This window comes from Equus caballus, chromosome 1, assembly GCF_041296265.1.
Source record: "Equus caballus isolate H_3958 breed thoroughbred chromosome 1, TB-T2T, whole genome shotgun sequence".
NCBI lineage: Eukaryota > Metazoa > Chordata > Mammalia > Perissodactyla > Equidae > Equus > Equus caballus.
In genome coordinates this window covers 106,084,931-106,225,560 of record NC_091684.1, presented here as the reverse complement: position 1 = coordinate 106,225,560, position 140,630 = coordinate 106,084,931, and the positions used below count along the sequence as shown (strand labels likewise).

Sequence of the window (140,630 nt, the reverse complement as noted above, 5' to 3'; positions counted from 1 at the left end):
AAGATAATGGATAATTAAATAAGATAATGGATATAAAGCTCCTGTTACAAAGTAGAGCTTCAATGAGTGTTCACTGCCTTCTCCCCATCAGAGCAGACTCTGTAAATGCCCCACCTCGGAGCCCTGTATTGGTCTGTGAGTCCATCCCCAGCTTCTGGGCGCTTTGGTTTCAAAGGATGGCACCTGTGACCTTCAGAATGCCACTCTGGGAGTTCATGTTCCTCCTACACACACACACACACACACACACACACACGGTGTGACTGGCTTGTGTAAGAGGAAAACTCTGAGATTGAATTTGCGCTCCAGAGCTCCCCCACCCACCCCGGGATCAGCCTGAGGCTGGGACCTCCTTGAAATCACACAGACCCCCGACTAGTTCCCCTCCTTGTTCGACAGCCCCCACCCCACCCCCACCCCGCCTCCTATGGGAAGAACTTTCCCAGGAGAACTTTCGTAATAAATCACTTACACACAGATCCTCACCTCCAGGGCTGCTTCTGGGAAACCAGACTAAGATGCTCAGGGCTGGAGGCGGAATGTTTGTTTTCCCTCGAAATTCATCTGTTGAAACCCTAACCCCCAGTGCGAGGTGCTAGGAGGTAGGGCCTCTGGGAGCTGAGCAGGTCATGAGGGGGAGCCCTCAGGAATGGGAGCAGTGCTTTCATAAACGAGGCCCCAGAGAGCTCCCTGAGCCTTCCAGCACGTGAGGACAGTATGAGAAGATGGCATCTAGGAACAGGAAGCCGGCTCTCACCAGACGGAACCTGCCGGGGCCTTGATCTGGGACTCCCCCGCCTCCAGAACTGTGAGAAACAAATGTCTGCTGTTTAAGCCCCCAGCCCATGGTAGTTTGTTACAGCAGCATGAATGGACTAAGACATTCAGGGAGCTTTTATTCTAGTCAAGGAGATAGACAATAAACAAGAGAAAAAAGTAAAATATGTGGTATGTTAGTGATAAATGCAAAGGAGAAAAGAAAACAGGGAAAGAGGGAATGAAGTATAGAGGGGAACTGAAGTTTAGATAGAGTGACCTGAGTAGGTGGCATTTGAATGCAAAGCTCAAAAGAGAGAGAGAGAGAGTGAGCAATGGAGACAGAGCTCTGAGGCACAGCACATGCAAAGGCCCTGTGGCAGGTGTGTGCCTGGCATGTTCCAGGAACAGCTTAGAGGCCAGAACAGCTGGAGTGGAGGAAGGGAAAGAGTAATAGGAGATGAGAACAGAGAAGGAAGGTAGAGCCAGGGAAGGAGGGAGATGACAAATGAGTTCGAGCAGAGAAGCATCATGATCTGACATGGGTTTTAATACTGGCTTCTGTGTTGAGACTAAAGGGGGACAGAATAAAAGAGAAGAACCCTGTTAGGACGCCGTTGCAGTAACTCATAGGAGAGATGATGGTGGCATGGACCACAGCGGTAACAGTGAAAAGTGTGAGAAGTGGCTGGATTCTGGATACATTTAAAAAATAGAGTCGAAAAGATTTCCTGACATATTAAAGATGAGGTGTGAGAGAAAGAGAGGTGTCAAGGATGATTCCAAGATTTTGTGCCTCAAATACGGGAAGGATACAGCTGCCAGTAAGAGAGATGAGGAGGGTTCTAGAAGGAGCAAATTTGTGAGACAAGATCAGGAGCTCATGTTTGGACACAGTATGTTTGAGAGCCAATTAGACACCCCTGTGGAGATGTGCAGTAGGCAGTGGGGTGTATAAGTTCAGAGTCGAGGAGAGGACACTGTTCTGCCTCATCTCACCATCCCATCGCCTGCTGGGCTGACCAGCGAAGTCAGGAAGTTTAAAAGGAAGTGACAGCCATGACATCTGGGAGAGTCGCCTGGTGCCTTTAGACCTGGCCCTCGGAGTGACTTGGCAGAGGGCCTTTGGGGAGCTCGGGTCTCTGAGCTCTGCTGCCTGAACATCGTGGAAGGCTGCCAGACCCCTCCGGATGCAGCAGAGCTGGGGTCCACAGCCCAGCTGTCGAGTGGCACGGAGAAGGTGGCAGAGGGAGAAATCTACCGCTGGGCAAGATGGAACGGGGGATGAAGAGGCCAGGACCCCAGGGAAGCTTTGCTAAAAGTAATCTATTCCTCCGTCTTTGTTCCTCCCGACATCTCAGATTTTAAACTCCTTGATAGAAATGATAGGGGAGCCATCCCTGGCTTTTGCAGAGGGAAATGAAGTGGTTCAACAGTTGTTCCAGGAAGCTGGCTCTGGGAGTGACGTGAGGACTGTATTGGAAAGACCAGAGACCAGAGAAAGGGAGCCCGTTGGAAGGCTGTCGCAGCGATACTGCAGATGACGACGAAGTGTGGGAGTGGGAGGGATAAAAAGTATTGAACCGCTGTAAGGGAAAGGAAAAGGGCAGAACAAACAGAACCTGGAGCCTGATCCCATGACTGTGGCCCCTAGATAAGGGGTTGGACCACACCTGGGTTACTGGGCATATGAAGGAGGGAAGAAGCAGGAGGGGCAGGTTTGGGAGAGAAGATGATGCTCTTTGTTGAGTTGTGTTGACACGATAAGGAGATACCCGGCTGGGTCAATCAGCTATTGGCACAATAAGGCCGTGTAAGAAATCACCCAAAAGCTCAGTGACTTAAATCAATAGTCATGTTTTCTTTCACGTGTTTGTGTGTCAACTGGACATCGGCTGATCTAGGCTGAGCTGTCCCATGTTTCTCTTATCACCCTCTGACCAATGGGCTCTCCAGGCTGTGATCTTCTCACAGCAATGATAGAAGCCTAGGACGGCAGGGCCAACCGCACAAGCACATTTCAAGTCTGTTAACATCCTTTGACCAAAGAAAGGTACATAATCGAGCCCAAAGTCAAGGTGCGGGAGGAAGGGAGAAAGGAGTAAATAATTGCCGAACAACAATCAAATCCAGGGGTCGAACTGTAGTCCTTGGGCCAAATCCAGGCTGTCACCTACTTTTGTAAATAAAGTTTTATTGGAATATAGGCATGCTCGTTTGTGTATATTGCCCATGGCTGCTTTCATGCTACCGTGGCTCAGTCGAATAGTTGTAACAGAAACTTCAGGGCTCGTAAAGCTGAAAATATTTACAATCTGGCCCTTTTGAGAAAAAGCTTGCCCACCCCTGATCTAATCTACATACTGACCAACACATAATAACCACAGTCCCTGAGTCTTAACGGGGCCCCCTGAAAGCATGTTATGTCACTCAGCTTGCCTCTTCGCCCTCCCCTTCTGAGATGTTTTATTATATCTCAAGCAAAGAAAATACTGGGATCTGAACATAAACGAAGGCTCCTGCGCTTGCGATGATCTATGAAGTCTGCATTTGTTCCACAGGAAGCCCTGCTTCACCCACGACCGGCACAGGTGGCCAACTTCTGAAGACACATTTCTTACGAGCCTTGCCAATCACTACTCAGAAATTTCCATCTCACACGTGAACTCAACAGTCTAGAATAATAACTGACTGCAGAGCTGTGGCATGCCTCTGTGATCTGGGCCCGAGTTTGAGGATGCAAAGTACATCTTCTGCAGGAGACAAAGCCCCCTTGAGACAATGGGCTCGGACAAGAAGCACGGGCCAGCGGAAGCTCCCCACCCCCAGCATCAGCCAGGGAGGATGGGGTGCCTCGGAACACAGCTACATTTGCAAACAGCTCTTGCAAGTGGCCGTGAATTCGAGATGGAAATTTACTGAGTGTTGAGCATCAGCCACCAGGAAAGAGACTTTCTACTGTGTTTTCTGCTGAGGCCCTTTGCCAAGGTTGCTGAGGCCACCCACACTCCCAGATCACAATGTCACCCGGTGGTGCTGCCCAATGCAGGGCTCAGACAGGCCAGGCTGGTCCGTTTGCTCAAAGAGGTTGTATGTCTATCAACAAATATTTATTGAGGACCTACTATGGATCAAATATCCCCATCCCTGTGGAGTGGGCATTCTAGGACGTGCAGTGGGGGAAGGAAGAGAGAGACAGACAGTTAAAATAAGTAAGTGAAACATGCGGCACGTCAAGCGTCAGTAAGTGCAACGGAGAAAAACAGAGGAAAAGAGAGAAAATGCCAGCGTGGGAATGGGCTGCAATTTTGTGCAAGGGGGTCAGGGAAGCCTCACAGAGAAGGTAACAGATGAGCAAGGACTTGGAGGAGATGAGGGAGGGGGGCTGCGTGTATTAGGTGAAAGGGGGATCCAGGAAGAGGGACCAGCACATGCAAAGGCCCTGAGGTTGGAGCATGGCTGAGAAGAAACAGATTCTTGTTCCCAGAATCTGGCTGCAGCAGGCCTGCTCTTAAACCAGACTGAAGACAAGAAGTTGTTTTGAAATTAGAGCAGCTCTCCTCCTCAGACCCGTCAATTATTCGTGTTCTTGGATTGGCTCTATAGGTATCCAGTGGAGAAATGTCCTTCCTGGCTGGCTCCCACCTTAATCCCATCTTTGTCAGGAGCTCCTCTCCTGATGCCTGCCCTACAGGGTTAGTGGCGGCAAGTACTCTCCTGGGACTGCTGACTTTGGCCTTGAATTCACCCCAAGGTCACTGCATTGGGCATGGACACACCCAGAGCATAGGTCCCATCCCGGGTGCCAGCAAGTACCCACAAGGGGAGGATTCCAATCCCCACAGCCATCTGGCTGCTCTACTCTCCAGTTAACACCAGCGTTCGCAGCCTCAGCCTCAGCCAGCAAGGGAGACTTTGCGAGGTGCCACATCTGTGAAGGCGAGGCTTGATTCCCCAGGCCCACCTTCAACCTCACCTCTCCATCCTCCCTCCCCTCCCCTCCTCCTCTTACTCATCCTCAGGTTCCCAGTGGCATGCCACCCCTCCAGGAAGGGACTTCTCTCCTCTTTGGATGGACAGGGTAATTGCGCTCTCTCCTGAAAGCAGAAGCCATCGCCTGTTTAATCCAGTGGGTTGAGCTCATTTCCCCACCACAGTCAGGGTCCTTGAGGCAGGAATTGGACTTACTCTTGCCTCCCCATTGCACTCAGACCATAGAGCTGCAACTCAATAAAAGCTTTCTGGGTTGACTCGAAGATGCTCCTTGTAATGGGCTGCTTAAGTACCTTCCTCCAGACCCAATATCCAACCTCTCCCTGCTGGGGTGAGGCCTGCAGGGCATCCTGGGGTGCGGTGGCCCCACTCCCGCCTTGGGAAACCTACAGATTTGCAGCTCTGAGGCCCAGGGCACTTCAGGTCAGAGGGGGAGCCCACAGTTTTCAAAAATAGAATAAGCTACAACAAGGAACAGATTAACACGAATGGTTTTTCTCAAACACAAGACTCTGGCCACCTTCAGCATCAGAGACGATCTGAGCCCTTCTCTGGCATTGACTGGGCTCAGCTCAGGAGGGACAGCGTGTTTCACAACTGTTTATAGGAAAAGGGGGAAGCTCAAAGGAGCCAAGGAAAAGACCTACAGTTGGGAGACCAGCTGGACAGAGGTGCCCAACGGGGGGAAGGCACCAGCATCTCTGGTCAGCTGTAGGCCAGGACAACAAGGTCACAGAGCAGGTAAACAATATTGGGCACTTGCAGTTGAAAAGGTACTTTTGTAACCAATACAGTCACGCACTGCATAACAGCGTTTGATCAGTGATGGACGACGTATATGACTGCGGTCTCATAAGACTAGTACCATTTGCCTAGGTACGCAGTAGGCTATACCATCTGGGTTTGTGTAAGTGCAGTCTACGATGTTTTCACAACGACAAAGTCACCTAATGATGCATTTCTCAGAACATATCCCCGTCACTATGAGTGACACATGACTGTAGTATTCAAACACTAACCCTGTAATCAGGAGATGGCTGCAATGGGAGATCTGGGGATATGACACAGAAGGGCCATTTGTCTTTGACTTTACAATCACAATGTGCTTCAACCTGAGACTGTTGAAATCTCCCCAGTGAGGCTCGTGGTACTGTCTCAGATACCAGCTGACCGGATGGATAGACGAAGATGATCCTCGCTCAGCTTCAACACCCCAGGACAGAACCACAGCGCAGTATGAAATAATGTGGTTCTATAAATCTGGTCATTCTCTTGAGAATAGCACATTCTACTATGTTGTATCTTTAGAAAAATATAATTTATGTCGATATTTTAAACACACCACAATTCCAAGAAGCAAAGACATCCCAGTAGCAATGAGCACACCTAGTGCTCAGATCTTGGTCTCTAATACCATTCTCCACTAAAAGGAACCAGACTCCTTAAAGAAAAGTCTGGTTCCAGGCCTGCGGCAGGGCCGGTACAAGACGAGCCTGGAACATCCTGTTATGCCAGAAAATAAGCACTCAAAAAATGATGGGCGCATGTTATAAGGACAGGGGACCCAGCCTCAAGAGACAGCCACTGACTAAATCTAGAACAATTTGATCACAACAGTAATTAAGCAGTTAAGTTGAGTGTAATACATTAACTAAGGTCTTGAATTATAAGCCATTGAAAAAAAGAGGAATTCAGGAGTCCATGCTGATAACAAATAGGTAAATGCTGTAAATAAGCAGGGGACAGGAAGGACTCTTGGGTAAAACAGAACAGTGAGGGTCAACTATTAAATGTGGTGAGAGCATTAGAGCTGGAAAATCATCATTTTGCAACTGTCATGGTAAAGACTGGACCAGGCGAGAAGCATCAGTGGATGCTAAAGCTAGGGTGACGTTTTGCTGGGGAACAGGATATTTATATGGTCTTACAGTATTCCCCCATAGATTGCATATTAGTTGCACGGGAGAAAATAATGATTGTACTATACAATGAAAAAATCAGATAACACCAAGACTGGGTGATCAAAATTAACATCATCGATGAGAGACAGATGGGTGTCATGTGTCTCTAGTTGTGATACCTTGAGAAGCACACTTTATCACCTGTGCAGTACTCCAGCCAAGCATGCAAACCCTAATCTAATCATCAGGAAACAGCAGGCAAACACAAAATTAGGCGCATTCTGTTAAGAGCGGGGAGGGGCAAGCTGTATTCCTTCAAAAATGCCAATGTCACATAAGACAAAGAAAGCTGAGGAATGTGCCAGATTAAACACGGCTAAAGAGACATGACATTTAAACCTTGACCCTAGGCTGGATCCTATATGGAGAGGGGAAATGCTATTAAGGACATTGTTGAGTCAACTGACAAAATTGGATTACAAATAGTAGATGTTATAAAAGTATTGTATCAATGTTAAATTTACTAAAGTTTATAACTATACTATGTTTATGTACAAGAATATCCCTATTCTTAGGAAATACACACTGAAATATTTAGGGATAAAGGGCCATCATGTATATAACTTACCCTCAAATGGCTCAGAAAAGAAATTAGATAGATAGGTGATATATGGATGGATAGATGGATGGATGGATGGATGGATGCATGGATGCATGGATGCATGGAAATTAGATTAGACAGATAGATGATAGACAGATAGATACATAGAGAGAGAGATGATAGAGATAGATGGATAGAGAGAAAGAGAGAGATAAATAGACAGATAGATAGACAGATGATAGAGACAGATAGATAATGGATAGATAAATAGATAGATAGATAAATGGATGATAGAGGAAGAGGAAGGGGGAAGAAAACAATAAAGCAAATAAATGGGTAAAATGTTAACGGGAGGTGAATTGGGGTAAAGGGTTACAGGTGTGTTTGTACTAGTTTTATTTTTGTATATTGTCTGTAAGTTTGAAATTATTTCCAAATAAAGAGTGTTTTAAATTTGCCACAACTTCTGTAACCATGTTTCGGAATCACTCGTCTTTGACATAGCAGAAGTCTCCAGAAACATGGACAAGGCCCAGACCTCTTGATCTTTCAGTCTCAGGAGGCTCTCACCTCACGTCTCGTCCTCTCTCTCCAGAGAAGGGGTCGGGCAGAGACCCCTGGGGAGGCTGGTCCATGCTCAGGCACCAGTCGAATGACCAGAGACTCAGCTGGCTCCACCCAGATTTGTATAAGTTGAAGACACTCAGGATCTTGGTAAGGTTCTTAAGCTGAGACCGTATTCACACAAAATCCTTACACAGCACTTGGCACCTCCCCACTGTGGGGTCCCTTTCTCCTCCCCGTACCCTCTCCCTGGGCAAGCTCGCCCTCTCCACAGCTTTCGCACACCATTTGCAGGGAGCTGACTCCTATGACTATGTACTGAGCCCTAGCCCCTTCTCTGAACGCCAGACCTTTACATCCAACCACAGCTATGATTCAGAGGTTGCTCAAACTGGTCCTTCTCCAAGATTCCCTCTGCCAGAAAAACACCACGCAGTTGCCAAAGCCAGGCTCTGCCTCCTAAATATCTGTCCAGGGCATCCACTCTTTCCATTTCTACGTCAACACCAAAACAACCTCCCAGCCATCCACATCCACCGTCACGTCCACTCTCCTCCAGCAACCAGAGAGGTCTTTTCAAAAGAAAGTCATCACCGAGTCACATCCCTCTCTAAGAGCCTCCTCTGGTTACTCTTATGATAAAATCCAAAAGCTTCAACAAGATCTACAGGACCTCAGGGGTTTACTCCAGGAGCCTCGTCTCTCACCTCTCCACCGCAATTCTCCACATCCTAACCATGAACCACGTTCAAATGCCCAAGCTGGCCTTGCTCCTCGCTGCCTCAGCGTCTTCCCAGGCGCCATCCCCTGCACTTCTCTCCTTTATGCTCCATATTCTCTCCTCACTAATTAACTGGCGTAAGTTATGCTGGTCACCACAGCTGTACCTGGGTTGACTGATTCAGGAAAAGAGGATCTTGTGGGAAAGGAAGTGGATTTAGAAGCAGGGAAAATTGGACAAAGGATATGAGACAGTCAGGGAGAAATGGCCTCCCCAAAGCAGATTTGAGACAGACCTTCCAGAAGGACTTGGTCAATCTTGTCCTTCCTGAGGTTCCCAGCCAAACCTCTCTTAAAGGGAAGAATGAGCAGTCAACCCAAAGGGACTTCAAAATCGGAGCAACAAGGAAACTGTGGGGCCCCCCGGCCTGCGTGAAGTCACAGCCCTCATGGGCTTCCTGTAGCCTGCAATGATCTACAGGGTCATGTGAAGCCACACGGCAGGGGAGGAGCAAGGCCAGGGGAGGCATGCGGGCACCTGGAAGGGGCTCTTTGGGCCCGGGTGTGAGAGAGGGCGCAGGGATGCAGAACCCAGAGGCCGGAGGCCTGGTGGCATCTCAGATTTCCAAAGGTCCTTAGACGTCCTCACGGCTTTAGCCCGCCATTTCCCAAAGAGTGGCAGATGGTATTCTCCAAAGATGACCATGACAATCTCCCATCCCATGTGCTCTTCTTAATGTGACTCTGACACTCAAGTCTAAGTCATAAGAGACATCCAGCTTCAGCCTGGGTCTCTTGGAATATTCGCCTCGGAGCCCTGAGCCGCCATGTAAGCAGTTCGATTACCCTGAGGCGCGTGGACAGGCCACGTGGAGATGCTTCAGCTCTGCACCGGCTGAGGGTCCACCCACAGCCAGCGTCACCCGCCAAGCACAGGAGTGAAATTGGCCTCCAGACAGAGAGTTACCCCGAGCCCTCAAGTCTTTTCAGATGAGGCCCAAACAGCACAGAGACAAACCATCCCCTTTGTGTCCTGTTCAAATTTCTGACCCACAGAAACTGTGAGCATAATAAAATGGTTGTTTTATGCCACTAAGTTTTGGGATGGTTTATTATGTTGCAATAGTAACTGGAACACAGAAGATGTTAATAGATATTATGCAAAAAGGGGCGGGGAGGCTGTCATTAAATGTTTTGGAAAGTGCTTCGTTACACAGATTCCAAGCACAACAGGATATTCTCCTACAGGACTCCTTGCAACCTTTAATATCCACTGTGCACTGAGAATCTCCAAGATGGAGACATGGTATTATTTGGTGTTCCCAGAACATAGTTTTTCATGGGCTGTCATTCTGCAAAAGGCTGATGGACCAGCTCTAGTGTCATGGAGAAGCACACCTCTCCAGCCACATCCAGAGTCAGGACTAGCACCCAGGTCACCCGGCACCTGGCTTAGGGCTGGTTCCGCCGTGCCAGGCTGCTCCCACAGGCCAGCTCTGTGTCAGGCCTGTGGACCGTGCAGACCAGGTGGAAGGGCGCAGGGGCTCTTTTCTGCCCATCTCTCCCCATCCTCTCTCTCTCCCCATCCCTTCAGCCTCGCCTGCCTCTCACCAGCCTCTCACCCCTGCCTCCTTCTTCACCCTTCGCCTGCTCCCCTCCCCTCTTCTTTCTGTGAGGACGCCTGTCCTCCTCCACTGGCAGCTGGAGAGATGGGGGATGGAGGGGAGGCAGGAGCGGGTAGCAGTCCTCACCCCTGCCACCCACTCCCTACCCCCAACTCACCACCCGCACGCCCCACACACCCCACACACTGCCCACCTCCACCCGCCCACCCCAGACCCTCGCAGCTGGGCCTGCCTCCCTGGAAGCTGCTTCTCAGCCCTGAACGCTGCCTGTTGTCCCATCCGCGGAACGACTCGGCTCCTCCTCCTCCTTCCAGCCCCGGCTGGAAGGGGAACACAGCCCTCCCTTGTCCGTCCTCTTGATATTTCCAGTAAAAGCACCTCAAACACAATCTCGCTGCCACAGCCCTAATTATGTGTGAAATCATTTTTTTTTAGCTCGAAACCAAAGCAAACAAGCGCACACAGAGAAGGCCATTCTCTGCGGCCCAGGAGGAGCGGCCGCGCTCCCGTTGGGTTACCTCAGGCCCGCACAGAGACCCGCTGTGTTTCGCAAGCTGCCCGCCTGGCCAAGGTGCCTCCCAGGCCTGACCAGGGAAGCGGGCCACCCCCTCAGGGGAAAGAGTGGGTTTCAGTGTGTTCTGAACTCTCCACACCGGCTCCCAGGAGCCGCACACAGGCCTGGTCAGTTATGAGGCCACAGGAAAGGTCTCTGAAAAAAGTGGGGTGTTCAAGAGAAATGTGGGCCAGAGAGTTTTCCCCACAAGACAAGGGACTGTCCTCCTGATCCAGTCAAAAAATTTTCACCATGGTGAAATTTTTATCCTTTTGTTTTATTATTTTATTTTAGGGTTTCAGGGGCCCAGAAGTGGATACGCTCACATGCATCATTGCTCATATTATGGTCACTTTCTCTTGTTCCCTTTTCTTCCTCTTCTTCCACATCTTCATTCCCATCCCTTCTCCTTTGACAACTGCGTTCAGATTTGTTTCATATACATTCTCTCTCTATATATAGAAGAAAAGATATTGCTAAGGTGAGTATATGTGATTTTAAAATGTAGGTGGTACTGTTAGTGAGTCATTCAATGTCTAACTTTTCTTGTTGGTCCTGTGTTTGGAAGATGTGTCCGTATCGCTACGTAGACCTTGTCCCCAGAACCACTGCGTAACAGTCCAGCGCACACCCCCACTGCATTGGTCCATTTGCCTGGTGATGGATACCTGGGTTGTCTCCAACTCGTTGCTACCACAAATAACGTAATGATGGACGTCCATGTCTGTGTCCCTTTATGCATCTTTGCAGGAAATTCTTGGGCTTATATGTCCCAGATTTGGCCTGCTGAGTTACAAGACACACACTCACTTGGTTTCCCTAAGTCCCAGTGGATTGGTTTCCAGAATGCCTGCAATGGGTTTACACTTCAGCAACAGGGCACGAGCGTGCCTGTTTCCTCACCATCTTACTAGTACTTGACATTATCCAACTTTCTAAGATTGTCAATGTTGGAGTGTAAAATGGGACTGCTTTTTTTTTTGTTTAACTGTTTTTCTTATGGCCATGGAGGTAAAGTATGTCTTCAAAAAGTTTTTAGCCATTCAGATTTCACCTTTTGTAAATTGCCCACTTGATAGTCTTTCATTACCATTTTTCTAAGTTTTACACGCAAAAAACCTCTGCTGAAATTGTGATTGAAATTGCATTAGATATAGACTAATTAAAGGACAGTTTATATCATCATAAGATTAAGTTGTCCCATATGGAATCATGGTCTACCACCGTGCAACGGAAATATAATGTGAGCCACAAATGCCGTTTGAAAAATTCTAATAGCAACATTTTTTAAATGTAAAAAGAAACAGGTGAAATTAATTTTAATAGTACATTTTATTTAACCCACCAAACCCAAAATACTTAATTTCAATGTGATCAATATAAAAAACATTAATTTTCATTAATTTACATTCTTTTGTTATACTAAATCTTCAAAATCTAGCATTTATTTTATACTTACATGACATTTAAGTTTGAATTAGCCACATTTCAAGTGCTCACATATGGCTAGCGGCTACGAATTGGATAGTATAGGTCTATCTTGTCATTTAGTCATGTGTAAATTTAAGACCTTAACTTTAGTTTCAAAATTTTATTTATAAGCCTCTCAAGCATTTTTTTCATTGAAATTTTTGTTACTATTGCAAATGTTATTTTATTCTCTGGTTGGTTTTTTCTGGAGTACAGAAATGTTCCTGATTTTCCTGAGTTGATCATGAATCTGGTACATTTGTTAAACTCTCTTATTAGTACCAGAAGCTTGTAGATTCTGCTGGGTTTTTACATAATTAATCATCTTTTCTATAAATAATGATAGTTTTTATTCTTCCCTTCTGATTGGTCTCTTATTTGTTTTTCTTGCCTTATTGCATTGACAACGCTTCTATTGCTATGTTGAATATTGAGCATCTTTGTTTTATGCCTAATATTAAAAAGAATGCTTATAAAGTTTCTCTTTAAGTATGAAATTTTTGGTAGATAAGCTTTATCAAGGCAGTTTCTATCTATTCTTAATTTTCCAAGAATTTTGAAAACCATAAATAGATGTGTAGTTTATCAAAAACCATTTATATATCTGTGAATAGAATGGATAGAATTGTCTCTTGATCTGTGATGTGCTTTTTTTCCTGCAGTCCATTAATATGGTGAATTACATTGACTTTATTTTTCTGATGTTAAGCCTTTCTTGCTTTTCTGAAATTAACTCTACTTGGTCGTGATGTTTTATTTATTTATTTTTTTTTTTTTTAAGATTTTATTTTTTCCTTTTTCTCCCCAAAGCCCCCCGGTACATAGTTGTGTATTCTTCGTTGTGGGTTCTTCTAGTTGTGGCATGTGGGACGCTGCCTCAGCGTGGTCTGATGAGCAGTGCCATGTCCGCGCCCAGGATTCGAACCAACGAAACACTGGGCCGCCTGCAGCGGAGCGCGCGAACTTAACCACTCGGCCATGGGGCCAGCCCCGTGATGTTTTATTTTTTTAAAAAAACCCATATTTGGATTAGTTCAGTTGATGTCTCATTTAGGATTTTCACAGTTATGCTTATAAATGAAACAGGTCTACAATTTTCTTCTCTTGCGAGTTCCATCAGTGTTGGAATCAAGATTACGCTAGCCTCACGAAATCATTTTATTCATTTCACCCTCATTTTCTGGAAAACTTGTATAAGATAGGGATTATCTGTCCCATAAAAGTTTGATATAATCGTCTGGTCTTAGGGCTTTTTGATGTAGGGAAGCCTAATTTTTTTAATGTTTATTGATCTATGCAAGTTTCTATTGCTTTTTGTGACAATTTGGTCCAACTGACTTCCACTTATGTCTCCTGGGCCAGAACTGGGTCCCAAGGCCACCCACCTGTAATGGAGACTAAGAAAGTAACCATCCAATGTTTCAGCCTCTATAGAGGAAAGCAATAACAAAGAAGTGGCTGGGAATAACACCAGCATCTGCCACAGTCTCTGGAAGACAACACGTTGCTTGATCTTGTTTTGTGTATAATCCAATCTGATCAGAGAGTGTAACTCATTTACATTTATTTTAGTTACTAGTATATTTGGACTTAATCCAGCCATTTTTTGTGTGTTTACTATATTTATTACATATGTTTTCCTCTCTCTTTTCTACTTTCCATTGCATGAATCAGATTTTCTTCTGCTGGAACGAAAGTCGTATCTTCCATTTGTACTCTGCTAGTCATTTTCCCTAACTTTTTAAGAATCGTACCTATGTTTACTTTTCATTATCAATTTCGTTCTCCCTGGCACTCACTCACCTCTTTCTGGTCTCTACATCCCCTCAACATCCTCCCCACTCTGCCATACTGGCATCACCCAAAATCGGTTCTTGATTGCTATAGACGATTTTTCTCCCTTTATTTAACATTTCTTTTTTAGAGAATGACAAATCTTAGTAAGTTATTTACAAGTCCTTATTTCCCCTGCCTCATTGCTTCATTCTATTGAGAACTCTGATGTCAATGTAATTCTTGTATTTGTACATGATCTGCTTTTTCTTTCTGTAAACTTTCAGAATTTCCTCCGTGTTTGGTGTTCTGAGACTTCTCTGCAAAGCGTCAAGCTTGAGTATTTGTTTGTTTTGAGTCAATCTACCCCATTTGGTATTCTATGAACTTTTGAAGTTCAAGTTTTTTCTTTCTTAATTCTATGAAATTCTTAGTCACTGTTTCCTCTTCTCCATATACTTTTTTCTCTCTTTCTGGAATTCTTACTTAATGAACGCTACTAAATGCCAAGCACTTTTCCAGGTGATAAGGTTACAGCGCAGAACAAAGCGGAGCCCTCGTGGAACTTGATTTATGGTGGGGGAGATAGGCAATAAACAAATTACTAAATGATAGATCAAAGATGAAAATCACATGAAGAAAAATAAAGCAGGATGAAGAGGGTGGGGTTGATGAGAAGGCATCTCGGAACAAAGGCGTCAATGAACTAAGGGAGCAAGCCATGCAGCCATCCAGAAGAACACTGCAGGCAGAGAGAAAAGCAAGGGCAAGGCCTGGGGACAGGAGCATGCTTGGCTTGTTCGAGGAACAGGGGACCAGGGAAGATGGATGAGTAAGGAAGGGGCAGAGCAGCAGGAAGAGGTAGGTGGCAGCCAGAGCAGGTAGGTCCTCGTGGTCACGGTAAGGACTTGGGCCTCTATCCTGAGAGAGGGACAGCCATTGAAAGGTTTTGAACAGAAGAATGACATGATCTGGACTTCTTTTTAGAAGACTTACCCTGGCTGCCCTGTGGATAATATGAGAAGCAAGGGGAAGAGAAACATTAGGAAAATATTACAATAATCTGAGTGAGGAATGATGGTGCTTGGACTGGGTGGGGAGTATGCAGTGGTGGAAGAAGGTCAGATCCTGGACGTATTTTAGCAGTAGAGCTCACGGGATTTGCTAACACATTGGATGTGGAGTGTGAAAGGAAGACACGAATCAAGCATAACTCAAGGGCATGAGATGGCTGCAACAGTCCCAGGCATTACGTCCAATCCCAACAGCGTCCAATGGAACAAGAGATTATCTCTTGCATTTCTCTCTTAAGGACTAGGAAACCTTCCCAGAAACCACCCAGCAGAATTCTCCTTTCTCATTGGCCAGAATTGTGTCACATCACTTTGCCTAAACCAAACACTGGCAAGAGGACTAACATGATCTTAGACCAGAGGTTCTCAAAGTGGGATAGTGGGATCCCTTTAAATGGATCTGTAAGATCAAAACTATTTTCATAATATCAAGACTTCACTTGTCTTGTTCGTGTTCATTCTCTCCTGAGTGTACAGCAGAATTTTCCAGAGGCGCCGTGATATGTGATATGTCATTGCTCTCACAGCTCATGGAATGTATCCCTGTGTTTTCTAGAATTTTCTAAGGAAAGTAAGCTTAGGACATAAATACATGCATTTTCAGAGATTAACTCAGTTTGTTCTCCGTACCTCTACTGTGCTCTTACCGGCTGTTTTTAGTTATACTTGTTACATTCTATAATGCTATTACTATCCAAGAAATCATTATTTTGAAATCCCAAAGTTTGCCTTGCACCTGTACAGAAACATAAAAAGTACAATTTGTTGTCTTGTTTTGAAAAATTATTTGTTAAATGTTCCAAAAATTATTTTACTCTTTAAATTTGATCTCCAACTCCTACTTTAGGGTTTAATGATATTTGATTCTGCAATAAAAGAAATTTTATTTCTAAGATATATTTTCTTACGTTTCAGGATGGCTCACCAGCTTAAAGAGGGGAGCTCGGAAGACTCACCTTCGCAACCCACCACAACACCACGTAAATCTCAAGATCCTACAACGATGAAAGTGACTCGTCAGAGAGCTTGCTGACTGGTAGGTAGGAGGAACCTACTCCAAAGAAACTGCGAGAAACTGTAAATAAGACGCAAAAATATGATGAAAGCAATCTCTCCCTCAGCTTTATAGAAATTAATTATTTACTTTTTTTGTCAAATGCAACAGAACATTTCCGAATAGCATTACTGTGCCTGGGGCCAGGACTAGGGGCCCTGGGTGTAAAATGTACTCACTCGCAGGGTCCTGCAAGTGCAGGTGGCAGAGTGAGCACCTCCTCAAGTCCTGTGCCCTAGGCACCTGCTCGTCTTATCCTTCCCCCCCGCCCTGATGGGGCCATCTAAGTTGTGGTATCATTTTAAGACCAGAGTCTAAAGAAAACGGAATTAAATATTTTAAACGAGGACGTTACGAGCTCTTAAAAAGCCAAAAACCATTTGTTACAGCTCTTTAAACTAGAAATGAAAAAGCCACAGAAACATCTTACAGAATAAATGATTAAATTGCATTAATGGAAAGCCTAAGAAATTCTTGCACAGTTGACACCGCCAAATGCCTGCTGAATGCAAACTCCGAGAGAAATCACGGCACCACCACTTCCTGATCACACGGCAACTCGTCAAATGAAAGATGCAGCTGTGAACACGAAGACTGAGCCGATCTCTCACGGGCAGAATCGTGCCTTACAAATGGGCGAATGTACGGGCGTGGCTGGATTGGCTGTTTTGCTTGTATTTCTCCACGATCAGCACTCACTAATTATCAAGGAGCATCTTTTATGTGAGTGCTTGGCAACAAGCACCAGTGGTACTGAAATATTCAAAATGTTGAAGCATGTTTTTTAATCTTACGGTTTATCCTGGACGGCTTGTCTTAAGGTTTATCAACCATGTCGACATCTGCATGGATGATGCGAAAGCAATGGTGGCTTCAACTGTCATTGGAGGCCTCGGTGCCAAGCTCTCCCAGTTAAAAGAAAAATTAAAAAGCCAGCTTCACTTTAGAATGTTCTTGACGAAGCAGTGAGAATTCTTAATTTTACTAAGTCTCAACACCGAAACACATCTTTTTTGAGCATGACTTTTTAATATCCTATGTGATGAAATGAAAAGTAAGCATAAGGCATGTCAGATGCATCAAAGAAAATGGCTTTCTAGAGAAAAGCACTTGTCCAATTGCTTGAGTTGCAAATTAACCCGGCTGCTTTTTTTCAGAGAACGTTATTTTTATGTGAAAGAATAATTGCCAAACTACAGTCATTCAAACTTGGGTGTTTGGCAGAAAGTTTCTTGAAAATGAACAAAGTGAGCCGGTCATTTCAAGGAAATCAACTGCCAGTGTTTGTGGCCAACAATGAAATTCAAGCTTTCAAACAAAAATTAGAATTTTGCAAAACTTGTGTCTGATTTCATTAGCTTGGAAGCTTTCCAATAAAGACTTTCTGATGGTGACATTAACAGATGTGAGGGGCCGGCCTGGTGCCGCACCGGTTAAGTTTGCACGTTCCACTTTGGAGGCCCGGGATTCACGGATTGCAATCCCGGGTGGGGACACAGCACCGCTTGGCAAGCCATGCTGTGGTAGGCGTCCCACATATAAAGTAGAGGAAGACGAGCATGGATGTTAGCTCAGGGCCAGTCTTCCTCAGCAAAAAGAGGAGGACTGGCAGCAGATATTAGCTCAGAGCTAATCTTCCTCAAAAAGAAAAAAGAAAAATGTGATTTTTTGACGTTGTATAACCAAATGTGTCAATACAAGGAAGATGTGCACACTCAGCAAAGCTGTATTTCCTAATAATCACAGATAGGTAGAAGATCCACCCAAAATGCAAGATACACCAATAGATTTTAACACAACAGAGTATGAAAAGTTCATTGATCTCATTTCAGATACCACATTGCACCTAACCTTCAAAAAACCACCTCTTGCAACCCACCAGCTGGGAGAAAATATTTGCAAATCATTTATCAGACAAGGGGTTGGTCTCCAAAATATATAAAGAACTCATACAACTCAACAAAAAAACCCAAACAACACAATCAAAAAATGGGCAGAGGATATGAACAGAAATTTTCCAAGGAAGTTAAACAGATGGCCAACAAACACATGAAACGATGCTCAACATCACTAATTATTAGGGAAACGCCAATCAAAACTACAGCGAGGTTGGGGCTGGCTCCGTGGCCGAGTGGTTAAGTTCGCGTGCTCCGCTGCAGGCAGCCCAGTGTTTCATTGGTTCGAATCCTGGGCGCGCACATGGCACTGCTCATCAAACCACGCTGAGGCAGCGTCCCACATGCCACAACTAGAAGGACCCACAACAAAGAATATACAACTATGTACCGGGGGGCTTTGGGGAGAAAAAGGAAAAAATAAAATAAATAAAATCTTAAAAAAAAAAAACTACAGCGAGGTATCACCTTCCACCAGTCAGAATGGCTGTAATCACCAAGACAAAAAACAACAAATGTTGGAGAGTCTGTGGAGAAAAGGGAACCCTCATACACTGCTGGTGGGAATGCAAACTGGTGCAGCCACTATGGAAAACAGTATGGTGATTTCTCAAGAAATGACAAATAGAAATACCATATGATCCAGCTATCCCATTGCTGGGTATTTATCCAAAGAACTTGAAATCAACAATCCAAAGAGACTTATGCATCCCTATGTTCACTGCAGCACTATTCACAGTAGTTAAGACGTGGCAGCAACCCAAGTGACCATCGACTGATGAATGGATAAAGAAGATGTGGTATACATTTACAATGGAATACTACTCAGCCATAAAAAAAGACAAAATCATCCCATTTGCAACAACATGGATGGACTTTGAGGGTATGATGTTAAGCAAAATAAGTTAGACAGAGAAAGACAAAGACTGCATGATTTCACTCATATGTGGAAGATAACAAACACATGGATAAAGAGAACAGATTAGTGGTTAGCAGAGGGGAAGGGGTTGGGGGTGGGTGAAAGGGATAAAGGGGAACATATGTATGGTGATGGATAAAAATTAGACTACTAGGGGTGAGCACGATGAGGTGTATTCAGGAATTGATAAACAATAATGTTCACCCAGAATTACACAATGTTATAAACCATTATGATCCCAATAACATTACTTGGAAGAAAAAAAAAACCTACCTCTTGTTGAGTTTCTGTGTGGTAGCAAAGAAAAATATCCACAAGTATCTGAAAGGGCTATGAAAATACTCCTCTTTTATTCCCCTCAGCTTTATTGAGGTACGATTGACAAGCAAAAATTGTATATATTTAGGTTGTACAACGTGATGTGTTCTTTTTTTTTTTTTTGCTTTTTCTCCCCAAATCCCCCAGAACATAGTTGTATATATTTTACTTCTAGCTGTGGCATGTGGGACGCCACCTCAGCATGGCCTGACGAGCGGTGCCATGTCCACACCCAGGATCCGAACCAGCGAAACCTGGGCCGCCGAAGCGGAGCATGCGAACTTAACCACCCGGCCACGGGGCCAGCCCCCAACATGATGTTTCGATCCAGGTATACATTATGAAATGATTACTACGACTGAGTAATTAGCATATCCCTCATCTCACGTAGCCATCCTTTTTGTGTGTGTGTGGCGAGAACATTTGAGATTCTCTCTATTTGCAAATTTCAACTATACAACTCACAAATATTCCTCTCTTTTACAACTAGATATTCTCATGAAATATTTTTTGTGTTAGAAAATATACTAATTTCTCATAAAAATATGTTAACAGGTAATGGGTCTATTATTTTTAAATGAATTAATAAGTAAATTTTTAATCCTCAGATTTGATTTCTAGTACGGTAATATCAATTAACATGACACATGGACAAAAGGTCTTTGGGGGTCCTCAGTTCCTAGGTGTCCTGTGACCACAAGCTTTGAGAACCACTGGCTTCAATCCAACCGGAACTCACAGGCTCCAAGGGGGTCCAGCTTCGCCTGAAGCACACGGCTGCTTTGATGGGAAGGGGTCTGAAGAGAAGGAGGAATGAACGTGGGAAGGGACCAAGCCATCTGCCATCGTGGCTGCAGAGTGGATCCTGACCTGGACCAGGGGCTCCTGGGACGACTCTGGCCAGCAGCTGCTGCGTCAAGCCCAGTACACGCTGCGGCAGACGGTTGGAGTGAGAGACAGGGGACCTTTCTCCTGAAGGACAAGGAGGCCTTGTGAGCAGGAGGCCTCTGCTCTGTAGTGCCTCACGACCTCTTCTGTGAACCGGCAACCCACTGGCTGTCGAGGTCCTTCTCTATCAAGTACAACTGTTTTGACTCTCCTTACAACACCCCCATCCCATTTTTTTGCCATATTTGCAAACTGAAAAGCCACAGCCAACCATTCAGTTCTCCTGCCCAAACGTACAATCATACCACTCACCTATTCAAAACTCTGAAAAATCCCGTGTGTGCAGAATAAAGCCCAAATTTTTCACGTGCACTTAAAGATTTCCACATTGTGGCCCCAGCCTGCCATCCCAGCTTTGCAGAATAAGTGTAACCTAGTGGTTAAGAGCACACACTCGGTAGCCAGGCTGTCGGGGTTCAAGACCCAGTCCTACCAATCACTTACCACCGAGTGACCTGGGGAGTGGTAGGCTGGGGCGTGTTTAACAATTGGCTCTCACGGTGGGCTTGATGCCCTGATTTGTAGCATTTGCTAATTTCCATGGTGTTAACACTTCCACCAGGGCCAATTGCAAACTACCAATGTGACATCACTAAATTTAGAGTTGAGAAGAGATGCTCAAAATTTGCTCTCAAGAACCAGTGCGAGCTGGCTCCAGTACCCCGCCTGACCTTTGGTAAGTTTCCTCCTTGCTCTGAGACAGCTGCCCCATCTGTAAAGTGGGGATAAGGAGTGTCTAATGGCGGCATTGTTGGAAGCATCAAGTTGTAGAGTGTAGTGGTTCTCAAACATTACCATGCCGTGGAATCATCTGGAGCGCTTGCTAAAACACAGATTGCTGGCCCCACTCCCAGAGTTTTTGATTCAGTGAGTTGGGTGGGGCTCAAAGGTTTACATTTCTAACAAGTTTCCAGGGTATGACATTTTAAGAACCACTAGTATGGTGCCAATAAAATGCTGAGCTCCATGCCTAGCACAGAAATGCCCACTACATGTCAGCTCTCATTTGGATGATGCATCCACACGCATCCCACGCCGTGGCCACACTGAGCCTCTCGTCTTTCCCTGAACCTATATATGCCTTCCTATCTCTGTCCCTCTGCTTCCCCCTTCTCCCTGCACCTAAATGTCCTTCTCTCTGCACCGCCAATCCTTCCCATTGAGATCTTAATTCAGCTTAAAACCAGCCCCGCCACTAAAGCTCTTCTTGGAACTTCTAATTAGAAATAACTGTTCCTAACTTGTCCTCTCTTAACTTCTCATCAAAGCTCACCTCGTATTGGAACCATTGTCTCCACACCCATCTCTCACTCAACAGTAAGTCCCAGGTGTGCAGAATATTGTCATAGCATCCCTGGCACTCCAGCCCAGCACCCACATAGGAGGAACTTCATCAGTGATGATTACTTTCAATCACCTCTCTGTGAATGAGCCTCTCCCCAGTGAAGGCAGGCGCCCTGCTCAGGGACACGCGACCCATCCCCAAGCTGGGGGCTTCCTGACGCTTGGCGGGGTTGTACCAAGGGAGCTCCTAGGCACGCTCTGGGGTTAAATTAATGATACCTATGTAGACAACAACATATGTAGACAAACATCTGTAGCAAACAGAAATATTATTACATCCAGGGAAAACAAGAAGTTCCCTAAGAAAGGAAAATCTATGAGAGGACACTATGTGGCTCAGCCGTGAAGCACATTTCCACGGTTACAGTAGTGCCGTTATACTCACTTGTCCAAAATTTTGACCTAACTTTATCAGGAGGCTCAAGGGGACAGAAGGTGTGCACATTCTGGGAAATAGTGGTAAGAGCTAAATCCTCATTTCCAACACAAGGAGAAGTGAATAGATACAGCCTGAAACTTAAAGACCAGGAAGCACGACTATGCGCATATTATCTAAAGGATGTGGAGAGCATTCCAACTGAAAAAGATAAAAGAGTGGAAGCGGTTGCCTCAGGGAAGCAAAACCTGGAGAGGAACAGGGCATGATTTGGGCAGAAAGGTGATAAACCTGTAGAATAATTGACTCTAAGTTGGATCCCCGCACACACACACTCACACACACATACGTGAGAAAACAAAAACTGAATGTTTTTTAAAGGGGCAAGGAGGAACTTATTACAAAGCTGTAGTAATCAAAACAGTGTGGTACTGTCATAAAGATAGACACACGGACCAATGGAATAGAACAGAGAGTCCAGAAATAAACCCTTGAATATTTGGTCAAATGATTTTCAACAAAAACGATAAAACCACTCAATGGAGAAAGGACAGTCTCTTGAACAAATGGTCTTGAGAACAGTGGATATCCATATGCAAAAGATTGAAGTTGGACCTTATGCCACATACAAAAATTAACTCAAAATGCATCAAAGACCTAAAACTATACAACTCTTAGAAGAAAACATAGGGAAAAGCTTCATGACATTGGATTTGGCAAGGATTCCCTGGATATGACACCAAAAGCATAGGCAACAATAGGAAAAACAGACAAATTAGACTACATCAAAATTTAAAACTTGTGTGTATCCAAGGAGACAATCAACAGAGTGAAAGGCAACCTATGGATTGAGAAAATATTTGTAAACCATATATATAATAGGGGTTTAATAATCCAGAATACACAAAGACTCCTACAACTCAACAAGTGCAAAAAACAAATAACCCAATTTAAAAATGGGCAAAGAACTAGAAAAGACATTTCTCCAAAGAAGATATACAAATGGCTGGCAAGCGTATGAAAAGATGCTCAACATCACTAATCACTAGGGAAATGTAAATCAAAACCACAACGAATTATCACCTCACACCCATTAGGATGGTTACCAGCTAAAAAAAAAAAAAACCCAGGAAACAGCCAGTGTTGGTGACTATGTGAAGAAACTGGAACCCTGGTGCACTGTTAGCGGGAGTGTAAAATGGCGCATCTGCTTTGGAAAACAGTAAAGCAGTTCCACAAAAAATTAAAAATAGAAGGATTGTATGATCCAACAATCCCACTTCTGGGTATACATCCAAAAGGACTGAAAGCAGGGTCTCAAAGAGATATTTGTATGCCCATGTTCATAGCAGCGCTATTCACAGTGGCCAAGAGGCAGAAGCAACCCAAGGATCCATCGATGGATGGATGAATGGAGAAACAAAATGTGATACACAAATACAACGGAATATTATTCAGCTTTAAAAAGAAAGGAAATTCTGAAATATTCTACAACATGGATGAATCTTGAGGACATTACACTAAGTGATAAAAGTCAGTCACAAAAAGACAAATACCGTATGACTCTACTTATATGAGGATATCTAGAGATTCAAACTCATGAAAACAGAAAGTAGAAGGGTGGTTACCAGGGGATGAGGGGAGGGGAGAAAGGGGAGTTACTGGTTCATGAGTATAGAGTTTCAATTTTGCCAGATGAAAAAGTTCTGGAAATCGATTGCACAACAACGTGAATATAACTAACACTACTGAACTGTCCTCTTAGAAATGGTTAAGGCGGTCAGTTTGATTTTCTGCATTTTATACCACAATCAAAGAAAAAAGGACAAGGAGGCAGTTGGCTATGTATGCCTTGAGCTCAAAAGAAAGATCTAGACTGGAGACAAAATATGTGCAACACTAGGACTTGGTGATCATTGGACTCAGGGTGTAACTGCTTTGAGCAGAAAGATAAAGGCACCTAGGAGCCAGCTTGGGAAATGTCTACAGTTACTGGCTTGAGAGCAAAGAATGAGTCTACAGAGAAGACTGAGGAGGAGTGGGCAGAGAGGTAGAGGGAAAACCAGGAGAGAGCCAAGGGAGAGGAGCATCTGAAGAAGGGAGTGGTCAGCTGTGCCTCATGCTGCTAAGATGTCAAGGGGCAGCCCAACAAAGAGAGAAAAATCCATCAGATTTGGTAAGACGGAAGCTGCAGGTCACATCAGCCAAAGCTGTTCCCATAGAGTGATGGAGGTGAAAGCCAGGGGGTGAATATACAACAGAGAGAAGAGATCACCAGTGTGAGGTCCTGGGGAGGTGTGGGCACCCCAGGGGAGGTGGAGGATTGGCCTTGGAGATGAGGAGGGAAGCTCCACGATGGCAAGCAGGAGGTCAAGGAGAGGGTGAGCGAGGATGCTGACGGGTTTGGAAGTTGCAGAATTTTAATCTACAGCTTCAGTTTTCTCTATGAAATCCGGAAGGAGTGCAGGAGTTGAGTGGGCTAGCAAAAGTGTCACTGAAATGATAGGCTGAGTAAGAGGGAAGGAGAGTGCTGAAGGCTAGGAAAGGGTGGAGATCCCACTGAGGGTGTGAAGGGACGGGGGCCACAGGTGGGCGGAACGAGAGGGCGCTGTGGTCGGAAAGCAGGATGCTTGGACTGGGGGCTTGTGGGGATGAGAAGCCCAAGGTGAGAATCAGGGCATGAGTGGGTGAGGGGGCCACAGGAGAGACTAGAGTGGTGCCACCGGGCGAACCAGCTCTCCTGAGCCACAGTCCAACACAGCGCCCTGCTCTGCCAGTCATCACCAACCCGAGATACCACAGCAACGTGCCGACGACGGAAAACACAGAGCCAAACAGATCCTCTGCCCTCTGCATCCTGTTCCCTGGCTGTTCCCCAGCCAGAGGGACTATATTTTGCACCCAAAAGGTGATCTTAGAACCAGACATTGTAAGAGTATCCATCAAGCCTCGAATGGAGATTTAAAGAAAGAAGGGTGATACCCCTATGATTTTAATCAAAACCAAAACAAAACAGAGTGGCTTGTTTTGTCCGGGGAGGTTAGTTTCAGAGCCTCCCTCTCGGCCTCGCCTCATCTCACTGGTGTGGGTCCCCTTAGAGCAGCGGCTCTCACACTTAGCACCATGTTGGAACCCCCTGGGGAACTTCAGACCTCCTGAGACAGGAGGCCGACCCCCAGAGATTCTGGCTGAATTGGTCTGGCACACAGCGTGGGCTTCGGAGACGTTCGAAGCTCTCCAGCTGGTGCTCACGTGCAACCAGGGCTGAGAACCACCGCTGAGCAAGTGCAGAGCTGGATCAGCCGCCTCCCCCAGCACCTGGGCTACAGGCACTCTGAGAACAACAGCCAGTTGCAGGAGTTTCTGGACCATTCTAGAGAACAGCAGGCTCCCCTCTCCTCACAGAACTGCCAGGCTCCAGCCCAGGCCAGAAAGAAAGCCATGCACAGCTGACGTGGTTCATGCCTCCGGGGCCTGGGGGCCCTGCCCAGTTACTGGGTTTGCACATTTGAGCAATCAGGCTGGGCAGCATCCCCAGGAGCACTGCTCAGAGGGAGGAGCAGGGGAGAAAGGCCAAATGGCTTCAGGTGGGGTGTGAAATTGGGCGTGAGGGACAGTCAATCCGCCTGGGAGAAGCGGCCCAGACGGTAAACAAATGGGGCACGGTGGACTGAGACCAAGGTACGCGGACAGCCCAGCGGTCACAGAACTCCAACAGAGCTGCCTTCTCTCCGCACCTCCCGAGAGGAAACTTTCCACCAGGGACAGAGCGCGGGGAGACAGCGTGACGCTGCCGTCCCACGACAAAGCCAGAAATCCAGGCCTGCAGGGGACGTGACGTGCAGCCTTAACCTCAAGCAGGAGCCTCGTGTTCAGGCTCGAACCAGCATGGGAGGTGTAGCCAGGCCTCATGGGGGTCTTTGCAAGGCAAAGAGAGGCCTCCCCTGGGTCCCCAACTGCAGCACCCACAGTGGCACCCAGGACCACCAGATTCACCCACTCTTCCCACAGGGCTCTGTCCACCCCCGTCTGCACCCCACACTTGGGGCTGCTCTGGCCTGTTTGCTCATCTCTGCCTCTACGAAACCTTGGTCATGATGGCACCTCAGAGACTCCCAGAAGAGTCAGTCGTGATGGGTCTACTGGACACATGAATGGAAAGGAGAGGATATAGCCACTGTTCTCAACTGAAGAATCAACAGCTCATAGCTGGAGGGAGTTGTTTTCGGGGGCCTCCTCCAGGCCTGCTGAACCAGGCCCTTTGAAAGTGGGGCTCTGGCATTGGTGATTATTGTCCCTGCTCCTGACTGGGAACCACTGCCCTGCAGTCGAAGGGTGTGATGCCAGAGGTGCTTGGCCAAAATGCAGATTTGAGCCGCGAATCATTTGGAAAAAGAAATCTACAGAGTAATATCATCCAGTATCATCACAAAACATGATCCATCAGGAATGAGTGGACAGACAATTTAACATGTTAATTTTGAACAAAGGTGCCAAGGTAATTTAGTAGGGAAAAACGAATTTTTTCAACAAATGGTGCTGGAAAGCTGAACATCTGTAAGAAAAAGACATTAACCTTAACTCTTACCTCATACCACACACAAAAAACAGCTCAAGAAATATCATAGAACTAAACACAAAAATTAAAACTGTAAAACTTCCAGGAGAAAAATCTCTGTGATCTTGATAGGCAAAGATTTCTTAGGTAGGACACAAAAAAACACTAATTACAAGAGGAAAAACTGGAAATCTGGACTTGATCAAAATTAAAGACTTCTCCTCTTTGAAATTCACTGTTAAGGAAATGAAAAGGAAAGCCACAGACTGGGAGAAAATGTTTGCAATGCTTATTTGCAACAAAAGACTTGTATCCAGAATGTATAAAGAACTCTTAAAGTTCAGTAAGAAGTTAAACACCCCCTACACACACAATGGGCAAAAGATTTGAAGAGACATTTCAAAAAGAAGATATACAAATGGCCAGTAAGCACACCAAAAAATGCTCAACATTATAGTCATTAGGAAAATGCAAATCGAAACCACAGTGAGGTACCTCCATACGTTCGTTTAAATAACTAAAACTTCAAAGCCTGCAGTGCACATGTACTAAAATTGGAAGGATACAGAGATTAGCATGGCCCCATGCAAGGGTGACATGAAATCCGTGAAGCATTCCATATTTTTTAATGACAAGACTTAGGAATTGTGAAAGAACATTTGAAGAATTTATATTTGGTTTTTAACACTTCAAAGTTAAGAAAATAAAAATGGAAGATTTCAGGAAGCCTACAACTTCACACTCGACTAAATATCTGTACTTTATACTAAATATCATTTGGTTCCTATTTAGATATTTCTAGAAATAAAACTACTCATTATATTTTCTGATGTTCCACTGATACTAGAGTATCATCTTTGCGCATCACTTGTCATGAATTTTTTTTACTTTTCCCTTAGGAAAAGAAAAGGAGCATTTCTTTACAAGTAAATGTTTTTCAGTTACTGTTGAATGTATACATGTAATTTATCACATATTATATATTTCAATTAAAGTTTAATTACATATTTTATTTATTATATATACATATATAATATGTATATATAAGATGTATATTATAATAATTATATATACATATATAATAAAGAAAATACTGACAAAATCAAGTGTCGATGAGAATGTGAAGTCACTGGAACTCTCATATGTTGTTCATGGGAATTCAAAATGGTACAACCACTTTGGAGAAGCATTTGATAGTTTCTTACTAAATTGAACGTACACATTGTATAACCCAACAACCCCACTCCTTGATATTTACCCAAGAGAAATAAAATATACGTAATACACACACACACAGAGACATACACACAAACCTGTTCATCACAGTTTGATTCCTAATAGCCTGAATCTGGAAACAACTCAAATACTCATCAATAGGCGAAATGAATAAACAAATTGTGGTATGTCCATACAATGAAATGCTACTCAGTAATAAAAAAAAATGAACTATAGACACAAACAACATGGAGGAATATTGAAAGCAAGATGAGCAAAAGAAGTTAGACACAGAAAATTACATACATATGAAATTCCAGAAGGAATGACAGTAACAAAAAGAAATGGAAGTCTGGAGCCAAGAGGGTAGTTGATTGACTGCACAGGAGTATGAGGGAACTTTCTGGGGTGAAGGAAATACTCTATATCATGATTAATATGATGGTTACATGACTGTGTAAGTTTATCAAAACACATCGAACTTTGCCCTTACGTGGCTACATTTTATTATACGTAAATTATGCTTCATCACAATTAATTTTAAGAGAAAACAAAAACGTGTAAATTTGGGGGACTAGCCTTGGAAATTCAGATTTGGCAAGCTGGGGTGCATTCTTAACCAACAGCCCAGGTACCTAGAAGGCAGGTGGTCCCAGAACCTCACTGGAGACACAGCACTCTGGAAGATGGAAAAAGGACCTGCCACACCCTGCTGCCTTCTCTCTAGCTCCTCAGATACCTGAGAGCCAGGTGCCAGGCTGGGGGCGCCCTGCAGTGGAGTCCTGTCCACTCTGAGCTCAGGCTGTTGAGACAGACACCCATAACTCACTTGGGCATAAGGCAGGTGTGACAAGAACCGACAGGTATAGAACCACAGAGGAAGATGAATTTTGACCCCAGATTATGATAAAATTCTCTGGACAGAGTAGCATCAGAGCTGGGCCCTGACGATGGGACAGGATTTTGACGCGCAGAAACATCAATGCCAGTTTCCTCCCGCTTATGTCTGCTCGGCACGTCCTGGGGTTCTGTGGCTCCCTCCCCATCCAAGCCAAGCCCGCTCAGGATGGCCCCTCCAGCCGTTCCACTCTGCCTCCAGTCTCTTACCCAAGCTGGGCCGTGTGCCAGTCATGACAATCCCTTCTCTAGACTCTTCATCAACAAAGTTCCAACAGGACTTGGCCTTCGGTACAGCAGGCTGGGGAGGCCGCTCCTGGACAGAAGCAGCCTGGCTGTCCCTCCTCTTGACCACTCCATCTCCAGGTTCCAGTCCACAGCCCCAGCCAGGCCTTCATGTTCTGAGGGCTCTACCTTTTTGACCTGACTCTTCGAACGCTTCCTGCGTCTGCTTTAACTCTGGTTTCTCATAAAGCCTTTAAGTACCTACTTTCCAGATGGGCCCTGCCCTGCATGGCGGAGGAGCTCCCGGGATGGTTAAGTCTTCTCCTATGACCTGGCTCCTGATCCCCACCTCCATGCCCCATCCTCCATCCTTGGCTCTTTCTAGGCCTCCATTCCTCAACTCCTAGATCCTCAGGGATGAACTCAGGCCACGGCCACAGGGCCTCTCTGGCCCAAAAATGAAGCGATTTGAAGCTTCTCAGACCCTCATCTCAGCACGATCCCCTGAATTTGGTCCTGTGGGCCTTGCCTAGGGGAGGCAGCTTGGGATCTGTTAGTCCTCATCCTTCCCATCTCCCAGGAAGCCAGTAAGCTTCCCCTACCCCTCCCTCCTTTGCTAAGTGAGGAAAAGCAGGCTTCCTGGAGCCGGGTCCAAGCCACCACTGGGAAAGCTGGAGCCTGCATGCTCCAGGTATGCCTCACTGCGTCCTTGCTCTCAACACAGATGATGAAGATGCTCCAATCTTTGCTTGTACCACCTTCACAGAGGGAGCAGAGCTCCCCACTGACCAGCTGAGCAGGTAAGCCTGCAAGGGATCCCCAGGTGGGAAGTCCGCTGCCTGCAGGCCCACAACCAACTCTGGGGGTGCCTCCACCTTTTAGAGAGCTCTGTGGCCTCCAAGATCTGGCCCCAGGAGACAAGGAATAAAGCCATGGGGAGACAATGGACCCTTCTGAGAAGCTCACAGTCCTAGAGTGAAGAGGGACCTCACCTTGGCAAGCACCCTGAACCCACCACATTCTGTCAAGGACTCGGATCCAGAACATGTCTTAAGTGTGGCCTCCAGGTCTTAACGCCCCAGGGAGGAACAGCCACAGCGAGGAGGCTGCTGTCCTTTCTTTCCAGAAGACCAGGCCTAGACCATGGGCAAACAGGACACTAAATGGAGCTCCAACAAGTGTCCACGACCCGATCAGGGTGTAAGGGGCTGTTCCAGAGCAAGGACCCAATAACGGGGGTATCAAGGACCCCGATACCATTATCACCCTCACGTACTCAGGGGAACATTTGACCCCTAAGAAAGGGATCCTAGGGTCTGAAATAGCCAGGTGGAGCCCACACCTTACCCTAACACTGAGAGCCTGACTAGAGACGGTAATAATGGCTGTTCACAATATTTCAGCTTTTCATCCTCCTGGTACCTAGGAGTACGGTTCCCCTCCCATTTTAGTTGGTTTGGGTCACATGACTAGTTCCAGAAGTGACAGGTGCCAACTGTGGGCTGGAGCATTTAATTGTTGACACATGATGCTCCAGAGTTCTCTCTCCCCTCTACCACGGCCACCAGCACCCTTCTAGTTGGTGGCTGCTCCATCAGCCTGACCTGGACTGACGAGGATGAGGACAACCTGGGGCAACCCTCCCAACCTATCCTTGTGGACATGAGCATGGGCAAGAATTAAGTCCTTGTTATTTCAAGTCACTGAGATTTGGGGGCTGCTGTTACTGCAGCATGACCCAGCCCATCCTGACTGAAACGTGTCAAAGGCCAACCAGCGCTGCACACGTTCAATATCACCTACCCCCAGGGACCCCCACAGCCTTGTTTCCCAATCATCCACTTTTATCTTTGGGTCCAACCCAATACCTCAGTCCTAACACCATGAAAGGGTAAGGATACCAAGAGCCCTGCCCAGCTTGATGACTCCAGTTGACGCTCTCCTCTGAGACGAAGGTGCCAGCACTTCAGGCCTTGGTGGATTCCAGTGGAGGGTTAGGGTGAGAGTGTGCAGCTACAAGTGGCAAAGCTCAGGCTGCCAATCAAACACCAGGGGTTGAACCATGACGTGTGACCTGATGTCTGACGTCAGACTCTGGAGCTCCACCACTTCTTGTCTGATTTGACTAAAGACAGACCAACTTGACCTCTTCCGTGGTTTCTTTTTGGCCAAGGAGAACTCCCAAGTGCAGGTCCTGCCCTGACGACTCCACTGGGGCACCATCTTCAGCCTCACGTCCCAGTGAGTCCTATGGTCCTCCTGCTCCTCCATCAATCTTCTGATTTGCTATCTCATGGGAGATGTAGCTTCTAGTCTTCTTCCTTTGCTTCCAACCCTTGCCAGCTCAAGCCTCAGGCCATGGCCTTGGCTGTCATCACCCTTCTCTCCCATCATTTAAATATCTTCTAACCCCATAACCCCACGAAGCTCTCCTGAAGGATGAGGGCTGGATAATCAACTGAGGACTCGCCCTGCCCACTCCACTCCTAGTCTGGATGGTCACTTTACTATACCTTTACTGTCTTATAAAGATCTAATTTTACCCTTTCAAGTGGGTAGGGAATAAATGAACATTTATGAACCTCTGCAACCAGCTGGTTGCTCTCTTTCACTTACTCCTTCATTCAAGTGGGAAGATGAGAGGTTAAAGGCACAGGCTCTGAAACTTAATTGTCTGGCACTGAATCTCTGCTCTGCCTTTCACCAGCTGCATGATTTGGGGCAAGGTGCTTGACCTCTCTTGGCCTCGGTTTCCTCACAATCTGAAAATGAGATGGAGCTGAAACGTAGAGAGTAAGCGTAAGAGAGACCTGTGGGGAGAGGAGGAGGGGAGGTGAGAGAGGCAGGGCCAGGTCAGCCAGGCCCTGTTGGTCATGGTGTCCTGAGTGTAACCAGAAGCCACCGGATGGTTGTAAGCAGAGAAGCAGTGGGACCCCACCCTGCATCTTTCGATGGGGATATTGCAAGTCCTCATTCACTGAGGAGGAAACTGAGACCCAAGGCCACGTTGCTGGTAAATGCTGCAGCTGGAACCAGCACAGGTCTCATCAATCCCAGCTCAGCAAACTTGCCCACCTGCCCCATACTTTCCACTCGCCCCTGTCCCGTCCCACAGGAAGCTACACATGAGTGACATCTTGTTACCCGAAAGCCCTCCACCTGGCCGTGGGTGATGGCGCCTGTCTTGATCTAAACTCACACCAGCCCCAGGCCTCCACCATGTGCAATTGGGTGTCCAGTGACCGTGTTCATGCCAACGGCCTCTGCAAATGAACTGTTGTCCCGCACTTTGTCCCCACCACTTCTTCCATCCCCCACAACCACCAGAGTTGACACCCAAGCCAATAACCACAGGTAAACGTGTTTCTCCCTGGGACAGAGTTTAACACACAACCACAGGGATGCGTCTTGGGCCCAGAATGGAAGGGGCCAAGGAGCTGGGGATGACAAATGCCCTGAGAATCCAGCTAGAAGCTCCCCCGAGAGACGCCCCTCCCCAGAATAGGCAGAGAGGGTCAGGAACACCCATGCAAACCGCGGATCCACAAAACCCTCACTGTGCCCACGGCTTTTCCCACCTTGGCCCTTTCTATTTTTATCAGGAGAGCGAGAGGGGGTTGCCAGGCGGGGCCACGCCGCTGTTTATGTCTGAAATTTGAAAAGATGCACAGTGTACTTGGGAGAAGGCGTTTGCAGTTAAAGGAATTTCAGAGGAGGATTTCAAACCCAGCGAGGAGAATAGGTGCCTTGTGTTCTGGCTTTTGACTCTGGAAAAGCCACGTTTCCAACCAAGGCGTGCAGAGGGGCCAGGGATTGGGAGAAAACGCACGGGTGTGAGGTTTGGACAGGCAGGGGACCCAGCTCACGTGGGCACAGGGGACAGCTGATTTTCAGACTGAGGGTGCTTTGGGGGGAAGCCCTTCTGCCCCTCCAGTGTAACTCCTATTTATTTATCCCCCAGTTAATTGCTAGGCTTTCCTCACCCTTGATTCTAATCGTTCTCTACTCTGCATCTGTCACCTTTCTCCTCTTGATCAGTGAGTTGTACTGAGGATTTATTTTCTCATATATACATATTTGCTTGTTAAGGCATTAAGTCCCTCTGATTTGTCAATTTTCTGTTTCCTAGTTAAATTGCAAGTGTCCCTTTGATAGTGTATGGCTACTATTTCTTTGACGCACACATAACTCAGGACCTGGTCAAGCGTTTTACTCTGTAGCCACCATAGTGGAACTCAATGGTCCTTTCCTTCAACTCTGGGAAGTGGGAGGCAAGGAAAAGCAACAACATAATCACCCCCGACCACCACCAAGCTGAATGAATTTCATCATGTCTCTCTTCTCTTCTCCTCCATCCTTCAAAGGTAAAACTGGCTCTGACACCGCTCTGTAGAGAACATTCTAGCCCAAACTATACATGGCCTTTATTAAACCAGGGATCCTCAGGAAGGTGGGGTGACTTTCGGGAGGCTGGGCTTCTGACTTGATCTGGATCTAAGGTGAACCCAATGCCATGGTTCTGTGGTGAGGTCTGGCCAGTGTATATAAGAAGATCATAGCTATTTATCTCATTTCTTTGGGCCTAAGGGTAAGTATCAAGAAGCGTTAGCCTCATTTGTGCCTGTAGCTGCAAAAATGCAACAGTTTTAAAAATTCATTAGCCACAAGTCCTAAGAGCCACAAGACACAGTTGTCATGCGATTAAACTCTATCTCTGTCTATGTCTGATGAAAGTTCATCGCTTGACTCTTGTCTATATTTCTTTTTCTCTAGAACTCCCTTACATACATCACTCTTCCTGGAGTGTGTCAGGGTCTCTCCCTCCCTTTGTTTCTTGGTCTCTCTCTGTTTCTCTTAGGATTCTTGCATTTCCATCCAGCAGCCTCTCTCCCTCCACCTTTCCTGCCCTTCTACTTTCTCCCTTAAATAGTTACAGCGTGCAATTAAAGTATACTTTAGCATTTGTTGGATAGAATTTAACGTTCCCTGTTTTTATATGAAAACCAGATGTGCAGACCCTCAGGTTGAGCATTGCCACAAGCCCCAGTCCCACATTTCTCTCTGTCTGCTGACCATCTCCCCGTGGATATCCCCCCACCGCTGAAAACCCAATTTGTCTACAACAGAACTCACTGTCTCTTCTCCCCAAGCCAGCTGCCCTTCCTGACTTCCCTGTTGCTGTCACAGGGACTCCCCATCTCCCAGTCACTCAGGTTCAGAGGTTGAGGCTGTCCTTGGGTCTTGCCTCTCTCTCTTCTCCAAGATTCAGTGTCTCTGATTCTTCTTTTCAAAGTCCTTCCTGTCCATTCTCACAGCCACCACCATCGTATTATCCCCCCACCCAGAGATGCACTTTGTTTATCCTTCAATGTTTTGACACACACCACATTTAAAATTTTTTAATTAGTCATCTGATTTTACATAAAAATCCAGATATTTGGCTTCTCAAGAAAAACGGCAATAACTACCACCACGACCGCCACCACCACTACATGATCCAGCAACAAAGAGCCTGGATTCCTGAATGGCAGCATTTAGTTGGAGCTGGGTAGTGGCTGTCCCTTTTGAAGGGGCACACACTCTCCAGTTTGAGTAAAAGAAGCGAGACACAAAGGAGTACTCATGGGAAGATAACATTTCCATCAGGTTCAAAAACAGACAAAATTGGTCACTGAGGTTCAGAATAGTGGTCTCCCTGGGTGGGGTGTACTGACCAGAAAGGCCACAAAGGGACCTTCTAGGGGGCTGGAAATAGTCTACATCCTAATTTCATTGTGATTACAGTGGTGTTTATATATGTGAGCAATTGACTGCGTTGTAGGCTCAAGATGCCCTTTATTCCATGTAAATTATATATCCAAAGAAAGAAAGGGGAGAGGAAAAAACGTGGGTGCAGTGCCTAGCTTAGTGCCTGGCACATAGTAGGTACTCAAAAAATGTCACTGTAAAATAAAAACAATGCTGACCCTTGCTACAGCAGAGACGAACCTTAAGGACACTATGCTAAGGGAATCAGCCAGTCAATAAAGGACAAATACGGTATGATTCCACTCACAGGAGGTACCCGGAGTAGTGAAATTCACAGAGACAGGAAGTAGAATGGTGGCTGCCAGGAGCTGGGGGAGGCGCACGGGGAGTTTGTGTCTAACAGGGACAGAGTTTCAGTGTGGGAAGACGAAAAAGTTCTGGAGATGGATGGTGGTGATGGTTACACAACGATGTGAATGTACTTAATGCCACTGAACTGTCCACTTAAAAAGGTTAAAATGGTAAATGTTATGTATATTTTACCACAGAAAAAAGTAAATCAATGAATATCCCCAGGACAAGGAAGCTGTGCTGAGCCATGAAGGAACTGACATGCCATTTTTTGGAACTTGAGATTTTGAGACCAGACAGAGTCCCCTCCAGCATATTGATGATGCCTGTTCTCTAAGAACTATTTCAAGATTGGAACGCTAACATGTAAAAGTTCTAAAAATAAAAGATAACCTAGTTAAATACTGCTTTTTTCCCTTATATATTCTGTGTTTTCTCACCTTAAAGGAATACGCATTGAGAAACCAAATAGACCAACAGCAACAACTAAAATGTCAGAGTAACTACTCGCCAGGACTTTAACACCAAAGAGGTGCCACGTCTTGTGGGGAAAAGTCATGCCCACGTCTCAGATCATTTTCAAGCTATGGAGTTGCTGTCTGTACCCCCTCAGATTTCACTTCTAGCAAGTGTTGCAGGATACTGTATCCATTCATTTTATAAGCATGTATTTCCTATCTATACTATAGGGTGTAAAAATGTGGGACAAAAATTTTTCAGAATGGCCAATGTTTATCAATGAAAGAAAATAAAAACACGAAGCGCCACATGAAAAAAGAGTCTGATGACTAAAATAAAGGAAAGAGCAGAGAAGGCCACTCAGGCCCAGGGTTTGGGAGGCAGCCCCTTAGGATTCAGAGTGGGGCAGGGAGAAGGCGAGTGCACGCTCCCCAGAGCCTTGGGGGCAGGGCAGCCCAGGGAAGCATCCTCCTACCTCTCTTTCCTCTTACCCCAGACCTGCCTGGAAAATGTTGTTGTCAATGGTGATGATGATGACGGTGATGATGATGGTACGATGGCGAAGATGATATAAACCAACATGGTAACACCCTACTCAGCATCACTCCTACGTATTCTCAGTGACAAAAACACTAGTGAGTCATGAGTAAAAGGCTTGCCGTAATTTCCTCTTTTATAAATGGCAGGGTTTTACTGAAAATAGAATCTGCAATGGATTCAGAAAAAAAAAATCAAACTGAATCTTCAAGAAATTGGAGTTTCCTTAAACATGCCTTCAATTTCTACGTCTTAGGTGACACAGTGCTTCCGTGTCACCGCATGTCATCACTCCACACAGACCCGCGGAGAATTGTAAGTGTTTCATTAACTTACACCATGTCCTTTATTATTAGAACATTTCCCTCTGAGTTTGTCACTTGCACGGTGTTAGAGTAATAAAACAGCGCTTTTCAAATGTTCCACCAGCTCTCAGAAGACTCCACGCTCCAGCCCAGTTCTGCAGTCAGAAGGCACTTTTTTCCATATCGTATTTCTATGGCCCTCTGCTTCCAGGGGGATCACAGCGTTCTCTACACACATTACACACAGCATCTATCACTGCCACTCTCCTGCGAGGGGAGTATTTTTAGCCTTTTTCACAAACCCAGAGAGCAGCGCACGGAGGCGAAGGTACTTACACAGGGACATCAAATCACAGGGCAAGGAAGAAAACTAACCATCGTGCGCCTTGAGCCAGACCATTTGCAAAGTGCTGACGTCCCATTTCTTATTCTAATTCTCACAACTCCACAAGCTAGCTCCACTTCACAGATGAGACAACCAAGACCCAGAGGGGGTAAGACACTTGCCCAAGGTCTCTGTGCCAGAAGTGGGGCTCACGGCCAAGGCTACTGAACACAGGGCACCTCCCCCTCCCCCCTCTGTTTTGTGCTTGAGATAAACAGGGGGCCCTTTCGTGGTGGCCAGCAGGACAACGGGCTGATGGTTTTAATTGTCCACAAGTTTCACAGTCAACCAAAGGTGTGACGTAGCTCTGAAACGCAACAGTCTTGGGCCGCACCAGTAGGAGTGGAACGCGCAAATGGGGAGATGAAGAGTTGTCCTGGCTCCGTCCGGCTCAGCCCACAGCTGGGCTCACACATCCGGGGCTGGGAATCACATTCTGGAGGGACATCCACAAACAGAGATTTCCAGAGAGCAGGAAACCTCCTTGGGAAACAGTTAAAGGACCCACGGGCATTCCGCTGTGAGGAGAGACATGGAGGGGGTGTGAAAACCCCCCGGGGTTATATGAAGGCTGTCCTGCGGAAACTGAGACAGTCGTGTTGTCCCAGACAGCAGGCTAGGCGGCATGCTTGTGTGGGGGTATCGAAAGGATGCTTCAGAGGAATTCTGCAATCACCTTATATTGGGACTGAGCAAGGCGTTTACACGGCATTCTCATGTAAGGGACAGAAACAGGCACTCCGTGGTGGCACAGCTGGATGGACGGGGGCACTGGCCATCCTCTAAGACCCAGTTTCATGGAGCGTGGAAGCCAGCCTCCAAGATGCCACCCAGCGAACTCTAGTCCCTGATATTCACACCCTTGATGTCCCCTCCCACACTAGTTCAGGGCTGGCTCTGCGTGACCAGCAGAAGACGGTGGAGATGACAGTGTGTGACTTCCAAAGCTGGGACGTGAAAGCACAGCAGCTTCTGCCTGGCCCTATTCTATCCCCTTTGTGCTGGAAGCCGCCATGCCACAAGGCAGCTCCATTGGGCAGGCCCGCATGCAGAAGAACTAAGGGCCCCGGCCGACAGTCAACATCAATGTGCTGGCCCTGTGAGCGAGCCACGCTAGAGCAGGATCTTCAAGGCCCAGTCCAGCCTTCAGACGGCCAGCTGACTGCAGCCCCATGGGACAGCCACGGCCAGCACAGCCTGGCCAGGCTGCTCCAAGTCCTGACACGTAAAACCCACAAGAGATGTTAAATGACTCTCATTTAAGCCACGAAGTTTGGGGATGCTGTGTTACACAGCCACAATAACTGAAACGTGGCTCCATGGCACCCCAGGGGGCTGTCTCTAGTGCCCCGCTCTAGAACTCAGCCCCAGGCTGAGTGAAGACGTGGAAGGGGCACACGAGTCAGCTTGGTAGAAGGTCTTACGTTGAGAGAAATAGCAAACTCACAGAACGATAGAATCAGGATCCAAGATGGTCAGGAGGGATTTTTAAGAGAGACAAAGATAAAATCCCACACTTGGATTAGAATTACCCACTGTCCCAGGACAAACCAAGGCAGACATCGGGCCACAGCAGTACATATGGAAAGGAGATCTGAGTTGGCTGCAGGCTCAGAATGAGTCATGATGAGGCAACCAGTAAAGCCCATCAATGTCGGTTGCATTAACAGAAGCACAGTACCAAGACAAAGGAGGTGAGCTCTCCCCTGGGCTGAGCACACGAACAGGAGGACTGCGTTCAGTTCTGAATCATTCTTTACATGGGACAAGGGCAGTCCAGACCTGCTTGAAGAAGACTGATGGGAGTGGATAGAGTCTCTTGATGGAGACAAGTGAGGAAGGCTGGAAAGAAGCGAGGATGCGCAGTCCAAAAGGAGAAGCGGGGGAGGGGGAGAGCAGCCCAAGCACTGATTTCAAATTCAGAAAGCTCTGTCACATGGAAGGAGGTCTGGGGACCAGGGCCAGGAGGGAGGCACGGGCCTGCTTTGTTCACTGCTAAAGGCACAGTGACGGTAACCGGCGGGGGCTTCTGGGAAGTCCAAGAGCTGCCGAAACACTAGAACCACGTGAAAAGGAGACGAGGCCTCAGAAGGGAGTCAAACCCATGCGGATGGCCAAGGAGTCTGCTGTTCCAGTTGGGGGACGCCGTGAAGAGGAAGACATACGGCAGGAAGGGCTGTCCTCAAGGCTCTCTGAGAGCCCTTCCCAGCCCTGAGATTCTTCCATTCTGTAATTTTGTGATTGGATGCGTAGAACCTGCTGAATGAGCCAGCCTGGCTTCTCAAACCTCAGCAGGCACATCAGACACCTGGGGGATCTGATTGACGTGCACACCCTGAGCCAGTAGGTCTCGGGCAGGCCTGGGATTCCGCATTTCAAACAAGCTCCCAGCTAACACTGCTAGTGTGCAGGCCACGCTCTGAGCCTTCAGAGGCGAGATCTGGCCCAGGACAGCAGACCGGATGGGGCAGCCTGGCCAAGGCATTAGGCAACTGTCAAGGATTCAAGCAGAGGATGGATGAGCAGCATCCGAAATGCCCCACGAGGACCAGGACCCCCGCCTTGAATAGGGGAGCATCCGTATGCCACCAGGGGCTTTCTGATGCCAACATCCTTTGACTCTCTGAACACGGGCTTTAAAGTGTCCAAAAACTTTGCCACCATTCCCAGTTTTCCATAGCCTGTAGTGGGAGGCATTGTGGAGTCGTGCCAACCTGCCCTCATTCACTCCCTGGGGGGCCTCCGAGTCTCAGTTTCTCAGTGTGTAAAATGGGAATAATATCCAGCTGCAAGGTGTATCAAGCAGTGTCTGGCACATAACAGGTGCGCATTATGTGTTTCTGAGCCTCCTCAGAAAACTAGGTGATCCATAAACGTTCATCCTCTTCATTGCAAGATTCATTACCTAATTAATATTTGTCCTTGAATTGTCCTTCACTAACCCCAAATGTCAGATACGACCCCATTTTATAGATGAGGGCACAGTTTGTTCCCAACCTAGAGCCTCAGGCAAATACTAGCACAAGAATCCCTGACCCCTCCGGTTGGAATTTTAAGGACTGCTGTTTTTCTAGAAGGGTCCTTTCCCCTGGTCCAGGCACTGGAGTCAGTAACTAACAAGATTTCATACCATTTCTTTGTCTGAGAGGGAAGATGGTGTTTACCCCTGAGGGGCCCCCATCACCACCACGTGCGCAGTGCCCAATGCGCTCTACAACTTAGAGACCCGACCCGGAGGAACCGCCAGACTCGGGCAGAAAAGGGTGACGCCAAGAACCACCAACCAACGGCACACCTTAGCCACAGCTCCTGGGCACCAGCGGGGGGAGTGGGCACTGTGCTCTCGCCAGGCTTCACTGCTCTGTGCAGGGCAGAGATGGGGGGCGGCTCCAGAGAATGTGTTGGACCAGGGCCAGTCCTGCCCCCTAGCAGAGATGGCCAGTAAAATACCCACACAATTAGAGCAGTCACCCTGGCGCCTCAGTGTCTTTTAATGGAGGAAAACTTGGTCTATTCTCTCTGTAATGAGCAGCAAGCAAAGATCCCACATCTTGCTCTTCAGTCCTCGCCCAATGAGGGTGTGAAGCGGCTTCCACCAAACTGACAGAGGCCGCTAAATCTTAGCATCACCCACCACCAGCTTCCTCCATAAGGATCTGAAGCCCACCAACCAACCTCAATGACCCAAAAAGGCTGCAGCTGAACCAGCAGCTTGTGTAGCATGACCTTGGGTCTGAATTCAGACTCCACCTTGAGTAGGTCACTCCATCACTCTCTGAGCCCGTTTTCACATCTTTCGGGGAGAAGGAGTTGTAATATTTACTTCATTGGGCTCTTTGGGAAAAGCAAATGAGATGTAAATGTATGTTAAGCAACCAGCTCACAGAAGATGTTCAAAAGCTGTTAGTTCTTTTATTCCTTTGCCTGGAAACAAAACTGCTAAGGAGGGTGGTCTCCGGAGCTACAGGAGTCCTGGAGAATTCCTGCTCCGTTCCAGATGTCCTTGGTCTCTCCTGGATTTTGAAGACCCTCCGCCTTTTGCCCGGAGGCTCCCAGCCCCTGCACACTTCCCCGCTGCCCCCTAACCTCCTCCTCTCCCCGCCCTCCCCTGCCATCCCCGCGCACCCCATCCCCAAAAACTTCGAGCCGGCTCTTCAGGAGGATCCTTCCAAACCGCGGCCTGGGCGTGGGGACCGCGCCCCTCCCGATCGCGTCCCGCCGGGCGTCCCCTGCAGACCCCGCGCCGGGCGCCCGGGAGCCCCGTCCGGCCGCGGGAACGCGGGGCCGGGCCGATGGGGGCCGCTCTGCGGGGCAGCCCTCCGCGCCCCTCGGGCTGCGGAGCTGCCGACCGCATTGCAGACGCGGGCCCTTCGGCCCTTCCCGCGCCGCCTTCCCCCCGCGGGCCCCGGGGCTGCCGGGGAGCGCTCCCCTCGCCCTGCGCGCCGGTCCGGAGCCAGGGTCCAGCGCGCTCCAGACGCCTCTGCCTTCCCCTCCCCCTGTCGGCCGCCCCTCAGGTCCCCCGGGGGTGGGGTTTCCCTTGCGCTCGCCCCCTCCCGCCCCCATCTCGCCGGTGCCCTCCCCTCCCCCGCCCGCCCCTATGTATGTGTCACCGCGCGCCATGCCCGCCCGCCCACCTACCTTCCCGCCGCTCCAGAGGGGGCTCGCAGAGCTGAGGACGCGCGCGGCGCTGCTCAAGGTCTCTCTCTCCGCACCCTCGCCGGCCGGCGTCTGACCCGGGGGCCAGGGGGCTCCGGGCACCTTTCACTGTCCCTTCACTCGGCCAGCCGGGACTCTGCAACCCAGACGCGGCCGCTGCGGCCACCGACCTAGGGGACCTGCGGACAGGACGCCGGCAGGAGGAGGGGTGCGCCGCGCCCGCGCAGAGCGTCTCCCCAGCTGCGCAGCGAGACCCGGGCCTCCCGGCCCCACGAGCCCCCGGCTGCCGCTCCAGGTGTATGGGACTGAAGTTCTTGGAGAACGGAGTCCAACTCTTCAAGGTAACTGTCGCCTTACCCCCCGGGGCACCAGGCGAGCCGGGAGCGGTGCTGTGGCCACCTCCCTCTGTGCCAGGGGCTGCGCTGCCTCGGTCTCCCCGCGGGGAGGTGTGTGCTGGGCGCCCCCGACATCCACCAGCTGCAGCCACAGTGGAGTTGAGCAAACTTTCTGGCTGCGGTGGAGTCAGAGTGAATGGGGCAAAGGAGCATGTGACGAAGGGTTCATGTCTCCCGGTGCCCCAGAATTAAGGAGTAGAGAACAAACGAGCCTTTGCTCCAAACTGCCGCCCGTTTTCAAGACCTAGGGTCTGGGAGGAGCCATAGTGGACAGAATAGCAGCTTTAGAGTCGCGGACATGTGGGTCCAAATCCTGCTGGGCTACTTCTGAGCTAGAGGAGTTGCTGGCCTTCCTGAGCCTCGGCCTGCCCTCTACCAGTCGGGAAGGAGGAGGCCTCCTTGGCCGAGTCACTGGGGAATAAATGAAATGACATGGGTAGGGTGTCAGGTACGCAGCAGGTGCCTAAGCAGAGGCTGGGAGAACCCATTGGTCCCCCTTCCTTGGCCACTTGGCCAACTCCAGGAGCCACAGGGATAAGCCGGGAGGAACTGGCAGAATCTGGGACAGGGCTACTGAGCAGCAAGGGCGACAACAGCAGCTCTCCGAACATGCCACCAAGTGGGCCATTTCTCAAGGAAGAGGAGGGGAGAGGAGGACACGTGGCCACGGGCAGTCGTCTCTGGCTTCTTCTGCAGATGAAGCGAATGATGGTGGAGCAGGAGCCCTTTCTGACCCTGGGGCTGGGTGGGTGGGTGTCCATGTCAAAGGAACCCACATTCTAGGCCAGAGCAAGCTGTGGGCGTGGGGGCCGTGTCCCGTTGGGAGACACGATCCAACCCAAACTTTTCCATCGTTCTCTTCTTTGCGGTGGCAAGCAGGGTTCTAATGGGACCGTTCTAGAGCTTCACCGCTATTTTGATTGATGAGTACATTCCACTTCTGTGGGGGTGACTGCCAGAAGGAAAAGGGGGAAGATGCAGAGCTGAATTGGGTTAGTGTGGTGTGGCAGGTCCTGGTGCTGCAGTGGCTGGGCATCTGACAGCTTGGGGGAACCCTGGACCCTGGAAACACACTCATGTCATCTCACGATGAGAGAAAGCAGACCCAGAAAGATGCAATGACTTTTCTAAAGGTCGTGCTGGACTAGAATCCAGGTTGTCTGAGGCCATAGTCAATCGCTAGTCCTGATTTAAAAGTTCGCAAGTCTGGGCTCTAATCCTTTTCCCTCTTGCTTGCCTTCTGGGTTGCAAAGAGAGGGGGCATTCAGATTATCTGTGCCCCTGGGCAAGGCGGTTCAGGAGGCTATCGATGGAGGAGTGTCGGCTTGTTAATCACTGAGCCGAAAGAGACTGCCCAGGAATGGAAGGCAATGAAAGAAAGAGCAAAAGACCCCTCCAATTTAAAAAGTTTGGGATGAAGGACTTATCAAAAGGAGGGAACTATCTCTCGGAGAAATGCTGGCGTTCCTCAGGTTACATTGAGTTGGATTTAATTTAGATGTATTTCTGTGCAGTTTCTAGCGCGAAACCTGATATGTTCATTCATTCTCCAGTATCTACTGAGCGCCACCTAGGTGACAGGCTCTGCGCTCAGTGCTGGCCTGTAGTGGGCCCTCAATAACTGTTTGATAGTATTATTAGCATTATTAATTTAATATTAAGTCGAAGTTTTTCTTTTCCTAGAATTTTCGATGAAAATCATACTTGCATCGGGATTCTCTCTTTATTATTTGAAAGCCCTCTGGTCAATATAAGAGGAAAGAATCCAGAAGGGAAAACAATGGCTGTATTATTACTTATTTGGGGGGAGTCTCTGTGTGCTTGAGCGGTGAGATCCCACGCTGTCTGGTGTGAGCCAGGCCTGACCCCACGCTCCTCCTCAGATGCACGCACACATTTTGCCCCCACTCACCCCCTCACACAGCCCCCTCCCAGGCAGCCTGCTCCCTGCCTGCTGGGATGGGGCATTCTCCAACCTCACACGCCCAGAATGGCCTGTCAGGCACCTCAGTCAGAGAGGGAGCTCCGAGGGAGCGCTCACCTCCTGAAATGGTAGGGAGAGCCGTCAGGGTAGGTAGCCCCCCACCCCCGGGCTGGGCAGACCTGAGTTCAAATCCCAGCTCAGCCACTGACCAGCTACATGACTGATGAGGTTACTCACTTCCCTGGGACTCAGTTTCCCGTTCTCTAAGAGGCGGAGGAAAACCTCCAGGAGCGGGTTTTTGTGAGGATTAAAAGACGTAATGTGGGTGCTTTGCCTGGTTCTCAGCAGGCACCACAAACCTTTATTCCTCTCCTCTCACAGTTTCTAGGCCCCCTCGGAGTCACAAACCGTAAGTTCAGCCCAGGGCTAACAGAGTATTCTGTCTTAGTCAAAGACTGTCCCCACCTTTGGTGTGGATTCTCTTAACGACACCTTCCACAACCTGGTCCCTCCCACAGCCCTTCTTGTTGGGCACGAGGACGACCTCAGCGGGGCCAGGGGAAGCCCTCGGTCCCCGGTGTCACTTTCGGTCTGCTCCCGCGGGAACACCCAGCGCAGGATTTGTCCAACTGCAGGTCGTGAAACCGATTTAGTGGGGGTTTAAGGACATAGCAAAGAATAATCTCATAGAGCCTCCCATATAGTAAAGGTAAGTGTTGTTTCTGGAAACTTTTATTTCTGTTACATATTTTGCGGTCTTATAGAAGTATGTGTGTATGTGTTTATAATATAGATGTGTATACACAAATATACACGAACTTGATATTTGTATAATGTATTTCTTATTACGGGTTGTAGTGGAAAAAGTTTGGAAGACGCTGATCCCGAAGAGATTTCTGTCTCGGAGAAATCCCTGCCTCTTGGCTCCAGCTGGCAGGTGCTGGGGCGCCTTTTCTGCCCCTGTCTTAACATTTAGACTGGACCCCCAAGCGTCTTGGGAGCAGAGGCAGCGAGGAGTGGAGGCTGGGAGAGGGACTGAGAGGCAAGCTCGAGGAAGAGAACCCAAACTCAGAGGGAAGGCAAGGCAAGGAGGACAGGCCTGCTTGCAAGTGGAGCAGCGAGGGGACGGGGCCCAGGGGTGCCCTGGGAAAGGGGGTCTGTGGGTGGGAACACGTCTTGAAACAGTAGCTGTGCTCTCCTGCTGTCACCAGGCCAACCTCTTGGCCATGCTCTGAGCCATGCTGGGAGCTTCATTGCCACCCTCCTTCCTTAAGAAAGCCGTGTTTGATGGGTCGAAGTGAGAGCTGTCTCTGTGCATCTCGCCTGGGAGTGGCTGCTGTCCTTCCCCCAGACTCGACAGGACACCCCCATCCCAGGGAGACCGCAGAGAAGGACCCACTGGGGTGTAGGGCAAAGCTAGGGTTAGAGACGGGAGCGGGAGTGAGGCAAAGCGAGGACCAGAGAGAGGAGGAATTGGTAGGGAAAACAGTTAAAACGGTTCCTTTTTTCGAAAGTTGAATCCAGGGCAAGAACGGAAACGGTAGAGTTTACTTTTAAAAACTCAGAACCTCCTTGTAAGCGGCTGAGTATGTGTGTGGGGCGTATTGTGTGTGTGTGCGTGTGTGTGTGCTGGGAGGGCGGGCCCTGCGGGCTGGCCTGGGCGTGTGAGAGGATGTTTCTGGCTCTCAATGGCCTCACAGTGCGTCCTGAAGAAGCTGTTTGTTGCCCTCATGAATAGTGGATTTGGGAGTGTGATGCTCAGCACCGCGGTCTGCGCATTTGGTTACCGTTGAGGTTACGGGTTTTTCCTTTTAAGACACACCCCTCCTCCTGCAGAGGGGCCGGTGGGAGGGGGATGCTTGCCTGTCTCTCCGGAATTGATTTGATGTGAGGGGTGAGGGTAGGAGGGAGACTCAAGACGGGGCAGATCTGCCGCGTCCAGCCTGGCCCCCCCTGGCCCCCCTTGGCCCCTGGCCGGGGCCTCTGAGATGCACTTCCTTCATTGCCTGTGATGACCCTCATTTAAGGGATGGCGAAGAGGACGGGGGCCCGGAGAGGGGAAGATGCGTGCCCCAGGCCAGTCCAGAACAGGTCAGCAAGGATCTGGACCAGAACCTAGGCCTCCAGGCCCTCATCCTGAAACATTCCACATCCATGGAAACCATTCATTCATTCATTCATTCATTCATTCTTCTTTCAGCAGCCCTTGCTACATGCCAGGCACTGTACTAGGTGTGCATCACACAGCAGTGAACAGAACAGTTCACTCCTCCTGCGCTCCAGCCGCTCATGGTCGAACGGGGAGGACGGGCTCTCATCCACTTGGCCCTGACCCCTCATTTCTATAAAGTGGTGGTTCTCAGCCGGGGAGCTGTTTGGCCCCCCCAGGGAACATTTGGCCATGTCTGGGGATCTTTTTCGTTGTCACCATGGGAGAGGGGTGATACTAGTGGCATCTAGTGGGTAGAGACCACGGATGCTGCTAAACCTCTTACAGTGCACAGGGCAGCTCCTTCCCCCGACAATAGAGAATTATCCAGTCCGAAATGTCACTAGTGCCGAGATTGAGAAACCCTGCTCCAGACCTTCATTTAGTCACTGGGCCGGCCCAGGCCCAACTGTGGGCAACAGCAGGAAGGCTAGGGGTGGGCAGGCAAGAAGGGAGGGTTTGGCAGGCTGTGAAGAGCAGACAACGAATGGAAAAAAAAAAAAAAAAAGCCAGGCCCACAGTGATGAAATGGAAAGGACTTGAAACTTGGGCAGCCCAGATCGAGGGTGAAATCCCCGCTGTGCTCTTGGGCAGGTCACTTACCCTCTCTGAGCCTCAGTTTCTGCATCTGTGAAATGGGGCTTATGGGCCCGCTGAGAGAGCTCAGGATAAAGTAAATACAGGAGCTGGCACAAAATAGAGCTACAGTAACATCGCGGCTGGTATTATTATCTTTGAGGTTTTCCAAGGTCCTGCTATGGAAAATTACAGCATCAGCAGGTGTGGCCATGTGACCATGAGGCCAAAGAAGGTTGCTGTTTGGGGCACGGTTGCCACAGTGATGCCTTCTGCTTGAGGGGTGGGGTGCAGGTCAGCACCTCCCCACAGGCACAGCTCCCAGCAAGGGACAGAAGAGTCGAGAAGGGTTTGCTCCGGTGAGAGCCAGCTGTGTGCATCCTCCGGTGTATGCAGTCGGGAGGAGCACTGGACTTGGAGCCAAATGAACTGGGCACAGACTGGCTGTGTGACCTGGGGAAATTGCTTCACCTCTCTGAGCCTCAGGTTCCTTATCTGTAAAATGGAGATACTAAGGCCTGCCCTCACGGGTCCAGGAAGGTGCCTGGTGGGGGGCGCTTGTGAAGCCTAAGCAGGAATCTTTCTAGCTGGTGTGCACGGTACCTAATCCACTGCCGGGCACACACAAGACAGGCTGGTGGAATGAATGAATGAGTGAATGGACCATCGCATTATAAATTCCTTTCAATTCCTGACAAGGAGAGTACCAGCAACCCCCAGATGGGCTGTCTGCTTTGCCACTTGCCTGTCCGGAGCAAGCCCGAGGAAGCCAGGACTTAGTGTTCGGTGCGAGCCAGGCTCGGGTCACAGCACCAGACAACCGCGCCCTCTACAGGGCACTGGAGTCACAGCAGCTGAGCTGTGCCAGCCCCAGGCGGGATCCCGGGCCGAGGGGGAGGTGCCAGTGAGCCCAGAGAACAGGGAAGGCCAAGCTGCTGGAAGGAGCACCAAATCAGGATCAGGAGCCCAGAGACCAGCTCAGAGCAGGCGCATGGCTGAACCCCTCCATTGTCCTATCTGTGGAACAGGGCTGTTGCTCGGCCACACGGAGCTGAAGTTACAATAAATTAAGGCCAAACTGAAGTCAGCAGCCGAAGGGCTGGATTTGGGAAATCACCAAGCTTCCCTGAGCGTCGATTCTTTACAGTCATGAAGCATTAGATCAGAAAGGGACCTAGGAGACATCTAAATCCCCCACCGCCTTCATTATGCAGATGTGGAGACCGAGTCCCAGAGAGGCGAGGGCACCTGGACTGGGACACAGGCTGCTATTCCAGAGCCACGGCTTCGAGGGGCTGCTGACTCCCCACACACACCCCATGTCACGTCCAAACCGGTAGAAGAAGGTGCCAGATCACAGAAACACTGTGCCACCCCCTCCGAACCCGACTGTGGACAGATTTTGTCCTGGGGCCACCCGTTGTCCACCCTTGAGCCACCCTCTGGCTCGGTCCCTCCAGCGTCCTTGCTGGTTCCTTTGTAAGAGAAATGTCCAAGGCAAGGGGGAGCTCGGGCTCCCATCTCCCTCAGAACACCTGGGATTCCTTGTCCTGGCCACCACCCTGGGCCGTCCATAGGGGCATTTTCCTCAGTGAAGCCTGGACCTTGGCCTGACCTCCCCTGCTACTTCCCTCCCCCATTGGGGGCTCCCCTCCTCCCACCACCAAGCCCCTCACTTTGATCTGCTTATCCAGATGGCTCAGGGGAACACCTGGATTGGACGATGACTCAGAGATGTAGCAAGGACTCCAGCCTGTGGAGATGCTGACCTAGGCAGATCAGCCAGCTCTGATCCTGCAGCAGGAATGAGGCGGCTGCGTCAGGGCCGTGGGGGGGGGCAGCCCAGGAAAGAGGAGACCCCACCAGTTAGGGCTTCAAATCCTGTCTCAAATGCAGCCACTGCACGAGCCAGCCCTCACGGCAAGGCTGGGCCCAACCTCTCCTTTCCACCTCCTGCCTGCCCCCTTCCCTTGGAAGGTGAGCCTGCTGGGCGCTCATTTTAGTTCCGCTGTTTTCTGGATTTAAAAAAAAAAAAAAATGGGGAGAAAGGTGGAGCCCTCAGGGACTCAGGGTGGTTGACTAGGAGGCGAGGCCCCAGCTCCTCAGCTGAGTCTTGCCTCTGGACGTGGTCTCCATCCAGGCCTGGCTGCCCCCGACCCCCGACCCCCGACCCCGGTGTGGGCCGCGGGCCGGACCCTGTGCGCCCTACTTGCGGGGCCGCTCTGTGAATAGCGCCCCCACGTGGTGATCGCGCCCCTGCAGCTGAGCGGAGAAGCGCCGGCCCATCCACGTGCAGGTCTCTGTCCGCCCCAGTCCTCACCGCTCCATCCCGGGGCGCCAGCCCCACCCCAGCCCCACACAGCCCGGCCAGAGGCCTTCTTCAGCCCCTCCCCTGAGCCCTTAACTCCCCTTGGCGCACCAGCCTCATTCTGGGATTCCCACGCTTCCTAAAGCCAGCCCGTGGGGGCGTCTGCTGTCACTCGCTCTGTTAGTGTGTTCGTGGAGAGGGCGCGTGGTGCGGGGGCACCTGAGTGCTTAGATGGCTTCACCCCATTCCCCAGGACAGCGGTGCTCTGGAGGGCCGGCTTGGCGGCGGGAGTGGTTTTGTTAGTCCGCGAAGGTCCAGCGCTGGGTTAGAGCCTCCCAGTGCCCCGCCCCTGCTTGACCCTCCCATCTCGCTTCCCCGTGGGAGCTCCCTCTGCAGTCTCAGGGCCTCAGGGGCTCCAGGGCTCATGCACAGTGGGGTCCGCAAGGCGCTGGTGTACATCAGGTAAGGCTCCCGCGACGTTCAGCGGCTGGAAAATGGTGACTAGTCCCGCCCCTCCTTCGTCTCTGCGGGTGCTGTGTGGAGTGGCCCACCCTGAGACGAGCAGCAGTCGCCCGAGGTTATGCGCCTGTCCCTTCTCACCCCTTTCACACTTAGAATAAAGCCCAGTCCCCTTCCTTGGCCCGCAGGCCCTCAGGAGCTGGTCCCCGCCCCCCCCCCCGCCCCCCCAATCCTCCAGATTCCCTGTCCCCTCACTCACCACTCTCGTCCCCTGGCTCCCACCTCCTTCCTGCCTCAGGGCCTTTGCCCTTGCAGCCTCCCCTGCTGGATGCTCTTCCCACGTGGCTTTGTCCGGCTGTCTCATTCTGGACATTCAGGTTCAGATTGCACCTCCTCTGTGAGGCCTTTCTTGACCACCCAATTTAAAGAAGATGAACCCCCCCGCCCCCACCCTCTAGCGGCCCTGGGTTACATTTCTTTGTGGCTTATCACTCCCTTAAAGGGTCTGGTTGGTTGGTTCCCTTGGTGGTGGTCTGCCTCCTCCCAGCACCACGGAGGATTGAAGCCGCCTGGGACGGGAGGTCTGTCTGTGGTCACCCCGTATCTCCAGCACCTAGAAAATGCTTGGCGCACAGAAGGTGCCCGCTAAAAGTTGTTGAGCTGACTAATGACTTCATTCTATTGCTTTTCAAACCATGTTGCAGGGAGTGGGGGCGGGGGGGCGTGGTTTGTGACATCCCGCAGGGACCACAGAGGTGAGTCGAGAGAGGCAGTGATTTGGGGGTTCCGTGTGTCAGATTCTATCAGAGTAACTCCAGTCTTACGTCTTTGGACAGCCACTGATATAGTGCACTCTGCTCTAGTCATAGACAAGAAAACTGGGACCTAGAAAACAGTATGTCCTGCTTAGGGGTGTGGCACTGGGTGGTGTCAGGGCTGGAACTAGACCCAAATTTCCCAACTCGCAAGGCTCCATCTGCTGAACTGGGCAGCTGTGTAGGAACAGTCCCCACCTGTCCTGGCCACCTCAGCCGCCCCATGGCACCCTGGCCGTGGCTCGGGGACGCTGGATAGTCGGAATGGCCACCATCCAGGCCTGCTCATGTTCTGCTGCCGATGGGAGGCATGGATGACCCAGCTAAGGAAGGAATGGTTATTCTCTATGTGCCAGCGCCCCTTCCCTACCCACCTTCCCTTGGAAGTTCACAATGACTCGAACATCTTGGGGGAGCAGCTGCTTTTAAGAATAAATTTATATTTGTAGGTTTGACCACCTCTGGAGCCTCAAGTCCTAACACTAGGCCACGGGCCATGCTTGGGCCATCTTTCATCTCATTGCCTTGCCCTCTTTCAAGCTGCAGGGTCCCAGCGCCCCCATGACGTGGTAGGAAGCAGGCTAGGCACCAGGGATAGGATAGAGAACAGGACATGGTTTTCCTGGACTCACACAGCTCAGGCTTCAGGGTTCTGAGGCCCTCGATGGGGAGCCCTTCTCAGCCTGCACCGTCCACACTGAATAACTTTTCCCCTCTGGCTCCCATCTACGCCCGTCCTCTCCAGCTCCGCCCACTGTGGGCCTTCCCTGAAGCTCCAGCTCCATCTCGTCTTTCTTTGGTGATGGAGTCTAGCACATTGTCTCTACATTTTTTCCCCAGCTCCCTTCCTGATGACATCTAGCCCTTGGACTCCCAAAAGAATCCATCAGGCCATTATCCTCCAGGAGCGGTGTCAGGTAGAAGGAATCCAGGCCCAGTTTGGCCAATTCATCAGCGGTGTGACCTTGCCAGAGTGATGTGCCTCAGTTTCCCTATCTGTAAATTGGGTATAATGACTCTCACCTCATAAGTTTGTTGGGAGGATAAAAAGAGATCGCTGGGGCATGGGGGAGATCTCCCGACAGACCTGATAACTGTCGCAAGCCCTGTTGTGTCAAAGGCCCCACTGCATAATCCCAGCGGGTGCCATTCCATGGTGGCCCACATATAGGATGCCCCCCGAAGTTGTACAGGGCACAGCCTTTGCAGCTTCACACGTTAGCCCTGACTGTCCCCTACTTCTTCAGCCGTCCCTTGGGACCGCCCCACAGCCACAAGGATGGATCAGCGAGAAATTCCTGTTCAGGTGTTCTGAGCGCTAGCCAGCATGGCCGTGCTTTCAGGAGGCATGCTGGGGAGGGAGGGGCTGGGAACTGCCTCTGGCCTCGTTGAGCGCCCCCTCCAGCCCCTGTGCTCCTCTCCTGGGACTGGAGAATGAGGAAATCTAAATGTCCCAGGAGAACCTTCCGTGGTTCTGAGCAAGTTAAGGCACCTGAACAGACTCGGTTGTGCCTCCCGCAGAAACTTCAGTCTTCCTTGGTCCTGTGTGGCCCCCAGAAGAAAAGATGTTCTGAGTCTGGGTGGGCCAGAAACCTCAAAGAAACTTTTGCTTCTGGGTTTTTCTTAATAAAAGACAGACTCCAGGCCAGGATCTGGGGTATGTTTCTCCGTTTTCCTGGTTCCCTAGAAATGCAGCGAGCCCGCGCTGTCAATCAGAGGGAACAGAGGGGAGATGGGAAGGCCTAAGGACGGCATGAGGGTCAAGGAGCCCAGCAAAGAAAATCACAGAGATTGGATTCAAAGCAGAAGGCAGATGAGAAAGATCTAGAAAAGCCCATCAAGAACAACCCCAAGACGTGAAATGTCTCCACTAAGGAAAGAAAGGCAGAAGCAGAGATTTAGATTAGACAGAAGAAGTAATTGTCTAAAGAAATCTAAGTGATCTTGAGTTTGGCTACCAAGGGAGATTGGGGAATCTCCTTGTTTTAGAAGTTTTTTTATTAGTAATAGTATTATAATAAAAAGTCACCCTTTGTATGCGTTTCCTGGGGCCACCGTAACAAAGTACCACAAACCAGGTGGGTTAAAGTGACAGAAATTTATTATCCATGGTTGTAGAGGCCAGAAGTCCAAAATCAAGATCTCAGCAGGGCCATGCTCCCTCTGGAACCTTCTTAGCCTCTTCTTAGCTTCTGGTGATGGCCATCAGTCCTTGGCTGGCAGCTGCATCACTCCGACCTCTGCCTCCACCATCATTGACCTTCTCCCCGTGCGTCTGTGTTTGCATATGGCCGTCTTCCCCTCTTATAAGGACACCAGTCATGTTGAATTGAGGGCCCATCCTAATGACCTCATCTTAGCTTGATTACATTTGAAAAGACGTTATTGCCAGATAAGGTCACATTCACAGGTATTTGGGGTTAGGGTGTCAACGTATCTTTTTGGGGGGAGGGACACAGTATAGCCCATAACACCCTGTATTGACTTGCTACTATGTTTTAGAGCCGTGCTTTATCTGTAGGTTGTAAAGGAAGCTCTTTCAGGGGAGACAGGTTAAATAAATGAGGTGTTCTCCAATAGGTCAGTGCTTTTATGCTAACCAGAGATGGGGCAAGTTGGTAGAAAGGATATGAATGCCCTCGCATGACCCTGGCCACGTGCACACACTTCACGCTGAGTCAGCAGAAAGCTCTATGAAGTAGTCTACTTATCCCTATTTAATAGATGGTGAAACTGAGGCATAGCTGGTAAGTGGTAGGGCCAGGACTTGAACTCACGACTGTCTGATTCCAAAGTTCGTGGTTTCCTGACTGTTTCATGCACTATGCCCGGAGAGAAGGCCAATTTCTCAGACTGGACCCTGATGTCTAGCTGGATATCAGTCATGAGTTCGCATTCTGGAACCCATCTGGGGCCCATCTTCAGGCAGGATGTGTGAAGCCCTGTTTGTTCCTGCATGCCATGCCCATGGACTTCATGGGGATCCCTTGGCTCAGACCCACGAGCCGGAAAGACCTCGGGCCCAGAGTTTGTTGAACACGAACTGTGACAGCAGAAAAATCGGTTTCTCAGCAGATTCCCAAGACTTTTAACACATAGAGAACTTTCTGTCTCCTCCCTTCTCAGCTGAGACAGGCCTCTCCCCACCTCCTCTCCCTACTGGCTGTCACCTTGGTCTCTGGGGATCCTGTTGACTTTGACACACAAACTCCAGTTCTCCTAATGGCCTGCCAGGGCTGAAGTTTATTTTCTTCTGTGATTGTCTTGAATGTAGATTTTTTTTAAAGGATATAAGATTTTTCTTTATTTTTAGAAACATTTTTCTTTTGAAAAATAATAAAGGACATCATAGAAAGTTTAGGAAATATAAACACTCAAAGTGGAAAAACTAAAAATCTCCTATAAAATTACCACCCAAATATAACCACAGTTAAATTTCTATCTTTCTCTTTTTTTTTTCTGTGAATAGATAGACAAAAAAATGGATTGGAATTGCATTCTACATATTATTTTGCAATTTGCTTTTTGTGCTTAATGATATAGCAGGGACGTATTTCCAAGTGGCTAAGCAGTTTTCCATAATTCGAACATTCTGTGTGCCAGGCTCTCTACTGGACACGTAGGGAATAAGAGAGGAGGAATAAAGAGCTTTGCCCACCCTCAAGGAGAGCCCGCAATCTGGGAGGGAGAGTGGTGTGTGCAGGGGGAACACAGTGCCATGCAGAGGGCCTGGGGCCCTGGCCCCAGCGCTGCTGCTGATGGCGCAGCTGTGGGTGAACTTGTCCGTCAAGCAAAATCGACACAGCTGTCCCCACGTGGCTCCAATGGGTTTGAGGCTCAGCTACAGTGCACGGCGGTCGCTGGAGAGAGAGCATGCTTTCGAGAGAAGCTCTGCAGGCTCTCTGCCTGACGGGGGTGTGTCCCCAGGCAACCAGGGACAAGAGACTCGAATTTGCTGCTCCCAGAGTTGGCCTCAGTTCCCTTGTTGCCCTCATGGTGTGAGCATCTTGAGGCACCGCGCGTGCGTCTAGTGTTTAATGATGCATATTTCTCGTACAACATGGCCCTCCTGACAAGCCAATCATTCATCTGCTGCTCAGATACAGAAACAATAGTTTGACCCAGGAATGGAAGAAAGATGATTGTGTTGGACTCATTGGGAGAGAACGTGGGGGTCTCCTACATGGCGTCTTCCTAAGAGATTTTCAGCAGAAATTTTGATGCTCCCTGGTTTGTGTCTTGTGTGTGGCTTTAGAGCCCAAGCTCATGGAGATGCCGCTCCTCTGTGGGGTGTGCGAAGGCGTCCCAGGATGCTGACAGCAGTGTGGTTCCCGGGAGGGCCAAGGAAGCTGAAGGCTTCCTTGGAGATGTAAAGAACTCCAGAAAAGAATAGAGCCTGTCCAACTGGAATGGCACAGAAAGATCTCTAGACACTGTGTCAGACGGGGATATTGATTTTCCTCCTCCAAAGGAAAGATGGTAGTCAAACTCATAGAGACGGAAAGTAGAGGGGTGGTTGCCAGACGCTGGGGGAAGGGAATGGAGAGTTGTCATTTAATGGGTGCAGAGTTTCAGTTTTGCAAGATGGAAAGAGTTCTGGAGATGGATGGTGGCAATGCTTGCACAATTATAGGACTGTATTTCATGCAACTGAACTGTAAAATATATCGACTTAAAAATAGTTGATGGTAAATTGTATGTGATGTCTGTTTTACTGCAATTTTTTCAAAGCCTCAATTTTTTGAAAAAGGCAAGGTAGCTTTCTTGTGAGGACAATGTCATTCAAGAAACACTGACTGGGAGGAGTTGGGAGGCAGCAGACAGCACGAGTTCCTGGAAGGAGTTTTCGAGAAGGCGGCTGCTCTGGCCTCCTGTGGCGTGGCTATTAGGGACTGTAATCCTGACAGCCTTGCAGGGGACAGTCTCACAGCCAGGCAAGGCTGGCAGAGAACTGGGGACATGCCAGAGACAGCTGGAAAGGGAGGAACAAAGTGAGGGGAGGCGATATCATATCATATCCGTGTTTGCAGCTCTTCTTTGTCTGTTCTGGAACAAGTCGAGAGTCAGAGGTGGTCTTTGAGGGGTTCATAGAGCAGGCTCTTTAGATTTGGGGCCTTCTTGTGCAGCCCCGAGGTGTCTTGGTGCTTTGAGCCAAGCTTTGAAACTGAACCCCATGCGCGTGAAGAGCCCTTCTGGAGCAGGCGCACAAGTGTCTATTGATTGAATCCAGGCTTTAAAGCTGGGGCCACAGAGTGTCAAAGGCCTTTGGATGATGAGAGCACGCTCCTGACGGGCTCCCTTCTCAGCACCTATCCTTGTTCCTGGCGTGTGCCTGGGAAGCAGAGAGCTGGCGGGGGAGCACTGCTTCTGGAGTTACACTGACCCGGGTGTGAATTCTGGCCCTGCACTCCCTGGCCCTGGGGTGTGAGGTAAGTCAGTCTCCCGTTCCGAGCCTCTGTCTCCTCTGTTCTGAACTGGGACTACAGCGATGCCCACCTCCCATGACAATTTTGAGCACTGAACGAGATGATGCACCTTTCACACTGCCGCCGGGCGACATGCTGGCATGGGATGCCAGTTTCAATACAGGGTAATTTTTAGAGGAAGTGGTTGTGACAGGTGCTCATGGATAAGAGACACCTGAGGATGGACAAGCCTAGTGTCCATCCCAGTGGGCGCGGTCTCCTTGCAGAGGCAGACAAATGATGCAGGTGGCATGCTCCTGCTGTGATGGGGGAGGGTGAACTCAATGGGAATGGGGCACCAGGGGGAGGGGTGCACTGGCAGGGATAGCAGAGCATGCAGTGTCCTCCTGACGCACACCTCAGACCAGGTCATTCCCTGAATCCCCGAGAACCACCATCACCTACAGAATGAAGCCACACTCCTGAGCCCAGCCATGGAGCACGTCAGAATCTGGCCCAGCTTTGTTTCTCACTTTATTTGATCCTACGCCGGCTGGGTCTTCTCCTTTCTCCATGCCTTTGTTCATGTGATCCCTTCCTCCTGGAATGCCCTGCTCCTAACTCTGCATGCCCTGAATAGTGTTCCTGTTGGTCATGGCTCAGCTCAAATGCCACCTCTCCTTCAGATCTCTCCCAGGTCCCCCAAACAGGAGTGACTTCTGCATCCTCTCAGCTCCTGGAACCCTCTCACCGAGAGAGGCCCTCCCTCTTGTACTGTAGGATTTATTCACAGCTCTTGTCTCCCATCCCACACAGTGAGCCCCAGGGCGGACTCATATGGGTCCATCCTTGGATCCCCCTGGGCACCTACTACAGAGTTTTCCATGTGACAGGAGTTTGACAGAGGAGAGGAGGAAGTGAGGAAAGCCAAGAAGTGCTGGGAACTTTCCCGGATCAAAGGCAATTATTCCTCCCACGTGAGGCCCAAAAAAGAACGCTCCGCTCTTCAGAGTGCACGCCCCAAGAAGGGGAAGTAGTGTCGCTGAAGGATGGCCACAGGGTGAAGAGGTCTTGTCCACTGTCCACTCAGCCTGTACCAAGCTCTCCCGGGCGGAGGATGGAGCAGGAGAGGGGCAGTCTCAGGAGGTCCCCAAGACCACCCACGGGTTCAGCAATTTGCTAGAAGGACTCATAGAAGTTAGCAAAGCTGTTCTACTCACAGTTATGGCTTATTACAGCAAAAGGATACAGATAAAAATCAGCAAAGGGAAGAGGCACAGAGGGCAGAGTCCCGGGGAGACCAGGCACAGCTTCTGGTTGTCCTCTCCCAGGGGTCATGCGGACAGTGCTTACTCCTCCCAGTCACGATGTGTTACAACATCACGGAAGACTGCCAACCAGGGAAGCCCACCCAGAGTGTTTACTGGGGGTCGGTCCTAGAGACATGGCTGACCACCTGCACCGCTGACCTTAGTCTCCCGCACCTCCAGAGGTCAAGTTGATGCCATGTGACCTGAGACCGCCACCATCAATCACACTGTTAGACTCTACAGCACGGTCCAAGGCCCGCGGGTAAATAAGGACTTAGAGGTTACCTTCTGGGAGCCAGGCCCCGAGTTCCCGTCGGCTCTCAAAGAGAAGCAGGACCCAAGAGGAGCTAAGTGGGTGTTCTCTATGAAGTCTTTCCCAGTCCTGGAATCGGGACGTGCAAACTAGGGTCAAAGAATGAGGTTTGACTACAAATAACTCGTCTCCTTTCTTACTCTTGACTAGACCCCAGGACTAAAATCCAAGAACCTGAGCATCTGCCCCAAAAGTTTGAGGCATTGTTTCCTTTCAGCTGCATCCCAGGCACCAGGCGGTCTACTTTGCTCAGAAATTCATCTTTACCCCCAAACCCCTGATGGCCCTTTCTGACAAGCAGGCATTTCCATCAGGACCCTCGGCTTCCAAAAACCTTTACGGAAGATCATTTTTGAAACTTAGGCTCAATTCCCACCCAGGGAGGCCACCGGGAAGTCCCTCTGGGTCCCCCAGCCCCTTCCCAAACTCCTACAAGAAGGAACTCTCTGTCCTGCCAGCTTGGCGGCCAGCAGCTAGTGGAGGGAACTCAGCTCTTGGCCCAGGATCCCTGCCCCAGGAAAGGTGCTCGTGCCTGATGGAAAATTTGGGCTGAAGGACACTCCTTTCCAACATCCCAGGTTCGATATTTACACAACGTCTGAAATTAATGCAGAGAAAATCTCCAAGTGTTCAGGCTGGAACAGGAGGCTGAGAACAGGAAGGGGCGGGTCCCAAGTCCCAGGGTTTTTTCCACAAAGAGAACAGGGCAAAGCTAAATGTCGCTGCGTGAGTGAATCAGGAGCCATTAAGAGGGCCATGTATCCCTCCACTCTAAACTGGTTTTACTGGGACTTTCCAGCTGCGAGCAGGGAGAGGTGGGACTAAGGGGGAAAGCTGGTGGCGTTGAGCTGAGTTCTTCCCTTAAGCGCCCACCCTTGTCCAGGCATGTGCTTCAGGGCCAAGGATGGCTGCGGCCACCCCACCCTTAGGAAGCACCACCCAGGGCCAGCCTTCCTTCCCAGCTCCTGGACTTGGCCCCCCTCCCAGCCCCTTGGAAATGCAGTCCTCGTCAGGCTGCCAGCATGGCTCTGACTTCTATTTTGTCCCTGGCTGCTGTCTCTGGAGTCACCAGCCACTCCCTGCCTGGCCCATCCTGCTCCACTCCTGGTCTTCTCCTAGCAGGACAGGAGCGGGAATGGATGTTTCCATGGGCCTCCTGTGTGCTCCAGGCTACCTTCCCTCCTGGGGCTTCGAACGCTCCCCAGGGCTAAGGAGGCAGGAGTGCTTTGAAATCAGGTGACATTCAACAGTTATGATCAGTCTTCAGTTTGACACTCCTTCCATTTCCACACTGAATCCAAAAGGGCCACTGTCCATTCATCAAGAGCCGTTCAGTCATTCATTTGACAGGTATTGATTGAGCACCAAGTATGTGCCAGGCTCCATTCCAGGCTCCAGCAAGCAAAACAGACAGAAGCCCCTGCCCTTGGGGAGTATGTATTCTAGGAAGGGAAAACAGACAATAAATAAACAAATAGAAAAGGACAATAATCTCAAATAATGGTAATGCTGTAAATAAAAAATAACAAGGTGACATGATAAGGAGGGACACGGGAGGGGCAGTGAGGGGACAGGCTGACCAGGGAAGGGACGTTGGAACTGAGGCTGGAATGATAAAAAGTGGGCAGCTAGGGAAAGACCCAGAAGTCTGTACCAGAAAGAAAGAAGAGGAGGTATGAAAGCCCTTGGGAGGAAGGAAGCTTCTGTGTTCAAAGAATGGCGAGGATGTGGCTGGGAACAGACATGAAACGTGGTCTGAGCAGGCACGGGAGCAGATCCCTGAGGGCCCTCTAGGCCGTGGGAAGGGGCTGGATTTTGCTCCAAGAACATCCATCCTGTTCTGCCGTGAAGCTTCCTTTTGCTTTCGCCATCCCTTCTGACCTGAGCTCAGCATCCCTGGCTCATGCAAGATTCCACTGGGGTACAAGCTGCCTTTCTACCAGCTCCTCCTGCCGCCCCACCCAACAGGATCAGACCACCCAGGAGACACAGGGACTTCTGTTGATTTGGAAGGAACAAAAGGAAATTCAGAGCAACTCGTCACAGGGAGTCATCATTCTCTGCCTCTCCTCCTAACTGGAAGTCGGCGATTTCCAGAGGCCTCATCTGTGGATATTCTGGCTACAGATGTCAAGAAACTTGCCCGAGGTCACCCAGAGAGCAAGTTATGGGTCAAAAGGATGAATTCAGGTTGTATTCTTAAGGGTATCCACCTTCTACCTTATCGTGTTGTCTCCCGGGAAACTCGAGAAGAGGCCATTTCAGGAAGTCGCGTAGAGCCTGGGTTCAAAGTGGACCCCAGAAAGGAGAGGAAGAACAGCATATCTCTTGTCACAACAGATCCAAGTCACACAGTTATTACTAGGAGGGACATTTTTCAATGGGTGAAGGGGATCAAGGCAGAAAGACCAGAGAGGGGATAAATTGATGTCTTCTTAAGGATTTTTGCTCTGTGCCCTGGACCAGGGTCTGCTCCTTCCACCTCCCCCTTGTGCCCACCTCCTCAGGCAGGACCTTCACCTACAAGCCCGCGTAGGTCTTCAGCCAACCAAGGACAGCTCTGTTTTTATCGTGGGACCCACATCCTCTGGCCCTGGTCAGGACGGGGAGGGGGGCCATAGATCGGCACTGGCAGAAACAGCTGCTTGGGCTCATTTCGGAAGCCAAAGTTCAGAGAGGGCTCCTTCCCTCACTCCTGCTCCCTGCCCTTCTGATCAGCAGCAGAGGAGCAGCAAGGAGCTGGCCAGCTCTTCCGGCTGCCCGAGGCGAGGGTCCTCTCGAGGCAGGGTGGGACGTTAGAAACGGCCAGAAGACCCAGCTCGAGGAGACTCCTTTGGACCTTTCCAGTGAGTCGGCTGATGGGAATCCAGATACTCCTGGGGTGGGGAGGGTTAGATTCCTGCCTTTGCAGGTACTGGCTGAGCCCTGGCGCATCTAATCAGGAATGAATGGCCTGATTAGAGCGTCTTAAAAACCCACCCGGAAGCCCCTGGAGGGAGGTTCCCCAGGACTGCCTGCAGCCCTGCTGAGGGGCTGTCTTTTCTCTTTTTTGGAACCCTTGGGCACTTTGCCCGAAGGATTGGGGGAGGAGCAGCCACATTGGGCTGCTGGAGCCCGTCCTCCGTTGGACTTAGAGGGACGAAGGAACAGCCAGGCCTTGCAGCTCCACCAGGGCTCCTCCCTGCTCATGTAAGGTCTAAGGGTGGGTTAGGACTCTCACTTGGGAACGCACCTCCTCCAGACTGGACCCAGCATTAATCACTGTTGAGGCCAATGCCCATATTCCAGGCACTCTGCAGCTCCAGGCAGAGCTGGGGTAGGTATTGGATTCCCCTCCCTTATGAACCAGTTAGGGATGCATTTTACCCTCTATCGATCCCTAAAGCCCTCTGGATCTGAAATTCCGTGATAATATCTCCCATCTCCTCCTCAATTGAAATGTGTTTGTTGACTGAATAATGGAATGAATGAGGAAAACTAATGAATGTAGAGGGGCTGGGAATGTTAAGGAAAAACATGGGATTTGTAGCCATAAGACCTGTGTTCCAGCCACTTACTTACTATCTGTGTGACTTTAGGCAAGTTACTTACCCTCTCTAAGCTGTCATCTCACTACCAGAAAAGTGAGGAGGGCAGTATCTATCTTTGCAAGGTTGTTTTAAGGATGAGAAATGGCCTTATCCACAGCTCAGAGCACAGTTCCTGGTACATAGTAGGCCCATCATGAAGGAAGTCTCTGATTGTCCATGACACCATTGTTTAAGTTGATACTGGTTGTAAGATGCTCACTATTGCTTGAAGGTAGAGAGGGGATGGCTCCCCTCGCTCAGTGACCGCAGAGAAACTCTGAGAGTGACAAGCCTGTGTCCCTGGAGAGGGCAGTGGCCACACTGGGATCTTGCTTTACGTTCCGCAGTTTCGTATGCACACACATCCTATGCCCAGTCTGGGGGCGAATGCAGGAATGAGCCCTGAGCTAACCAAGTTGGGAGGGTTTCCATCGTTTACTGTCATCGCAGATCAAATGACCGTCCATAGGGGGCATCGTTTAATTGAGATGTAGGCGTCAACTCGATTTGGGTGTCACTTCTCATCACTTCCTAGCAAGTCGGCACACGTTGGCTGAGGGCTTCCGATGTGCAGGGACCCAGTGCAGGTGAAATGGAGGCGTGGGCTATGCAAAGCAGCTGCTCTCCCTCCTCAGCGAGGGAGGAGCCAGTCAGATGAGACTGGGAGAAGGAGACAGAATTTACCGAGAGCCCCACAGAGTCTCTCATTTAGCCCCCCCAGAAGTCTTATGTGATAGATCCTATTTTATCAGCACTTTAGAAATAAGGAAATCGAGACTCCGAGAGGTTAAATAATGGGGCCAAGGTCATGTGTTCACATGTAAGTGTCAGAGCTGCGGCTTAACAAGATCAACGCACCTCCAAAACTGTGCTTTTCCCACCACTTGGCCCTGCCCCCCCACCCTCGCCATCCCCGTCCACCCACGCATGCACCCCCATAAGTGGTTGGCCTAGTAATTAAAACAACAATGGGAAAGAAGTCAGAAGCCAGGATGTGTTCGTTAATCAATTGGTGGTAAGAAGAAATGACAAAGGCTATGGGCCAAAAGAAGATAGTTCAGGCCAGGGTACCTGAGGGGAGTTCCCAAGAGGTGGCGTTTGTCCCAGGCCTCAAAGACAGCCATGATTAGGCCAGATGTAGAGCCTTCTGGAAGGAACAAACTATGTGAGCCACAGAAGGGAGGGGAAAGGGCCAACCCGACCCCAGCCGAGGGTTCAGATAGGGCCCTGATGGTAGATAAACACGAGGCATGTTGGCAGAGGGTCTTAAGTACCAAAGTAACAAGGCTGACCTGTTGATATGACACTCTCTGAGCCTGCATCATGTCTTGATTTTTTTTCTCCCAATCTCACTTCCTGAGCCTTGCTCCTCCCCTCGGAGGCCCCCAGAACTCCTCTCAGACGCGGGCAGGACCCACACAACCTCCCAGCTGCCCTCTTTGCACCCCCACCACCCCCACCCCCTGCTTCTTGCCCAGCATATTGAGGGCACAGGGGGCATCTTTCCAGGGGTCTGGAGCCTTCCCAAGGAATGTTGACCTGGGTGTTGGGGCAGAACAGGCAAGAGATGAGCGGGTCCCTGACCATGATAGAGGCTGTGGAGAGGGAAGTATAACTCATTCTGACTGGAGATCAATAGAGTTTTTCTCTTCTGCCGCGTGGAGCTGGCATTTAGACTCTCAGAGAACTCCAGGACCAGTTCCCCCATTCTGCCCCATTTCAGAGATGGAAAAACTGAGGCATGGGGTCAAGGTTAGGACCCAGAGCCCACTCACACATGTCTGTTATCTCTGGGTACATGTTTGTCTCCAACCCATAGGCTATAATTAACTCAGAGGATAAGCCTTCCTTCCCCTTCGCGGCCCCTCTGCCTTAGCCCAGCGCTGCTGGAGGCCAATCCTAGACAAAACTGTAGGCGGGAGGGGTTGGTCTGCAGCACCCCTTCCACCACCAACAGCCTTTCTCAGTGGACTCCCTTAATTGGCCAGAAAGCAGGAAAACATTTGCAGACTCTAAGATGCTTCAGTGATGACAGAGCAAGTAATAAAACAAGAATAAGGAAACCAACGATATGGAAAAAGACCCAGATGGAGAGAGGAGAAGGAAGAAGAGGAAGAGAGAGAGAAGAGAAAGAGGAGAAAATACAAAGAGAGTGTTAGCATCCACGAAAATCACCTTCCCAGTTTTCCTGGGGGTGAAGCTTGCAGTGGGATTCCAGTTGACAGATGGGGAAACTGAGGGCTGACGTGCATTCCCCAGTGAGTCACCACAGAGCTAGGACTGGAGCCAGCTTCCCGGCTCCCCTTTTCACATCACCCCACCATGTCTGTTTAGAATATGTGCTTAGAAAATCAGCGGCTGCAGTGGGGTGTCCCTCTGGCCAGATGTGTCCTTGGGGTGGGATCCATGCCCCTTTCCTGAGGCTGGATTTGAAATCCCAGTCTCGAGTGCATGTGCCGCCGCTTTGATGCACACATGTAGGATAGATCTTGTCCATGGGTGATAAGACAAGAGGCACTACCGGGAGATTAGCTCGCAAATAAGTGAGGTGCTGGAGGCCAGCAGCTGGGAGAATGGGCGACCTTGGTCCTTGTGAATCTCTACCCCAGGACTTACGTCACAGACACAGAGCCACTTGGTTACTGGCAAATCTTACTGCTCAAACAGTGTACCAGATTCCAACATCCACCCGTTTATCCAACAAGTAGAGGTCAAATGCCATTTTTCGTTGTTCCCGGCATTGCATGAGTTAACACAGAAGGACTTTTTTTTTAACTTAAGGCTTGACTTTCCGTCTTAAGGACGTCTCAGTCTGCATGTATGTAAAAGAATAGGAGACAAACTCAGTGCTAAAACGCTTAAGGGAAAGAAAACAAGAACAGCCCTCATTTGTAAGGTCTGCTGATTTCCATGCGTCCATTGCGACCAATTTCAAGGTACCAATGTGACATGTCATGTCACTGAACGGGGTTGGGAAGAGATGTTTCACATTGGCTCTGGCGAGCCAGTGCAAGCTGGCTCCATGCGCCACTGGTTGTCCCTGGAGCCCTGGGGAGGGAAGACCCGAGTTGTCGCACCCCCTGGGTTGCACATGGACTGTGACCTTCACAAAGTCACACGCCATCCTGACGTACTAGCATTAATCAATACAGTTCTGCACATCACAAGCAATCAATGTATGTCTCTAGCTGAGATTTATGGAATGCAAAATAGGAGTGGTCCACCTCAAAGGGCTGTGTGCTCACGGATGCTCAACCGATGTGAGCGTCCAGCCAGGCTCGCCTCCCTTGGAGGCCCACGGTGAAGGAGACAGCTTCTGCGGTGCCTGGGCCTCCATCTGTGCATTCATTTCCTGAATTGCCCTCTCTCTGTGCTGGGCACTCTGCTGGGGCCCAGGGAGACTGAGGAGCAAGACAGACACAGTCGCTCCCTGGGGAGCCTACAAACACGGGATTCTGACGGCCAGGCCCTGGAACTGGTTCTGGTCCTGGCTCCATCTCCAACTTACTGTGTGGCCCTGAGCAAATCAGTTAACCCCTTTGGGCCTCAGTTTCTTCACCTGTAAAATGAAGGCGTTGGACTTGATGTTCACGAAAGTCTATCCAAACTCTATCTTCTGTGGCTCCAGGGAGGGAGGAGAAGGCTGGAAGGCAGAGGACGAAGAGGTGAAAGAGCTGGGCATCTCTCCATGGGAGAACAGCAGACGAGAGCAGCTTGGACCCCTGAAGATCTGGCATGAGTCCCATGAGAGAGGAGGGGATGTGTTTACTGTGGTCCCTGAGGGTGGAACTGGTGGGAGGAAATTATAATGGGAGTGGGCCTCATTCGGCCTCCATCTGGGAAGATGCTGAGCACAGAGCTGCCCAGCACCGCATGGGCCGCCCTCTGAGGGAGTGAGCACCTCCTATGCGATCAGAAGCTGAAGACCACCTGCCTCGGCTGCACAGTCAGGACCCCCAGCAGGGAGGTCGTGATGGTAAGACCCGGAGTCCACAATTCTGCAGGAACGACAATAGTCATTGGGTCCCTGTGTTGTGTGGAAAAGCAAAAGGATGCAAAAAGGTTACAACTCCGTAAAACACAAGCGATGCCTAAGGAAAAAGGCTAGAAGGAAGGAAAACTGTCAGGATGCGACTAACGATTGGACTGGGATTGAGAATTCTGGTGATTTTTTTTTCTCTGTTTCCCCTTTTCCAAAGGTTTGGTAGTGCAGGGATGTTGTTTTTGAAACAAAGGCCGTTTTGTCCTTTATGTAAAGTCATCTAGTCCCATCCTGAGCCCAGGACAAGAGTCCCGCCTACAAAACCACTAACCTCTCCGCCAGGCCTCACCTTCCCAGAGGCTCCCTCAGGCCTGACACCAGGGAGCGGGAGGAGAGTGGCGTTGACGGATGCTGCTGAGTGCCAGACCCTGTGCCGGGGACCGAGCCAGAGACACAGTCCTGCCCTCAAGGAGGGGGGCCTGACCGGCACATACCTCACTCCGTCTTTGAAACAGCCGTGGGGGGGGATCCCACATCATTAAAGCAGTAGGTGGCAGAGCCAGGCCCGAGACCCAGGACTGGGGGTCTCCACTGCATGTTACTGGAAGAGCATTTCAAGGGTGAGGTGCCCTTCCAGTCCCATAATTTGATGGATGCTACCCCGAGCTCCTCTCTGGCTTCACTCTGAGCGCCCCGTCCCCTGCCCCTGCCCCAGCGCCACCATCCCCTTGCCGCCACCTACCTCTGGTTCCGTGGAGAAAGGCCTCGCTGTTGACAGGCTGGCAAAGGCCATCTCCTCGCATAAAAGACTCAGTGAGTCCTGGAGACACTTGGAACCCAGACAGAATGGAATTTCTCCCTATTTTCTTTACAGCTGAGAAAACACACACCAACACAAGAGCATATTTATTGCGATATTTCTATCCCAGAGTTTGTCTTAAAAAAAAAAAAAAAAGAAGAAATAAAATTAGTTTCTCTGCCCACGCCACCCCTACCCCACCCCAGCCCTTCCCATGGCTGGTGGAGGCCAGGGAGAAAAACAGCGCCCGCCGAGCCCCACGGAGAGCCACTATGGCCCGGACAATGTCGGGCTTGTTCGGAGGCGAGGGAAGAAACACAACTCCGAAAACATACACAAAACTTCCCGGGAAGGGCGTTCTGAGGGGAGAACAGGCGGCCTTGTGTCTGGACACGGAGTCCCTGAGGCCCTGGGAAGCGGGGAGCCAAGTCTAGCCCCCTCCCCAGAGCAGAGGGGACCCCTCACCCTTTTGGCTTCTGGGGGACTGTTTCCCGGCCACGACTGGTCACACCAGGACTGGACGAGAGCACCACAACTTGGTGGCTGCTCACTGTGCCAGCACCTGGAGCCCCAGAGATTTGCTTTTGAAGGGAGCATCTAAGTAGAAAGATCCCGGAGGGGAAGCAAGGGCTACTTCTGAGGGTTTTGGGGTCTTGTGGACTTCCCACAGGGTGTAGGGGACATGCCCCACACGTTTACCTCTGTACCCCCGGCAGCCCCCGCATACACAGCCCTTTCATGGCTCTGATGATCAGTATACATGGAGTGAATGAAGGATAGTGGTGGAAAGATAACTCCAAGTGACAGCCAAGGCCATCCAAAAGGGTCCCCCAGACTCCTGGGCCCTGCTCGCCCCTCCCCCAGGCCTTCCTGGGATGGGAACCCCAGGGGTACTGCCCTCACCCCCAAATCTGTCCAGCCCAGCTGATGGTGACTGAGCCCACAGCAATGCCTGCTGGGCCATCAGACTCTGACAGAGCCAACGTCCGGCCGGGCTGCCGTCCCAGCCGAGCGTTCCCCAGCCTCTGAGAGCTCTATTCTCCATCTTCAGTTCCAGGTCCTCTGTCTCCTCCGAGGCCTCCCCCCTCCTCCCTGCAGAGTGTCTGTGATGCACACACTTCTCAAGCCTGGACCAAAGGCTCCTGCTCACAGATGGGAGAGGGGGCAGGGGCGGCCCCAGCACAGGCCCATCCAACAGAGCAACTCGGCAAACATCATCGGCACATGTCATGGAGTGCAAGCCGCAGGTGTCTACAGCATGGCTGCACAGCCTCTAGCCAGGGGTGCTCCGTTGTGGCTGCACATTAGGCCCTTCTGGGGAGCTTTTCAAACGCCTGAAGACAAGGCTGCAGCCCAGCTGACCTCAATGTGCAGCCAAAGCCGAGAACCACCCCTCTGCTTGAGCTCTCGTAAATTCAGCTGGGTGTTCTTGGGGTCCACCTGCACCGGCCCAGCTGGAGTCAGGTCCCAGTGGTGCAGGCGATGCCCTTCACATTGTGGTTGTCGCAGATTTGACAGTTCTTCCGCAGAGGACAATGAGGAAGGCTTGTTTTTCTTGTTCACGTGAAGTCATTGTTGGGGCCAGCAGGAAGCCTGCAGGAATCCCAGGACCCCATTTCTCTCTTTAATTATTCATCTGTCTGTCCCCCAGCCTCCTTGAGAGCTCTCTGGGCGGACATCCTTCCCCTGACTTGAGCCAGGGCCCTGAATATTTCCCAAAACCTTGGCGTGTTCTCCGTTCTAGGACACACCAGATTCCCGCATTGGAAGTTGGCAGCAGGTCCGGATTTCGTCGGGGAGGTTGGAGAACCGTGTCACCTCTCTGGGCCTGGGGGATTGTGTTAGTCAGACTTCTGCAGAAAGACAGAACCGACAGCACGTGATAGAGATTTATCACAGGAGTTGATTAGATTCATTATAAGAAATTAGCTCGCGTGATTGTGGAGGCCTTTGGCAAGCTGGAGACCCAGAGAGTCGGCGTGTACTTCCAGCCTAAGTCTGAAGACTCAAGACCCAGGAAGACCTGATGTTTCAGTTGAAGTCCGAAGGAGGTTTGAAGGTCATCAGGCAGGAGGAATTACCTCTTTTTGTTCCATTCAGGCCTTCAACTGATTGGATGAGGCCCACCCACATTAGCAGAGCACGATGCTTTACCCGTTCTACTGATTTAAGTGTTAATCTCATCCAAAAACACCCTCACGGACACACTCAGAATAATGTTTGACCAATATCTGAGCACCCCGTGGCCCAGTCAACTTGACACATGAAATCAACCATCAAAGGATCCTATAGGATGAGCCTTTGCTGGTTGGAAGGGGGGGGGGGTTCCCTAGAAAAAGTCGGAGTAAGTTTGCAGCCTAACACCTGTAGTTAAACCGAGAAATCCGTAAGGGCTTTGTGAAGAGATGATTCTCAGAGAAGATTGCTCTCGAACCACGTACAGCCTCCTTATCTTGATGTGATTTCAGGTCCCCAGCCACGGTGTTTATCACCTTGTGTCATGTGTCCCGTGACCTTTGCCCTCACTGTATCTGACTCTCCACGTGACACGTCTGCCTCTCCTCTTCCAGGTGAACTATGACCACTTTACTCTTGGCGTTTGTGACTCTGAGGGTCATCACAGCGGCCATCTCAGTAGACGTTTCAGGTGAGGACCTTTGCACGCACGTCTCATTTATCCACAGGCGCTGAAGACTGGATTCTGGGTGCTGGGGACTGACCCTGGTGCTGCCAGCCTCAGGTGTACAATTTCCCCTCTCCCAGGCTTTTCCTGGCCCTGCCCCTTTTCTGTGGAAAGGCAAGCATAATGGCCTCGAGAGAGCACCCATGCGCGTGAACACACACACATTCATCCAGGAGCCCTCCCTGAGATAGTACCGCTCCTGGCTGCCCTCGAGGATGGAGAGCCGAGGGCGTGAGCTCCGGGCAGGTGCCCACCATCCCAGCATCCTCTCCGTGGATCTCACCCAGAACCACCTCACGCAGAGCTTGGGCTGGGGGTGGGACGTAGAGAAGCCCAAAGAGAAAAAGCTGGCAAGGGAGGATGAACGGGAGCATCAAGGAAGGGGAAATCGCTTGAGGAACAGTCAGAAAGAAGCCCCCCACAGGTCACCACAGGCCTTTGCTTTTGCAAACGGTCCTCGGGAAGCCCGCTGCCTGGTCTCTTGCATGTGACAGGCACCGGGTAGATTTCTGGTCTTGAAGCCCTGAACCCAGTGAACAAACTGTCCGCTGACCCCAGGATGTGCTTGCTCCAAAGTGGGATGTCTCCGTTAGCCCCAGGCAGGAGAGGCCCCCTCTGACCCTCCTCCAGCCACAACACCCCCTAAAGGATGAGCAGTCTGTAGGGCCGACGAGACACATTCACCAGATCCATGCTCCCCTAGACCATACTCTGGGGATGCAGACACCCGAAATTTCCTGTCCAAGTGGACCCAAGCCACTTCCAGGGCCGCATGGGTCTCTCCTCTGGTCCATCCTCCTATGGGGGGACCACACCCCTGGGATGAGCCAGCCCTGGGCCCGAGGGAGGGGTCAAAGGGTGGCTGTTTGTACAGGGTGTGGACAGCTAGGGCGTGAGACCTGGGATAAACCCAGACCCTCACAGAGCAGAGCAGTGGTGGGAAAAGGAGCAGGGCTGGCCCCCCTCCTCCCCTGCGGCTGCCACATCCCAATGCAAAACTCTAAGGAATCCAAGAATTCTAAATTTGAATCCAGCTTCTCCTTTTGAAAGGTTTCGTTGTCAAGTAGGAAGATAGAATATATTTTATTTAACAATCTGTTGCCTTGATTTGTAACTTTTAAATATTTAGACATATGGCGTATGGGTCTCCGTTTGTACTCTGCTCTGGGACCCACAAAAATCCAGCCCCCGGCCATAACCTGGGTGGTTTGCCCACACAGACAAACCAGCTCTCCAGGGTTGGCTGGGAGCTTTAGAAACTGCAGAAGCTCAGTTCTCCACAGAGAGCCACCCCCACTAACCCCGCGCCGTGCTGTGCGGCTGGGGCTGAGCGTTCAGAGGGAGGTGTTTGTGGAAGGGCCTGGTACTGACTGCCCAGGACATCAGAAGGTTAGGGCTGGACCCCAGACATTCCGAGCTCCCCCTTACTTGCCCTGTTATGAATCCACCACCCACAGATATCTGAAACTTTTATTTTCAACCTGCAGGAAAAAAGGGTTCCTTAAGTGTATGACTCGACACGAAAGCTGCTCTTGTTTCAAAAGCTCTTTCTTTCCCATTCCAGAAAGATCTTTGACTTCTAACAGGATTTGGTAAACACGCTGCCTCTTCCCCATCAATATCTCTGTGATCTTTCATGGGGTCTAGTCATTTCCCAAACCCACCCCCCGTCTGACTCTTTGCGGACTTAAACGTCTGATTCCTCTGAAGCTCCTGCAGCTGGGTGCCCCGACTCCCCAGCAGCAGGAGAGAACGGCTTGTCCTTCTGCAAAGTCGGGATGAACCCCAAAGCAGACTTCCTCAAGTGGGACACATCTTTGAAGTCTGGTATTTTAGCTTTAGAAGTTGTGTGGATATTTTTTTCCTCCCCCATAATAATTTTTTCTCCCTGAAAGTAATTTGTCCCAAAATCTTTCAATCAAGCTGTCACTCCAGGAAGATGGGTCCTGTTTATCCTGTGGCTTGGCGTCCTCTGTGGTACCCCGATTTGAGAAACAGAGAGGTGGTCTCAATCCTGAAGTTTCCCCCACCCTCCCCTGCAACCCTTTTCTGGCTCCGTAGTTTCTTGAGGTGCACAGACTGGGGATCTTGGGGAAGGCTGCTCTGGGAAAGGTTGCAAGGCTTCCTGGGAACTCCACATGGCACAGGAGCATCCCCGCCGTAGACACGAGCACGCTCATTGGATTTTGTCATTTCCGGAAGAACTGTCAGGGAGCCTGGGTGGTCCTCTCTAGCACTAACGAGTCTGTCTCCCTCCCCTCCTCTTCCCCACAGACCCTGACAACTCGCTGAGTGTCAGCATCCCCGAACCATCCCCGCTGCGGGTCCTCCTGGGGACCTCCCTCACCATCCCCTGCTATTTCATCCACCCCACTCACCCTGTGACCACCGCCCCCTCCACCGCCCCCCTCGCCCCGAGAATCAAGTGGAGCCGCATTTCCAAGGAGAAGGAGGTGGTGCTGCTGGTGGCCACGGAAGGGCAGGTGCGGGTCAACAGCGCCTACCAAGACAGGGTCTCGCTGCCCAACTACCCAGCCATCCCGACCGACGCCACCTTGGAACTCCAGAACCTGCGCTCCAATGACTCTGGCATCTATCGCTGCGAGGTGATGCACGGCATCGAGGACAGCGAGGCCACCCTAGAGGTCGTGGTGAAAGGTGAGAGCGCCCCCCTCAGGGATGTTGCTTCACCTGTGGAAAGAACCAGAATGGTATCCTCACCGGTGTGGACCCAGGCAGGCTGGCTTTCAGATCCCAGATCCTCCCACCCCCACCCGTCTGCACCTCGGTCAAGTTACTTAACTGCAGTGGCTCCCTCTGTAACGAGGAGCTGGTGGTATCGTTCTTTCTGGACCCTGAGGGAATTAAATTCTTCCTGGCCACAGTCACATGTAAGTGACAGTTCCTGCTTTCCAACAATCCTGTGACTCGGTGGGCCTTGTGACACTCCCCATTTTAAAGGCAAGCAAACTGAGGTCAAGTGACTTGCCTGACGATTCCCTGGAAGTGGGCCAGAGCAGTCTCCTGACCCTTAATCCAGGCGTCTTTTCCCTCCTCCACTTCTAGCACCCCATTCTCAGTTCCAGAAGCCAAACAAAAGGATGAAGACTGCCTGGTCCCCTTTCTCTTGATGGCCCAAGGAGAATGGTCGTGTCCTCTATTGGCTTCAGGACTAGGGGCAGCCCTGGATTTCTCCTGTTTTGAGGCTCTGTCAAAGATGGTCCGCTCCTCGGTGTGCCTTACACTGGGCTCCCACTAGGATGCCCCTGGCTGAAGATGCATGGGGCTCTAAATGTCTCTTCCCCCAAAGCAAATATGGGGTCCTGGAGTGACAAGGAAAAATTTTAAGGAGGCAGATTTTCGTTAAATTCAAAAAACTTTCTGATTATCAGAATTATCATAGGTGTTCAGAAGCACGCTAATGAGTTCCCCATTACTGGGGTGTCCCAGCAGAGGCAGAGGACCACATGCAAATGTGGAGAGGGGATGCCTGCATATCAGCTAGAGGCCTGGACCGGATGTCTCTAAGGTCCCTCTGACTATCGCCGTAATTCTCCGAGGGCCTCAGCGACGAGAGGCTGTGCCTGACCTGCTCTATCGCCCGCGTGTGTCTTGCAGGCATCGTGTTCCATTACAGAGCCATCTCCACGCGCTACACCCTGGACTTCGACAGGGCGCAGCGGGCCTGCCTGCAGAACAGCGCCATCATCGCCACGCCCGAGCAGCTGCAGGCCGCCTATGAGGACGGCTTCCACCAGTGCGACGCCGGCTGGCTGGCCGACCAGACTGTCAGGTGAGCTCCAGGCCACCAGCGGAGTGGGGTGGGCGATGGGCTGGAACGTTGACCAGCACTGAGCTGGTGCTGGCGTGACACGTGGCCGGCCTAGGCTGGGCCTGGAGGGCTGCCTTGGCCAACTCTAGGTCAGGCACCCGATGACCTGTCCCAAATCCTTGTTACAGGAGTTCCCTCTTATCCTTGGGGCATACGTTCCAAGACCCCCTGTGGAAGACTGAAACCGTGGATAGTACCGAATCCTATACGTACTACATTTTTTCCTATACATACGCACCTATGATAAAGCTTAGTTTATAAATGAGGCACAGAGATTAACAACAACAACCAATAATAAAATAGAATAATTATAACGATATACTGTAACGCAAGTTACTGTAGACGGTAGCAATCTCAGCACGTGATTTTTTCCTTTCCTTATTAAGTCAAGAACTTTCACTTTTTCACTTAAAGGAGCACTTCCTGGCCTCTCTGGCGTATCCACATTGCCAACATCACGACCCTTGCACTTTGGGGCCGTTATTAAGTCCAGTGAGGGTGACTTGGATGCAAGCACTGCCGCACTGGGACAGTCGATCTGATAACCCAGACGGCTACAAAGTGCCTAGCGGGCGGGTAGCATATAGGGCTGGACAAAGGGGTGATTCCCATCCCGGGAGGGAGGAAGTTGGACAGCAGGAGATGTCATCACACCCCTCAGAACAGCACACAATTTAAAACTTATTGTTTATTTCTGGAATTTTCCATTTAATATTTTCAGATTGTACTTGGCCGCGGGTAACTAAACCCACAGAAAGTGAATGTGGGTAAGGGGGACTCGTGCTCTGTCCTGCAGGCGAGTGAGTCCCTCCCAGCAACTTGACCTACATGCTCATTTCATCCATGCAAATGACACGTCATTATTCTTCCTACCCATTTTTCCCTTTGCCATGATTTCTTCATTTACTTTTTAAAAAACTTTGGTGCTTTATGTGTTTTTGTAAACCACTGTACATTCTTTTTGTTTTCAATAAAACAAGACTTACATAAATTAAGCTTCTAGGTGCGTTTCCCACCCCCCGCCCCCAGTGCCACTGCTGAGGGATGGGGTGCCCAGCAGGACAGACAGAGCCCTGCCTCGTGGGACCTCAGTCAGGGTGATCGAGCCTGTTAAGACAGGATGTGACAGTTCACTCGGGGCAGATCACCGCGCTAAACGTAAAAGCCAGACCCACCAAGCCCCTAGAAGAAAACAAAGGGAAATATCTTTGCGATCTTAGGGTAGGCAAAGAGATTTTAAGACACTAAGCCTACTAACCATAAAAAAAAAAAAAGACAACAGTCTAGCATAGTCAGGAGCCCACACCTCTGCCTCAGACAGAGCTGGGCTCAAACCCCAGCTCTGACACTTGGAAGCTGTGTCACCTTGGACAAATTGTTTAACATCTCTGAGCCCCAGTTTCTTCCAGGTTAAAACAGAGTCGTTATAGCACCTGCCTCATTAGGTTGATGTGAGACTCAAATGATACAGAGTAAGGATCAGCAAACTGTGACCCCTGGGCCAGATCCAGCCCACTCCTCGTTTCTATAAATAGGGGTTTATGGAAACACGGCGGCGCCCACTTGTGGCTACTTCTTACTACAATGGCAAAGACGAGTGGTCGTGATGGAGACCCTACAGCCTGCAAGACCTAAAGTATTTACTCTGTGGCCTTTTACAGAAGAGGTGTTCCGGCCCCTGGTAGAACATGTTTGGTACCAATAAATATTCAGTAAAGGAGGCTGCCTTGCGTCGCAATACCTGTGAAAACATACATCTCAATAAAGCCGGGAAAAAAATTGTAAAACCAATAGTCCACATCTCCAGGGCAGACACGGGCAAACGCATCAATGAGTTGCCATTTCCTCCCACAAGGGAGTCAGATACAAGAGCACAGGCCCCTCTGTGCCCTGAGTGTCACATCCCACTTTGGATTCCCGGCAGGTATCCCATCCACTTGCCCCGGGAAGGCTGCTATGGGGACAAGGATGAGTTTCCCGGCGTGAGGACCTACGGCATCCGTGACACCAATGAGACCTACGACGTGTACTGCTTTGCCGAGGAGATGGAGGGTGAGGCCGCTGCCCCTCCCAAGAGCACGCTGCTCCCTTCACCCCACTACCACTCGGGATCACATGGGCCTCCTCTGAGGCAGGGCAATAACCCAGGGCACCACCCACTCATCCCGCTGTGCCACACCCAGAGGGGGTAGGGGCGGGCAGTGTGGGGGGTGGAAGGCGCCCACAGGTCTGGCCCCTCTCTTTCCATTTTGGAGAAGGCTTCAGTGGCCCCAGGCACCTGCAGACTGTCTGGTGTCACCACCGAGCCCAAGAGGGCTTGTTGCTGGTCTCTCACCTGGGACTGCCCCTCCAGCCAGGACCCCCGCTGCTCTGACCATCCCATCACTGTCCCAAGGTCCACTGCACCATCGGTGCCCAGCCCGGTCTTGTCACCCCCACAAAGGACACCCCAGGCCACTCCAGGGTGGACCCGTCACAAAAGTAGTTCCCAGGAGAGCTGGCTGGCCGCCCCCCAACCCTCTCTTTGCTTCCCTGTTGCCAGCCCCTAGCCCTTCCTTGGCGGTCCCCAATGGGCTGGTCCTGGAGAGCCCCAGGGGCAGCAGGAAGGAACCTGGAGTCCTGGTTTGTAAGGGCGCTCATTTTGGTCGCAGTCAGAGCTGCCCAAGCTACCCAGGCATGTGGATGACACCCCTTCTCCCATCTGTACCCATTCGCCCCTTTTGGCTGTCCAGATTCTGCCACCTCTGCCCACCACCCCCAAACCCTCAAGCTCACAGCTTCCCCCAGGCTGGGGGAGAAGAGCTGACAGCCCGGCTCATACTGAGGCAGGGCAGCCCCCAGCTTTCTCACCACCAGAGCCCACCTTCGTCACTCTCACCCCAGCGCCCAAACCAGTGTATTAAGTAACAGGCATGTGGGTTCCTGTTTTTGGCTAACCAAAGACCCATACAGCAGCCAACCAGAGCTGCCCCTGAGCGGGGACTGCCAGGACTATCCCCAGGAGCGGATGCCCACGACCCCACCTCCACCCCACACAACCTTGTAGGTTTTTGGAAATGGTAGCAAGAACTCAAAAGCCCCACTAATGCCCTCGTGAACACTTCGGGGCCTAGAGCCCCCAGTTTGTGAACCACTGCTCTGAGGGGTCAAAGTCTGATGCCCGCCTTTCCCATCAGAGTTTGAATTTTTTAAAAGGATCGATTGAGTGGGCAATGCTTGACCCGTAGGAAAGATGCCCCAGTGGCTGAAGATCCACAGCAAACGGCGGGGCCGAGATGCCGCTGAGGAGGTGGAGTTTCGGCCTGGGACTCACATTTGCCCTACGCTTTCCTGCCTCCTTGCCATTTTGGGTCCTCCTGTTTTAGGAAACTGATGCCGCCCAAAAGCCCACGGGAAGTGGAGGGCAGGATGGGAGATATGGATGTGTGGGACCTGGGCTTTGAGAATTTAGAGGCCAAACCGAGTTGAGGGTGCTCAACACCTGGAGGAACCGTGTGGATCTCCCTGGGGATGCAGGGCAGGGAGGTGGGGGGAGAGCCTCACCCCGCCGCCTGCTTTGTCCTTCACAGGTGAGGTCTTTTACGCAACGTCTCCGGAGAAGTTCACCTTCCACGAGGCAGCCAACGAGTGCCGGCGCCTGGGTGCCCGGCTGGCCACCACCGGCCAGCTCTACCTGGCCTGGCAGAGCGGCATGGACATGTGCAGCGCCGGCTGGCTGGCCGACCGCAGCGTGCGCTACCCCATCTCCAAGGCCCGGCCCAACTGCGGGGGCAACCTCCTGGGCGTGAGGACCGTCTACCTGCACGCCAACCAGACCGGCTACCCCGACCCCTCATCGCGCTACGACGCCATCTGCTACACAGGTGGGGCTGGGGCTGGAGGAGGGAGGGCGTCACAACACCAAAATTGGGGCCCAGAGGACGAGATCGTGGAATAGGGGGCTGTTTTCATCAGGGTCCACCGGATACCTGAACCTCATGTCAGCACCCGGCCATTTTCACTGCTTCCTAGAAGAGCTAACATAGTGTTGCTGAGGCTGCAGCGTATCCGGGCCTATCTCATTCGCCTAGAACAGGGTTAAAACCATGAGCTTTAGAGTGTGTGTTTTCTCGGGTTTGGATCCCAGCCCTGCCACCTGCTACTGTGCAACCATGGGAAGGTCCAGGCCCTGAGCCTCAGTTTCCTCATCTGTCTAATGGGAAGATGGTGATACCACATGGAAGATGGCAGGCGCCTGACCTAAGACCATGCTCCCACAGGAGGGTGCTGTGATCTGCCCTTTTCAATGGGATGACCTTAGAAGAAGGGCTAGTTATTGAAGAGTGAGGGGAAAGTTTTGACGGACACTTTATTTTGAAAAATTAGACTAAAATTTTTTTAAAATAAGATTTTTATCTTATATTTTACACAATCTAGGTTTTAATTACAATAAAGTGCCAGTTCTTGGAGGAAAAAAACAATGACTAATACAGAATTGCATAAATTTTATAACAAAATTGGCGATAGCACAATGATCTAGGTCATTTCGTGTTTAACTCTCACAGCCTGGTCTTACGTGAAGAGGTTATTTTTGCGAAAATGATTAGGATTTCCCCCAGGGCCTCTCTTAATCTTTCAATATTGTAACCATCATTTCTGAAGTAGTGACACCCTCATGGATTTTCTTTCCTGGTTAGTCACTGGCTTGGTTCTACCCGACCCTCATTCATTCATGACTGGGGCAGACAGCTCTCCCTTGTCACCTCCATCAATTTCATGAGCTCCTGCGTCTTTGACAAGAATGTTTCAGTTTCACTTTGTAACTGATTTTCTTTGTCCTGTTGGCTACTTACAACATCAGATGGTCAACAAGGTGCTCAGAAGACAGGAGAGGAGGCAGCTGGAGTTGACCAGCAGGAACTGGTTTTGTAAGCAGTGAGCCGATTGGCCGACGTCTTGTGCTATGATGACTTTGCGCTCTTTTGCCATCTGGAAACTGTGGGGACTCCTGTGATGAATATTCAAATAGCTGAGGACCCCAGCGTGGGCCCAGCACAGTGCTGTCCTTCCCCAGCAGGAGAGAAAGTAGATCCGATGCTCGTCCCCCTCAAGCCAGCCCCGGGCTGAGCCGCTAAAGTTTACCTTTGCCCCCTGCCCCAGGTGAAGACTTTGTGGACATCCCAGAAAACTTCTTCGCTGTGAGTGGCGAGGAGGACATCACCATCCAGACGGTGACCTGGCCGGATGTGGAGATGCCACTGCCACAAAACATCACCGAGGGTGAAGCTCGAGGCAATGTGATCCTCACAGTGAAACCCATCTTTGGCGTCTCCCCCACCATCCTGGAGCCTGGGGAGCCCTTCACGTCTGTCCCTGGCGTGGGGACCACCGCCTTCCCCGAGGCGGAGAACGAGACTGGAGCGGCCACCAGGCCCTGGGGCGTTCCGGAGGAGTCCACACCTGGCCTGGGCCCCATCACAGCCTTCACCAGCGAGGACCTTGTGGTACAGGTGACCACAGCTCCTGAGGTCCCTGGGCAGCCACGATTGCCAGGGGGTAAGTGCCCGGCCCGAAGGGGGCTGCATGCGGGGCAGGGGAAGTGGAAGGAACTTGGCCTGGGGGTCTATACCTGGGACCTGGGACTTGGGACCTGGAACAAACCTTTGTCCTCATTTGTAAAACAAGGGAGACACGCCAGACCAGTGACATTCCTGCTCCTTTGCCACAAAGCATTTCCTTCTAATGGAGTCATGCTGGAAACCCATGTACATATCAAGCAGGTCAAGATGCCACACTGGGTGTGGATCTAGGTGACACGGCGTGCAGAACCAGGGCTCTCCCTGTCCTTGCCCCATCAGGACCTCTGCAAGATAGAGCCACTTGAAACTACCGCACTGGGTGGCCCCTGAGGCCTCTCACGGTCTGACCTTCAGGACAGGGCTCGGCAAAGGATGGCCCACAAGCCCAAGCTAGCTGGCCCCCTGTTTTTTATATGGCCCATGAACTAAGAATGGTTTTACATTTTCAAATAGTTGGAGGGGGGAGTCAAAAGAAGAATAATATTCTGTGACACGTGAAAATTATATGAAATTCACATTTCAATGTCCACAAAGTTTGATTGGAACAAAGCCACGCCCGTTTGTTAACCTGTTGTCTCTGGCAAATTTAGAGCTAACATGGTAGTTGTGACAGAAACCATTTAGGCCACAAACATGTCCTAATAAACATGTCCATACTATGGCCATAAAATGTGTCCTATTCTGGAAAGGCCAGCCCTTTCCAGCCACCAAGTGGGATTTCAGCCTGAATTGCCCAGATGAATATAAATATGTCAGGAAGGAGGAGTTTTGGGGTACCCCCAAGGATGGCGGCGTCCCAGGGCTGGAGAGAGCCCCACTGGCCACCACATGGAAAGGTGCCAATGGGCAGGTGAGCTTCTGACACAGGACAGGACAAAGAACGTGAGACAGACTCAGACTGCAGATTCACAGCTGTGACATAAACCGGCCAGTCACCCAGGGACGTGTCAAAAACTACCGTGCATCCAGCTGAACGCAGAGAGGGAGGCAGAGCAGGAGGGGCTCGAGGACAGGGCTCTGCCGCAAGGCTCCAGCCCCTGGAGAGTCTGGCAGGAACTACGAGCCCACTCCCCAGAAATATGCCCTGTGCACACCAAGACAAATGTGGGGTGCACACCCACACAGTATGCCCGGTGCACACCCACACACTATGCCCAGTGCACACCCACACAAATGACCAGTGCACACCCACACAGTATGCCCAGTGTACACCCACACACTATGCCCTGTGCACACCCACACACTATGCCCCGCACACACCCACACAGTATGCCCACTGCGCACCCACACACTATGCCCTGTGCACACCCACACACTATGCCCCGCACACACCCACACAGTATGCCCACTGCGCACCCACACTGTGCCCCACGCACACCCACACAGTATGCCCCATGCACACCCACACAAATGACCAGTGCACACCCCCCGTATGCCCAGTACACATCCACACACTGTGCCCCACACACACACACACTATGCCCTGTGCACACTCATACAGTATGCCCCATGCACACCCACACACTATGCCCTGTGCACACTCACACAGTATGCCCAGTGCACACCCACACAAATGCCCAGCACATGCACACACAATGTGCCAAGTGCACACCCACACAAATGCTTGCAGCCACTTTCAGGAGGACCACTCACCCCCTGAACCCTGGACCCTGGGCCAGGTGGAAGAAATGCCGGTAATTGTTTGATTTCTTCCTTATCCTTTTCTGTATTTTCCAAATATTCTGCAATGAATGGTTATTCTTTTTACAATAAGAAAAAATGCATTTGTTTTAAAGAGTAATGGGACAAATGAGCATCCTAGGAGTGAGGAGCCCAGAAAGGAGGGCTGGGGACACCCAGGGCAGAAGAGTCCTAGAAGGCTTTCTCAGGAAGATGGAGTTCAGGAGCAGTTTGAACAAGCAGAGGGAAACCGCTTGGCTGGAAATGGGATCGGAAGTAGGAAAGGAAAGAGGGAATGAACAGAGGTCATTCCTCAAGGTCCCATGGCTCACACTATTGCTGAAAAGCCTTGAGAAGCAGGCGCCGTGGGCACCGGCATAGTGGCACCGGTCCGTGCCCTGAGCCTGCCCCGTCTCTCCTTCTCGCCCTCTCCCCCCAACCCAGGTGTTGTGTTCCACTACCGCCCGGGCTCCGACCGATACTCTCTGACCTTTGAGGAGGCACAGCAGGCCTGCCTGCAGACAGGGGCGGTCATCGCCTCGCCCGAGCAGCTCCAGGCCGCCTACGAAGCGGGCTACGAGCAGTGTGACGCCGGCTGGCTGAGTGACCAGACCGTCAGGTGAAGGGCGAGCCGTCTCCTCTCCCCGCCCAAGCCCAGTCTCAAGGGTCAGGCTTGGGGAGCCACCACCTGGCCCGGCACCGGCACAGCGTGGGCACCCGCTGCCCTGTGGGTTAATTCAGTCACTGGTGGTGCTGCGGCCACTCCCTGCATTTCTCCCCAGAACCAAGGTGCATTCTGCAAGGGTGGAGAAGAGCCCTGGGGACATTAAGTCCTTGGTCATTTCCCGCCAAGAGACAGAGGGGGAGATCCCCTCATCAAGCCCGTGGTACCCTCCAGCTTCAGCCAGTGCCCTTCCACATAGCAGACTCTCATCTGAAGCCAGAAATCCTCGGGGCCCCAGACCCTTCCCCCAGCTGCTCAGGGGCCTTGCTGCACAAGGGTTGGACTCCTGGTTTGAGTTCCACTGGACACGGAAGGCAGGCCCTGCCCGAGTTCCAGCGTGTCCTGCCAGCCTAACCCTGGGCTGCATCCTCCATCCCCCAGAACAGGCCCTCATTCTGCCCCTCTCACCCTCCTTTGCAGATACCCCATTGTGAGCCCCCGGACCCCATGTGTGGGCGACATGGACAGCAGCCCGGGGGTCAGGACCTACGGCGTGCGGCCCTCATCGGAAACCTATGATGTCTACTGCTACGTGGACAGGCTCGAGGGTACAGGCCCTGTTCTCACATTTGGGGCCCCAGACAGGCAGGGGGCTGATGGGGGGACACAACGAGGAGAGGGCATTACCTTCACCCCAGCCCCGGTCCCACCCAGCCTTCCCCAGGGGAAAGGACCCTGCTTCAGAAAGAGGATGCACCCACCCCCTCAGGTCAAGCCCTTTCTTTCCCTCCCAGATGGTCCGTGTGGATTCTCCCAGCATTGCAGGGGAGTGCTTGCTCCTTCAAAAAAACAATGAGTTCTGGGGCTGGCCCGGTGGTCTAATGGTTAAGTTCACACTCCGCTTGGGGGCCCCAGGTTCACGGGTTGGGATCCCGGGCACAGACCTACTCCACACATCAGCCATGCTGTGGTGGCATCCCACATACAAAATATAGGAAGGCTGGCACAGACGTTAGCTCAGGGCTAATCTTCCTCACCAAAAAAAAAAAAAAAAAAAAAGTTCTGTAGATAAATAAATCAATTTATTTATTTATTATAAATAAGTGTTATATACATCATCTGCCTCGTGGAGAGTCCCAGTGCCCATGAACAAGTCAGACTCTGAGAAGTCCTGCAGGAAGAAGACCTCTAACTCTGCTTAACCAAGGCTCGCCCAGCTTCTTTAACCACAGACCCTTTATTTTGTTTTATTTCATTTCTTTTAACGTCAATTAAAATCACCAGATTACAATTCCACTGAACCCAATTTTGGAAATGCTGCTGTTCTGGAAAGATTTCAGCATTTCTGCCCACTTGTTTCAGGACATGGGCAAGTCACTTCAACTCTCCAGGCCTCAGCTTCCTCATCTTAGATTGGGGCTGATCTATGCTCCTATCAGAGGCCTTGTTGAGTATTCCATGAGATAGGTGTGAAAAGTGCCTGGCACAAGTAGGTGTTCAGGAAGCGTGAACTTCCTTTCCCCAAATCAGATAGGCCCCGCCCCTACCGGTTCACAAGATGGGGTGGGGTGGGGGGCGGCAGGGGATGGGAGGGTGGCTGGGGAGGGAGGGCCTCTCTTGGCCAGGGGAGGGGTGCCCAACGCTGCCTGGGGACTGGGGAAAGGAGCGGCTGTCGTTTCCGTGCAGAGTCCCCAGCTCATCTCAGCCCGGCTGCCCTGCCCTTGCGTGAGCAGAGGCTGCTCTGGCCCTGGGCCCAAGGGGTCACACGTGCCACCTGCCTCTGTCCCCAGGGGAGGTGTTCTTCGCCACACGCCTGGAGCAGTTCACCTTCCGGGAAGCCCTGGAGTTCTGTGGGTCCCACAACGCCACCCTGGCCACCACGGGCCAGCTCTATGCCGCCTGGAGCCGCGGCCTGGACAAGTGCTACGCCGGCTGGCTGGCAGACGGCAGCCTGCGCTACCCCATCGTCACCCCACGACCCGCCTGTGGTGGGGACAAGCCAGGCGTGAGGACCGTCTACCTCTACCCCAACCAGACAGGCCTCCCGGACCCACTGTCCCGGCACCACGCCTTCTGCTTCCGAGGTACACGTCCTTACCTGTCCTCCAGAACCCACTTCTGCCTGGGGGTGACTCCCATGGGCTCACCCCTCCTGGCCTCTGTCCACTCTCCCCATCCATCAGAGAAAGGAGAAAAGAGTCAGCCCCTGTGGGGCAGGGGCAGCTCTGGAGCTAGCATGACCTTAAGCTTTGACCCCAAGGCAACTCCGTCCTTCTAAAGTTCCCCAGAGACAAGTAGAGAGAGGTGAGTAGGAACTTGGGGCTCTAAAATCAGGCAGTCCTGAGTTTTAATTATGGTTCTGCTGCTTCAGGACTATGTGACCCTCGGCAAGTCACTTAACCTCTCTGTTCCTCCAATTCATCTATAAAACAATGATAATAGCTCCTACCTCAAAGAGTTGCTGTAAGGATTAACTGACAGGGTGCATATAAAACACTGGGCATAGTGCCTGGGACATAGTAAATGGACTCAATAAATGTTAGCTTTATTATTATAAATAAATGACACGTACTGTTTCAGTGTGTATGCCCTTGTCAGATGTCCTCCTGCTTCTAAATATTTTTTTTCGATGAGTTCTGTCAGATTAGTCTATTCTTCACTAAGCCCCAGAAATTCATGCTTTTGATTGGCCCATGCTGGGGGACCCACTGCGGCCGTATCACCATCATTACGGGTGAGAGTTCTGAGAGTGACATCATCGGACAACTCAGTGGGCGTGGCCAGGGAGTGGCCAAGACATTGCTGGGCTCTGATTGGATGAGTTCTCACAGGGTCCGCGGGTCGGGTGCGCTGACCAGGACATAGATTGTAGTAACAGCTTGTGTCCCGATGTACATATTATACATCAAAACTGACTGGTCTTTGTAACTTCCGGTGAAGCTGTAGTTATTCCAAAATAAAGTTAATATTGAATAAACCCTGAGCATCCCCAGGTTTCCCAGATTGCCAGGGTCGCGGTTTAAAATCCAGTTCAAAGAAAGTGCAGCCCCCCTCCGCCAGCCTCAGGAAGGCCAATCCCCAGCCCCGCCTGGGGATTTGATGAGGCCCCTGCAGCATCTGCCCAGAGCGGCAGAAGCCACGCCAGTCAGCCTCCTAGTGAATTCTCGGTCATGCACCCCCCACCCGACCCCACGTGATCCCAGCCTTTTCTATAAATGCAGACAAGTTCAGCTTCCTTCCCGACCAAGCCGCCTGCCGGTTCCCCTGAACCACAACAGGTACCCCCAGTCGGTGAATCCTGCCTTACCCCTTCCAGTGCTGGGGCGGCTTCACGGGATCTAAACAGAACCTTCCTGCTTTTGGTCCCGACACACTTGGAACATAACTTCTGTCCCCAGGAAAGGCAGCCTCACGCAGCAGCTGAGAGCGTGGCATCTGGCATCAGATACTTGGATTCAAAGACTAGATCTGCCACTTATAAGCCACTGACCCTGGGCAAGTCACTTAACTCTGTGCCTTAGCTTCCCCATCTGTAAATGCCATAATGGTGTCTAGCTCCTAAGGCTGTTGTGAGATAAAATGATCTTACATACGTAATGCCTTTAAACAAGCCCTGGCAGGTGTGACGGATTCTGCAGAAGCAGTGCCCCAGACCACCTGAAATAAAGTGCTGATGGAGTGCGCAAATCGATATTGTGTAGCTGATGCAAACGGCTCTTATAAATTGAGGAGGCCAAGAGCTGTCTTGCTGGATGGGGACGGGGGTGTAGGGAGGGGCTCGAGGCCCAGCAAGGCTTTTGCACAGGCCTGGCCCACCTCAGAGTCCCCTAGCTCTCCTCGAGAAGGGCCAGCCTTGGGTGGGTCACTGGTAAGGAGGAACCTTCACCACCTACATCCCCTTCAGGTGTCTCAGTGGCGCCGTCTCCAGGAGAAGAGGAGGCTGGCACGCCCACACTGCCCTCAGGCGTGGAGGACTGGCTCGTGACCCAAGTGGCGCCTGGCGTGGCTGCTGTCCCCTTAGGGGAGGAGACGACAGCAATTCCAGCCTTCACCGTTGAGCCAGAAAACCAGACAGAATGGGAACCAGCCTACACGCCACTGGCTGCATCCCCACTGCCAGGTTCGTATGGCTTGGGCGCTGGGGCGTGTCCTGAGGCCACACACCCCTGTCCGCCCGGGGTGTGTCCTGGGCATGGCTTCTCCCCCTAGCTGTGCTTCCCCAGCCCTGACACTACCTGGGCATGCTGCTGCGGGCGACTTCAGCCCCCTGGGCGGGCCTCTAGGACCTCCCGTGCGTGAGAGAAAGGGCACGGGTGGTCTTGTTCGGAAACATTCTCCTTCTCTCCCTCCTCATTCACTGTCCCCTTTCCTTTATTTCTCCTGCCTGCACACCCCATTGCCCATCCTGTGCCAATGAGAGGGCCATGACTCTGTCCCCCTGCATTCTCACCCCGGCCCCATCATCCTTTAAAATCTCCCTATAGGAGGATCCTCAATCGAAGGAAGGGCCAGGAGCGGTCATTGTTGAAGTCTGACTGTGACCCGTCCCCTGGCCTTTCTCCTCCTTTCCTGTCCCTCTTCTGGGGCCAGCCTGCCCAACCGGAGCTTCCTGAGCTCCAGCTGTCATGGTCAGATCAGACGGGACTTGATAGATAGGATGAAAGCAGCAGCCTTCCAACCCTGTTGGAAAAAGGGTTTTGTGGCCATAACGTTTGGGAAACGCTGAAGTACAGAAAGATCAATAGGTTTCCTGGCTGCAGACCTTCTCAGAGCTTTGGATATGTTAACGTGCACTGTAATGCAGAGCAGGGGAGGTATTCTGTCCCCAAAGAATCTGACCACAGGGCCTTTCTTTCTTGGAACAATTTTAACATCGCCCAGTTTGGATCAGTCTGAATTAAAGCAGTGTGCGGTCACGTGTGCGTGCCTAGTAGGGTCAGCTCACCCAGGGGCGTGTGTATTTGAAGAAAAGGGTGCGTCAGAGCTTCTCAGTAATTCCCCCAGTCACCCGTCCAGTGCATGGACAATTCGCTGAACTGGGCGCTCCTCTGGGTGCTGGCAGTGCAACGCCTGGCCCCTTCCATGCCAGGAGGTGGGTGTGCGTGGGTGGAGCCGGTGGGCTTCTGGCCCAGAGACCTCACCAAGAAGCCACTCCTGCCCGTGGCCCTTTCCTCGCCCTTCTCCAGGACAGGAATAGCTGAGTCCTCTTTGGCATGAGTAGGTGGCTTGGCAGAAGACTCTGGCAGCCACGGGTGGGAGTTATCCATGGGAAGGGGCTCAGGGGCCCAGAGAAATGTTCTCCGAGCTTCAGCTTCCAACCATCTTGCTGATTTCGACCATATCTGGGAACCATCTGTACTGTTGTTAACTCTACGTCTTTTTCTTTAAATTGACTTGCTTTAAAAAAGAAACCTAAATTTGTTTAAAGGAGAAATGTTATATCCTGACTGTAAGTGGCCATCCCTGGGTGTTTCCCACCTAAAAATCCTCTTGCATGCCCCCACCGCCATACTGAGCTGCCCACCCTGCCAGGATTCTCCTCCAAGCAAGGGTAAACTGTGGGCCTGCCCAGAGGGGTCCGGCAGCCTCTGCGCCTGGCTTCTCCACCTGGGGAAATCAGCCCAAAAGTCCACACAAGGTACAGTGCCAGCTAGGTTATTTTTTAAATGCCAAAGGAGACAAGATGGAAAGAAAATAATGTAACCGTAATTATTTTAAATGATGGAGTTTTCTTTTTCTCTCTGTTTTCCAAATCCTCTGTAATAGGTTTTCAGAATAGAAAATGTTGGTATATTTTTGCAAACAGCAGCGCCTGGCCCTTCCTGGCCCACAGGAAACGGGTTAGATGAATAATTGTCACACTCCCTGGGGCTATGTCCCATGGGACTCATCATAAAAAAAATAAGAGAGGGTTGGAAGGCCGGCCCCATGACCAAGTGGTTAAAGTTACGCATGGTCTGCTTCAGTGGCCGAGGTTCGCAGGTTTGGATCCTGGGCACAGACCTCCTCCACACATCAGCCAGGCTGTGATGGCATGCCACATATAAAATAGAGGAAGATTGGCACAGATGTTAGCTCAGGGCGAATCTTCCTCACCAAAAAAAAAAAAGAAAGAAAGAAAGAAAAGCAAATTCTCAAATCCTACCCAAGCCCCACTGAATCAGGGACTGTGGGGTGAGCCCAGCATGCTGTGTTTTCACAAGCCCTCCCAGCGATGCTGATGCTCACCTGAGTGTGAGAATTCGCTTTTCTATCAAGCTCCCAGGAGATGCTGGTGCAGCTGGTCCAGGGACCACACTTTGGAAACCGTGGGTTTAGATAAATGAGAGTTGATGTGGAGTACTTGAAAGGTGACCAAGACTGCCCTCAAGGGTAGCCAGGCCCCCACATCCCATGGGTTGTGTGAATGGCGCCCCCTCTAGACTCTAGTCTCAGAAAGTGCAGCCTGAGGGTGGCGGGAAGTTTGCAGGCCTCCCCACTCCCTCTATCCCTTCCCAGGGTGCTCTCTTCCAGAAGGAGGGTTCCGTTAGAAAATGCTTGAACGTGTCTCTGAGGTCTTGAGAGAAAAGTTTCGCTTTGGAAGGAGTAGAGTTCAGCTTCTCTGCTTAAGCTTCAAATGGAGCAGTTTCTAATCCCACACCTCTCTTCCGTCTTCCTTTCTTCCAGGGATTCCTCCTACGTGGCCTCCCACAAGTGCAGCAACAGAGGAGAGCACAGAAGGCCCCTGGGCCACGGAAGTGCCCTCGGCCTCGGAGAAGCCATCCCCCTCGGAGGAGCCGTCCACGCTTTCAGCCCCAGTGCCCATCGAGACGGAGCTGCCAAGCCCTGGGGAGCCATCGGGGGTGCCTGAAGTCAGCGGTGACTTCACAGGCAGTGGAGAAGTTTCAGGACACCTGGACTTCAGGGGGCAGCCCTCAGAGGGAAGTGTAAGTGGACTGCCCTCTGGAGACCTTGACTCCAGTGGTCTTATCTCTGCAGTGGGCTCAGGCTTGCATGTGGGCAGTGGACTGGCCTCAGGGGATGAAGATAGAATTAGGTGGTCCACGACTCCTGCAGTTGGCTGGCTGCCCTCTGGAAGCGAGGGCCCAGAGCCCACTGCTTCTGGAGTAGAGGACCTCAGTGGACTTCCTTCTGGAGGAGAGGTTCATCTAGAGCCCACTGCCTCTGGAGTAGAAGATCTCAGTGGACTTCCTTCTGGAGGAGAGATCCATCTAGAGCCCACTGCCTCTGGAGTAGAGGACCTTGGTGAACTTCCTTCTGGAGGAGAGATCCATCTCGAGCCCACTGCCTCTGGAGTGGAGGACCTTGGTGAACTTCCTTCTGGAGGAGAGGTTCATGTTGAGCCCACTGCCTCTGGAGTAGAGGATATCAGTGGATTTCCTTCTGGAGGAGAGGTTCATGTTGAGCCCACTGCCTCTGGAGTAGAGGATCTCAGTGGACTTCCTTCTGGAGGAGAGATTCATCTAGAGCCCACTGCCTCTGGAGTAGAGGATATCAGTGGATTTCCTTCTGGAGAAGAGGTTCATCTTGAGCCCACTGCCCCTGGAATAGAGGATCTCAGTGGACTTCCTTCTGGAGGAGAGATTCATGTTGAGCCCACAGCCTCTGGAGTAGAGGATATCAGTGGATTTCCTTCTGGAGGAGAGGTTCATCTTGAGCCCACTGCCTCTGGAGTAGAGGACCTTGGTGGACTTCCTTCTGGAGAAGAGATCCATCTAGAGCCCACTGCCTCTGGAGTAGAGGACCTCGGTGGACTTCCTTCTGGAGGAGAGATCCATTTAGAGCCCACTGCCTCTGGAGTGGAGGACCTCGGTGGACTTCCTTCTGGAGGAGAGATTCATCTTGAGCCCACTGCCTCTGGAGTAGAGGACCTCGGTGGACTTCCTTCCGGCGGAGAGATTCATCTGGAGACTACTCCCTCTGGAGCAGAGGACCTTGGTGGACTTCCTTCTGGAGGAGAGATCCATCTCGAGCCCACTGCCTCTGGAGTAGAGGACCTCGGTGGACTTCCTTCTGGAGGAGAGATCCATCTCGAGACCACTCCCTCTGGAGTAGAGGACCTCAGTGGACTTCCTTCTGGAGGAGAGATCCATCTAGAGCCCACTGCCTCTGGAGTAGAGGACCTCGGTGGACTTCCTTCTGGAGGAGAGATCCATCTCGAGCCCACTGCCTCTGGAGTGGAGGACCTCGGTGGACTTCCTTCTGGAGGAGAGATTCATCTAGAGCCCACTCCCTCTGGAGTAGAGGACCTCGGTGGACTTCCTTCTGGAGGAGAGATCCACCTAGAGCCCACTGCCTCTGGAGTAGAGGACCTCGGTGGACTTCCTTCTGGAGGAGAGATTCATCTCGAGCCCACTGCCTCTGGAGTAGAGGACCTCGCTGGACTTCCTTCTGGAGGAGAGGTTCATCTCGAGCCCACTGCCTCTGGAGTAGAGGACCTCGGTGGACTTCCTTCTGGAGGAGAGATTCATCTCGAGCCCACTGCCCCTGGAGTAGAGGACCTTGGTGGACTTCCTTCTGGAGGAGAGATTCATCTAGAGCCCACTGCCTCTGGAGTAGAGGACCTCGGTGGACTTCCTTCTGGAGGAGAAATCCATCTCGAGCCCACTGCCTCTGGAGTAGAGGACCTCGGTGGACTTCCTTCTGGAGGAGAGGTTCATCTTGAGCCCACTGCCTCTGGAGTAGAAGACCTCGGTGGACTTCCTTCTGGAGGAGAGATCCATTTAGAGCCCACTGCCTCTGGAGTAGAGGACCTCGGTGGACTTCCTTCTGGAGGAGAGATTCATCTTGAGCCCACTGCCTCTGGAGTAGAGGACCTCGGTGGACTTCCTTCCGGCGGAGAGATTCATCTGGAGACCACTCCCTCTGGAGCAGAGGACCTTGGTGGACTTCCTTCTGGAGGAGAGATCCATCTCGAGCCCACTGCCTCTGGAGTAGAGGACCTCAGTGGACTTCCTTCTGGAGAAGAGGTCCATCTTGAGCCCACTGCCTCTGGAGTAGAGGACCTCGGTGGACTTCCTTCTGGAGGAGAGATCCATCTAGAGCCCACTGCCTCTGGAGTAGAGGACCTCGGTGGACTTCCTTCTGGAGGAGAGATCCACCTAGAGCCCACTGCCTCTGGAGTAGAGGACCTCGGTGGACTTCCTTCTGGAGGAGAGATCCATCTAGAGCCCACTGCCTCTGGAGTAGAGGACCTCGGTGGACTTCCTTCTGGAGGAGAGATCCACCTAGAGCCCACTGCCTCTGGAGTAGAGGATATCAGTGGACTTCCTTCTGGAGGAGAGATTCATCTAGAGACCACTCCCTCCGGAGCAGAGGACCTTGGTGAACTTCCTTCTGGAGGAGAGGTCCATCTCGAGCCCACTGCCTCTGGAGTAGAAGACCTCGGTGGACTTCCTTCTGGAGGAGAAATCCATCTCGAGCCCACTGCCTCCGGAGTAGAGGACCTCGGTGGACTTCCTTCTGGAGAAGAGATTCATCTAGAGCCCACTCCCTCCGGAGCAGAGGACCTTGGTGGACTTCCTTCTGGAGGAGAGATCCATCTCGAGCCCACTCCCTCTGGAGTAGAGGACCTTGGTGGACTTCCTTCTGGAGGAGAGGTCCATCTCGAGCCCACTGCCTCTGGCATAGAGGACCTTGGTGGACTTCCTTCTGGAGGAGAGATCCATCTCGAGCCCACTGCCTCTGGAGTAGAGGACCTTGGTGGACTTCCTTCTGGAGGAGAGGTCCATCTCGAGCCCACTGCCTCTGGAGTAGAGGACCTCAGTGGACTTCCTTCTGGAATGGAAGGTCTAGAGACCTCTGCTTCTGGAGCTGAGGACCTTAGTGGGTTGCCTTCTGGAAGAGAGGACTTGTTTGGGTCAGCTTCTGGAGCCTTGGACTTTGGCAGAATGCCTTCTGGAAGTGGGCAAGCTCCTGAAGCAAGTGGCCTTCCCTCTGGATTTAGTGGTGAGTATTCTGGGGTGGACCTTGGAAGTGGCCCATCCTCTGGCCTGCCGGACTTTAGTGGACTTCCGTCTGGGTTCCCAACCGTCTCCCTAGTGGATACGACATTGGTGGAAGTCGTCACAGCCACCACTGCAGGTCAACTGGAAGGGAGGGGAACGATTGGCATCAGTGGTGCTGGAGAAACATCTGGACTGCCCTTAAGCGAGCTGGACATTAGTGGGGGAGCTAGTGGACTCCCTTCAGGAGCTGAACTCAGTGGCCAGGCATCTGGGTCTCCTGACATCAGTGGGGAAACATCTGGACTCTTTGGTGTCAGTGGACAGCCATCAGGGTTTCCTGACATCAGTGGGGGAACATCTGGGCTTTTTGAGGTCAGCGGGCAGCCATCAGGATTTTCTGGGGAAACATCTGGAGTGACTGAGTTTAGTGGACTGTCCTCTGGACAACCAGATGTCAGTGGAGAAGCTTCTGGAGTTCTTTTTGGCAGTGGTCAACCATTTGGCATAACCGACCTGAGTGGAGGAGCATCCGGGGTCCATGATCTCAGTGGGCAGCCATCGGGGTTGCCGGGGTTCAGTGGGACAACATCTGGAATCCATGACCTGGTTTCCAGTGCCATGAGTGGCAGTGGTGAACCTTCTGGCATTACGTTTGTGGACACCAGTTTGGTCGAAGTGACCCCGACTCCGTTTAAAGAAGAAGAAGGTTTGGGATCCGTGGAACTCAGCGGGCTCCCTTCAGGGGACGCAGACCTCTCGGGCACATCTGGGAGAGCAGATGTCAGTGGACAATCTTCTGGAGCACCTGATTCCAGTGGGCTTACATCCCAGCCTCCAGAACTCAGTGGCCTGCCAAGTGGCGTCGCTGAGGTCAGTGGAGAATCCTCTGGAGCTGAGACTGGGAGCAGCCTGCCCTCGGGAGCCTACGACGGCAGTGGACTTCCCTCTGGTCTCCCCACTGTCTCCCTTGTAGACAGAACTTTGGTGGAATCTGTAACCCAGGCTCCAACAGCCCAAGAAGCAGGAGAAGGGCCTTCGGGCATTTTGGAACTCAGTGGTGCCCATTCTGGAGCACCGGCCGTGTCTGGAGACCATTCGGGATTTTCGGACTTAAGCGGGCTGCCGTCAGGGCTGGTGGAGCCCAGTGGAGAGCCATCGAGTACTCCACATTTCAGTGGGGACTTCTCGGGCACCATTGATGTAAGTGGGGCATCCTCGGCGGCCACGAGCACCAGTGGGGAAGCCTCAGGACTTCCAGAAATTACTTTAATCACTTCTGAGTTCGTGGAGGGTGTTACTGAACCAACTGTTTCCCAGGAACTCGGCCAGAGACCCCCTGTGACATTCACCCCCCAGCTTGTTGAGTCCAGTGGAGAAGCCTCTGCGTCTGGAGAAGCCGGTGGAGCTACGCCCGGGTTCCCCGGGGCTGGAGTGGAAGCATCCTCAGTCCCAGAATCCGGCCATGAGACGTCTGCCTATCCTGAGGCCGGGGTGGTGGCGTCTGCTGCCCCCGAGGCCAGCGGAGGAGCTTCTGGGTCCCCTGATCTGAGTGCAGCCACCTCCGCCTCCCGTGAAGCTGACCTGGACGGAGGCTCAGGCCTGGGCGTGAGCGGCAGCACGTCCCCCTTTCACGAAGGCCCCAGGGAGGGCTCAGCCAGCCCGGAGGCCAGTGGAGTGTCAACCACCACCTACCACGTTGGCACAGAGGCATCAGGCTGGCCTTCAGCCGCCCCCGCGGCTTCCGGAGACAGGACTGACAGCAGCGGAGACCCGTCTGGCCACACCTCGGGCCCAGATGTGGTCCTGAGCACCAGCCTCCCAGAGTCTGAGTGGACCCCGCAGATGCAGCGCCCTGCAGAGGCGCTCCTAGAAATCGAGTCCTCAAGCCCCCTGTACTCAGGAGAAGAGACCCCAACAGCCGAAACAGCCGTCTCCCCGACAGAGGCTTCCATCCCAGCTTCTCCAGGAGGACCAGGTGTATCGGAGACAGCCGTCACAGGTATTCTTAGGATTCTGTTTCTTTAAAGGGGTTTGGGTAGTTCAGACTGTAGCATAGTGGGAGGCTGTGGAGATTGAAGGTTCTGAGCACAGCTCCACCACAGATTAGCTGTGCAGCCTCAGGCAAGTTTCTCAACCTCTCTGAGCCTCATCTGTAAAACGAGAATAGTACCAGGGAAGATTAAACAGGATATAAATATCCAGGAAACAAGCACTTAGCATCACACTTTGCACGCAGTACATACGTACAGATCATTGATGGTTATTGCCACAGTGGCGTTACATCATAAGGACGTTTATATGTGAATGCAGCTCTCCGTACTTGGCACAGAGAGAAGGATGACTGTGTAGATAGTGCTGGAAATTCTGCTCATGCCCCTTTCCCGTGGGGTGAGTGTGAGATGAGAGAATGGATCTACCGATGATGTTTATGCCCAAATAGTCACTTTGTGCAGGGTTAGAACCTGCGCAATTTCAGGAACTACGAAGTGTTATTTTAGCTGTGGCCCCTCTGTACCGTAGTGATGGCCTCACCTCGACACCCAGCTCCCAGCCCAGAGGCTGGTGATTTCTCCTTTGCTCTCGCTTTGGGGTCCCTCACACCTCCCCATGGCTGAGACCGCCCCCCGTCAGAGAGCCCCCCAGGTGCCGGGCCAGGTGCCCGGGAGGGACTGAGTCCCCTCTCACATGCTCACCTGGAGCCAGCCTCATGGGCGTTGGGGGCCCCACCTCGAGGTCTCAGAGGCTGCGCTGTACCCCAGGCGGTGACATCCAGCCTCTCGCTGGGGAGTGGGGCCCCCCAGGGCCTGTGCCAGGAGCCCTGCGGTGCTGGGACCTGCCAGGAGACAGAGGGACATGTCATGTACCTGTGTCCCCCTGGCCGCACTGGCCAGCACTGCGATGTAGGAAAGACCTCACAGCCTGTGGGGGTGCAGGCAGGGGAGCAAGGGGGTTCCTTTATCCCCAGAAGGGGTTCTGGGGGGGCTGGGGAGGCGACCAGGCTCCCTGAGGCTCAGGCACCTAGGCCTGGGAGGGGGCAGTCAGTGACATGTTGGGGTGGGGGCCACAGAACAGACGTGGCCCATCTTTCTAGAGCGTCTGTTCTCCGCGGCAGTTTAGGAGAGAAAAGTCAAGTGATTAAACTGGTAAGCAGTGAGTTTTTGTCAGGCCAATGACTGATGAGCAGAATGCAAAATGGGCTTAAATTTGGAAGATAAAATCTGAGACTTCAAAGAAATGGGAGAACTGGGGGTAGCTGGTCACACGCCCCACACGCCCCGCAGAGTGACGGGAGGGAAGCTCTGTGAGGGGCTGGCTGCGTCATGCAGAGTGATCCTCCCCAGGAAAGCCCCCACAGTCCCCACCAGGCTTGGGCTGGCTGGGGTTTGGGTCACCTTCTTGCCTGAAGGAAGTGACACAGACAGTGCTGTCACCCCCAGCTCCCGGCTTCACGACTGCAGGTCAGCTGTGACCCTGCCCCTGGGCACCTGCCACCCTGGGGCCCCTGTTTGGCCCTTGCCGTGGGTCAGGCAGCCTGTGGGACGGGGAGGAGCCTGGGGATCCTCTGATTGGAGGTGACTCCCCCCGCCGAAACGAAATGATTAGAATCTGCCTGTCATTCCCTGAACACCTTGAGACCTGTGGCTTCGTCTGGTCAACATCTCCACCATCGAGGGGGAAATGCCCCGTTACCTCTGAGCTCCTGTTCATGGGTTAGCTGTCTACACCGCTGCCCCAAGCCCTGACCCACGCTCTGTGCAAAGTCAGGAATCATAAAAGGCCTTCATAAAAGGGCTGCGTTCCTAGGACGCAGGCAGAGTTAGAGCCGCAATCCTGGGGGAACCAACCATCGTGTCCTCCAGTAGCCTTGACACGGTCCACAGAGAAGGATTGTGTGTTTCCACGTGTGAATATACGTGCAAATGAGCCCCTGCTGGTGTGTTATATGCTGCTGTGATATACATAGGCCGCACACTTAGCACTTGTGCAGGACACGTGGATGTCCGTATGCACGGGCGCTAGGGTGCGGCTCTATCGCTCTCCCCGCAGTGGGGTCAGCCTCTGCCCCCGAGTGGGGGCCATGACTGAAATCACTCTGTGGGTCCGTGGCCAGAGAGTGTGGGCTCTCCTAGGAAGGTCCTGGCCTTACTGCCAAGGGGACAGTATTTCCACTGGGCCACAGTGGCCCGCACCCCTCCCTCATCCCCCACCCTGACAGGAGGGCGGAGAGCTGCCTCTGTCCTGGGAAAGGCTGCCCCTGAAGAAAACCTGGGGAGACTCTGTGTGTGCTTTCCAGCAAGTGGGGCTCAGGGTCCTCGGTCAGCAGTGGGCCTCGCTGTCCGTCCAGTGAGCAGCGCCCCTGGAGGACGCCGTGCCGGGTCTGCAGACACCTCCTCCCCGTCTGCGTGCGTGGGTGGAGAGCAGGTCGGCTCAGTCGGCCAGCTCAGCCCGGCTCAGTGAGGAGCAGACACAGTGTCCACCAGGGCTTGTGGGACCTGGGCAGCCGCCGGGACCAGACCCCCTTGCCCTCTCTCAGTCTCTCTGATGCCCCCCTCCATTCTTACAACGCCTTCCCCAGCCTGAGGCTTGAAGCGAAAATGTGACACTATCAGAAGCCACAGCAAGCCTTGTGTCCCAGCTCTCCTGAAATTAGAAGTAGGTGACAGTGGACCTTAACTAATCTGCTGTAAGGACAGCCTTTCTCTAACCGTGTATGTTTCCGAAGGACGTTCTTTCCCACGATTTCTTCCCACACAGCTCTGGGAGTAGCTTGACAATCATCCCCATCTGAACCTGCAGCACAGAGAGGCTAAGTAATTTTTCTAACTCCGCTGAGTGAGTCGAACCAAGAATTGAGGTCTTAATGCACTTGTTTCACACACCCGGCTAAATAAGAAAGTCCCTCTTGAACATAATAACCGGTTGCTGGTCGCGAAGAGCTAGAGGCTGGACTTCAGGGGACCAGCGTGGAGACAGGCTGTAGAATTGGGGTGGGGCCCCTTGGGCACTCCCGACCAGGCCCTCACTACCTTGTTTGTAAACAGGCTCAAAGCCGATCGTTCTCGGCTTTGAAAACTCTGGTGCCTGGGTCCCCTGCCCCGATTCTGATGGAAATGGTCCTGAGACCCTTGCACTGGGGCTTTTCAAACTCCTGGTGACTCCAGTGTGCAGCCAGAGCTGAGCGACCTTGCTGTGAGGATCAAGGTCATCAGTGGGCAGCATCTGGCAGGGGGAGGCCTTAAGGAATGTTGGTTCCGCTCTCCCACCTCTTGCTCCTCTGGTTAGCCAAAACTTTATCATCTCTAAGGAGCAAGTGGTGAGGGTCACCCGCCTGGGGTCTCATTGCCCGTGACTCCGCCCCTGGGATCCCAGGTCACTCCTGCTCCACTGAGCTCAGCGCAGCTCCCAAAGGACCACAGACGGTGTCTGGTCCCCACAGGTGCCCCGCCCGTCGTCTCTGACTAGAACCAGGAACCCCAGGTTGTTGAAAGACCATGGACGAGCGTGCTCCGGGGCCATAGGTAGCAAGCGCTGGCATTATTGCTGTGGCAAGACTGAATACTCAGGGAAGACCCGCACCTGGTAAAGGAGGTCGGAGGCTGTATTTTGTCCTAAAAGAAAACACTTGACACTTCCTGTCATCTTGTTTAGGCAGCCCTCCATAAACGAGTTCTTGATAAACTGTGCATCTGTCCTCTTGGCATCCAAACAAACATCTGTTTAATGAATTCTCAGATCTTCAGCAGCTAAAAGCAGGGATGTTCTATTCGGATTGGCTTCAAAAGCCACAGCTTCTTTCCCACTTCCACTGCTTATATTTCCTCTGGGGGTGAGATTTCTGACTCCGAGGTTTCCATCCTGGCTGCTCCTTAGAATCACCTTGGATGCTTCTAAAAAGCCCCACGCCTGGGCCCCACCCCAGAGGCCCCAATTCAGTGGGTCTGGAGGTGGACTCCGGCATGCGTGTTTTTTTTTCAAATCTTTAAATAAAAAAAGTTTCTTGAATTACCACCGTGGTTCTGATCGGCAGCCAAGGTTGAGAAATGCTGTTCTAATCAGATCTCACGTGCAGTTTTCCAGCCCTCGCGGTGCTGCGTGGCTTTCTCTAGACCCCTTGGGTAGAAGAGCGTGAACTTAAACTTTAAGCAGCCTCATTTCTGTTTTACTGCTATTTGTCACTTCATAGGTCCGGGGCTCTGATCTATGATCTGACATTGTCCCTTCCCCTACTGGGGACATGTTTGAATTTCAGTTAAACCTTATCCCTGGGGGGGAGGGGCAGGTGGGTAGGGGAATCTTTCAAAGCAAGTGAAAATAGAGGCTTATAAGTCAAAATACAAGTCACACCTTCTTGTCTTCTTGACTTGACTTAACCAACAAGTCCATGGGCAGATTTTAACTAATCGAATTTAAGAAGCAGGGCATTCAAGTTACATTCAAGATCAAACTTTAAAAATACAAAAGACTTGATAGTATAAATAACTATAGTACACTTTTTAACTGAATGATTTTTACTTTAAAGGCAAATTGGAACTGATAAATGTGCTCTTATAATCCGTCTATCAATTGTGATAGAGTAAATCTGTATTTACTCAAGTCTGTCCCATCCTGATTGATCCCAGTTCTTTACAGAGTACAGAACATCCATTGAGGTAAGAAACTTGTCTCTGTGCTTCTTGAGGGGATTTTCCCCCATCCTTATCCAGGAAAGTTTGTCCAGGGTCGCCACATACAGCTGCACGGGTTGTGCACTGAACAACTGGAGGGGTACCATTCATGTCATAATCTTTATGAGTGGCAGTCCCTTTAGTTGGGTATTGCTTGAGTAAAAGCACCTGCTGCCACTCTTCAGTCAACTTTTTCTATAAGTCAAATAAACTCTCTCATTTGGAGGTCCTGGCAAAAGCTGGACAAGACCTTTTCAGGGTGGAGGGCTGAGGTGTCCAATTCAGATGCCAAAGTGCTTATTTGCAAGTGGTTTCATTCCCCTTGCCTTTACCAGGGGCTCTCAGTTCTTTTCCCCACTAAGTTCGTGCTATTGCTAGGGTGCCTGGCTCAGGAACGAACCACCCCTTCTGATTACAGCAGTGGGAAGAGGACTCTGAGGTCCTGACATGCCCCAAAGTCCCTGCTCGGCGATGACAGCTGAGCCCTGTGCTGGTGCAGCAGAAATGCTTACGAGATGCTGAGGTCCAGGACCCGGCTCTCTCTCCCTCCACGTGGGACGAGGCGCAGCCTCCAGCCTCACTGTCCAGTTCTCTCCTCCATCTCTTGCCGTCTGTCCCCCCACTTACCAGCATGGACAGGTCACATCACTTGTTTCCTTCCCTGTGAAATGACACAAAGACGTCTGTGCCGTCGGGCTGCTGGGAGGACCGTGTGGGTGTGAGATGCAGTGTCTGGCTCAGAGAAGGTCCTTCAGAGGTGCCGGTTCCCTCTCTCTCCTCTCTTCCTTCACGCCGTCTGCCCACGGCCTGAAGCCCTTCCCATCCTCCATGGCTGGGCTCCCCGCTCTGTGCTCACAGCAGGGCCCTGCCCAGCTCCTCTCACGAAGACAAGTGACATCCTAACCGCCCTTCACAGAAAGAGGTGACAAGCGCAGAGCCCAAGCGGCTCCTCCAGCCGGGGAGGAGGTGGCACCGCCGGCCTCGTGCTGTGAGAAAGCCCCACACAGGCTGCCAGCCTCTTCCCACGGCTGGAGGCCTCTCTGTCACCCCGGGCCCCTGGGCACTGGTTTTTGGGGTCTCGGCCCTTCCTTCCCTCCGCGCCCACCCGTGAATCCAGGGCCCTGCACAAAACAGCTTCCGGGCCCAGGAACGGTTCCTCGAGCTTCTCAGACTTTGTGCCTTGGCCAGACGCCGGAGGAAAAGTACACTGTCCCCTGGACCTCAGGCCACCAGGGGTGGGTGATGTGACATAGGCCTCTGGGCAACTGGAAGGCCCCTGGCCGGCCTCCCGCAGGCCCCCCTCCCCGGCCCTCTCCCCCGTGGGCTGGCCTGAGGCTGCAGGGGGGATGTCGGGTGGTCCCCCCAGGCCACTCCTGTCCCCTGCTCTCTACAACCGCTTTAGCGCCTCCATTTGCTTAATTCCTCCCTGCCCAGTGCTTCCCACCTCCCATAATGATGCTAATTGGACAAACGAGGACAGCAGCTGTCCTGAAGCAGGAGAGCCATCCCCTGCTTCTGCCTGGCCCACCGGCCTGACCTTTTGCTGCTCCTGCTGCTGCTGGGAATCCTGGTGCATGCTGGGATTTCGGTCAGTTCCTCCATGCATTTTGGTTTTGCTTGGAACAGTTCCAACCCCGGAACTGTCGGTTTCTCGTCCATGGTGTGCACGCCCCGAGATGAAGTTAAGAACTTGGTGGGAAGAGAGAGTACCTGGGGACTTGAGAGTTTCAGGCCACCTGTGGCACCAACCCAACTCTGGTCTAGAAGATGTCTGCTAAGCACTAGGGAAAGAATCCTGAAGAAAGATCTCTTGCCTTCTTGTCAGAAGATTGACTTTAAGGTCTAGTCTACTCTTACGAGAGGCAAGAACGAAGTCCAGGGACTTCTAGGAAGCCGCCCACATGGAGACCAGCTTAGACGCATCAGGTCCTGAAGGTTGTATGAACACAGCTGCCCAGACCAAGGCTTAGCCACCTATCATGACGCCCCATGAGCCGGTGGGACCTACTGATGGCAGAATTGTATTGACCTCCCGGGAAGAGGAGCTGCACAGTGCCTGTGTCATGATCCCAGGGGAAGCCACCCAGAAAAAGAGAGCAGGAGCCTTTGGAGAACAAAGACGAAGAGAGTAGAAGAGAGCCTCTAGGTCTCTGGCTTCTCAGAAAGATGCGAAAGGGCCAGATTAGGAGATTCAGTTCTCATCTTGGCTGTTGGATGAAAATATGAGGCAAAGGCCAATGACCAATCAATTCAAGTCCCGTGAAGAAGTTGGATCAGAAAGAACATGTTGGCCCCCAAGAACAGAAGAGGAGAAGAACCTGCCTGGGTAGAAGAGGCTGGTAGGGAGCTGCCTGTGTCCCAGGCTGGTGCTGGTGGGTGGCCATGTCCTGAGTGCCTCGCCGGCTTCAAACACTGGTCTCCCACTGGCCAGGATGGAGCCCTCTAGAAATCACGACTGGCTGGAGATGTCCACGTTCTGGGGCCGTAAGCTGAAAGGAGATTATATGGGGAAATGTTGGGCTGAGTATTTGTCCCTCCTCCCTAAGAGAATGAAGTTGGCTTTATCTTTATGAGATACTCTGGAATCTTGTTTGCTGAAGACAGAGAAGGTGTCTGCAACCCAAAAAATGTCATGAGTCTCAAGCCAATATCCCCTGCTGCCATTTTCTCCTGGTCCTGTACTCTGCAGACCACTTCTAGCTTCTTGGTTCTAGTACTGCATGGCCTTGCCCTCTTCCCTTGCTTCATAGCTACAGAGGAAGCTAGGAAAAGAAAGAGCTCTCACCAAGCTTCAAGAACTTGCCCTCCTTGTCCTTGCTCACCACCAGGTTCAGAGCCAGTTCAGACCCCAAGGCCTCTTGAAATAGTCACAAGAGAAGGCATCTTACAGGGACTCCATGCTCACTCTCACCACAGGCTTTTGCCTTCAAAATCACCAGATCTCTTCCCCCACTGGGAAGCCTGCCTCCACGGCTCCAAGTTTGCCAATCAAGGATCACACACATCCAAGAAAACCCTTGTTGGATCTTTGGCTCAGCGCTCCAAGATGGCGGCAGCAGCAGCAGCAGCAGCAACAGTCCTTAGGAAATCCAGCCTCTCCTCCCAGGGCCCTGGAGAGCAGCAGGGCTGGCCACCCATAAAGAAGCCACCGGGCTTGCGAAGCTGGAGTGGCCGACAGGAGTCCTAACGGTGGCCCTTGGTTTCTTGCAGACATTGATGAGTGCCTCTCAAGCCCTTGTCTGAATGGAGCCACCTGCGTGGACGCCATCGACTCTTTCACATGCTTATGCCTTCCCAGCTACCGAGGGGACCTGTGTGAGATCGGTACGGCCGTCTCGGCTTCAGCTAATGTTACTAACAGCTGCTTTCTTCCTCCTCCCTCACCCTTCCTTCCTAACCACTGGTGCTAGGCCCTGGGGGCCCCCAGGCCCATCCAGACAGTCACTTCAGGGGCCACCACTGAGAAGTCTGCCCCACTCCCTTCCACTCCTTCTCTCACTGTTCCCGGCGAAAACCCTCCTCTAGGGCACTGGCTGATCTGACCGCAGGGGAGCCATGCAGGCAGGGCCAGCCAGCACTTAGGAAGGTGGGGCTCTGGGAGACCTTTAAAACGCTAACCTCCTCCAGGGCTTCGAGACCTGCAGATGCCACCACTGAGGTGGGGACAGGCATCAGACTAAGAGGACAGAGCTGACGCCATGCATTTGTCTTAAAGGCAGCGATGGGTGGGAGTCACTGGTTCTCGCTCCGGATGACAGCCACGGACCTTCCCAGCATGGTCGTGGTCTGCCTGCTGTGTTGTCCATGGGACCTTTGTGGCCCTTCCATGGCCTTGAGAGCCACCGTGCCACACTGGCCAAGCTGCCTTCCTCTTCCTCTCTGGCAAGAGCTGTGGCTGGTCTGCCTGAGAACTCCCATGTCACCAGCATGCTCAGGTCATGCATGAGCAGGGACTGCTGCATGTCACCACCATGACAACTGCCATGTCAATGCCATTCCGGCCCACACTTCCTTTCTTCCTCCCCTGTGCAAGGTCAAAGCCTGGCCAGAGAGAATAGAGCCTCATTGCAAGGGAGAGGGTCTGAGTGTCCCCTCTTGGGCCTTGCCAACCCCTCTGCTTCTGCCCCTCGGCCAGGCTCTGTGAAGGGGAGCTGTGTGCCGGGAACCTCCCAGGGCCAGACGGAGCCCCCAGCTCTCACTTTTGAGGCTTCCCCATCGCCCCCCATCCTCCTGGATCTCAGGGCCATCCCACCTCAGAAAGGGGAGGATGGGGCTTGCAGTTGCTAATAGTAACGGCCCACACAGAACTGGAAGGGTGCAGGGGCTCAAAACTGTTTTCAATGAACTCTCAAGTTGGACATCCCAGAAACCCAGAAAGCCGCTGAAACCCCTGGGAAGGCTCCCTTTGGTCCTAAGCAGTGTAGTGAGGTAGTTCCGGATTGCATGTTCCTTGAAGGCACTGCCAAGGTTGCAGACTGGTGGAGGAACTTAAGGCTTCTGGAAAAAAGGCCTGGGCCCGCCTCCTACGTTGCAGCCTCTCACCCTCCACCTTCATCCCAAGAACCCAAGAAATCAGTGCCTGGGGTCTTGGCTGGAGTGGGAGTGGAGAGCTACAAGGATTTTCTCCCCAGGATGCCAAAATATTTGCCACAAGGGAGAAGGGTCTGGAACGTCCGCACAGACGACAGATCTTGGGCGTCAGACTGGGAAGGAGGTGCTCTGGTGGAGGGGAGGCAGGGCTACACTCTGATGGAGCACAGAGATGGTACTGGAGCCGCCCAGCTGGCCCCCCGCCGGGGTGCCCGGCTATGCGCCAGGCTGCATCTCTTCTCCCGTTCCAGTCCTGAGCCCTCACCGCCCTCGGCTCCTTCATGCTGTGTGTGGCTCTGGCCCCGCTGCTTCCTCCAGCCTTCCTGCTGTTGGGTCGCTGTTCCCCCAGCGCCTCCATCCTGCATGGCCCTGGTGCCTCCCGGAGCACCTGCGCCCTCCAGCCTTACCTGCCCAGCTCAGCCCGCAGGCACTGAGGCGGCCCAAGAACTGGCCCCACCCATCAGCCCTGAGATGATGTCTCCGGCCTCGCCAGGTGCTGAGTTGCCTCTGAGGCCTCTCCGCCTTCCTTCCAGACCTTTGTCTCGCCCCCTGGGGGAGGCATTGGCAGCAGGTGGCCAGCGGCATCTTCTTAGCCCTCCTGCCTCTGTGCCTCTTTCTTCTCGGGCTGCTGGCCCCCAGCCCTCCTCTCTCCCTGCTCTTCCAAGCCTCTCTCTTCCAAGCCTGCCAAGCATGCACCCCTCCAGCCTAAGCCTCCTTCCCCTCGGGTACTGGTCCTTCCTTCCTGGGACAGCCAGCCTGTCAGTGGCACCCAATCAGGAGGCTGCCATACAGCCTGAGGGGTTCACGGCCCCACTCTCAGCCCCAGGGCTCTAGGGGCAGCCCTTCACCTGGGAGGCCCCAGTGGAAGAAGGAAGAGAGGGTCTTGGAATTTGCTCCGTCCACTGCTGGGCTGGCAGATTTTAACCACCGGCTCTCAGAGAGGAGGGAGGAGCCCAGAGCTATAGCATCTGCCAATTTCTGAGATATAATAATCCCACCAGGGCCACCTTAAGGCTACCAATGTGGTGTCACTGAAGGCGGAGCTGGGAAGACACACCCTGAATGGCTTCCCAAGCCTGAAGGAGCCAGCCCCAGCAGGCCCCTGCCTCTGTGGGTCCCTCTGGGCTGTTCCAGGAGCTCCAAAAGAGGCCCTCCTCTTGAACCCTCCTGAACTCGGGACCCATTACCTATATAGGTTTGCGAGGAGAGAAGCTCCTCCCCTCTTCTCATCAGCCACCAGGAAATCCAATAAAACGTCAGGGCCCCTGGGTCGTGGACCCCGGGTTGGCTGCCTCGCCCTTCAAGAGGCAAGAATCGCGTGCCCTGCTGGAGCCAGCTCTGATCCACAGACTTAGCACTCTGAGTCCTCTTTGGACCCAAAGCTGACTTACTTCTGTTCCCCTGTCGCCACCCAAGGTTCCGTTCCCAGCCCCCCGCACCACCCACTGCTGCTGCCTTCACGTGCTTCCCCGCAGCTCCCTCTCTCTGGAGCCCCTCGGAGCCTCTGAACCTGCCTTACACCTCAACACCTCCCACCTTCCCATCTCTTTTCCTGGCCTGATGAACTCGGCCAGCCCTGCAGAGCAGGCAGCAACACGAGAAAAGCTTTGGGGGAGCCAACATCATAGAGAGAAAGGGTCCTGGCATTTTCCAGAGGGCGGGAACATGCCCAGAGGCTCCAGGGGACCAGGGCCAGGCCCTCCTGGCCTCCAACTTGGGCCTCTTGAGGGCATGACATTGAAGACAGGGTGAATACAGGACTTCGTGCCATAAGACTGGCGCCAACCGCCATCCCCAGTCGGCCTCGGGCCCCTCCCTTCAAGCCCCTGACCTGTGTTGCAGACCAGGAGCTGTGTGAGAATGGCTGGACCAAGTTCCAGGGCCACTGTTACCGCTACTTTCCCGACCGCGAGACCTGGGTGGACGCCGAGAGCAGGTGTCGGGAGCAGCAGTCACACCTGAGCAGCATCGTCACTCCCGAGGAGCAGGAGTTTGTCAACAGTGAGTGTGGCGGGGCCTCTGGCACCTGGGAGGAGAGTGGTCATGCGGGCGAAGGGCCTCACTTGCCAGAAGTCAGCAGACTTGGGCCCGGGCGGGCTGCACGGGTTGGGGACAGCGAAGGGTGTTTCTGCAGCCTAAGGGCCCCGAGAGACGAGGACAGAGGTCTTTGGGGCCAACGGCTCTGGCTGCACCCAGGACAGCCAACTGTCTGTCAGAGTCAGCCCCAGACTAGCCTTGTGGCTGTCACCAGTCCGTGCCAGCTCGGGGAGGTGGTCCAAAGTGGTCGAACACGCCTGTGCTGAGACTCTTGTCAGGACCTCAGAGGCAGGTGCCATGCTCCCAGGAGCCCAACCTCCTCCTGCCGCCCCTCCATCCCCTCTGCCTCTATGAGCTCAACTTTCTCAGACACCCTCAGGGTGTCCAGCACCATGCCCAAACCCACATCTTCTCTCCAGACAATGCCCAAGACTACCAGTGGATCGGCCTGAATGACAGGACCATCGAAGGGGACTTCCGCTGGTCAGATGGACACTCCTTGGTGAGTTCTGCAGGGGCACTGGGGAGAGTTGGCAGCCCAGAGGAGGGAGATGAGGACCCCCAGAGGGAGACACATTCGGACGGCATGCAAATGCTCCCTGAGCAGCTGCTGGACCGGGAGCTCTGAGGGCAGGGACCATGTCTCATGCATCTCTGCCTTTGGAGACCAGCCCAGCCTGGATGAGCTGAGTGAATAATTGCATGCAGGAAGCGGGGTGAGGAAGGCAATGAATGAATGCAGGCCAACCACCATGGGGGATCCATGGAAGCTCTCAAGGGGTTCCTTGCCCACAGACAACTCCAGTCACCTCAAGGAGACAGACAGACAGAAAGCAACACAGATGTCCGATGAACAGGATACTTAGTAGATGCTGCAGGTCAGCAAAGGCAGGCTCCCTGGAAGAGCTGACTGCCAACAGGGCCGTGGGGGAGGGGAGCAGTTACATTAGAGGAAAAGGGACTCTGCTTGTCCCGGGGCCAGGCTGGAGGGAGAAGCGGGGAAGGCACAGTCTGGACTTGGAGCATGCCACCCAGTCCCACCCCAGCAAGGCAGCCTGTGCGAGCAGCCCCTGTGGCCCATATGGAAGAGGAGCGTGGTGGCCGCTCCTTAACAGGGGCGGTGAAGCCTGGGGTCCTGAGTTTCTGAGAAAGGACACAGCCGGGCGGTGAGGCCAGTTCTTTGGGGAGCCCATGGGACAGCCCTGCCCAGGCTCCCAGCAGTCTTTGCGCCACTGCCAGAAGGGAAAGGAGCCCGCGGAAGGGCTTGATGGATGGGGGAGAAGGCGGGGGTCAGGCCAGGCTGTGCCACCCCTGCCCTCTGCTCACCTCTCCCCCACGCCCACTCACAGCAATTTGAGAACTGGCGCCCCAACCAGCCCGACAACTTCTTCACGGCCGGCGAGGACTGCGTGGTGATGATCTGGCACGAGAAGGGCGAGTGGAACGACGTGCCCTGCAATTACCAGCTGCCCTTCACGTGTAAAAAGGGCACGGGTGAGTGGCGGCCTGGGAGGGCCCACGTGAACAGAATCAAGACTTCGGCTCCCACTTTGTGACCTGGGCCAGTCCCTTGTCTCTTGGCCGCTGATGTCACTTCACCTGCACGACAAGCAGATTGGAGCTGACGTGGGGCCCTCTCCTCACGCCAGCATCCCAGGGCCGATGGCAGGTGCAAGTCCACTCCTGGGGACCGTGGACAGGGACAGGCAGAGGGTGAAGGCCACAGGCTGGAGCACAGACCCCTGCTCCACACATGCTCACAGTCCCGTGGAGATCGGCACAGGAGGTCACCCGCGATGGCACATGCGTTGGGAGCCTCCCTCTCTTTGGGTCCCCAAGCCCGTCACTCACAGCCAGAGTTGTCAGGCCTTGATCCTGGTGTTAAGTCTGTGACGTGGAGGTGCTGGTGGCACACGCCCACCTGGTCCTGCCCCTGGCCTCGCCCCACGCTGTTAGGTCTCGCTCTCCCTGCACTGATGTTTTCATAAAGAAGGCAGGTCTGCCGGGCTCTCTCCCTCTTTCCCCACCTTTCTCCCTCTGGTTGTCTTCTCCTCGTCCCCTTAAGCCCTTCCTTTGATTCCCTTCCTTCTGCTCTGAGTCATCGAGGAACCCAGGGCCACAAACAGTGGTTTCCAGATTCTTAGCCTGGCATGAAAATGCTGCTTTGCCAGCAGCCAGGGCTCACGGCTGGGTGTCCGGGCTCGATGTCCCTTCCCTGGGCTCTGGGCTGTCTCATGGCAGCCAGAGGAGCCACACCGGCTCCTCACCGGCCTGGCGCATCACAGGAGCCCTTTCTGAAGACTGTCTGTCCCTCAGTGGCCTGCGGAGACCCCCCTGTGGTGGAGCACGCCAGGACCTTTGGGCGGAAGAAGGCGCGGTACGAGATCAACTCCCTGGTGCGGTACCAGTGCACCGAGGGCTTTGTCCAGCGCCACGTGCCCACCATCCGCTGCCAGCCCAGCGGACAGTGGGAGGAGCCCCGGATCACCTGCACAGACCGTGAGCACCACCCCACCCACCCCTCGCTGAGCACAGCGTCCCATCCCGCCAGCACCTCCTCCTCCCTGCGTCCGGGGCCCGGCGGTGGCTGGCCCTCTCCTGGGGATCCTGGACGCCAGCCGTCTGCACCAGCCATGAGGGCAGCGAGGCCAGGGGGCTGCTTGTCACGGGGCACTGCCCTCAGCCCCCAGGGGAGGCTTACTGAGAAAGCAGGGGGCCCGCTGTCCTTTGCAACACCAGCCCCTTAGCCCAAGTTGTTGCCAAGAAAAATTAAAACTGGGAAGCGGGTAAACCCCCCAGGCTGCCCTCTGGAGCCCCTGGTTTCTGCAGAGAGGGGAGCAGGCAGAGGAGGGGCACGATGAGGAGGGCTCAGCCCTGCTTTCTTCCCGAGGGCTCACTAGGATTTTTCCATCTCCCCTTCACCTCAGCCGCCAGCTACAAGCGCAGACTACAGAAGCGGAGCTCCCGGGCCCCACGGAGGAGCCGCCCCAGCACGGCCCACTGAAAGGGGCTTCCCAGACGCGCCCAGGATGCTGAGCCCAGGAGCCTTGCCAGGCTGACATCCCACACGGATGGTGTCCTCTTCTTGTCGCTTTCTGTCCTCTAAGGAATTCCATTAAAGAAGGAAAAACATAAATCCCACCTTGTGTATGCACCCACCCCCCCACCCCCAGATCACCGACACTTCGTCTGATTTTCTCCCTCAAATGCCGAAGCACAGCAAATGTATCGTAACCCGTGGACTGAGTTTAGAGACTTTTCTTCAATCTCCCGATGTGCCTTTCCAAGGACCAGTGCAGGGACAGGGGGAGAAGGGGAGGGGTTAAGTTAAATAAAGAAGATTATTTTTTGTTTCCTGACTTTATCCAAGAGCAGTGGAATCGTTGGTTCTTTCTTCTCCAGGGAGAGCTAGGGAGGAGGGAGGAAGGGGCAGAAGGAGCTGGAAGGGCAGAAGCCCCAGGGCATGAAGAACTCGGGAGCCGCAGCTGAATGTATCCGATGAGAAGGGGCCGGGCCGGAGCAGGAGAAGCCACACCATCCCTGTCGGGGAGAAGCCGGGGGTGGGGGGAGAGCGGGTGGGTTCCGGCCGAGGGTGAGTGGGCAGGAGCGAGCCATCCAGGGGTCTTCTGATGCGTGGGGATCTGCTTCCCTCCAAGGGTCCCTCTTCCAGCGTCCTCTCCCCCGGGGCTGTCTGCCACCCTAGCAGGTGTGGCTCTCGGCAGGGCTGGGTGGGGGCACTTCCTTCCCAGCGGGAGCGCCCCCTCACCCTCTCCCCTCCCCCCCACCCCACCCCCCGGGACCGTGCGGGCACCAGGGTTCCGAGCACCTATTTATATTTTTTGAAAACTGAAGATTATGATAATTATAATAATAAAGACATTGGAAGAGATCTGTTTCTTTTCTTTTCCCTTCTTTTTTTGATTGAAAGAGAAGGCAGCCACCGTCCAGAGGCTACTGAAGTGGCTTTTAGAAATGGGGGCAGTGGGGACATGTTTTGATCAAATGGCCGTAAATTGGTGTGAATCTGGGCCTGTTCAGAAAGCCTGGGGGCAGTCACACGCGTTGTGCTTTATTTTTACGGGGGTGCTGATGCGTTTGATGGATTCTCTGCTCCGTGCGTGTGTGTGCATGTGTGTGTCAGTCAATGGGTGCTGCGTGTGGATTTGTGGGCAGCACACTGTCGAAGGACAGCTCCAGGGAGACACGTGGCCACCTTGCAGAGTTTGTTCTTTGATATCACGCTGTCGCTCACACAGAAGGAGTCGGTTGGTAGTGTGAGCCCAAGAACAGAGGCAATATCAGGATTTAGGAGAACAAAAAAAAATCGCAGCCCGCCTGGAAACAGTGACTCTTGCTTACACATTTTGGGGTAAGTTGGTTGGCTGGCCACTGGCAAAAATGTCTGGGCATCCTGCTTTTAAGTAGGCTCTAGGACATCACTGAAGATGGTTTCGATTGTTTATGGATTCCCCCACAACCTGGAGTCAGGCCGGAAGTGCGTGCCTGGTGGCCTCCTCCACCGGCCTCTCTGGAGGAGGCAGGTTGGCACCACCCCCTCATCAGAGTTGCTCAGTGGGCGTTGAGTCTGTGTGTGTGAACACGTCTGTGTGTTGGTTAGCATGTGCCAGTGTGAGTTCAGTGTGTATGTGTGTGGTTGAGTATCTCTCCGTGAATCCGTACGTGTGCCCAGGTTGTTGGCAGCTCTGGAAAGAATGAGTGGACCAGAGTGGAGGGTGCGGCGATGGTCACATAGCAGGGCTCAATGGTCACACAATTTGTCAATTAATGGACAGAGTAGTTGGGAACACAACTATGTCAGTAGTTTTCCAACTTGAGCCTACACCAGAAATCAAAAGGGCTTGTGATAACACAGACCACTGGCCCCAATCCGGGGTTTCTGACTCAGCAGGTCTGGGGTGGGGCCCAGGAATTTGCATTTCTAACAAGTTCCCAGTGATGCTGATGCTGCTGGCCACACTTTGAGAAGCACTGGGCTACATGAAGAACTGACTGACTGACAGTGAGTGGCAGAGGTGTGCCAGTGCAGAGGCAACTGGTCCATTTCCTGAGGCTGGGGTGGGGGTTGGGGGGCAGAGGGTGAGGCACAGAGAGGGCTGGTCCCTGAGATGCCTGGCCTCCGAGATTTTCTGAGGGGCACAGCCTCCTCCGGCTCCTGAGAGGCACCTCCCACTCCTGTGCTGGGCCCTGCAGACACAGAGCCCAGGAGCGGGGATGGTGGGGAAGCAAGCTGGAGCCGCAGCCGCTAGGCTAGCACTCGAGGCAGGGTGTGCCACGGAGCAGGCAAGGCCAGAACCAAGTCAGCCTGAAGGTGTAGGCCATGGACTTCCCTGCCCACCCCACTGGACGGACCCCAGTGACCTCTGAAACCTAGGATAGAATAGACCCCACCATGCCCGCTGGGCAGGGAGCTGGGCCCCAAGACTGAACAAGATGCGGAGCGAGACTGAGAGGAGGGCCGGGATGGAAGAAGGAAGCTTAGCACCTTTATTGTCCAAGGAAAGCACACACACCTGAGGGCCACTCCCCAAATCGGGAAAAGCGGGAACAAAATACGGACTCTTTGGGACCAAGAGAGAAGGGGAGCATGCGGGGAATTTCTCCCTTCCCCAGGATTTCACACCGAAGCCCAGGGACCCGCTCCCAGCCCCGGTCCTCAGCGTCGCTGATCTGGTCCAGCAGCTTCACAGAGAAGCAGGAGCGGGCAGGAGACTGCGAGGCCCACAGCCCAGCTCTAGAGCCCCCTGGCTGCCCTGTCCACCCAGTCTGGAGCCAAGGGACAGCTGTGGCAGCCACACCTGCCTCCTCATGTCACTGTCCCCTCGGGCATCAGCCCCCGGGGCGGGGAGAGCGGCTGGACTCAGTGACGGCAGGGAGCCCTCTCGAGCCCACGAGGCTCAAAGGGCCAGAGGAGAGGGGCAGGAGGATCCTGGAGCGGGGAGCCTTGGGGTGTCCGCCCGAGCAGAGGGAGGATCTGGGAGCTGTAGGATTTACGAAAAATTGTAATAAATTTTTTTTAAATTTTAAGTTGACAAGTATAAAAACAAGATGAAAACCACCCCAACTGGAAGGGGAACATGAAGCAGTCAATAAATACAGCCCGCGAGGGGAGGGGCGGCGAGTCAGGAGCCGTGAGGTCTAGCGCGGCCGGTAGCAGTAGACGCCGTACTCTCGGCTCTGTGGGTCTGGGAAACCGAAGCTGCGGACACCAGGCTCCAGGGACCCGCAGTTGGGACGTGGGTGAGCCACAGGGTAGCGGGCGCTGCCATCGGCCAGCCAGCCGGCATCGCAGCGGTCCAGGCCACGGAACTTCCAGGCGGCAAAGAGCTGGCCCACCTTGGCGATCTGGGCGCCGTCCTCCTGGCAGGCCTCCCTTGCCTCCGCCAGCGTCAGCTTCTCGGGGTGCTCCAGGTAGTACACCCGCCCTGCAGGCAAGTGGGGCATGAGGGCAGGGCAGCAGGGGGGCAGCCGGAGAAGACAGCAGGGCCTGCTTCTATGCCAGCTCATCCAGACATTACAACCGGGCCCCAAACCCTGACAACGGAGCCCATGCTGTCGGCATCTGCAGTGGACACTTCAAGGGGCACCGTCCCCCTCCTCATCCCATCTCTGAGAGCTCCATCTCGCCTGCCCTGGGGCTGGGGTCCCCTAGTCATGTCTGTACTCCTCCCACCCTTCCCTAACTGCACCCTCGGTGGGCGCCCCACTTAGTCTTGACTGATCAGCATCTCTCATCTGCTCCATCACTTACTGAGCACCCACTATGTGGCAGGCACTTTTCAAAGTGCTGGGGATATGGCACGGAACCAATTTCTGTTTTTAGTTTATCTTCCCATGAAGTGAGCCGCTTTATAAAGAGAGGCTGTGTTTTATGCGTCTTTGATGCCCAGAGCCTAGTCTCGGCCCCAGCACGTAGTAGGCACTCAGGAAATGTTTGATGAATGAATAAACCAATGATTGGTGGGAAGCAGCAGGAGAGCACTGAAAACTCAGCCTGGCTTCCAGATCTGCGGGGGCTCCAGACCTCCAGGAGGAGGTGCCGGCAGGGCAGGCGGAGGGGTCCAGAAGCCCCCCAGGGGCTGCCCTCCCACCTGCAGGGCTGGGCCCGGCCGTCCCACTCACCCCTGAGGGCCGCAGCGAAGCAGAACACGTCATAGCGGTGCAGGCGGCGGTGGCGGGAGCCGTAGCTGCGCACGCCAGGGGCCAGGCCCAGGCCTCCACAGGGCCGCCGGGCCTGCGCGATGGGGTACTGCACGGAGGCGTCCTGCAGCCAGCCCGCGTTGCACCAGTCCAGGCCCTCCTCCCAGGCCCGGAACAGCTGCTCGAAGGACGCCACTGCCGCGCCCTGCTCCTCGCAGGCCTGCTGGGCCTCGTGGAAGTTGAGCTGGTAGCGCCCCTGGGGGGGCTGGTAAGGGAAGACCACACCTGGGGAGGGAAGACAGAGGGGCTTGGAGGGGTGGGCAGGGGCCCAGTGGCTGGAGACCCCAGTGCCCTGCCCCCATGTCCACTGGGACATACATATGCTCCCCCAACACACACACACACACAGTCCCTCTCAGCAGCTCAGCGAGCCTGTCACCTCCTGTCCATCATCCAAATGCAAGGCAAGCCGACCTCTGCTTTACACCTCCCTCCTAGAACTGGGCTGGCACACAGCAGGACTCAGCAAATGTTGATTAAGGTAATTAATTAATCAGCCAACTAATGTGCCCAACTATCGAAGGGAAATAATCCCTAATTCCCAGGGCTGTTGCGAGAACCCCAGTGCTATGGTCTCGGGGTGTCCCCCCAGACTCCTGTGTTGAAATCCTAACCCCTAAGATGATGGTGTTCAGAGGCGGGGCCTTCAGGAGGTGCTCAGATTAGTGCCTTTATAAAGGAGACCCCAGAGACAGCCCCGCACCAGCCCCTTCCACCACGTGAGGACACAGTGAGAAATCTGGGAGGCGGAGGAGGGCCCTCCCCCAGCCAGGCTGGCACCCTGATCTCAGGCTTCCAGCCTCCAGAACTGTGAGCAGTAAGTGTCATTTCTACGCCCCCTGGGCTGTGGTGGTCTGTTCCCACAGCCGAGCCCACTACGACACCAGTGAGGGTGCGCGGTCTCTCCAGCACCTGCCTCTGGGGGCAGGTGTGGCTCCCAGCCCCGCTCTCAGTAGCTGGGGCCTGATCATCTATGTCATCATTAATTTGGAAGCTTCTTGGGAGAATACAAGAAACTTTCCAAGTGTGACAGACGATTTTCAGGGGAAGGGGAGGCCCTAGAAGCCGTGGGACGAGGAGGGGGTCATAAAAGGCCTTAATAAAGGGGGCTTGAGGCCAGGGAGGTCCCCGGGTTGGGGGCTTCCCCTCCTTGTGCCAGGGTCTGGTAGGGGCCACAGGGTCCTCTCAAAAGTCACCACTTGTGTTTGAAATTTTACTATAATGAAAAGTTTTTTTAAACACCTGAGACCTGGTCTCTAGCACATCAGATAAACCTTAAGGAGACTGGTGTACCTGGCGGCCTGGACTGGCATGGCTGAGAAGCAGGGCCTGGAGTCCTCGGAGGCTCCTCCCTGTGGCCAGGGGCCGGGAACCATCCTGGGCCCCACACCCCCAATCTCCTCTGGAGCAGGAAGCCAGCCGCCTGGGTGGAGCGAGGTCGAGGGCACAGAGAGGTCTGTGGGCCTCGACAATCAGCTCACACCCCCGTGTGTGTCTGCAGGGGAGTTATTTCACACCTGGTTCCATCCCAAATTCCTTCCTTTGAAACCCCCGGAACGGAATGAGGGCTCCCTGTTTCTCTCCGGTCCCCTGTAGACAAATGACTCTCACAGGCTCCCTCCCGGCGCCCACCATCCCCAACATCAGGGATGGGAAATGTGGCCCCTCTGGGCCACCATCTAAGCCACATGGACTGGGGAAGCGGATGCTGGTGGCAAAGGTCTGCCATTGATTGAGCTAGGCCTTGACACACATTCGACCCTCATCTCCTCTGAGGGAGGTCAAGGAGGAACTACCCTCGTTCCTCAGTTTACCCATGAGGGCACTGGAGCTCTGGGGGGAGGAGGCATTTACCAGGAGCCACAGCTGGGATTGGGTGGACATGGAGACAAGTCATCTTTTTCCACCCCCCAAGCTGCTCCCTAACAGGCAGGAGAGATATGAGGACACACCTCCCGTCCTAGACACAGAGAACAGAAGTCACTTAGAGACCTCACCTGGGGCCCACATACGGATCTGGCTTGCAGGGTCTAACTGGTTTAGACAGCACTGAGGTTTTTTTTAAATAGGAGATTTTTACAGAAAAATCCAGAGAGTTCACATAAAAATATCAGCTTCTCCTGTCAAATCAGAAAATCTGGCTGGTTGGGCCTCCTTCTGGGATGGCATCATCAGCTGGGCCCTTTGGATGGAACGAGGGCTCGGCAGTGTGCCCCAGTCCCCACCGCTCCCTATCACCTGGCACTCGTCTGTGTTGCCTGCCAACCCGGCCTGAATCTCAGCTCTGTCTCTAATTAGCTGTGTGACCAGCTCCTGCTTTCCTCTCTCTGAATGGGGTGTGAGTGAGAGGCAGTGGATTCTGGAGACTGACTGCCTGGCATCAAATCCCTACTCCACCACTTATGAGCTATGTGATCTTAGGTAAGTTACTTGACCTCTCTGTGCCTCAGTTTCCTCATCTGCACAATGGGGGTGATAGTAACAGTAGCTTCCTCATGGGTTTGTCTTGAAGATTAAATGTTTTCCTGTTTAAAGCACAAAGGTCTGGATGCTTCCCGGGGCCCTCTCCCCTCGGCCCCCGGGGTCCCAGCATCATGCACCCCCGTCAGGGTCTCACCCCGCAGCTCCAGCTCCACCAGGCCACTCTCATCTTCCAGCCCGTCAATGACCTCGCAGCGGTAGCGCCCGGAGTCCTCCAGCCGCAGGTCCTGCATCTCCAGCGACGCCTCGCGCTCCCCGTCCCGCCGCAGACGCACCCGGCCTTGGTAGTCTCCGAAGGAGCGGTGTCTCAGCCCAATGGCCACCAGCACGTCCTGCTCGGGGGCCCCGTTCTCCGACAGCTTCCACCATTTGACGCGCACGGGCCTGGGGGAGGCCAGGGCCGGCGCGTAGTGGTAGCGGCAGGGCAGGGTCACATTGGCCCCTTGATGGGAGAACAGAGTCCCCTGGGGCGTGTCCACCACCAGCTTCACTCCGTTGAAGAGGCCTGGGGGGGAGGGGGGTGCAGAGGGGGATCTCATCCCAGCTCCCGCCAGGCTCCCCGCCTCCCTGTATCCACGCTCTGCATCCAGCTCCTTCCATCAAGAGGCGACTGCTCCCCCCTCCCTTGAACCTGTGCTGGCCTTGCCACTTGCTGTGACCAAATGGACGTGGCGGAAGTGACGGCTGCCTTGTGCCTGTTCTGAGCCCAGGCCCCAGGGGACCCTGCGGCTTCCACTTTCGGGACCTTGTCAGCCGCCATCAGAGCACACCTGGGCTCACCTGCTGGAGGACGAAAGCGCAGGGAGCCGTCCCAACTGGGGCCATCCGAGACCAACCAGCCCCCCCCCCCGACCTGCCCGCCAACTGCAGGCACAGTGAGCGCGCCCAAATGCTGCCCCACAGAATCACGAGCAAAACAAATGGCTGCTGTCTCAAGCCGCGAAGTTTGTTGTGCAGCAAAAGCTATGTGATGTGGCAGGCGACAGAGCACCGCCGTACGGGGGGTGGGGTGGCTAGGACCCGGATGCCCCCAGTCTCCCTCTCTGTGACACGGGCCACAGGAGAGCACAGCCTGCCCTTCGCTCTCTTCCAACTGCCCGCCGTGACTCTGCCCGAATTCCTAGTAATGCAGGTAAGATGAGGCAGGGACTTCTAGAGGAGACTGTGCTCAGGGCTCAAGGGCACAAAGAAACCAGAGCCTAACAGGCAACACAGAAAGCAAGCGCATGGGCCAGGCTGGCTCGTCTTTAGTTGAGACCCACTACAGCGGTCTCACTGTGTCACGACCCTGGTGAGGACTTCGGGCCCCTGGAGGTACACAGGGCGGGGGCAGAGGGGCAGCCTGGGGGGTCAGCAGGAGATAGACAAGGAGGCTCCCCACAGAGCATGTCACGCTGAACGAGAGCTGCACCTGACGACCAGATGCTCCTCTGCAGCGGTTCTCAAAGTGGGTCCTGGGCCGGCAGCACCAGCACCGCTGGGAACTTTTTAGAAATGCATTGTTGGGCCCCACCCAGCGATGCTGACTCAGAAGCTCTGGGGGTGACGCCCAGAAATCAGTGTCCTAACAAGTGCTGCAGGTGACTCTGTGGTCACTCAAGCTGGAGGATCCTGCTCTGGATGACAGGACACAGCGGTCTGAGAGCACAGGCCCAGAGGCAGGCAAGATGGGCTTGAGTCTCAGCTTTTCACAACACGTAGTCTAGAGAAATCGAGCCTCGGTTTCCTCCTTTGTAGCATGGGATAGTAACGGGACCTACAGAGGGCTGAGAGAGGCTCAGATCAGGTGAGGCGGGACACCTGGCACAGAGAAAGAGCTCAACAGACATGAGCCCGGCTGTCATTTGGTGTCAATGCCCTTTGTGTTCCCAGAGCTCTTTAGTAAAGTTGTGTCTGAAGCTTTAACCTGAATAAAGTGAAAATGTTTAGCTAAATCATATGACAAAATACTAAACAGCCATGTCAAATAACCTGGCGGACGTGTATTCTATGAAACAACAAAATTACACGTACAGTATGAGGCTAAAGGAAATTCTCTTAATCATGTATGAAAGGCTGGAAGGATACACCTAAAACGTTAGCAGTGGTTCCCCTGGGTGGGGGCACTATTTGTGATTTTGCTCACATATATTCAGGAACTAAAGGGAAGGAGAAAAATGAAGAGTTGGCCTGGTCAAGTGGTGGACTGATGGGTAGAAAGCTGATGTTTTTAAGTTTCCTTGAATCTCATTAAAGTGTGCTTGTACAACAAAACCAATTCTGGAGAAAAGGGGTGTGGTAGGCTAAGCAATGGCTCCCCCAAATATCCAGGGCCTCTTCCCTGGAACCTGGGAGTGTCACCTTTTACAGTCAAATGGATTTTGTAGATGGCATTAAATCAATGAACTAGAGATGGGGGGCGGTATTCTGGGTTTTCCAGATGGGCCCGAAATGCAATCATAAGTATCTTTTTAGAAGGAGGCAGAGGGAGACTTGCCCACAGAGGAGGAGAGGGCAATGTGACCATGGAGGCAGAGACTGGAGTGACACAGCAGCAAGGTATGCAGGCAGCCACCTGGAACCAGAGGAGGCAGAGAGCGGCTTCTGCCCCAGAGCCTTGAGGGAGCCCACATCAAGACGGGGAGGGGCCAGGCATTGCTCATTTTCCCAGTCCTTCCACAGACAGATTTCAGCGTGGCCTCTTAAGATCCGTGTGCCCTGAGCACCTGGCTCAACCCTCTGAGCCTCCGTTTCCTCATCTACAAAATGGAATAATAAACAGTATCTGCTTTTGGGGCTGCGAGGGCAGCCAGCATCCATCGAGCCTGGTCAGGGCCCGTGCTGCCCTGGATGTTAAATGTTTTATTCTCACCCTTGCCCATGTCAGGGTGTTTGTGAGGTTTACGTGAGACAATGTAGGTAAGGCACCTAGAAGCCTGCCTGGCACATAGTAGGTGTGCAGCCACCACCAACTAAAATGTCACCTGCCCAAAGCAACGTAGCTAGGAAGTGGCAACATTAAGACTGAAACTCACATCTGTCTGACCCCAACCCCTTTCCACTGGGGAGATCAGGGGAGGTCACATTTATGCTCGGTCTTGACAAACTGGCAGGATGTTGGGAAAGTATAAAAAGCACAAGTGGTCGTCCTTAAGTACATTGGGCTCCGTGTCCGTGGAGCTGGCAAACACAGAGTGACTCAAGCATCTCGTGTTAGAAGCGAGCCTGGCCTAATGCAAAGTCCCCAATGGGAAGAGGGCTGCTGGGTCACAGCAGGGGCCAGGGGAGGTCTCGGTCACCCGGCAGGCGGAGCCCAAGCTGGGCCCAAAAGGCGGCCCACCTTCGCCATGGCCGTTGCCCACGGGGCTGCTGGAGTAATAGAAGCCGTTGTAGAAGGGCAGCCCGGAGACGCCGGCCAGCGGGAGCAGCAGCAGGACCAGCAGCCCCATGGTGTCATGCATGGCGGCAGCTCCGGGGGTCCTGGGCAGGGCTGGGGCCCGGGGCCAACTGGGAAGAGGAGAAAAACAAGCCAGTTAGAGAAGCCCCACTGTGGGGGCTGGGGACCCCTGGGCTCCGGCACCTACTCGCTCAACAAGTATTATGGAGCATCTTCTGTGACCCAAGAGCCAAGAAGACAGCAGTGACGAGTTAGACAAGGTCCCTGCTCTCCGGGGGCCACAGCCCACAGGCAAGATGGCCATGAGCAAGCCAACAAATCCTGACTTACGAGGCAGCAGAGAGACGTGGAGAAATTAAGCAGGACAACACGATAGCATCGACGTTTTTCAAACTGCAGGTTTGAATTTGAAAGGCTGTGAGCAGCATTTTTTAACGGCATGGAAGAGACTGGACTAGACTAGAAAATACCAGGGCACATCCGTATTTGGGGAGGATGAGGCCTACATTGTGAAGCTTTTGTTTTGGCAGAAAGGTGTGTGGGGATGAAGTGGGGAGGTCACAATGTGAAATTTATTTCGTATCTTGGGTCAAGGTCCAAAAAAATTTAAACATCACAGTAGAACACTTCTGAGGGGCTGTTCGGGTTTCGGTGGACACTCAAATAAAATAGCTGTTCCACAGGCTGTCGTTTGTTGATTTGATTTTTTTGAATATTGCACTAAAATATTATGTCTTGATTACTGAATTTTTTTGGCGCACACACACTCCCCCCCTTAAGTTTGTGCCCAAGGCCAGTGCCTCACGCACCTTCCCGGGTCCCCGCCCTGGTCATCGCCATCTACTGAGCGCTGGATCAGGCCTCCGAGGAGCTCCGTGCAGGGAGGGGGCAGTCACAGGCTGGGGGTCACCATGCTGTGTGGTGAACACAAAGATGGGGTGCAGAGAAGGAGCAGGGAAGCTAGACTGAGGTCCAGGAGGGAGCCAGATGGCGCAGGACAGCGGGGTTTGCTCAGCAGGGACCCAGCAAACGCAGAGATGCAGAGGCCAAAGAGAGCACGTGCGGGCTAGGCCGTGCTGGAAGTTCTCCATCGGTGCCCCACATCTGCCCTGCACTGGCCCCTGTGTGCCACTTCTCCCGGGCGCCCTGGCCCTCTGACTTCCAGCCAGACTCAGCGAGTGGGAGGCACCCACAGGAGATGGGCAGGCGGGGGAGGAAAGAGCAGAGAGGGCATTATTTCCTCCCTGCCGGTCCTCACTCTCGTGCCTCGGCCACATCTGTGACCCTCAGGAGCACGGCTCCAGCGGGGGCTCCTCTCCCAGGACCCGCTCTCATGGGCTCTGTAACACCATTTCCTCGCCTGTCCCCTCCAGGCCTAGGGGGCAGTGAGGGCCCATGCTTGGCCCTGCATCCCCCACTCCCCTGTCTGCTGCATCCACCCTCCTCTCTAGGAGTCATCCCTTCATCGGATTCTCTTTATTGCAAACTTCTAGGGCGAATTCTGCTTCCTGCCAAGCCCTGGCTGATACCAGGGAGAGGAGGGAAGGGGTCAGCGAGACCAGTGTTTGACGGCTTGGTGCCAGGCTCAGCAGCCTGTCCTTTGTCCCAAAGGCCCTGGGCTGCCAGGAATGGCTTTAAGCGGAGGACCACAGGGTCAGCCCTACATCTTAGAAACAGCCCTCCTGGGTGGACCAGAAGGCGCTGTGGGGCAACAAGGCCAGAGCAGGCATCTAGAAGCCTAACTATGATCATCACGCAGCATCGCGGGAAACCGCTTAGAGTGTAATTTAAAACAGCCAAAGCGGAAGCCAGAACCGCCACTCTACTGTGACTGTCAGTATGTGGCCCTACGAAGGACTGTGCACAGGAGCCAGAAGGGGGAGGGAACAAGAGAAAGAGAGAGAGAAAGGGAGAAAGGGGAGGAGGGAGGGAGGGGGAAAGACAAGACAAACATCGGACTACAAGGGTGTAGGACTGTGGAGGAAACATTCTTGTTTCCAGAACAGTCAGGAGCTCCCGCGGGAGAGGAAGTTAGGGATGTGGAGGAGGTGGCGAGGTAGACCCCACTGTTCTCTCTGACATCTTTGCAGAGACCCTGAGGCGCAGACTTGCCCTGCGAGCTGTGCCCTGCGGAGGACACTGCCCTCTGAGGCCTCGCTTCTTGTCCCAGAGGAATCCCCAGGCAACACCCACAAAGCCCCTTGGTGACGTGGATCTGGGCAGCCCAGGCACAGGCAGGCAACCTAAGGCAGAGATTGGGGACGGGAGGATCCGGGTTCAAATCACAGCTCCGCCACTCACGAGCTGTGTGACCCTGGAGAGGTTTCCTCACATGTGAAAGAGAGATCGTAAAACTCACCACGACTTATTGCTCCCCAATATGCCCTACTTTTCTCCTGTAGTAGCAGAATTCTAGATCCGTGTGACCAGTCAGCTGAAGGCTGTGTGTCCAGCCTCCCTGGCGGCTGGGCGGGGCTGACCCATGGCATTGCCCAGAAATAACACGTGCCCCATGCAGGACATGCCATTCAAACAATTAGGGACACCTTTCCCTGGTATTCTTCGCCCCAACCTCCTGGCGACTGAGCAGCCACGTTAGACTCAGAGATGGAAACCACAGATCGAATGGCAGGGCCACCCCTCCAGCCCTGGCCCTCCCCCACCTGCACCAGGTCATGAGAGAGAAACAAAGTCCCATGGTATTTAAGGTCGCATCTCAAGTCCCCTTTGTGAACGCAGCTTAGCCTGACTTGGCCTGACAAACAACTCACTTCCACTTTATGATAGGCATAAAAATATTAAAGCTGCGTTTCATGAGCACATACGATCTCATTTAATCCTCACCACCACCCCTGAGATGGGACCTATTAGTACCCGCATTTTACAGACGGGAAAACCAAGGCCCAGAGAGATTAAATAATGCCCAAGGTCATCCAGCGAGGAAGTGGCAGAGTGAGGATTTGAACCCACTCCAGTGCCCAAGCCCGGAACCACCGGGTCTAATTCAGGGAAGTGATGTGTGTGGAGCAGGTAGCCCAGGGCCTGGCTTGGAGCTGGTTTCCTTTCCTCCCTTGAGGTCCCACATTCAGAAGGAGGAGGGAAGTGGAATGAGGGCCCAGAGGGTTGTTGATGCTGCGCTGGATGCCCCAGGGGTCCACCCTGGCCCGGGGCGCCCAGAGCCTCCGTGTGCAGCGTTTGCAGCCCCTTCCAGCAGCTCTTCCGGTGCAGACGCTCCCCGGTAAGAAAGCGCTTCCCCAGAACGAGCAAAGGCGGGCGCTGCTGCCAGTGATTTTGTATTAAAAAAAAAAAAAGTGGATTTTTGCAGGATCATGCATGAAAAACAAACAAGCTTAGGGGAAAAATAAGTTTGGGACAGATGACTGCAAATTATACGCAACTTGGTGAGCAGAGGACTAACAAAAACAAGGACAACCCTAACAAAAAAAGACCAACCCCTTTAACTCTCCCCTGACAGTGGCACCCACTGGGCACTAAACCCACTGGCCCCCTGACAGTGGCACCAAAGGGTCAATCAGCCCTTTGCAGCCTTCATGGCTGTGGCAAGGGCGACCTCCTTTGAGACGGAGGTCCTTGGGGGCACTGGATTCTAACAGAAACCAGATTGGCCAAAGTTAAAAATCTGACCCAGGGTGAACCATCTTCTTTGATCTTTTTTTGTGTGTGTGTGAGGAAGATTGGCCCTGGGCTAACATCTGTTTCCAATCTTCCTCTGTTTGCTTGAGGAAGATCGTTGCTGAGCTAACGTCTGTGCCAATCTTCCTCTGTTTTATGTGGGATGCCGCCAGCATGGCCTGACGAGCGGTGCTACGTCTGTGCCAGGGATCCAAACCTGAGAACCCAGGGCCACTGAAGCAGAGCGCGTGAACTTAACCACTACGCCACTGGGCCGGCCCCTCGATCATTTTTTTAACATGGGGGAAATGTCTTTGCAACTTCTGCATCCGTTTCCCACTTTTATCAGAAACCGTGGCGTGTAGAGCAGCACACAGGCAGCCTCCCTCAGCACAGCTACCGCGTCCTTGAGTTGGGATGGCAAGAGTCTGGACGCTGGGAGCTGGGGGAACTCGGCAGGAAGAGATGCTGCGTGCGTTACCCAAATCTGTCTGGCTCCTGAGTTTTGGACAGTGTATCATAAGAGTTTGGATAGCGAGGGAAAGGCACGTTCTGCAGGACTGCTGGCATTTGTCCTGAGGAAGTCACACGCTGCTACAGCTTGCTCTTTAAATGTGAGAAATCGCGACACGGTCCCTCCAACACATCAGGGTGCTGGGAACCCACCACGGAACCAATGCGATTCCATATGACGGTGACACGGTCCCCTCATCGTTCTGACATCATGAATGAGGGAATTCACAGTTCAGAACACTCACTGAGACAGAACAGACTGCGGTCCCTTCCAGCATCCCCCAGCAAGCTCCCAGGCACCCCTTCCCGGCCTCGGGGACCCCAGCACCCACTCACAACCTCAAGCCTAGGCCCCACACTTGCTCCCTGCATCTTAAAGGGCTTCCATGTCTGGCAGTTCCTCAGTCCTGGCAAGAGCTCCCCCACCCCTGTCAGCAAGGAGAACTGTACTCTCCCACATTTAATCCACAGGCAGACAGAGGCACAGAGATGTGAAGCAACGGTCCAAAGGTCACACAGCCAGGAGGCAGGACTCTCCGCTGAGCTCTTTCAGCCAACCCTCACAACCGTCTGTCACATTTAAGGACTGCGTTCCACTGGTCAATGCACTTTCGTGGATGTAGTCACCTGTGGGACTCACAATATCATAATTATTGTCCCCGTCATACAGACAAGGAAACTGAGGTTCAGAGACGCTAGGTTGCTCGGCTAAGGTTACCCAGGTGATAGATGAAGGGGCTGGGGAACGCGTCTCCCATGTGCGGGGCACAGTTCTAGGCACGGGGGACAGAAACCGGAAGTCGTCGTGGAGTTTACATTCTAGTGAGGGAGATGGACAGTAAACGCGATGGGAGACGTATGAGATGTGAAAGCGACATACGTGACAGAAGTGGAAGAAGCGGGGGACGAGGGTGCTCCTGGAGACAGGATGGATCAGGAAGGTCCCTGAGAAGGGGATCAATGGTGAAGATGAGAGCTTTGGAGATGGTAGGGAAAAGCTTTCCGAGAGAGGGAACAGCAAGTGCAAAGGCCTTTGGCAGGAATAGCTTGAAGTCCAGGGAGGCTGGAGCCCAGGGAGCAAGAGGGAGGGTGGTAGGAGATGCTGTCCGAGGGGCAGTCACAGGCCCCACGATGTGGCACCGAAGGGAAGACACGAAGAGTGTCCAGCAGAGGAGCATCAGGAGCCTGACTGACATTCTAAACCCATCATTCTGGCTGTCCTCCTCCCACCGGTCAGGGGCGTGTCCTCAGCCTGGCTCCTCCTCCTTTGGAGCTACAAACAGCCTTGTTCTCTGTTCCTCCGGGCCCTCTCCAGTCTGGGCGCTCCCTGGCTTTCCTCTAGTTTAGGAACACTACCGCCAATGGCGAGGTGTGACCAGGTCAACACCCCTCTTGGCTGGATGCGAGCCCAGCAGTCATCCAACCTTGGGGGTGGAGGGGCACGCCAAGAAAACCGAAAGGAGCTCTGAAGAAAAGATCAGCCTGGTGTCCTGGAGCTCCACCCGGGTGGAAGCTGGCCCCCTCCTGTAGCCCCCCAAGAGGAGGCAGCACACAAGCCTGAGGTTCTGAGTTAGGCTTGCCGAGTTTGTATCGAGGCTCTGCGACCTGCTGGCTGGGTGACCCTGGGCAAGCCACGTGACCTCTCTGAATAGAAGTCTCCCCATCTCCAGAGAAGACTAACAGGGAAGCTCGGGGGCTGAGCACAAGGACCACCCTGACTGTTATGCTAAAGCACAGGGCAGTGTAGCAATGGACCGCCTCTGCTCCCTCTCAGGACCACCACAGACCTGCCACCAGCTGGAAGGCCCAAGATCGAGTCTAGCCCAGTCCCCGTGGCAGTGGGTGGCTCCCCAAGTCAGCTGGAGCCTTGCCTGGACACCCAGACCTGGGCTCAGCATTAGAGCCGGACACACCTGCATCCTACAGAGTGACCTTGGGCAAGTTACTCCACCTGTCTGTGCCTCCATTTCCTCATCTGTAAAAAGGGGATAACAACAGCCCCCTCCCTATAGGGCCGTGGTGAGGATCACACCAGATGAACGACATCCAGCCCCTGACCGCACAGCAAGTGCGAAGCAATCAGCAGCTGATATTATTGGCAGAGGAACATGGCGGCAGATTTCAGAACCAGATTGGCCACCTGGATTTGGTTCTGGCTCCATCCACTTAGTAACAGTCTGCCATTGAGAAGTCACTGAGCCTCACTTTCATCTGTAAAATGGGGGTCACAAGAGTACCGACCAGAAAATATTTTCATGAAGATTAAGGGAGAGAATGTCTGCAGAGCAATGGAGGGGGCAAGCACTCAAAAACACTAGCTAGGATTACTACTAATCACTTAGAAAGTGAAGTCTCACGTTATTTCAGCGGATCCTCCTCCCTTCTCATTGCCTGGGAGAGAAAGCAGCCACCATTGCCTTCTCTTTACAGTTGGGGAACCCGAGGCCAAGGGCATGGAAGTGAGTGAACTACCCCAGGCTTTATCTTTGGTAAATAGGTGGAAATTAGACCTATTCTGACCTCCCATCCTTTGCTTTTCCCAGCACCACTTGCCTCAGGACCCCTCCACATACCGGGACAAGCCCAACCCTGACTTGGGAGGAAGACGGAGCGCCACCGGACAAGCCTCCGAGGGCCACGCGACCGTGCCAGTCCCCCAGACACCAGCAGAGGGCAGCATTGTCCTCCAGGTCTCCTCGAGCCCGCCTCCCAGCGTGGAATTTGACTTCGGTGCCCCCTGTATAGACAAGGCTTACACGCGCCTTTGAACCGTGCGGCTCCGGAAAGTGGAAGGCGAAGGTGTTTCCTAGCAGCGTGCCCGGCCGGCTGGCCCTGCAGGGCCCCGGGAGCGGGGCCAGGCGCGGTCCATCACCTCCCCCTGCTGCAGAGAGCAGAGGCACTGGACACCGCAGTCCAGACTGGGTCACAGGCTGCTCGGGGCCACCTGGCGAGTTGGTGACAGAGTGCCTTGCGCTATTTCCTCTCTGAGCGACCCCATCCAGGGCTCTACCCTCCGCCCTCTCGGCCCCTTCTGGTCTCGCTGTTCCTAAGGCAGAAACCCCAGTGGACCGAGGTCTGAAACCGATGGGCATCTCTGGCGTTTGCCCCGGGACGGCCAGCGCGGACTGCCACAGGCCGAGAAGCGCAGGTCCGCCCGCCCGCCGCCTCGCGGGTGGTCCCCAGCCCCTCTCAGAGTTCTCGTGGCCCCGAGCATCCGACAGATGCCCCGGGGCAGAGCCCGGTGCGCGGTGCGCTGTGCTGGCGGCGGCAGAACCCGCACAGGAGATGGGAAGGAGTCCAGCGGCCCCGGTGGGAAGGTGGCTGCACCCGGGCGGTGGTCTCCGAGGCCACGGGTTTCGCTCGGGATCTGCCTCCTGGCGGCGCGCACCAGGGCCCAGCGCCCCCGCACCGCACCCACCCCACCCGCCCCCAGTCACCCCCGCCGGCGATCCCACCCCAGCTCCGCCCCGACCCTGGTGCCCAGCTCATTCCCCCTGCCCGCTTCCCGGACCTTGCCCAGGGAGGCGTGGGGGCTGCACAAGACCCAAAGTGGGGAGGGAGGAAACCTGGCCCCCACGGGGCCCCAGGAACCCGGCCATCCCCGACCCACATACCGTCCCCAGGTGGCTCCTCGACGGCGCGAGCGCTGTTGGCCGCGGGCTGTCCGGGTCCGAGGAAGCAGGCGGATTTGGGGATCTTGAATGGCCAGAAAGGAAGCGATTGCGGACAAACCCTCGCGCTCCCGCCGGGCCAGCCCCTTAAAGGAAGACACGCCCCTTTCCCTCCAAAGGCTGGGCCCAAAGGGAGGAGTTGCTGCAGGATTGGGCTGAATCCAGACTTGGCTGGGGACCACCCCTCGAAGCGCGGAGCCGCTGGCCAAGCTGTGAAGGTAATGTCCAAGAGTTGAGGTTGTCACAACTTGGGGGAGGAGGTAAGTGATGGATGAAAGAGGAGAGTTTGCAGAAGAAGGGTCCCATTAGAACGCCCTGGTTAACCAAAAACAGGGGACTTAGCAGGAGGAGCCCCTCTCCTGCACTCCGCAGGTGGACTTTCTGGCCCACACGGTGGGGAGTGGAAAGGGTGAGGCTCTCTATGCTGACCTCCCCCCACCATCACCAATAGCTGAAAGGGGGTGTGAACACCCCTCCTGCCCTGGAGTTCAGCTATCATGAACCCGCCAGCCAGACTCAACTCAGGGTCAGGCATGTGGATGCTGCCCTAGAGGGTGGGGCTAGAATGAGTGGCCCTGGGGCCACAGGAGGCATAGGCTGGCATGTTCCCAGCAGCCTGCAGGGGCAAGCAGGCTTCTGACTGGTCCTCCAACAGGGGGACCCTCCCTTAGAATCCTGACATCTGTCAGCACAGCCATCCCGGCAGCCACCTCCCAGGATGCCTCTGTTTGGACAGAGTGTTTTCTTTCCCGTCCAGACCAAGGGGGCCCTGGCCTGGACAGCACCATTGTTCCCTCAGCAGAAAAGCCAAGAGAGGTCCTTCCATTTGGCTGGGAGGAGGGCCACAGGGTCACTGAGCCCAGCGCCTCTTCCTAAATACATTCGACAGCCCGCATGCTCACGTGCACATGCCTCTGGGGGGTATGTGTGTGTGTGTGTGTGCACGTGCACGTGTGCTACACTCACACACAGCCAGGAGTAAATCAGAGAGCAAAGAGCTGCAGTGGACTAGAAGCTAAACTGTATCCAAAGTGAACACCAGGCTTGATGGGCAAGAGGGAGCCAATGAAGGTTCCTCTGCGAGGAGGAGAGACATGTCTGAGCACTGTGTGCAGGATGGATGGGAGGGGAAATACACAGGACATAAGTACCAACCTGGAAACTCTTGCAAGCTTCCTTGATGACAATGACCGAAGTCTATGAGGCCTCCCACGGGGCGGGCTTTAGTCCCCACAAGGCCACAAGGTCCTATTTTTTTCATTTTACGGAGGAGGGAACTGAGGCCCAGAGAGATTTAACTGCCAAGGTCACTCGGAGCCAGGATTTGAACCCAGGTCGTCCGGCTAGAGACCCTGAGCCCCTAACCACTCCGCTATACTTAAACCAGGAAGGGAAAGGAGACTGGACTCCTGGGAGAGGCGGGGCGACGGGTCCCAGTGCTGACAGCCACAGGTGCAAGGAGAGGGACAGACAGGGGAGGTCAGCTTTGGGACGAGTTTAATGCTGGGGGTGGCAGGGCTGGCCAGCAGGCAGAACCTCAAAGGTGGCTCTCAGGACTGCAGTCAGGAATAAAAAAGTCAATTCGTGGAGGCGATGCTCAAAGCTATGTCTGTGGAGGAGGCTGCCCAGGGAGAGGGGCCGAGGGCACAAGGGTCAGGAGTGAGGGGGCTCCGCTCCAGGGTCCCAGAAGGTGACAGCGAACATATCCAAGGCTGCAAAGATGAGCAGAAGGCCTGAGAGGTGGTCAAGGCTATTCCAGAGTCGCCCCCGGTCTCGTGGGCCAGATGGTGGGCTTGTGAGTACTACCTACCAGCCCACACGGCCAGCCAAAGAGACTGGCCCACAGAAAATATTCAGTGCCACCTAGAGGGATGAGTTGCAGATGGGAGTGAAGCTCTCAGTTTCCCCTTCTACAAGTGGGACTCCTGGGTTCTAGCAAGGGTCGAGCTACAGTTAGTCCCTGGGGAGGCAGGACATGCCAGCGCAGAGACGTGGGGATGAGATGCTTCTCCTGCTGTCTGCTAGCCCCCGGGAGAGGGCAGAACAGGGCTTGGGGTGGGAAATGCTCCCAGGAGGGAACCCAGAAAGACAGACTCCAAACCCAATCCATGCAGCTCTGCAGAGGAGAGCCCTGACACAGGCAGGAGGGGGCCGAGGGACCCTAGGGGTGGGGAGCCCGACACCCCCCGTTCATTCAGAGATAACAGCCTGGGCCTCTGCTTCTGTCCCTGCCCAGCCAAGAAGCCCTGGCAACAGCAGCTGTCAGGAAGGAGCCAATTCCAGACTAAGTTCCCTGACCAAGTTCCACGAAACCACACCCTGCCTTTGGCAGCCGCGTGGCCAGATCTGCTGCCCAGAGGTGCCTGTCATATCACAGCACGGCTCCCAAAGTTCGTGCCAGAAAATTCACCTTGTGTCCCAAGGCCTCGAACACTAGAGTGGTTTCATGTGCCCCTTTCCCGGCTAGCAGTCCTCCTCTAGCCGCCAGCACCCCTGCTCAGATCACCAGGGCACTGCCCCCACTGGCCACTTCCTGCCGGCCCCTGCATAGGGGAGGGCAAAGGATCACAGTTCCCCTGGGGCTTTCCTCCAAGCCCCGGAGTAAAGATGCCAGCGGCCTCCCACGAGCCTCGGACCCACCTGGCAGAGCCCCAGTCCCTGCCATCCCACACTGCACCCCACCCTGGGGCCCCCCACAGTTCTGAAAGCAGCCCAGGCTCATGGAGTTTCGACTAGTTCCTCCAGCCCACCACTCCAGCTGCAGAGAAAATGCAAAGTGCCGAAGGGAAAAACCAGCAGCACCAGCCTGTCCTCCTGGCATGGCAAGGAAGCAAAGGGAGACAGCCTCTGTACCAGGCACCCCTGGACCCCTCACCGCGCTGGCGCCTGAGGCCCCAGAGCTGCAGGGGTCTGGAGGGGGAGCCCAAGGATTGGGACTCAAAGTCCTGGCTGCGTCCTGCTGCTGTTAAGCGCTCTGTCGTCAGGCAAGCGACACAAGGAGTCTGGGGCTCGGGGTGGACGAGGGTGGGGGGTGGGGACCAGCACAAGCCGAGGCCCATTTCAAAGGAGCAATGATGAACCACAGCAAGAGTTCCAGGGGGTGATATAAATATATTTTGGAAGCTGCCTGTGTACTCTGGGGTGAACAACCAGCACAGAGGGTCCCCCATGCCCACCCACCTCCTCCCCCTCTCTCCATGGACCCACCCCACCCCCTTCCGGTCTCTTTCTAGGCTTCAGGACAAGGGTCAAGAGGGGCTCCAAGGAGATAAGGAGGGGAAGTGTCGGGGGCTAGGTGGCAACAGCAGGAGTGGCAGCAACACGCGTCAGGGCTGAGGGGCAGGAGGCCATTATCTCCCGCCTGGCGCCTAAGGGCCTTCCTCCAGGGCCATGGAATGTGAGGTGTGGGAGAGGGGCTGGGGAGGACAGAGGCTGGAATCGGGGGTCTGAGAGGTGCAGGTCACACATGCCCTACTTCGCCCTTCCCTGTCCATCCCAGACCTCCTCCCCTCCCACAGCGCCTTCAACAAGGGATGGCAGGAGGGCTGGGCGCAGGGGGCATGTGGGAGGTGGAGGGAAGGAGGGAGGGTGGAACCCGCGCCACCAGGTTAGCTACAATCAGGAGGGAGGGTGGAGGAGGCGGCAGGCCCACAGAAGCCAGGAGGACCAGAGAAGGGGCAGGTGCCCCACGGCCCTCCCAGTGGCCTCGGTCTGGCCTACCCCTAACAGCCCAGCAGCTCCACGCGCAGCGTGATGCGGTTGTGCCAGGCCACAGGCAGAATGCGCACGAAGCGAGCCAGGAAGGGCGTCTCAAACATGTTCTTCTTGTGGGAGTTATTGTCCAAGTTGCCAGGGAAGATCTGGAGGCAGAGAGAGTGTCAGGAGGGCCCCAGGCCAGCCCCCTCCTGGCAGAGCACAGGCCAGGCACCCCTGGGGCCGTGTGGGGCAGGCGGCCGGACACTCACCTTGCTGTCTGCGGCCCTCTGGTCCCGGTACTCAGTCCAGTTCGCGCCGTCATTACTGTGGGACACCTTGTAGGCTGCCACGTACTGGATGTGGCCGAAGTCTCGGGCTCCCTGGGTAATGACCCCGGTCACCTGCTTCTGGGAGCCCAGGTCGACCTATAGGAAAAACCAACCACGTTTTCTTTGCCTGAAGCATCTCCATGAAGCAAGAAAAGGCAAACACACTGGGGCATGAACTCTCGTCTGGGGAAAGCCACTTCACCTGGCAGAGCCTCAGTTTCCTCTTCTATAAAATGGACATAAACACCACCACCTACTCTGTCAGACACTGTTCGCAGTCACCGCGCGGAAGCCCCGATTTCAGACCTGGGCCCTGGCCAGCCCCTCGGATGATGGGGACCAGGCAGGAAGGGCTGGAGCCTGGAGGGGCAGGAACGGCTCCCGGGGCCCCTGCAGGGCTGCGCACAGCCTGCCGCTGGTCCTGAGGGGAGTCCACAGGCGGGCGGCTCCTGACGGAACCGGCTCCACAGAATATCATGCCCCTGGGGGCCTCGAGACAGACCTCTGGCTCCTAGTACCCCGGGGAGGCTGCCAGCTGCCCCCCCAGACGTGCAGCCCCAAGACCCAGCTTGCAACCCAACTCACTGCCAACCAGCAGGTGGGCCCCAGACAAAGACTCAGTTTCGTCATCTACACAATGAGCAGATGCCCAGGTTTCCCGTGAAATCCAAGCGCTGTCTCACGGTGTGTCCCAGACAATGGGGCCGAATGCATATGCTCGGTGCTCAGGTGGAAAAATCCCACAGCGTCTGGTCACATGTCCCCCCCCGAACCCTGCCCCACTGTCCGAGGGCTCACTTGTCATGCTGTGGCGGCCAGTAGAGGGGGCACGACCCTACCCACACCCACACCCACACACGCCCTTTCTCCACCTGGGGCTGGGGGCCTCGGTGGAGGCAGTGCTGAGCTCCCGCTCTCCCTCTGGAGTTACAGAATCAGAAGAAGCCGGGGCACACGGGAGGAAGAAAGAGCAAAGCCAAAGAAAAAGCAGGCTTTTGAGAAACTCCCTCTTGGGGAGCAGCAGCCTGAGCCAGGTGGAGGGTGGAGGTCTGGTAGCCCCACCCGGTCCCAGCGGGTCCCAGCCGAGCCCAGCCCTGCGCCCCAGGAGGGGCCGGCCCACCTGCAGCCACTCGGAGGCAGAGTTGCTTTGGGCGGTCCAGGCGTTGAACTTGCCCTGCTTGTCCAGCCGCGCGTAGAAGGGGTACCAGCTAAAGGCGTTCAGGCCCCAGGTCCGGTAGGTGCTGGAGGCAGTGATCTGCCTGTCGGGGATGCTGTTGTCCTCCAGGCCCAGTGGTTCAGCACATCCTGCTAGGAAGGGGGGCTGTCACCACATCCGGGATCCACAGCCTCCCAGGGCTGTGACACAGGCAAGAAAGGGAAAGAACTCTGCAGATCCTGACCAGCCCCTGCATCCTCTTGGACAACAGACAGATGCTCCTTGCACCTTCTAGAGCCACCCATCTGCCCCCGCACTCCTCACCTCAGCCAGCTGCTCTCAGCGCCCACCCCGATCCTGACTTGTCCTTCAGAGTTCATTCCCCCAACCCCCCACCCCAGCACAGGGCAGGCCCTGATCCACCACCTCCCACCTGCCTTCACAGCCTGACTCCTGAGACACCTCCTCCAGGAAGGGTGCCCTGACCACCCAACTCAGGCGGGACTCGTCCCTCCTCTGGACTCCCAGCACTTCCTCTGTCACTCCTGTGGTACAGCTGCGACCCGCACGCTGAGTCCTGGGATTGTCATCAGCAACATTAATAACAACCATCTCAGGGATTCAGTGCTTACATCAGGCATTTAATCTACCCGCAAAAACCCGAACAAAGAGGAAGTGAGTCACCATTCCACAGAGAGAAAACTGAGGCTGAGAGTGACACACATGAACTCCTACCCACGGCAGCACACGGTGACATCATCTCCACCACCACGCACCCACCCAGAGCCGAAGTCCCGCCCAGTGGGGACCTGGCGAAGGACGGACAACATTCTCGTCCTCCAGCAGGTGGAGGTCAGGGAAGTCGGGACTCCTGGGGCTCAGGGGGCATCCTGCACCCTCTCCAGCAGCCCGTCCCTCAGTGTCTCCCAGACGCCTTCACGCACTCCACACTGAGCCCTGGGGGTGCCGTCAGGTCTGCTCCGCCCTCAGGAATGTGCCAGCCGCTCTGCACTAGTCACCTGCACGTGCAGGTGGCGAGGACAGTCAGGGCTGGGCAGGAGAAGAGAAAACTCTCAAGAGAGTGGGGCGTGTCTCCCACCTGCAGAATCCCCGCTCCACAACTCTGTCCCTTTGGGGACTTGGGGGTGGGGGGGCTAGAAAGCCATGCCTCTACCCCGCAGCTTCACGTCACTGTCGCCCCAGATGCATGCACCCTCCCCACTACAGACATGTGCCTGGCAAGCATAAAGATGCCAATTGTACCATCTCCATGAGGGCGGTGCACCAGGAAACCCCCCCCCCCCCGACACACAGGGAACCCACTGGGCTGGGAGGTGGCTCGTCCCGATGCCAGCTAAGGCCTGGGGCAGCTTCAAAGAGGACGCCAAGTCGCATCATCCGCTCAAGGAGGCCTCTCCTAGATCATCTGCTTCCAGCAGTCCATGCCCCTCACTTTCGGGCCTCCCCAGGCAGTCGGACAGCCTTCCTGGGGAGATGCAGCTGGGAGGGCGCCAAGCCCAGGGCTCGCGGCTCCAGCACTCACTATGTGACCCTAGGAGTCCCTTCCCTCTCCAGGCCCCATCCATAAAATGAGATATACAGCAGTGCTTCTCACAGATCCCCTGGGGTCTCGTTAAAATGTGGATTCTGTCTCAGCGGTCTAGGGTGGGGCCGGAGTCTACACTCTACAAGCTCCGGTGATGCTCACGCTGCTGGCCCACGGAGCCCACTGAGAGCTGAGCGCTCTAACCCACTGACTCCACCTTCCTGATCCAAGCACCCGGGTTCCCGCAGGAGTCCCCTCTGCACAGCGGCCCTCTGCCCCATAACCCACACAGCCTGAGGGCTCTCGCCCAGACACAACTCTAATCACATCCCATGGGCAAGCTTTATCTGAGGTAAAGACCTGAAGCCTCAAATGGTCCACACTGCCCTGGCCGGTCTGCTCCATCCTCCTCTCTGGCCTCATCACTCACCAGCTGCCCTCACTCTCTAGGCTCCAGCTCCACTGGCCTGCCTTCCATCCCCTCGACACAACCCAGGGTCTCTGCACTCGCCAACTCCTCGCCTGGAATGCTCTTCCCCAGTTCTTCGTGTGGCTTGCTCTCCATCATTCCAGCCTCCACTCAAAGGCCATCCCAGCAGGGCAGTCCCTGTGCCGTCCCCTCCCCTCCCCGCCCCCGAAGTCGCCCTCCCGGCATCACCCTCTAGTTTTTCTTTTCTTTGCTCTTCGTCTGGCATCAGCCTCCCTCACTAGAATTCAAGTTCCACGAGGTCAGGAATCTCACCGGTATTGCTCCCTGGAGCCAGGTGCTCAGAGGAGCTTGATAAATATCTTAATAAATGTCCACTGAGTTAAATAACTGATGGACTCACCAAGGACACCACCCCTGCCTGCGAAGAGAGGGAGGGCTGCTAGGAAAGGGGCGGGTCCAGACCTGCGGCCACAGCCAGGCCGCCTCACCCCTCGGCTGGCAGGCTCGCCCTCTGGTGGCCTCCGAGGGAGCCAGCCACGACAGGCCACGTGGCAACTGGAACAGCCACAGGTTCAGACCCAGATTCTCGGGGGAGAGGAGCCAGGCTGGGGCGCCCAGACCCGTCTGTCCTTCACCGATCACCTGACCTTCACTCCCCACTAAACCATCAGGCTCAGAAGGCAGTGAGCCCCCGAGCTGGACACGCCGACTTAAGTCCACACTTAGAAAAAGACTAAGCGAAGCCAGCCACAGAACTCAGCTCAGAGGGGTACCGGGCACGTCTGAAAGGGGATGACAGGAGGAGGCGCCACATGGTGGGCGGGTCTTGGGAAGGACTAGAAAGGACGAGCGGCTCCTCCTGCGCTCTGCAGTCCCACCGTGGGCCAGCAGGGGGTGCCATGGCTGCAAAGAGAGGGACACCCAGACCTCAGAGCGCCAGCCCGCTGAGCCACACGGTCAGTCCAGCCCCTGCACCCCGACCTCTCCAACGCTGAGTGTTTTCTGGCTCTGCAGACACTGTGCCTCTCTGTCCCCCCATCCCTCTATCTGGAATTCTCTGGAAAGGGTAGCAGGAAGCCCCAGATCCAGCCCTATTTCTCCTGAATGCAGACCACAGGAGGTTCGGGGGGGAAAGCACTGGCTGGGGGGGCGTCAGAAGCCCAGGGATCCAGATCAAAGTTTCACACTTGCCAGCTGTATGCCCCTGATCACTCATTCATCTGGGCCTCCCTTCTCTCATTCATCGATTCTTCATTCATTCACTCCAAGTATACGCACAGAGCACCTACGAGCCAGGCACTGGCCACACAGCAGTGAACAAAACAGACGAGCTCCTGCCTCAGGGCCGAGGGCTATGCAACAGCACAAACGCATTCCAGAAGCTCAGGGAACCACTCAGAAGCGTGAAAATACTGTGAAAACGGAAGCAGCATCTTTTTCTCTACCGACCAGAATGCCATGGGTGGCAGACAGGGACACCAGGCAGGACCGTGTGGCCGGGTGACCCGCCTCATGCGCGCCCCCCCAGCTCAGCTCTGAGAAGCGGGGCAGGGAAGGCCACCCACCCCGCCCAGGACCGACCCTGCCCCAGCACTCACCATTCACCTCACAGCCCAGGAGCTCGAAGCGCAGGGTGCAGCCGTGATGGCAGGCAACGGGCACCAGCCTCACGTACTGCACCTCCAGAGGGACGTCAAACATGTTGACCTTCAGACCGCTGTTGTCCACATTTCCCACAAACACCTAGGAGGGAAGAGGCAGGCTGGAGGAGTGAGGCAGTGCAGGCTGTGCCCCCTCCTGGGGCTGCCTTGCCGTCCTCCTCTGCTGAGCCTCCTCAGCAGAGGCTCAGCTCTGCTCTGGCCACCCCATGGCCCTCCACACAGGTTCCCCTCCTCACACCTTCCTTGGTCATCACGGGGCTGGGGCACAAACCCCCTGCCTTTCACACAGGACCACCTATAATCTATAGGGTGCCTCTGTGGAAGTTAGGAAAAGACACTCCTTTCTCAGGACACTTTATTATAACAACTTTCCCACAGACAGAAGTACACAAACATAGAATGTCTATAGTGTGAATGGTGCTCACTTAGTAATGACATCCTTGAGCAATATACAACCTGCACAACCGTACATAGTAGCCACGAAGGCTCAAAATGCATCCGAGCTCCAGCACGACAGCCACCCCCCACAGGTCACTGAACCTTTTTGAGTCTCGTTGTTCTCATCTATAAAGTGAGACTGTTCCTCGTAAGCACAGAACATGGGCACGATCTGGGTTTCCTAATTTCTGGGAACCAAGATGCACGTGAAGATCCTCTTCATGGCCCATCACCCAGGGTGCTCTCCCCTCACTGGGTGCTCTCCCCTCACTGGGTACTCTCCCCTCACTGGGCACTCTCCCCTCACTGGGCACTCTCCGCTCACTGGGTACTCTCCCCTCACTGGGTACCCTCCCCTCACTGGGAGCCCTCCAACAGCGCTGGAGCCCCAAGGGGTGCTGACCACAGCCCTTCTTTAGGGCCCCAACAAGCCTCACCTTGTCTTTTGAGTCCCCTGCATCCCGGATGAACTGGAACTTGCGCCCATCGACGCTGTAGGCCACCTTGAAAGTCTTCAGGTACTCAGCAGTGCCCCCGCGGCTGGCACCCTGCGTCACCACGCCTGTCACTCGCATCTTCCGCATGAGGTTCACCTGGACCAGGACAAGGAGGACAAGACCCTTACCTCCGGATGCTTTCTGTCCCACCACTCCCCCCGAGACGGGGAACAAAGGAGTGGGTTTTCTCACTGGCCCTCTCAGGCTCCAGACCCAGCACATGGGAGGGACGAGGCCCCAGGGCCCACATCCAGTGCCAACAGCCCCTCCCTAGCCTGGGGTCTGCCCCCCTCATCCTACCCACCTACCCCAGGCCCCCAAAGACTGCCCCCCACTTACAGATACTTTACCCATGGGTACCTGCTCCCTGCCACCTGGACCTCGTTATGACCCCCGCTGTCCCAACGCAGCAGGGACATACGGAGACCCCCCAACGCAGACACCCTCATCTCACCCTCTGCCCCCCATCACGCCGTCCGCCCCAGGGCCGTCCCTTCCACACCTGGATCCAGGGGTTCTTGTCATAGTTGCTGGCCGTCCAAGCGTTGACGATGCCCGTGCGGTGCAGGCGGGCCAGCTCCGGGACCCAGCGCTGCAGCCCCATGAAGCCGAAGTACACGGACGAGGCGGAGATCTGCGCGTCGGCGATGGCGCCCGTCTCCATGCCCAGCGGCATGGCGCAGGCTGCAGGGAGGGACATGGCAGTCGGCTGGCAGCCCGGGCAGGTGGGAGCCGGAGGACGAGAGCACACGACAGTGTGACCTCTGCTGAGGACCCAGCGCAGAGACCTCAACAGGACAAGGAGGGCCCAAGAGGAGGTACCAAGCAAAGGAGCATGGTGAGGAAGAGAGCAGCCGGGCAGAGTCAGCAGGGCAGGGACCGGGGGCTGCCGGGGGGATCCCAGGCCAGGCCGGCACTGGTGGCCCGGCCGTGACTGGCAGCTGGAGTCTCCCGCCAGGCTGTGTGAGGTAGGTGGTCTGGTTTTACAGGGCAGCGAGCAGCAATCATTCTGGGGGTGGGGGACTAGCGGGAGAGAACAGCAGTGTGGCCCCCTCTTCCTCAGGCTCCCTGCCCCACCAGGAGGACCGCCACGTCCAGCCCAGCCCCTGGCTTCCCCCAGAGGGGGGCTTTGAGAGAAGGGGCCCCTCGGATGGCAGTGAGCAGGATGTGCACTGCAGAAAAAGCAGTAAGAAATCTCCCTGGCGTTTCCTAGAATCCCACTGGCAGGCGTTTTCCGGGTGAGGCGTGAATGCCATTCTGTTTTCTCTTGCACCCCCTGCCCCTTCCAACTGCTGGTCCTGACCCAGGCACCTGGGAAGCTGCCCCTGCCAAGGTCCCATCACCTTCACCTTCACCCCAGGATGTGGTCATGGGGCCCAGCCTCTCTCCTCCCCAGGGGTCCCCACGCTGGGTGCCTGGGCCTCGGTCCCAAACACAGAACCCAGGATGGATCTGCTGTTGCTCCAACACCCCAGGCTCATGCTGAGCTCGGTGCTCTGACACCCTCGCAAGGAGTGAGGCCACACGCCCACGAGGAGAGCCGGCCAGCGCTGGGCAGCGATCTGAACCCAGGTCTCCAAGTCCTCACACCCACCATGGCCATACCCTCAGGGACCCAAACGTGCACTCTTTGGGCCTGTGGGGTCCTTGTGGGCTCCAAGGAAACACACACATAACAAATAAGGAGGCACTGCAAAGGTCCCTCTGGGGGGCTCCCCGACTTGCCCTCTGCCCCAGATGCTGCCTTGTCTAGCCAGGGGCAGACCCCAGGCTGAGGAGCAGAAGAAGGCCAGGTGGGTAATTCCAACTCAGGCACGCCCATAATTACCTGGGCCCCCAGCACATAATTAGTGGCCCCACCCAGGGCTCCATCTGCCTTGGCAAGCCCCTCCCCCTCGACACACACACACTCCTCCACCCAGGATCTCAAATACATGGGCCTCAGGCCAGAGCCCAGGGCCCCGGCCCGCAGTGCTGGCTCCTCTGAGGCAAAGGGCACTGGCATTGCAGGCATTTTAGCTGCTCTCCCCGAGGGCCCAGCTCCCACCCAGGCGGCCAGCCCTCACTGCTCCTTCTATAGGTCAGCAAACCTCAGAGAGAAGCCCCACCTCTGCCGGAAGGAGAACAACCTGCCTCCTGCCCGAGATGCTCAGTGACAGACCCCCTGGACTGCAGAAACCTGGACCCCCACACACCCACCCCGGGGCCTCAGATGTGGACTCACCCCCCACAGAGCTTGAGGAGGAGTCCCCGTTTGCTGGGAGGGACTCCAGCTGGACCAGGAGGGCAGTCAGCGTGAAGTGCCGCTGCTGGCTCCATCGGCTGGGCACCCACCCAGGGCCATTCTGGGGCCGCGGGGATAACCCAGCAGGCCAGGCGGGTCAGCCCCTCTGCACACACTGGGCCTCCGACCTCCTGACCGGGAGGGGACGGCCCGGCCTGCCCAGGCCTCCCCCTCCTCCCTGGGCTCTGTGAGGAGGCCACAGGTCAAACGTGGGCCACGAACTGTCAGACCCTGAGGCCCAAGCCTTATTTACTGACCTCCTTGGCTCTAAAAGATCAAGCAGGTGTTTCTTCTCCCCTCTTGGCAGAAAAGTCTCAAGACTTAACCCTAATGCTGTGTGTTTGGTTCATGATGACCCAGGAAACAGTACTCCCATGACCCCCGGGGCCCCACCGCCCCTCCCTCCCCTCCAGTCCCAGGAGAGAGGGCCAGGCAGGAAAAGCTAGGGGACGGACAACAGGCCCCCTTCCTCCCCGGCCCCGTGGCCTAACCGAGGCTCTGTCCCCTCCTCAGTCTACCCAGAGGCAGCCTTGACACAGGGAACACGGCCAGCACGTGCCCTGGGCGGCCAGCACTGCGGCTCCAGCTCTGCCCCAGAGCAGACGCCCCCGGATACTCACTGGTCTCACAGTGGGTGCCCGTGTAGCCGCGAGGGCAGCTGCAGATGTACTGGGTGAACACGTCCCCGCGGTGTGAGTCGTCGATCACGTGGCATTCGCCATCGTTTTGACAGGGGTTTGGGAAACAGGGACCTGGGGAGTGGGAAGCAGGTTAAGATGGGCAGGTGATCAGGAAGGAGCTGGGGACAGAGACAGGCAGCGGCAGACGGGACCCTCGACCCCAACTCACAAACTCAGCCCACTGCCCGCCCCCTCCAGTCACCTCCACCTTCCTGCAACCTGCCTGATGGTGCTGGGACCCACCAGGCGCCAAGGAGGGTCACAGGGGAACTAGCGCAAATGCAGGAGGCACCCAGCTTCCCAAACGGCCTGGGAGCGCCCAGGGAACTGCTGGCTGACAATGGGCGAGGTGCTGGGGCCCACTGTCCCCTTTGAGCTCAGCGCAGCAGCCTGGCGTGGGACGGCAGGCACGGCCCAGGACGGGTACCTTTCTCAGTCTCGTTGCAAATGAGGCCAGTGAAGCCTTCAGGGCAGAGACAGTAGAAGGGGAGGTCGTCCTGGCCCAGCAAGCAGGTCCCACCATTGAGGCACTGGCTGGAGTCACAGAAGTCACCTGCAATGGCAGCTCTGACTCAGGAACTAGTCATTCACTTGGTAAATGTTTGGAGAGCCAACTACCGTGCGTGGGCTGGGCCCAAGACAGAGAAACCAGGCGCAGGCCAGACCCCCAGAAGCCACGGGAAAGAGGCGGACAAGTCCCCCAGTGAGGGAGAGGCGCCCATAAGCGGTGACAGAGGCCCGCCCGAGGGGCCACTGGAGGTACGGCTTCCACCAGGGAGATGGAGGTCTCCCAGAGGAGGGGACATGTGCGCTGGATCCAAAAGACAGAGTGGGAGTGTGCCAGGCTGGGGAATGAGGAAAGAACATTGCAAAGAAAGGCAGGAGCATGGGGACATGGTACACTGGAGAACACAGACAAGGCTGAAAAGGTAGGCTGGGGCCAGCTGGGAGGGACCTTAAGAAGGACAAGTTCAGACTTTCCTTCTGCAGACCAGGGACTCTTAACCCTCCTCAGCCTCCCCACCACTGTCCACTAGGAAAAAATTATCAGTCTCAAGGCCCCCTGCAGAGATGGCCGGACTCCCCCTGGGGAGGGGCGGGGGGCAGTGTCTGTAGCTCCAGGAAGATCCCTCTGCCACCGGATGGAAATGTGACTGCAACGCGTGAGGCAGGAGACGAGCAGAGCATCAGGAGGCTGTCACAGGCCTCCCGCTGAAAGGGAGTCAGGCAAAGGGGTGAGGAGGAAGGGAGGATTGGAGAAACATGGACCAAGACGACAGAGGTGGGAGGAGCACCAGAGAGGCCCTCACAGCTTCTGGCTGGGGGCCTGGGTGCCGGATGTGCATATTAACCTGTCCCCAGTCCCTTGACTCTGGCAAAGTGCTGCCCACTACGTCAAGCAGGCCTGCAGAGGGAGGGTCTTCCAGCCCACCTTAGCATCCCAGAAGGGCTGCCCCAGATCCCACGCCCCACCCCAACATGGGGGGTAAGACGTGAGATATCTTTTTCCCTCCTCGCAGAGTCACACCATCCCAGGCTGGAGGGTCCCCCTGAAATCCCAAAGCCCCCGAGAGCAGGGCCAGGGCTCCACGGAAGGGGACACCGTTAACGAGCGATGCAGCCCTCAGAGTTCCATCTGGGGGCCGGCCTCAGGAGCTCAAGGCCACTCCCGACAAGCTATTAGTCACTGGCTTTAAATAGCAGGTTAATCCCCTCCCCTGACCTGGCAGGCGGCGGGCAGCACCACCGACAGAGGCTTGGGGATGGCCAGAGTCCTGGGCTCCGGTCCCAACAAGATCCAGCTCCTCTTCTTTCCAGTCCCAACCGCGTCCCCTCCCTATATGGCTCCGGGGCAAAGCGGTCCCTCCCTGTATGCTCCGGGGCAACGCCGTCCAGTGGGAAAAAGGGAAAGTGAGAGGCGCCTCCCACCAGGCAGGTCTTGCACTGACACACCTGCGCACAGCAGCCGAGGTGCTTCCCTCTTCCAGGAGGAGCCAGATCAACCTGAGCTAAACCACCTGCCGGATGTCAGGTCCTGCCCTCTGGGGGATCTCCCCAGGGGTGCTGTGCCAGAGCGCAGCTGTGGGGACAGAGAGGAGTGGAAAGGGACATCAGAGACCCAGCCGTCTCTCAGGGTCGCTGGGGAGAGCCACCAGCTCCCAAGAGCGTGGAAGCCTGGAGTGCCCTTAAGGCTTCCGCTGCAGGCCTGGGGGTCAGGCTGTCACCGGATGGCAGAGCCAGGGCTCAGCTGGGACCCCTCCCCTTGCTCCAGTCAATCCTATTTCTACCAGACAAGGATGGAAGGGGCGCCTGGAGAGTCCTTGATATCCCCCCCTACACACACAGACAGGGGGCATCCTTTTCCCAGCCCTGGAGGGGACTGCGTGGCCCCCGGCGCAGGGGACGGGCGTCCCCATGACCGCCTGCTGGAGGGCGGAGGCCTCTTAGCCGGGGGAGGAGGACCAAGGAAGATACAGCAGCAGGCCAAGGCCGCGGGGGGGAGTCGGAGCCGCCACCGCAAGAAGCAGCCCTTTTTCTAAGCCCCTCCCTAGACTCTATGCCCCTCCTGGGCCCAACCTAGAGCCCCGTCCATTCCGACTCCCCAGCCCCCAGTCCGTCCATCCGTGTCCCCACCCCCAACCCCGGCTTAGCTGCCGGAACATCTACAAGCAGGGGCGCAAAACTCCAATGAACCGACCGGCCGCCAGGGCTGGGGAGGGACTTGCCAGACAAAGTTTGCTGCAGAACCCTCATCAATACAAGAGTCCCAGAAACTTCTAGGTGGAAGGCGCGCGCGAGGCACGCACTTCAATGGCCTCATTTTACAGATGGGCAAAGAGAGGCCCGACACAGCGGATTCCTTTGTTATGCGTAAGCCCCATTCCTGGGGGGCGGCGGGGCTGTCACCGGTGTTCCGAGTCGCCGCCCAAACGCTCCAGCCCGTAGGACCGGCTAAGAGCCCCAGGCGCGGAGACAGCAGCGGAGGCCGCGCGCATCCCCGCCCCGGGTCGGGGAGGTCGCCCCTCTGCACGGCCCCGGCGCTTCGCCCAAGTTTGTAAACAGCAGAGGTGGAGGGAGGCGCGCGGCGGACATCGAGCGCGCGCGGGGAGGAGGGCGCGGGCGCGGGCGCGGGCGGTGCACTCACCCGAGGCGGCGAAGAGGCCCGAGGCGCCCAGGAGCGCGCCGCAGAGCGCGGCCAGCAGGCGGGGGCCGGACATGCTGTGGAGGGACCGGCGCGGGGCTCAGCAGGGACACGCGGGCTCGCCCTCCGCCGCCCGGACGCGGATAAATCGGGCGGCGCCGCCCCGCCCACCGGGCCGCCGGCTCCGCCCAGGCCGATCGGAGGCGGGCTCGGGGCGGGGCTCCGCGGCCCGGGAGGGAAGGGGGACCAAGGGGTCCGCAGCCCCCGCCTCCGCCCCGGCCACGCCCCGCATCCTGTGTGGTGCCGGCGACCAGGCCCAGAGTCCTGGTTCGCCTGGGCAGGAAAGGGCGCAGAAGGAGTTGGTTTCTTGTTGTTTAATTTTAGCCTTAAGAAAAGATGCTCGACCTTATTCATAAGGAAAATGCAAATTAAAAGTACAATGAGTGCCATGTTTCACTTATGAGATTGGCAAGCATGAAATTATTAGCGCACGGTTAGCGCCAGGCTGTGGGGAACAGGCCCTAGCCTGCCTTGTTGGAGGAAGTGTGAATTGGCTCAACTTCGCCGTGCTACTTGGCAGTACCTATCAGAATGACAAATGCCGAGACGATGAGACCTAGCAGTTCCACTTATACAAGTCATTCTACAGCAACTCACCTGTGTAAAATGACGTGTGCCAAGATGGCATAGCAGCATCCTTTGAAATGGTAAGAGACTTGAAAAAGGAATCAGCACACTTTTTCTGTGAAGGGCCAGAGAGGAAGTATTTTAGAATTTGCAGGCCATAACAGCTCTGTGCCAACTCTCCCGCTGGGCCCGTGTAGAAAAAAAGCAGCTACAGATGGATGATATCCAAGGGATAAGCATAGTGGTTGCCTAAGGGGAACGAGATTCACTTGTCACAGCTGACTTTTTACTAAATGATTCTTTTTTATCGTGT

At 53.7% G+C, this 140,630-nt stretch overlaps 3 protein-coding genes and 1 pseudogene across 7 annotated transcripts; 2 read left to right on the top strand and 2 right to left on the bottom strand.

Moving 5' to 3' along the window:
* Nucleotides 1–26,973: 26,973 nt before the first annotated feature.
* On the top strand, nt 26,974–27,067 carry LOC111769665 (U6 spliceosomal RNA; annotated as a pseudogene).
* A 14,055-nt stretch (nt 27,068–41,122) lies between these two features.
* Nucleotides 41,123–106,303, top strand: ACAN (aggrecan). 2 transcript variants are annotated; one of them, XM_023650286.2, is made up of 18 exons: nt 41,216–41,560; nt 67,854–67,930; nt 70,241–70,624; nt 71,585–71,759; nt 73,723–73,850; nt 75,368–75,661; nt 76,938–77,333; nt 79,481–79,655; nt 80,181–80,308; nt 81,491–81,784; nt 83,605–83,820; nt 86,367–91,646; nt 99,523–99,636; nt 102,745–102,903; nt 103,359–103,441; nt 104,289–104,433; nt 105,256–105,438; nt 105,867–106,303. In XM_023650286.2, the coding sequence occupies exons 2-18, from the start codon at nt 67,861–67,863 to the stop codon at nt 105,941–105,943; spliced, it is 8,301 nt and encodes a 2,766-aa protein (XP_023506054.2). In that variant the 5' UTR covers nt 41,216–41,560; nt 67,854–67,860; the 3' UTR covers nt 105,944–106,303. The 2 variants fall into 2 exon arrangements, with proteins under 2 accessions (XP_005602856.3, XP_023506054.2); XM_005602799.3 differs by lacking the exon at nt 99,523–99,636 and having other exon boundaries at nt 41,123–41,560.
* Nucleotides 106,304–108,421: 2,118 nt separating this feature from the next.
* HAPLN3 (hyaluronan and proteoglycan link protein 3) lies at nt 108,422–124,233 on the bottom strand. Its single transcript, XM_023650253.2, has 5 exons — nt 123,775–124,233; nt 115,958–116,124; nt 112,775–113,143; nt 110,080–110,382; nt 108,422–109,382 (listed from the first exon to the last, which is right to left on the bottom strand). The coding sequence occupies exons 2-5, from the start codon at nt 116,076–116,078 to the stop codon at nt 109,096–109,098; spliced, it is 1,080 nt and encodes a 359-aa protein (XP_023506021.1). The 5' UTR covers nt 116,079–116,124; nt 123,775–124,233; the 3' UTR covers nt 108,422–109,095.
* A 2,689-nt stretch (nt 124,234–126,922) lies between these two features.
* MFGE8 (milk fat globule EGF and factor V/VIII domain containing) lies at nt 126,923–139,901 on the bottom strand. 4 transcript variants are annotated; one of them, XM_023650232.2, is made up of 9 exons: nt 139,694–139,901; nt 136,976–137,101; nt 136,489–136,620; nt 134,087–134,268; nt 133,525–133,680; nt 132,587–132,731; nt 128,977–129,161; nt 127,797–127,952; nt 126,923–127,691 (listed from the first exon to the last, which is right to left on the bottom strand). In XM_023650232.2, exons 1-9 carry the CDS (start codon nt 139,764–139,766, stop codon nt 127,554–127,556), a joined length of 1,293 nt encoding a protein of 430 aa, XP_023506000.1. In that variant the 5' UTR covers nt 139,767–139,901; the 3' UTR covers nt 126,923–127,553. The 4 variants fall into 4 exon arrangements, with proteins under 4 accessions (XP_023506000.1, XP_023505990.1, XP_070122918.1 ...); XM_023650222.2 differs by having other exon boundaries at nt 128,977–129,164; nt 139,694–139,877; XM_070266817.1 differs by lacking the exon at nt 136,976–137,101.
* Nucleotides 139,902–140,630: the final 729 nt, after the last annotated feature.

Bases quoted from the DNA above. Each gene is read 5' to 3' on its own strand.
- ACAN (XM_023650286.2), top strand. From the start codon at position 67,861: ATGACCACTTTACTCTTGGCGTTTGTGACTCTGAGGGTCATCACAGCG. The intron at 73,851-75,367 runs GTGAGGCCGCTG...TGTCCTTCACAG, and splicing joins CTTTGCCGAGGAGATGGAGG to GTGAGGTCTTTTACGCAACG. The intron at 103,442-104,288 runs GTGAGTTCTGCA...GCCCACTCACAG, and splicing joins GGTCAGATGGACACTCCTTG to CAATTTGAGAACTGGCGCCC.
- HAPLN3 (XM_023650253.2), bottom strand. From the start codon at position 116,078: ATGCATGACACCATGGGGCTGCTGGTCCTGCTGCTGCTCCCGCTGGCC. The intron at 113,144-115,957 runs GTGGGCCGCCTT...CCTCCCCCCCAG, and splicing joins GGGCAACGGCCATGGCGAAG to GCCTCTTCAACGGAGTGAAG. The intron at 109,383-110,079 runs GTGAGTGGGACG...ACTTGCCTGCAG, and splicing joins CTTCGCTGCGGCCCTCAGGG to GGCGGGTGTACTACCTGGAG.
- MFGE8 (XM_023650222.2), bottom strand. From the start codon at position 139,766: ATGTCCGGCCCCCGCCTGCTGGCCGCGCTCTGCGGCGCGCTCCTGGGC. The intron at 136,621-136,975 runs GTACCCGTCCTG...CCCACTCCCCAG, and splicing joins TTGCAACGAGACTGAGAAAG to GTCCCTGTTTCCCAAACCCC. The intron at 129,165-132,586 runs GTGAGTGCTGGG...CCCCCTTCCTAG, and splicing joins CCTGGGCTGTGAGGTGAATG to CAGGATGTGCTGAACCACTG.